Here is a 144,179-nt window from a genome sequence, read left to right as displayed (position 1 = left end):
TTGTGTAGCACTATTTTTTATGTGACACTATTAGGGCATTATCATTTAGGCAACATAGTGCTTTGTAATTTGGGATGGGGTGATGTAGCTGGGGACCGAGACAGACATGGCCTGTCATTTGCAAACATGGCTCTTTACTGGATGCAGACACTGGAACACATGGCCACATAGTAAGTCACAGTTCTTAAAGGGATAGTCGGAGCTCTTTTCAACTGATGAGCTATCCTCTGGATAGACCATCAGTAGTTGATGGATGGAGCCCACTGCTCAGAACCCCTCTGCAACAGCCTGTTGTCCAATGCAGTGGGTCAGACATTGTCATCAGCAAACAGGGGAGAAATTTAGGGATGCCAGCTTCACTCCCATTGAAATCAAGGAGAACGCCACTCTGCTATTCCACTTCCTGCCCAGGGCAGGATGTCAGTAGCAGAGGCTGAAAGTGGAATAGCACTTTCATTGATTTCAATGGGAGTGAAGGCGGCCTCCCACTTCCTCTCTTGTCCGCTGATGACAATGTCTGGCCCACTGGACAGCAGGCTGGACAATCAGCTGATAAACAGGAGTCCCAACTACTGTTGGCCTATCTAGAGGAAAGGTCTTCAGCTGAAAAGAGACCAGACTATTCCTTTAACATACAACGCTGTCTGGTCCAACTTGGCGTAGGTGGTATCTGTACTGTGGATAGCTGCTCAAAGGTCACATGCTAGACTTTAGCAACCTGAATTAATGTTGGATACCCTTGTGTCACTCTTTGCATTGCACTACTGGACCCTCAGGCTCTACCCTTGGAATATCCATATTAGGACTGGCCCCTGAAACCCAGCCCACTGACCCCACTGGCCTACCCTTCACCGGACTGCCTCAGCAAGCTCTAAATGTACCATATCTCTCAACTATGCCCCAACTCAAAAGTGAGAGGAGGACTCCCACCATATGTAACTGCTCCAATGACATGTGGAAAATCCAACACTCATGCATCATTTGCGTCCCCACCGGCTCTGGCATCTTAGTGTCCACATCTTTCTTGATCATGACAACTGGGCTGAGCCTTCCCATGTGTTCAACATCACTCTATCCAATTGTGATACTACTGCTCTGTACATGTCTGAAGACATTTTTACTTGTTTAAACTATGTCATCCATGCATCACAATATACTGTCCAATGCAGTAATGGTGTAATACAACAATAATCCTGTGGGGGTGCTCCTGTAAGTCGCCACCAGTCAACTCTGGAGAACAAAAGGATCTGGTGATGAAATTCAATGTCCCCAATCTTTCATTTGCCTATCAACATCTGTGGGGGAAAGTTGACTGGCCCCCTACCTATTAGAAATTGGCAGGTTCGGACAACTAAACACTAATGTGTATTGGGTCTTACCTCCATAAACACATGTATGTCAGGCTAAGCCGGGGGAAACAGGTCGGTCCAACATACGTGTTAGTGGGAGCCGGCTAAAACAGCCCTTGGCCGAGCAATATCCATTGAAGGTGTATGGGCACCTTTACACGGATGCCTCATCTTCCATCATGATCAAATAACTTTTTTGGATAAATAAGGGGGAGAGGACAACCCAAAAAATAGTGAATTTCTTCAATTTGTCCTCGGTCACTTGTATTCATTAATATGTGAAAGGTAAAGTAATTACACCCTTTAACAAGCTGCTTGAACATAATATGAAGAAAGCAATCAAAGTTGAGTTTCTCACCCCAAATACTTGTGTCAATTGATTTCTTAAACTGTGACCTTTTTTCTTATTTCCTTGACAGCACTAATTAAATATACAAGATATTCTGTGTGTAAAATGAGACCGGAGCATCCGGACCCAGAGATGAGAGGTAAGCACTTGTGTAGACATTAGCTGCATTGTCCTACCACACTCGGCTATGAGGGACATAATCAGAGACACTGGCATAACCATAGAGGATGCAGGGGATGCGGTTGCAACCGGGCCCAGGAGCCTTAGGGGGCCCATAAGGCCTCTCTTCTCCATATAGGGAGTCCAGTACTATGAATAAAGCATTATAGTTGGGGGCCCTGTTACAGGTTTTGCATTGGGGCCCGGGAGCTTCAGGTTATGCCTCTGATCAGAGATGTAAAATATAACAGATACCGCACTACAAGCCAACACATCTTTATTTTCTTGCCAACGACTGGTAAATTGGCTGTTAAATTACAACTGCTGCATTATTCAAGAATTGTCTTTTTAGCAGAAGACTGAGCTATCTATTCGGTATAAGAGCGCGCCGCACAGATTAGAGGTGTCACTAGAGCTTTTGTCTTACATTTCATTTACGTGATGTCACAGCTCTGCAAGAATTGTGTTGTCTTAAAGAGAACTCGTCGCCAGATTTCACCCTTCTACAACATTCGTAGGATGTTACCAGTCATGAAGAAACTAGAGATGAGCGAGTATACTCGCTAAGGCACATTACTCGAGCGAGTAGTGCCTTAGCCGAGTATCTCCCCGCTCGTCTCTAAAGATTCGGGGGCCGGCGGGAAGCGACGGGGGGGAGGAACGGAGGGGAGATCTCTCTCTCCCTCTCTCCCCCTCCCCCCCCCCCCCCCCTGCTCCCTGCCGCAACTCACCTGTCTCCCGCGCCGGTCCCTGAATCTTTAGAGACGAGCGGGGAGATACTCGGCTAAGGCACTACTCGCTCGAGTAATGTGCCTTAGCGAGTATACTCGCTCATCTCTAGAAGAAACCCTTCCAGACATGTAACTATTGTACCCTACTACCCCCACATTTAGGCAAGTGTGAAAAAAAGGCTGCAAAGTAAGAATGTTTTCAAAAATAGAAGTGTTAATAGTTTATATTTGTTAACTAACAAAATGCAACGTGAATGAGCAAAAAAGGAATCTAAACTACATTAATATTTGGTGGGATCGCCCTTTGCCTATAAAGCAGCATCAGTTCTTGTAGCTACATTTGCACAAAGTCAGGAATTATGTAGGATGATAGTCAGGTGTGTGATTAAGCAGTTATACCAAACAGGTGATAATGATCTTTATTTTCATATGCAGGTTGAAATATGATCATTAATTGAAACAGAAACAGCCGTGTAGGAGCCAACGTCTGCTACAAAGGTGAGGCTGTGGAAGACAGTTTCATGTCAAAGGTCATACACAGCAACAAGACAAAAGGTAATTAAACTCCATCAGTAAGGTCTCTCCAAAGCAACGATTTCAAAGCAGACTGGGGTTTCAAGGTGTGCCGTTCAAGTGATTTTGAAGCACAAAATAATGGTCATGACTGAGGACTGTAGGCGCAATGGTTGGCCAAGGAAAGGTTGCAGCAGGCATAAGACACATCTACTGTTTGGAGAAGTCTGGCTAGAAGTGGTCTTCTTGGAAGAATTGAGGCCAAAAAGTCATTCTTTTGATGTAGAAACAAGGCCGAACATTCAGCTGTGTACGAAAACATAGGAACTGGGGTGCAGAAAATGGCAGCAGGTGTTCTGAACTGATGAGTCAAAATGTGAAATATTTGGCGGTAACAAAAGGCAGTTTGTTCAACGAAGGGCTGCAGAGCAGTACAATAATGAGTGTCTGCGGGCAGCAGTGAAGCATGGTGGAGAGCGGTACAATAATGAGTGTCTGCAGGCAGCAGTGAAGCATGGTGGAGAGAGCGGTACAATAATGAGTGTCTGCCGGCAGCACTAAAGCATGGTGGAGAGCGGTACAATAATGAGTGTCTGCAGGCAGCAGTGAAGCATAGGGGAGAACGATACAATAATGAGTGTCTGCAGGCAGCAGTGAAGCATGGTGGAGAATGGTACAATAATGAGTGTCTGCAGGCAGAAGGGAAGCATGGAGGAGAGTGGTACAATAATGAGTGTCTGCAGGCAGCAGTGAAGCATGGTGGAGAGCTGTACAATAATGAGTGTCTGCAGGCAGCAGTGAAGCATGGTGGAGAGTGGTACAATAATGAGTGTTTGCAGGCAGCAGTGAAGCATAGTGGAGAGCGGTACAATAATGAGTGTCTGCATGAAACAGTGAAGCATGGTAAAGAGCGGTACAATAATGAGTGCCTGCAGGCAGCAGTGAGACATGGTGGAGTGCAGTACAATAATAAGTGTCTGCGGGCAGCAGTGAAGCATGGTGGAGAGCGGTACAATAATGAGTATCCGCAAGCAGAAGTGAAGCATGGTGGAGAGTGGTACAATAATGAGTGTCTGCCAGCAGCAGTGAAGCATGGAGGAGAGTGGTACAATAATAAGTGTCTGCAGGCAGCAGTGAAGCATGGTGGAGAGCGGTGCAATAAAGAGTGTTTGCGGGCAGCAGTGAAGCATGGTGGAGAGTGGTATAATAATGAGTGTCTTCAGGCAGCAGTGAGGCATGGTGGAAAGCTGTACAATAATGAGTGTCTGCAGGCAGCAGTGAATCATGCTGGAGAGCGGTACAATAATGAGTGTCTGCGGGCAGCAGTGATGCATGGTGGAGAGCGGTACAATAATGAGTGTCTGCAAGCAGCAGTGAATCATGCTGGAGAGCGGTATAATAATGAGTGTCTGCAGGCAGCAGTGATGCATGATTGATGTTCCTTGCAAGTTTGAGCTGAATTTTAGCAAGCAGAGTTAGGGATTTGGTCAGGATTAATTTACAAATTCCACACCATATGCAGATCAGTTGTTAACACTCCACTGAGCAAGCTCAGGCTGTGCCAGCCACCTGAAGAATTATTTGTAAGCCAGCCCTTTTGCCTGTTTGATGTGGATGATGTCCCCTATGAAATCTTCAAGCTGCTGAAGAATTTGAAGTCGTGGAAGTCAGAATCATCTCAATCCAGAAGTAGCAGCAGCACTTGGCACTATACCCGAATCCGGGGAAGTAACCTCTGCAAAGCTGGTCGAGGATGGACTTCACTCCTCATATAAGACAGCCAAACGTAAAGATGATCAGCAGTAGAGTCCTTCGATTATATGACACTTTATCTTTATTCCATCCTTAAAAACAAGGGGTTACAAGCAAAGTCAGAATCAGACTGGCCCATGTGCAGAGGAGCCTGAAGAGTCTGCCCACAACAGGGCAAAACATACTGCGCATGCGCAGATCTTGCTCTGACTTCTGGGACATCAGCTTCTTCATCAACTTGTGGATGATGTAGGGAACATCATCCACATCAATCAGAGGTAGCTGGCATGGTTCAGAAATGTCCGCTGAACTGTTAACTAATTTGCACATGGTGTAAGATATACAGGGCTCATGGCCTAATGCCACCAGTATCCCTGTGCCGGCCATATCGAAATGTGAGGCTGTCTCTGTAGCTGTACCAGTCCCTTCCATTACCGACAGTCCTCGTCGAGTCGTTGGTGATGAGAGCCAACCCCAATCAGGGCATGTCTTTTGCCAAACCAGTAAAACTGATGCTACTGTTTTAATGCTATATTAGGGCTTTTATACATAAAGCGATTCTTGGCTGTTGTAATAAGTGCCATAGGGAAAAATAGCATATTGATTGGGGCTCATTAAGTTGATTTTAGACGGGGATTGCATGATCTTTTGTCCCCTTACAGATTGAAGTATATACACGTTTATACGGAGGGGATGTGCTGCCAAAAAGTGATGATTTTTACGCCCGCATGACAGATTCAATCAGCCAATGAGCGAGCATGCATCTGCTGATCAACAGCATATATATTGGTCCGTGTAAAAGGGTCTTTACTCTTTACATATGATGTAGCATATATCATGCCAATGAATTCCCAAATTATGCCAGGAGGTGCACTGTGTGGTTTTCATCCTCAATCAGCAATTTTCCATTGACTTGAATATTCGATAAGGAGTCAGTTTTAAAGGCATTCTTAAAGGGCAGTCTGATATAAAAAAAAAAAGTATTTCCTGCTGGATGGGACCCCTAATAATAATAAGCTTGTCCTCCAACTCCTAACAACCCCAGTGATCAGCTCTGATCTATGCTTGGATCCAACAGTAAATGTTCAATTCCCCTGCACTGCCACCACTGGGGAAATAAAGCATTACACATTTCCCATAGTAATAAATGGGCTGTCTGTGTAATGCAAAGACATGTCGGGTCCTCCAGAGAGAGACATTCTTTGTAGTTGCTCTTCATTGTGGCTGTTTTTTTTATCGTCCCCTCTCAATTAACCAGGCAAAATGCCCATCAAATGCCCTCAATGTAAAAAATAGCAGCAAAGCGAAAATGGAACAAGACTCCTTTTTGCTTCTCTGTAAATTACCATCAGGGTTCTTGTGCATTTCAATGACCAGACAGCATTATGATTCAATGTGACAAAGAAAACAAGACTTGAAAAATACTTGCACAAAGGTGTCAGATGATTCAAGGAACGCAACTTCAAAGTTTTATGTGCGCCGGCATGCGAGGCAATTTGCAAGTTCTATAAGGCAATAATTAATTTTCAAGCCGGGTCTGTACTTAACGGGTTCTAAATTACTCACCATGTCTGTACCGAGCTCGTTACAAATCACTTCATAGCTCTAAACGCATGTTACGCTTTATTTTATACGTGAGCGAAAGTATAATTACGAGAGCAGCACTTACATCTGTCACCCCTTTAGCTACCAGTGTGTTATAAATGTACGGAGGGCCGACCGCTTAGACTCCATTGATTACCAGAACGGCATTCTTAGAGTCCTCTAAGCGATCTACATTCATGACTACTGCTTTATTCATTGTCTATAGAGAGAGATGAGTGAGTGGAGCGGTGGTCCCGCAGTAAGGGTGTACTGGGCTTCAAAGTGGAGGACCAAGATGGGCACTCCCAGTAGAACTGAGCATGCTCCCTGGGAACTTTTTAGTGAGATTATCTCTGCACTAAAAAAGGAATTTTTTTACACTGCGTCACTGTATAGAGCTGAGGTGCTGGACAGGTGCAACAGTCCTTAGAGGAGGAAAAGGTAGTGGGAGCCTGAGTCCTTAGATGTGACAGGGACTGTTTGAGTAGCGGCTTCTGTACTGCCTGAATGAACGCCGGGATGCAGGGAGAAGAGTTGATTGGAGGATGGAGAATGCACAGGACTCTGCAGCAGAGCAACAGACCAAGACAAAAGAGGACACAGAGGAGATTGTTGTCAATGAGTCGTAAGTGAGGCCGGCCTCAATAAAACTGATAGATGTGCACACCGCTAGAGACGATATGTTAGTAGGTTTGCATTTGGATGGGCTAGCATTGCGGACACTGATATTGTGTAAAAACCTAGTTATGGACTGCGGTATTTAAAGAGACATTTAAATGTTTTTTGTGGACTCGAGGACCATTTATGTGGACTCGAGGACCATCTTTTTCTAAAGGACTACATTGGTGTGGTTAGCACGGAAGTAAAGTTGTACATTATATCTGGTTATATGACAGTGATAATTATCGAGTCTGATTGTTCACAAAGTATTGGGCTTATTACGTATTGCACATAAAGTATTGTTAATCCTAGGTTATAGTTAGCGGTAGGAAAATCTACGGTACAAGTTAAACTACTTACTTATTGTACAGAAATGAGTATACATTATAGTAGAAACCTATGCCAGCTCATAGCTGATGTCATTTCCATCTGGCATACTAAGTGCGGCCAGATGAAACAAATGTATTAAGAGTCTTGTGCCTCTTGTGCTTGCTCCAAGCATAGTTTACTTAGACCAGAATATAAAGCATCGCTCTAAGTTCATACACTGTCCTACCATAAGTAATTGGACACCTGAGCAAGTAGTATTTATTTCCATATGTTCATACTTAGTGGGGCTTCTTTGGCCCTAATAACATCGGATACTCTCCATCACATACTTTCTACTAAAGTCTGATACACTTTAGCTGGCATTTCCCTCCATTCATCCTGCAAATGTCTGAAAAGTTCTCTCATGGAGATGCATTGGACAGTTCAGTAATGGATGAATCACACTACTCCACCTTCAAATCAGATAGACGTTCCTGGATGTGGAAGATCCCGGGGAACGCCTTTTGCCTGAGTGTTCTCTTAAAGGAGATGCACTGGCCCATCTACAGTTCTGCAAAGAGCGTTGTTACTGGACACTTAGGCAATGGAAGAACATTCTGTGGAGTGATGAATTGCACTCCTCCATCTTCAAATCAGATGGCTATACCTGGGTGTGGAGAAGCCCGGGAAACAGCTTGTGCCTGAGTGTGCTATGCCAACAGTTAAGTACGGCTGAGGTTCCATTATGGTCTTGGAATGTCTTACATGGCATGGTCTCGGTCTGTTAGTTGTAGTGACAAGAACCATGAACACGGAGGTGTACCCTGACATTCTAGACAATAATGTGCTGCTAACAATGTGGTAATACTCTGGGAATGGTCGACCATACTTCCAACAAGACAACGCGCCTTGACACACATCCAACACTGTTTTACGTTGAGGATATGGATGTTCCATGATTGGACTGACTGCACAGAGTCTCGAGTTGAACTCTACTACATTTGCAGGACGAATGGAGGGAAATAGAGCGAGATTTATCAGATATTAGTAGAAAATATGCCACGCAGGAGAGTATCAGATGTCATTAGGGCATAACACACTCAGACAAAAGCTGTTCCCCAGACATCCTCCACATCCAAGTATGTCCATTGGATTTGAAAAAGAAGTAGCATGATTCATTACTCCATAGAATGTTTTTCCATTGCCTAACTGAGAACTCACCAGACATTTGCAGGATGAATGGAAGGAAATACCAAATACAATCAGACGTTTGTAGAAAGTATGCCACAGAGAGTGTCAGATGTCATTAGGGCCAAAGGAGCCCCACTAAGTTGTAGCATATGCAAATAAATACTACTTTTGATTCTTGCTCAGGTGTCCAATTACTTTTGTTAGGAGAGCATATACCTCTTTGTGTTTGAATGTATGAATTCCTTTTTTTTTGCTGTCAAAGAATGGCAGCACACTTCATTGCTCAACTTGCAGACATATCCCTCTATTCACACAGCCACAGTTTGTTACAATGTACCAGGGTAGGTAATCACATAAACATCATCACTCTATCAAGATGAATGAATGACCGACCCTATTAAAGTCAATGGGGGACACTGATGTCCATTTGGAATGGATTCCTCACAGCGTCATGGCTTCTGTCTGACAACTATACGCCATGTCGGAGATAGTCCTGTGTCATCTGTGACACGATGCAGCCGACTGACTATTCTGCAGTATATATGCATCTCTCTCGTTGTTCCATTCATCCTCTGCTGGGAGTTGTAGTCCAGCAGCAGCTGTCACTGGCTATATTAGCACTTGGCAGTCGGACTAAGATAAAGCATTTGCGCCGAGTGACTTTTGGGGCTAATAACATTTTAAACAAGTTGGAAAGCAGTGCATTACTTATTGAGGTAATAAGGGCTGCGAGCAGCGGGGACGGCTGTCGGGGGGGGTGCGGTTCCCGGCCCGGGATTGGTTGGAGCGCTCCTTCTTGTTGATGTATGGTTTAATCAGTGGCAGGCTGCACACGGCTCGGCTTATTTGTAGTTACTGTGACTGCCTCGTCCCTGTGTGCTTCTGTCTCACTTTGAAGCTCATCAGCCTGATTGCCGCAGGACCGCAGTTCTTCCCCGCTGCAGCTCTTTTTGTCTTGTGCATCGTGTTATTTGTATCCGTTATGTCCAATTGTTCAACCAGTTTTATTGCTTCAATGAATCTAAAATATGAAAAAAAATAATACTACAACTTTGCAAATGTTTTACCGTTTTGTGTAGGCAGCCCCCATGCAAACCTATGTGTCTGCATGGCGACAGGTGACGAATAAATCCGGTGTGTAGTCCAGTCCTGCAGACGCCTGCTACTTCATATCTGCCCCCAATTCTACTGTCTGTAGGTTGTCAAGATGGTGGAAGCAGAGAGGGTGGAGTAATGCAGGGTAAGTGCGCATGCACATGGCGATATTAGGGATCTGGGTTAGGCCGGCTTCAGACAAGCGTATTTGCGTGTGCAATACGCAGAGAATAGAACCCATTGATTTCAGTGGCTTCGGTCACATGCGCGTATTTTTCCTGCGTATATCATTCACAAAAAAAAAAAAAAATCGCAGCATGCTCTATTTTCCTGCACATTTATTTGCACACCAAAAGTCAATGGGGATGTGCAAATGTGCACAAAATACGCTAGGAGATGCGTGAAATGTTCGTTACAGCGCAGTAAAAATAGGACATATCTAGAACTCATTTGATTAATTAGCCATTAATCGGTGCGTGTTTTTTTGCCGCACACAAACGATTATGCCTTGCGGGTGCAAAAAAATACAATAAAGTATGTTGATGCACCCACAAAAAAAGCATTGCTCATTATGGAAATAGGCTTTCACTCCTGTGAAGGGGGCCTTCGGATGCATTTACATAGGCAAGTGCAAAGTTGGCCCGAGAAACTCGGTCCGACATCGTACTTACAAATCCGTGCACTTTTTGCGAGTGTGATGCGTTTTACATCCCATTACACTTGTAAGTTGCGAGTGCAATTTCTTGTCCTGCTCCCATAGGGAATAATGGCCAATTCTCAAACAGAATCACCCAAAAATGGGACATACTGCAGTTTTTTTCTCAGATCACATCTTCTCGCAGATCTGCGCGAGAAAAATCGCACATGTAAATGCAGCCATTGAAAATAATGGGTTCTTTTCCCGTGTGATTTCTGTGCATCCCGCACTGCAAGAAAATCACCCGTGTAAATGCACCCTTATACGGATTTGTTATAGTGCCCCCTGCCAATCGCCCCAGTAATAATGCCCCCTTTAATGGCCCCAGTAATAATGCCCCCTTTAATGGCCCCAGTAATAATAGGTCTCCTTTTAGTGGCCGTATTAGTATTAGTGCCCCCTTTAGTTTCCCCAGTAATAATAGGTCCACTTTAGTGGCCCCAACACTTATTATGCCCCTTAATGGCCCCAGCAGTAATACCCTATTCCCAAAAAAAGAAAAAGAAATCCAGAGTTCTTATTTTAATTGTTGTCAGCAGCAAATTTCCCCTTCAGACAGGACAATAAGCTGCTGAAAATGATTATTTTTTGGACTGTGCCTTTAAAGCATTGACCAGCCAGTGAACGAGCATTTGATCATTCGTTGGCTGATTGCTGCCCTGTCTATATGGGGCAATGGTCGGGTCAATGAGCGTTCTAACAAATGCTTTTTCACAATCATTGGCCCATGTGAAAGGGTCTTAAATGAAGTTATCCTCTATCCACAGGAAAGGGGCTAACTTTATAATTGGTGGGTTCTGACTGCTGGGACCGCCATCAATCCCAAGAATGGTGATCCCAAAGGTCCCCGCATGAATGGAGAAGATGTTGCGTGTGCATGAGACCGCTGCTATCATTTCACTGGAGCTCAGGAAATTGAAAAGGGCTCGTTCTTGACAATTTACAATGTTCCCATTAAAATGAATAGAGCCGCAGTATACAGGTGTGATCTCTGCTCCATGTATACAGGGACCTTTAGGATCCCCGTTCTTGGGATCGGTGAGGGTCTCAGCAATTGGACCCTCACTGATCATAAAGTTGTCCCATATGATTCTGGTTAGAGGATTACTTTATAACTTGCCCCAACTCATTTAAGCCCGAATCTAATAGATTTCATGTGATACTCTATGGCTGACCCTATATTTGTGCCTATGCTGCAGATGGGCTGTGGTACTATGGCGCATGCGGTGACAAGACAGAAGTGGAGGCAGCGCACATTTTTGTAAGACAACTGAACTTTACAAGAATGGAAGTTACAGTTTCACTTCATAGAAGGGCACAGATTACTTCAACGTTTCACAATATAACAATTGTTTTGGATTAGGCTCAACAGGCCACCTGGCGAACGTGTTCTGGCCATCGGCCATTACTGATACTGCTAACTTTTGCTAGACCTTATCTCATCCCATTGAGGCCACATCTCAATTATTGAGATGCCATTTAACATTCACATTGTGTATAAAACTGTATCACAGGTCTCTTTCAGGCTTTAACATACTCATTGAATTTGCTCATCTTCCGCGGTGACACATTGCGTGCTTACATATGCATTGTGACAACACAGCAAGTAAAAACTTTTACACTACTTCTCAATATACATAACTCTAGGACTCATTAGTAATTTGGGTTCCAATCCGTAACTCTTAGTCACTTAGTAACATGTAGCCTTTATCCCTCCTAAGCTGCTAGCAAGCCTGCTTACTAATTATCAAGTCTCTCTCAACAATGAGTTTTGTTTAAGGTTGGCCTACTTACGGTCCGATGCTCTTGAACTTCAGTGTCCTGATCCTTTACTATGTCACCCAGTTTCACACTCTCACTGGACTGCAGTGTCCTCTCAGGCAGTCCTTATACTGCACTTCCATCAGTCCTTAGTCTTTTCCATTCAAATAGTTTCTCCATGGTGCCATCTATCTCTGGCACTTGTAGGGCAGTTTCTGCTCTGTCTCTCTCTCACATCTGATTGCAGCATCATCACACAGCCCTTGTGCAGCCATTGCTCCTTGCAGCATCTTACACAATATTGAAATGCAGGTCTTTGTGTCAAAAGCAAAAAAATATATAAATTTGGTATCATAGTAATCATACTGGCCCATAGAATAAAGTTATAATGTTATTTTGGCTGCAATGTGTACACCGTGGAAACACGACCTCCCAAAGGTGGTGGAATTTCGGTTTGTTTCTATTTTACTCCACTTAGAATTTTTTCAGTACGTTATATGGTACATAGAATAGTACCATTGGAAATGACAAAAAACAAGCCCTCAGACAGCGACGTTGATGAAGGACTAAAAGAGTTATGATTTTTAAAAGGTGGCTAGGAAAAAAAACATAATAAAAAAAAAGGGTCATGTATGTTCTTAAGGGGTTAAGGGGGATCATCTGTGGGCCTTATAGAAAACATATACTTTCTTGTAGTCAGCACAATGTAAAATCAATGTTAGTTTCCTTCCTCTCGACAAAGCCCATTCTACAACAAAGAGGAAATCCTCTCTAGTCAGTCCGACACCGGACACACCGCACCATTATACCTATATGTGACAACACACTGAACCCTCGCAGGGTCACTTAAATACGGTAAACAGAATTTTCAGACATAGGTCTAGCAGACACATAGAGTCTTCCATACTTTTCCTGGACCATCGATGGTGACATACAGTACAGTAATTCAATATATACCCTATAGATAAAGTATAAAGCTTCATATACTTCATGATCTATACTAAAATGTACAGAAAGAGGTTTGCTCTCTCCGTGATCGTGTGGGATTTCCTCCGGGTGTCCTAACTCGAGGTCTCCTTTACTGCAGTCATGGGCAAAAGTTTTGAGACCGACACAAATTTTGGTTTTCACAAAGTTTGCTGCCTCAATGTTTTTAGATCTTTTAGTCTGATGTTTCTCTATGGTTAATGACGTGTAATTATAGACATTTTTTAATATTTATACAGTTGACTATTACTTTTCAAGACTTCTGCAATTCGCCCTGGCATGTTGGATATCTGCTTCTAGGCCAAATCCTGACAAATGGCAACTCATTCTTACCTAATTAGTGCTTGGAGTTTATCACTATTTATGTGTTTTTGTTTGTCCATCCACATTTTGAGGCTTGACCTCAGGTTCTCAATGGGATTGAGATATGGAGAGTTTCCTGGCCTTGGACCCAAGATTACAATGCTTTGGTCACTGAGCCACTTAGTTTTCACTTTTGCCTTGCGACATGGGTATCCATCATGCTGGAAAAAGCATTGTTGTTCATCACCAAATTGCTCCTGGATGGTTGGGAGAAGTTCTTGAAGGATGTTTAGATACTATTCTTCATTCATGGCAGTGTTCTTAGCCAAAATTGTGATTGAGCCCACTCCTTTGGATGAAATGCAACCCCACACATGAATGGTCTCAGGTTGCTTTACTGTTGGCATGATACAAGACTCATGATAGACCTCAGTTTTTCTAGAGGAGGAAAAGGAAGAAAAGGAGAAGGAGGAATAGGAGAAAGATTCTCCTTCCTTCTTTTCCATCCACCTTTCAGTGGATTTGGCCGAGATAAACCGTCCAAGGTTCAGGTTCATGCCAAACCGAATTTTTAGCATCGTTTGAGCCAAAACACAGTTCCACTGTTTTGGTTCACTCAATGTCACTTAAAGCCCATGGACAGATGCATATAGTGAAAACGATGGTGGCGGAGCGGACAGACAGAGGAAAGACATAGTTCCTGCAGCAAAATCAAAACTTTACTAGACACGTATTTGCACTTTCCCTCCATCGGAGGGTACTGGCAGTTCAAACGCTGCCATACAGTCATGAACACTTAACACATATTAACAGGTGGGCCTAGTGTCCATAATAGTCACTTAAACAGGGCCTACTGTCTGGAAGCATGATGTCTTTCTTTATTTGAATGGCAACGTCAATACAGGCGGTCTCTGGTTGGCAGTAGTGGAATATGGCAAATGGTGCCTGGCCTGCTTAGTTCAAACATGACTTCAGAACTTGGGATTGCTCACAGGTAGACCACCAACACTCTACAGGGATGAAACCATTATGCTAGCTGCATCATCATACACATAGCCCTCAGTGAACAATATCACTTGCAGGAGCACATCAGCTGCTCTTCAGTGACTCTAGCCAAATGCATCACTTTAATGGCCTGGTCTGCAACCTGGTGTCTCATCTGTTGGGCTCTTTGCTGCACCCCCATGCAGTGCTTCTCTTGTGAGGTCTTTGCCACTTCCTCTAATTTAACTGCGTCACTACTCTGTTCTCTTGAAGTAGGACCTGTCCAGCACTTTATTAGTTTCCCCTCCAACTTGATAATGTCACTGTCATATCACCAGGACCTTCCCTATTAATCCCCTTATTTTAGTGGGTGGGGCTTGACACCAGGAGCTCCGTGCGCATGTCTATGAAAGTGACCAATGTTGGTCGTGTTCTTCAATGGAAGAGCAGAAAGTTTCTTCATCACCTTGCAATTCTTTTAAAGAGAAACTGCACTTTTTACAAACGTTTGACATGTCAGAGCAACAATATTAAAAGTTTTGATCAGTAGGAGTCCCGCTGCTGAGACCCCCGCTGATCACTGAAACCAGGGGGCTGCAGTGCTCACCTGTCACCCGCTACTCTCAGCAGCTCTATGCAGCTATCTTCTGCTGCTGAAAGGTGCTGACAAGCAGCAAAGACAGCCAAAGGGGCACGGCACTAGGGTGAGCCCTCATTCTATCGACCATTGAGGGTCCCAGCAGCAGGACCCCACTAATCAAAAACTTTTGCTATGTCACTCTCACATGCCAAAAGTTTGAAAAAAGCGCAGTTACACTTTGAAGGATTCCACCTCCATTTTCTCAAACTTTTCATACATTTCATCGTATTTTGATTTCCAAAACTTCGCCGTCATTTTCTTATGTACTAAGAGGAAATGAACGCAGTGGAAACTGATGACTACATTGTTACAGTTTTATGTGACTCTTCCATTATGGATGTAAATGACGGGACAGTCAGCTGGAGCAGATATGCATCACTGCACCACATCCTGACGGGCTAAAGAAAGAAGACGAGATGAAGACACTGAACATCTTGTAACCCCGGTGTCACATAGATAGGGATGTGCTTATGATTCAGTGGAGGAAGCAGACTTGAAGAGGAAATGTCTGACGGCAAGGCGCAGGCTGATTATAGACGCCGCTCCATGAGAACATCCACTTGTAATCAGTATATTTAATAATCTGTATTTATATAGCGCCAACATATACCGCAGCGCTTTACAGATTGGGGAAAACATACACAAGGTCATATCTTCCAGTAATAAACCAGTGCGCATCGTAGACAATAGGGGGAATTTACGGATTATAAGGCCGGCTTCACACGGGCATAAGCAGAATCTTGCGTGCCTCAGTGCAACATTTCTGCGCTATGAACAAGCGTATTTCTGTATTTTACTGTACTGAGCTCCTACTCAGATCAGCCTACGTTCTCCATCATGACTGCCAACCTTTGATAAATTACCTTCTCAGCCCAGTTTCTAATCTGCTGATGCCCCACTGCTGGATGACAAGCCTGACCTGGTTCCAGGCTCTTCATGTTCTGACTTCATGGTGAAATTGTGTTGCAGTGCAAAGCATGGGGGACCAAGCAAAATTGTGTCATGGGAGGAGGTACACAACGCGGATATAAGGATATGATGGAGTCACCAAAAATCTACAAGGTTAATTTAGGAATACAGAAAAGCAAATAATACCAGTATGAGAATAGGTAAGCAACCTGACTTTCACTCTGCTGTTACTTAATGCTATTTCCATTAACTCAGTTCTAGCTCACAATGATATTTAGGAACAGTATTAATGGTATTAATTAGTCCTATAGCACTGGAATACAGTTCATGCGGTACAATATGCAGTCCTTTGGAGAAATGCTATTACTTTACTACTATACAATATAACTGAACATAATGTCTTTACTCCAAGGGCTATCAGGAGTATATTGCGTGTAGTCTCCGTCCACAACTAGCAAGCAATATCACTTTAATTGATAACTGTTGCATTGGTTCCCCATACAAAAGTCCTGCTGTGTGGATAATCCAGTCCCTGTCAGTGTGCACACGTATTATTTACATAGAGATCGACCTCACTTACAGTTTGTCGCTTTGTATGGGATGAGTCTCAGTCTGAAAGTGCCCTGTAGCCGGTCTCCAGTTTTCAGTCAAGTAACACAAGGGCCTTTTTGTCAATCTTTGCAGCCTCTGTCTTCTTTGTGCATTGTTGCATCCTCACTGCAGCGTATCTGATGCTTTATCCTCACAGATGCTGAGCCCATCAGATTCCTGGGGCTATGTCTAGATGGTTGTCTAACCAAAGGCCGTTTGTACTCACTAGACTCTGGCGCCCCTTGGACTGTCTCAGCAGCACCTCTTAGGCTGCAGTCACATAGGGTGGAAACCTTGCGGAATGTCCGCAGGACCACACGGAATCCCCGTGAGATTTCCGCAGCTTGAAGACCCACAGGCTTATTTCTAGCGACTATTTGGACAATAGCTGTCCCCTGTAAAGCTAGCCTAAATGCCATAACTAGGAGCCAGCTTTTAGCTTTACTTTGGGTCTCCCTCTCTTCTATGTATGCCAATGCCCAGCAGTCTCCATCTAACTACTTCGGCACCTACCATGTTACTTGGTTCCACTACTTCGCAGCCGGTACTATACATTTTTACAGTAGCAAACAGTAAATGTGTTATATAAATGAACACAAGCCAGAGGGTATTTTTAACTTTAACTACTTTGAAAGTGGTTGTTCCACGCTAGTCACAGCGCCCCTGAAGGCATCCAGCCATGTTTAATGTGACAGCAATCATCCTCCCAAGAGACATCTGAAAAAATGCTCATCCGTTATAGCTCAACCACACTGAATAATTAATGGAAAAAGGCACTTTTTTCTAAACTGTTTTGGACTTTACAAATAATTTTTGGTCTGACATTACTTCCATCACCGCAGTACAGCGCTGGATCAGCTGTTTGTGCTCCAGATTTTCCTGGCTCAGTTTTGAGGACAGGAAGTACTATTATGTATCCTTGTCCACCATATTAGCCCTGATGGAGCCCATTCTCTGTCACAGGGTCAACCTGAGATCTTCCTCTCTCAGTTCTCCTTGGCAGTAAATCAGAGTTAGAGAATGTTCCCTCTTCTACTTCTATGTGTCTTTATGGGGAGTGTAATACATAATCCATTGGTATTAGTGGCCATATGTTCACGGATGTGTTGGCTGACTTTCTGGCCTACATCTAGTGTATATACACTAAACAATCATTGCATTAGGAACCCCTACTCAATAACAGGTTGGTCCACTTTTTGGTTGATCACAGCTTTCAGATGTCGAGGAACAGATTACACATGGTGGCAAATATCCTTAACACATGCACATTAGGCGGATAAGTGGGAGCAGATCTCACAGCCCTTTTCAACCATATCCCAAACATCTCAATAAGATTATAGTCTGGTGTGTTTGGAGGCCAAGGTCATGTGGAGAATTCATTGTTGTGTTCCTCTAACCACTCCCCAGTGATCTGCGGTTGATGACATGGAGTGTTGTTCTGTTCAAAGACGGCACTGTTGTCCTGTAAGACTTCCTCAAGATATAGGTGCAGATGGCCAGCTAACAGGTGTCTAGTGTTCACAATTCAAGATTTGTGGTATGATGACCAACAACCCTAGGCCATGACAGGAAGATGCTCCCCAGACCATAACAAAGCCATCACCAGCCTGTTGAACCCCAATGGTACACCCATGGGACACGGCTTCAGGCCAGATGCGGACCCGGCCATCCATGTTGTTCAGCAAGAAATGGGTCTCATCTCTTCAGACGACCTTCTGCCACGTGGGCAAGATCCAATAACATCTTTCCTGGGCCCATGCGATGAGCTGTTGGTGATGATGTGGGGTCACCCTCGCCAGTCTTCGAGTATTAAGCCTCAGTCAATGCAAGGTACGCTGCATGGTCATTGTGGAAAGTTATCTAACTTCTCTATTGTTGTACTGCTGGCTCAGTTGGTCCTCTTTAGTACGTCATTGCTGAAATACCAGACATGCCACCCAACGCTTGTCTCTAGGATCAACCACACATGGCCTGCCACTGTGTGATCTTCTCTCAAACGTCTGTCCATGCTTCAACCTGCCTTGATTTATTCTTGACAGTGTGGTTCGGGAACAGCCAACTACTATGACTGTGTCAGATACATTAGCAGCACACTTTCAAGCACCAACAATCTGCTCGCAGTCAAAGTCATTCAAGTCACCACGTTTGCCTATGACTGACAAATGTTGCCTTCCGCTATACAGATGAGAGGTCAGCTCATTATCTGAGAGCAGATCGTAATGCTGCTATCAGATGGTTCGGCATTACTGATCACATGTTGTCACATGACAGCTGTTTCTAATGCATTTATCATTCAGTGTACCTCATAAGATAATTTGATGTCCTCTATTGATTAGATTATTGTGAGCTGAGAAGTAATAGTGCAATTGCACCTCCTTTTAATAATACTAGTCACTATCTGTCTGGAAGGTACATGTCATGCCAAGATTCTAGGGCTAAACTCTGTAACCTCTATAGTTACCTCAATGGATGATAATCAAGGCTTAAGCTACCCATTTACTTTAATTAGCTGACTGACCAACAGCTGTTCTGGGTCTTGTCAACTCAAGATGAGAAAATATGGCTACAGTAGTCACTAACACTGAACTTGATGAAGGCTAAAATAGTACGTACTGATTTGATGAGCTTATTTTTTGTGGGGGCATTCCCATGGTAGGAAGCATGGAGCCATGGACCCAACTTGGGTGATGTCTACTCTCTTCATAAGTGGTGGTTTCATGCTATAGGTCAGATTTTGATACCAGACATTTGTTAGACTGGCACCACTCCACCACACCATATTTGAACACCATCGACCAGTATGCAAACCCATAGAGGCCAAATGAGTTCTTCCACTTTAATGGTATCTTGTCTTGGGTTGTCTTCCAGTAATTTTGGGCCCATGCTCCAGACTTTTAAGTGCGTAAGCTAAAGGGAAAATTTGAGCCCAGCAGCATTACTTTAGTAAGACCTCCGTATTGCTTTACAGTCTGAATCGGATGGCATTCTAGAAGAACGTACCATGACCTTCATATCCTTGACCCCATCTTTTATATATTTACTTACCATTCCAAAAGCAATGTCTGAAGATACAGTATAAATTAAATATGGCATACACAGCTCAGTGCTCGTCCGATGTCTTCAGTATGTGCATGTGCTTTTCATCATTTGCAAGGAAGAATACGTTTTTAATGTGGCCTCCGAAGCATGTGGCTGGAATAATGAATGAAGAATTTGGACAGAGAGCCCCATGGGGATACTTTCTAGAGGATTTCTAAGGCTCTAACCCATTATTTTCAAATTCAAAGTGTCAAGTCCCTCCCGCTGAAGTTCAATGTGCATAGCTAGCGAGGAGAGACGCTGCCCGTCTGCTTCATACTGTGACCTACCTGATCTGGGTCACCTCGTATGGAGAAGGTAGCCTGTGGGACAGAGAGAAATAAGTAATTAAGATGTATCTAGGACAACGTGTACTAAACAAGCAACAAAAGAACAAACTTGCGTAGGGCTTGTATTATTCTGCTGTCTTACTTCCCTGGAAATAGTCACAGAATATTTATATTTATTCTCAGCTAGAAATTATATTTTCACGGAGGCGCAGGTTTCCTCCCGGCTTTAAAGGAACAATAGGTATAAAGTGTGGCTTTATAACAGCAAGAAATACAAGGTGGTGAGGCGCCCCATAGCAAGGATAAAAATGGGCCCCTTATCCTGGGTGGATCTTGGCACCCAGGACAGAAAGGTCTGGAGTTTCCCCTCTACTCCCTTTCCATCACCTTTAAGACATTTTCCAACCACCTTGTTTTCGAAGAACTCAGTTCTTCTGGAGAGTCCTGCTATGGTTCCAGCCACCCCATTGAAAGGGGGTGGAATTAAACATCACTTGGCTGCCTCTTTATTGGCTCCATAGAAGCCACGTGGTTTGTATCTATTAGTCTGATTGCCATTAGGGAGTTGGGAAGATTTTTTTCCCCCAAAAGGGCTAATTGGCTCCTGCCTCTTGGGGTTTTTTGCCTTCCTCTGGATCAACAAAGGAGGATAAACAGGCTGAACTAGATGGACATTGTCTTCATTCGGCCTTACATACTATGTTACTATGTATTGTATGTACGCCTTACAAGTGTGTCATCCATAAGTCCTGTCAAGAGAACTGACCAAGAGATTCTGGGGCAGAAGACAGCGACAGGCTGAATCATGTGAAGAATACAATAGGTTATAGGGTTTGCAAGACAATATAAATTACAATGGTAGAAAGAGGGAAAAGGTCAAGATCTTTCTCTAACCTGCCCCAACTGGAACTGCTAATGAAGCAGGGCACCTGCCCTTAAAAGGGCGACCCCACTTCTGGAACCTAACTAGATGACTTATATGTTCCTCGGTAGAAAATGAAGGAAAGGGAATGTATGAGGACAGAAAAGACAAATGAACAAGACACGGTCAGAGTTCAAGAGCAACAATAGTCTGAACAGTCGCAGTCAGAAATCCATAAGCCCCTAACCACTGAGCAAGACCAGTATACAAATGTATCACTGGCGTCCTCTCTCAAGAGGAGACGGAGTTATACCCGTGAACAACTCTTGGCATCCAGAGTCAAATGCCACTGCCCATGTGCTGATACTGTGACGTCAGACCGATCCAGCACATGTGTTCGGACCTTGTCTGCATCAGCATCACTGTGACAATAAGAATGCCAGATATATGGCTGTAGAAAACCAAGAGGAATAAATACATAGAGGATATGAAAGGAACATGATAGAAGAGCTCCAGCATGGTAGATTAATGGAAACAGGAGGGATAAGAAGAAGAGGCATCAGGCTTTGTAGCAACATTTCTGCTGGTGTTAGATGTCTTTTGTTTGCAACAGCTGGAAACCCTACCTCCAGGTTGTCCGAACATGTGTGGATTCCCATTACGCAGACTGGTGGATTGACTACCTATTTTTCAATGGGATCAGAGTCAAAATAAAAAAAACTATCCTTGCGCTGCTTGTAACTAAAACTTCAGGATAATACAAATAGAAGAAACTTACTTTACTGAGGGGGGGAGGGGGGGGTTCTTCAAAGAAGTAATAGGTACAAGCGTTAATTAAAGTAGGACTGAAGGGCTCCTACACACCAGTGTATTTGTGCACGCTTTTGCACAATGGGATTGTACACATTTTTCGTTTTTGCACGCGCATTTCTCGCTGTGTGTATTTTCGCACCAAAGGTCGCCATAGAAGTCTATGGGAGGTGTGCAAATGTGCATGCAATATGCAAGGGGATGCACTTCCATGAAAAAAAGAGCGGACCTGGGACTCATTAGGCTAAATAGCTATTAAAATCAGGGTGTGGGTGTATCCAGCGCGCAAGTTAACATGCCCTGTGTGCACAATAAGCTCAGTAAAATGCACAATTGTGCATTTGGGCACATTAGTGGCAGCACCAGCATTGTAGTCAACTGCAATTTACTTGACTGTGTGCCACCTGTTCATCAGAATGATTCTTGACATCCCCCTCTGACCCCTTTCATCGATGAGTTGTTTTCGTCCACAAGATCCCCTTTCGCTGGATGTTTTTTCTTGATCACACCATTCCTGTTATACTCACCCCACCGCTGCACAAGAAAACCCACAAGGTTGGCAGTGAAAACCTGATCCCGGCTAGTCTAGCACCGATGACCAGGACTTGTTCATACTTTTAAACCCTATATGGTTCTAGTAACTAAAGCCCTTGTTAACATAAAGCATTATATATTATTTCTATAAAATCATACACTCCCGTTTCTATGATGTCCTAGATCTCAATATACATGTACTTATTACTCATATATGCTGGCCACTTTATTAGAGACCCCGGCCCTCTCACTATTGGCGCTTACCTATATGGAAATTAGACCCCGGAGTGCAGCATAAAATTATCTAACAAGGTCCCCTTGGATCAGTTTCAGTGTGAATCTACATTAAATAGCTTCCAACGAGGCCTTAGGTTATGTTGACATCTGCACTATGGCTTCTATTTCTAGCAGTTGTCATGGCGGTCTGACAAATCCAGCTAACCATTGAACTTTTCACTATGTGGTTTTGCCATAGCCCAGAAGCACATTACACGACATGTCAGATGGCAACGAGTGATAAAAGAAAACTTCAGAAAAGATTAACTTTTTATATTCCTCGATTAAAATTCACTGGTCCGAACACAGAAGATCAATAGCTAATTTCTATCTCCATAGCAGTGCTGCACATAATGGACATGTCGTATGTTTCTGCATTCATTTTCTGAAGTAATTACTAGAAACACATCCATCTAATAGATCAGATTGGGGGGGGAAAGAAAAACCCATTCCGACAGGTTGTTTATCAAAGTCAATACCACATGCTTATGGTAAAGCGACGGGATGGAATAATAAGAACCTATTCTTGCTGATATTTACATTGTGCTAGAAAGGAAAGTCCCGAGCAGGAAACGTTCCGTCTGAATAAAATGAACAGGAAAATACTGAAAACCAATTAAAAAAAGAGCCGGTATGAATCAGACCTTTCTTCTCCATTGCTGCCCAGTGGGGGTTGAGTAGAAAAATGTTCCTGAGGGTTACTAGTATATTTATGACAAATATCTCATATTTCATGAAGATTAAAGGGGATTTCCTCTATCACTTAGATACACGATCCTACTAAAAGTAATTGGACACCTGAGAAAGAATCAAAAATAGTATTTATTTCCATATGTTAATACTTAGCGGGGCTCCCTTAGTCCAAATGACATTGGATACTCTCCGTGGCATACTGTCTACTAACATCTGATACACGTCAGCTGGTACTTCTACTCAACCACCGCCTTAAGCATGCATGTAGGAAACAAGGGGCTGCCAAACTCTTCTGGTAGTGGCTGATCTCTTGTGGGTACAAAGGATTGGGCATGTTGAAAGCCAACATGCCCGATCCTTCTTTTCCCCAATATCTACCATGAGAAGAGAGTTGAGTGTCCCTATAAACTTTACTGGAACCACATGTGTGGATTCACAGAGAGATAAAACATAACATGGTGGACTGTACACAGACTAGGAAGAAGGAAGGAGAAAAACCAGAGAGTATCATATCTTCAGTCGGGCAATAAAATAACTCAAGAAGTCCCTGTTCTTGAAGGTCTCTTAGAAAGTGGAATTTCACATCCATATGCTTGGTTCTTGAGCTGACTCTTTCCATTTGCGCAAGAGCAAGGCATCCCTGGTTGTCTTCAAAAATGTTCGTTGTTTCCAATGTTGTTGACCTAAATCTGCTAACAGTTGTCATAACTTCTTGACTTGCCTGTGCTGCCACAACATACTCTGCTTCAGTGGATGATAGTGCAACAGTTAGCTGTTTTCTGCTAATCCAACTGACAGGATCCCCTGACAGAAGAAACAAGTATCCACTGGTAGATTTTCTGTCAATGGTGTCTCCGGCCCAGTCGGCATCCACGTATCCTGTCAGGATGCTTTCATCACTTGCTGGTAACTTTAGCTTGTAGTTTGAAGTCCCTTTAAGGTAGCGAATGACTCTCTTTACAGCATTCCAATCTGTCTGACTTGGTGTTACAGAGTAACATAGTTCGTTAGGCTGAATGAAGACAACGTCCATCTAGTCCAGCCTGTCTATCCTAATGTGTTGATCCAGAGGAAGGCAAAAAACCCCAAGGGCAGAAGCCAGATAGCCCTTTTGGGGAAAAAATTCCTTCCCGACTCCCTAATGGCAATCAGACTGTTCCCTGGATCAACCCCTAATAGTTCCTACCTGCCTGTATACCCGGATTAACAATTAACCTAAGATTTATAACCTATAATGTCCTTCCTCTCCAGAAAGACATCAAGTCCCCTTTTAAACTCCTCTAAGGATTTTGCCATCACCACTTCCTCCGGTAGAGAGTTCCACAGTCTAACTGCTCTTACAGTAAAGAATCCCCTTCTATGTTGGTGATGAAACCTACTTTCCTCTAAACTTAGCGGATGCCCTCTCGTTACTGTTGCAGTCCTGGGTATAAACAGGTCATGGGAGAGATCCTTGTATTGTCCCCACATGTACTTATACATGGTTATTTGGTCACCCCTTAGCCGTCTTTTTTCTAGAGTAAATAATCCCAATTTGGATAGCCTCTCTGGGTATTCCAGTCCCGTCATTCCATGTATCAGTTTAGTTGCTCTTCTTTAAACCGCCTCAAGCACTGTAACATCTTTCCTGAGCACTGGTGACCAGAACTGTACACAGTATTCCATGTGAGGCCTGACAAGTTCCTTATATAGTGGGAGGATAATGTTCTCATCCTTCGCCCCTATACCTCTTTTAATGCACACCAAGACTTTATTAGCTTTTGCAGCAGCTGACTGGCATTGGTTACTCCAGTTTAATCTACAATCCACTAGTACCCCCAGGTCTTTTTCCATCTCACTTTTCCCTAGCAGTACCCCATTTAGTGTATATTGGTGACATCCGTTTCTCCTGCCCATGTGCATAGTCTTACATTTTTCAACATTGAACTTCATTTGCCATTTTTCTGCCCAAGCCCCTAGCTTATCTAGGTCCTTTTGTAGTCGCACATTGTCCTCCGTTGCATTAATTATATTGTATAATTTTGTGTCATCTGCAAATATTGATATTTTGCTGTGCAGCCCCTCTATCAGATCGTTGATAAATATGTTGGCACCTTTCTGCATAGGATCCCGATAGCTGCTGCAATGTCAGGCCTTGTAGCAGTGGTAATGTCCAGCAATTTTCCTATTGCTTTCCTGTACTGTGTTAGTTGGTAGCAGGTTATCTTGGCTGTTCCTCTCCTTCAGGTAATTGGTTTCCATTGGAGACTTTACCGGTTTGGCGTCTTCCATTCCAAAAGTTTCAATTATTTCTAGTATTTTGTGTTTTTGGTTGAGAAGAAAGCTGCCATCTTCTTCTCTCTCAATCTGAATGCTGAGATAATTCGTTATGTTTCCAAGATCTTTGGTCTCAAAATGCTGGTTTAGGGTTTGCAATATTCCTGCTTCGTCCACTTCTTGCTCAAAACAAACTAGGAGATCATCCACATAAACGAGTACATAGATCCATCTGTTTGCTAATTCTTTATGTATAGGCAGGGGTCCGCTTTACTCCTCTGAAAGTCCTCATATTCCATGCTCTGGCGGCTTGCTTTAGACCATATATACTCTTCTGGAGTTTGCATTCTAGGTCTGGTCTTTGAATCCTGGTGGTTGTTCCATGTAGATGTCTTCTGTCAGCTCACCATGTAGAAATGCAGTTTTCACATCATAGTGTTTCACTTGCATTTTTCTTGTGGTGGCGACCATCAGTAAGGTCCTTATTGTAGCATGTTTGACTACTGGAGCAAATGTCTCATCGTAGTCTTCTCCATATTTTTGGGAATATCCCTTGGCAACGAGTCTTGCTTTTTATCATTCAATTGTGCCATCAGCGTTGTATTTCACTTTAAAGGTCCATTTACAACCTATGGCTTTCCTTCCAGGTGGTAGTTCTGCAAGTGTCCATGTTTTAGTGTCATTCATGGATTTTATCTCTTCCTTGGTAGCCTTTATCCATTTACTGGCTTCTTCCTCTGGAAGCTGAGCTATATCTTCCCATGTAGCGGGCGCATTAGCACTGGCCATGCTTGCCTTGTATGAGAGACGTATGGGTGGTCTACTTATGTTTTCTCTCGTTGAGCGTCTTGGGCCTGTGTCTGAGTTGGCATGTCTTTTCTCTTCGGTACTCAGTTTCAGTACTCACGCTCAGTTTGACTATTTGCTCAGAAGTTTCAGAGATGGGTTGATCAGGGTTGGTTTTCTTTTCTGTTCTTACTCCCACTGTTGTCATCACATTATCTTTTAGATCTTCAACAAAAGTTATGCTGTTGCTAATGGTAATCTTGTCCGTCTTGGGATTTAGGATTCTGTAACCCTTGACATGGTCACTGTTAACGCTTTGCAACCAAAAACTCTTAGGTGTTTTACACTTGGCTTCTCGTTGTGCCATAGTTCATATGGGGATTTCTCCACTGTTCTAGAAAAAAGTCTGTTCTGCAAATAAGTGGCTGTCATAGCTGCCTCATCCCAGTATTTTGGTGGCAATCCAGAGTCTGTCAGCATACATCTGATCATTTCGGTCAGAGTTCTGTTCTTCCTCTCAGCTACTCCGTTTTGCTCTGGTGTGAATGGGACAGTCTTTTGATGCTCTATTCCATTCTCTATTCCATTCTCCGTTATTACTTCGAAGTGTTTGAGGTTTCCTTTGGAACATATTGCTTGTCTTCGATACATAGCCCTGTAGTTTGTCCAGAACTTCACTCTTGTGACGCATTAGGTAGGTGACTGTGTATCTTGAATAGTCATCTATGAAAGTCACTATGTACCTGTTGCCCCAGGTGTAGGTGGGTTTAGGGGACCACCTACATCACTGTGAATTAGGTCAAGCGGTCTAGAAGCTCAGTTCTGACTTACTTTAGGAAGTGTTGATCTGGTGACCTTAGCTTCGATACAACATTCACACTTTACAGTAACTGTACAGGGGGATACTGTTAGATCCTTTTTCAGGTTCCTCTTTTGTAGTTCCTGTATGCATTCTGGATGTCTGTGACCTAAACGTCTGTGCCCCATATGTATACAGTCATTGTGCCTATGTGTGCATAGTTTTGCCTGTTCCTTCACTGAGTTGAGATGATACAGATGGTCGTCCAGCTTGGCACTAACTATTGTCTGCTTGCCCTCTAGAATAGAACACTTGTCAGCTTGGAATCTTACGGTGAGTCCTTTAGCGGTCAGACGCTTTACAGACAAGAGTCTTCCTTTTAGATCGGGAACATACAGCACATCTTTAACTGATATGGCTAGATTGTGTCCCGTATCATTGGGGCTCACTAGGGTTCCATGCCCATATTCTTCTGCACTTATTTTACTTCCATCTGCAAGATAAAACTTCTATCGCTTGTCATGGGGCTAGTTGCCCCAGAGTCAATGCACCAGCCTTGCGATTTATGATTGCCTGTCACTTTAAACGTGCCACTCCAGTTTTCTTCACATTGACCAGACATTGTGGCTTTGGCCTTTTGTTTAGTCCAAGAGGGACGTTGTTTCATTTGCCCTGGTTTCCTTCCTGTGTGACCTTGTGTCTGTAGCTTTAAGAAATGTTCTGGTGTCGGTTTCTGTGGAGTCATGTGCAAGTTCCTTTCTTCTCTGATACTCATCTATGAGCCTGGTCTTAACAGATGCCAGTGTCAGATCTGTCTCGGGTCTGGTCTCCAGCGCATTGATCAGTGCAGTGTATGTGTCAGGTAAGCTGCACAGCAATATGGCTACAGCGTGGCTGTCTGTCATTTCCTCACCAACTGATCTGAGTTGCGCAATAACCTCCAGCATGGCATTTATGTGCTGCTGCATATCCTTTTCTCTGCTGGTATTACTGTATCTTGACGCCACCGGAAACTAGGGGTTTGACAGAAGGAACGCCCCCCTCACACCTCTAGCTCCCGATTGGCTCAAGACCTCAAAGTGCTACTACTGTGGATTGTTGCCTGAAACGGCCGGCGCTGAGCTCCAGCGTTGGGAGTGCAGGTAGCCGGCAGTCCCCACACGGACTCGTCGCTCTGCCCTCCCTGCAGTGCTTAGAGAGTGTGAGGTTCCAGCAGGGAATACTGATGGCAGGGCTAGGTCACTGAGGCGGCATTGTGCTTCCCGCTCCCTACGCTGCACTAATTGTGTCGCTTAATGCCCCCCCCCCCGTCTCTGCTCCGTAGTCACCCACTTGCGGTGCTGAGCTCCAGCGGTGGACTGAAACGCTCATGTCCACCCGTCTGTCCTCCCTGCTCGGCTGCTTGCCGTGCTCATCTCTTCCCCCTGCTGTGCTGCAGGCTCCGGTGGTGGAGGCGGCCCTCAGGCAGATGTCCAGAAAAGAGGGATTGGGCATGCTGAATTTTAACTATATTATATTATGTTGTATTAGATTAGTCCTTTCCCATAATGTTTAACCTATATATATACCGGTATATATATATTTATTTATACAATGGAAGGCACATGGGAATGTATGGAATGAGTTCAGAAGCTGATCTGCCTCCATATACAGCAAGATCCAGCTGTGTTACATAGCTGACACCTGTCTGCTGACAAGTTACATACCGCAGTCAATAGAAAACAGGACATCTAAGCAGTTAGACAGAGGGAGGGGGCTCCCATTTCTCATCCCATCAGCCTCCTTGTAAAGTGATTGCGAGGTTCTGATGGGGTGTTTTGTCTGCCTGGGCCCTAATAATAACTCACAAGGCTGTCATCTTGGTAAACACCCTGTCAGAGGCAAGGTATGTAATAAGATGAAGAGAACAGTATAGTACACTGAAATGCAGAAGGATTGCAGTGCAGTATACAAGCTATCAAGCGATCACATATTTAGATTCCTTGTGGGACTATAAAAAAGCTTTTTAAAAAGTTTAACAAAGGGTTAAAAAAAATGTAAAAATGAAAAAAGATAAAACGGAAAAATTCCCTTTTCCCATTTCTTATGCCAAAAAAATTAAATATAAACAATAAAAAGGAACAGAATCGGTACCAGTGTGTCCAAAACAGTCCGATCCATTAATATAACAGCTTATTTAGACCGCAAGGTGAAGACCTTTAAAATATGTGAAAATTGCTGTTTTTTGTCATCTCACCTTCAAAAGAAAAAGGACTTAAGAGTGATCAAAAAGTCATATATACCCCCAAAATGGTACTAATAAAAACAATAGCTCATCACGAAAAAAAACAAGCCCTCATACAGCTCAAGTGATGGAAAAATTTTAAAAAAAGTTATGGGTCTCAGAATATAGTGATATGAAGAAATGGATAAATTTTTAAGAAAAAGGTTTTTCTTTTTTTTTTTTTTTTAAATAGCAAAACACAATAAAAACTAGATACATTTGCTATAACTGTAACTGTGCTGACCGCCAGAAGAAAGTTAGCATGTCATCTTTACCGCACATTTTTTCCACCCCACAAAAAAGTTTTAGGCCTCATGTCCACGGGGAAAATCAGGCCCGCTACGGATTCTCCATGGAGAATCTGTAGCGGGTCCCTCCTGCCCCGCGGACATGAGGGCTGAAAATAAGAATAAACTTACCTGCAGCAGACCGTGCAGGTCTTCTCTTCTTTGCGGCCGGATCTTCTTTCTTCGACCGGCGGATGTGCTCGGCACGTCGGCGGCGTGCCGCACGCATGCGCTGGGCACATTCGCCGGGCTGAAGAAAGAAGATCCTGCCGCGAAGGAAGGAAGATCTGCATCGCCCAGAGCAGGTGAGTTTAATTCAGGCGCGGGTCTCCTGCGGATCCGGACAGCTTCCATAGGCTTCAATAGAAGCCTGCGGGAGCCGTCCGCGAGGGAGACCCGCACCTAAATGGAGCATGTCCATTTTTTTTCATGCTCCAGGATTTTTTAAATTCACTTTTATTGACCATCCGCAGGTATTTATCTACCCGCGGGTGGTCACTGCATCCCTATGGGGTGCGGATCCGCGTGCGGGTGATCTGCTGCGGATTTAAAATCTTCTTTTTCCCGTGGACATGAGGCCTAAAAGATTTTCATTATATAGTAAACAAAATGGGGCCAATAAACTATAGAACTTGTCCTGCAAGAAAACAAACCCTCATATGGCCGTGTCAATGGAAAAATTAAAGAAAATATTGCTTTTGGTAGCAGGAATGGAAAAATAATAAAATTGACCACAAAGCTAACCGTGTCAGGAAGGGGTTAAAATATATATTCAGCCATTTCTTAGTCATAAATGTTTCTTATCTCTATGATGCCAAAACTGACCTCAGGATGTACCAGCCTCTATACAGGTTGGGGTGGAAGGATAATTCCGTTCGTTAGGCGCTGATATTCTGTAAGCAGATTTTCCATTCAAGGTCCTGGAAAAATAAGTGCCGACCCCTTATAGAAGCTGTCATGTCCTCCACTTCCTGCTGGTACTATTGGAAAACAGAGGGAAGCACAGATACAACAAAGAAATGGCTGAAATTACAAAATAAAATTGAAGGGATCAACAAGGGGGATTTTCCAAGAATAGACGTTGATGGCCTAGCACTAAGGTGGGCCAACCATGTATGATCACTGAGGGTTCGATGCCCGGGCTTCTATCAGTCAGCAAAATGAAAGGGCCTTTCGCTTAGGTGGGATATGTAGCCCCTTCAATGTTTATGCATCTGTATGTACATCTTTGCCTGGTACGGCAACTGAGACCTCTTCCATTGATATTGGGGGCCCTAGGGGTCTGACATCAAATCAATCAAATACTGATGGTTCATCCAAAGGACAGGCCATCCATGTGTCTTTGTGGAGAAAGTTGACACACATATCGGCAATCGAGATACAAATACACTGGTGCAAAGACTTAAGGGAACATGTAAATTACACATTGGATCTCGACGATTGAAAGATTCAAGTTGAAAATCTTTACTGATATAAATTGGTTGATAAAAAAAGACGTATCAATGGTCAATGGAAACTAAAGTCATCAACCAATTGATGCCAACCAAGCTGCACAATCCTGGGCTGTGAGCACAGGTCCTAGTACAACACAGTACTGGTGCATCTTGTCTCCACCAGCAGAATGGGTGGAGACCAAGTGCACACCCACAACTTGGGATTAGCTGGGCTGGAGAATGGGTGCAAACAAAGTGCACACCTCCAAGTTTTGATTCACTGCCCCATAGTCCGCGGTGCTGCGCTCACACAACTTCCTCACCGGTGGCGACGGAGGCGACGTGCATCTAGTGGCAGAAGACAGCAGCTGAATGACTGCAGGACAGTGAGCGTGGAGCCGGGAGCACAGAGGGGAGGCCAGCAGGGAGACTGAGCGCCGGCCCGTGCGTGGACACATGGCAGCCCCATATGACAGTGGGGCCGCTAGCGGAGATGCAAGGCCGCCGGGGATGACTGCGACAGCGAAGCTGGGAGGATGCCAGACAGCGGGTTTGGAACACTAACCAGCAGCGGGGTCGGGATGGGAGATGCCAGTAGGGCACTCACACCTGCGGGGTCAGGAGGGAAAATGGAAGCAGGGCACTGACAGCAGCGGTGGGCCTCGGGAGGGGAGATGCCAGTAAAAGACTCACAGCTGCGGAGTCTGGAGGGGAGATGGAAGCAGAGATGGAACACTGACAGCGTGTTCCACACTGCAGATGGCAGGCCAGCAGGGAGACCCAATCAGCACGTGTGGGCATCACCTGCCCCTCCCTTGTATCTCAACCCAGCTAACATGTCTACACCCATGGAAATCAATCAGTTACAAGTGCCAGCAACTACATGGGAAGTCGGCGTGGAGACTTCAGCTCTAAATACACAGAGATCTCCGCGCCGACCTCCGAATAGTGGGCGGCGCTTGTAACTGCAGGCACAACTCTCATTGAAATCAATGGGAGCTGTGCCTGCAGTTACAAGCGTTGGCCACTACATAGAGGCTTTTGCTCTAACCTCTTTGTATTTGTGGCACTGACAGCATGCACCAGCTCAGCTGATCCTGAGCAATGGACCTCGGCCAATCAACTATTAATGACCTATAGTGATGATAGATTATCAATAGTATTTCACTGGAAAACCCCTTTAACTCTTACTAGTGATACTGTCATGATCTGGCGCAGGAGTCAAGTCACTTAGTTGTAACCACTGCTGGCAGAAAGTGAGGTAAGGGAGGCAGCCGGGGTCTGGTACACAAGATGTCAGTGCAGTACAAAGGCTTTAGCAGTAGCGAAGTGAGAAGGAAAAGCTGGGGTCTGGTACACGAGTTGGATGATCAGTTTGTAGAGGAGCAGGTACGCAGGAGGCTAGCTTGGTTAGAGGCACAAGGCACAATAAATACGCGAGGAAGGAGAGAACAGGGCCAGGTTTATATAGGAGACTAATTGGGGAAGGTACAAGACACGGGGTAGACTAGACAGTGAAAACACGGGGCACATAATATGGAACAGGAGACAAGGACAAGGAACATGGGACTAAGACTAAGGGGAGATATCCAGCATGCTGAATAGCTCAGAATGAAGGGCTGCAGCTTGGGGAGCAGGAGGTCACAGGTTCCAATTCTGACAGATACTTCTAAGTCACTACCATATCCCTGAAGTTTAAGTTACTTGGAGTTATACTGGATGCTCAAAGTGTTCCCTTAATTATTTTTATGTGTATATATAAAGCCTCTTTGAGATGACCACCTAAAGAGGCATTGAAAGGTTGTCTTCTCGGGAGTGGTCTTCTCAAAGCAGGTGACCAGTAAGTATCATATCTGTAATGTATGGTGGAACTGGAAATGTGGTCATCTGGTCTGGATGAGGGGTGCTCTTCTGGAGAAGTTTCACTGTATATAATCTGCCCTTATGTTTTGTTTCTGGAGCCCTCAATCGGCAGCTCCCCAAAACCCATGATTTCATGACTGTAGAAATTTTGCTGACGACTGCAAAAACGCCCAAAGAGTTTCATACATTTCTGTTTCCTTATAAGTCACGGTTACTGAGTGCCCGGCTCTAAGTAACAAAAAGGAAGATAAAGAATCTGAAATACATTTATCTGGTTTCCTCCACAAAACCCAGTGGCTTCAAGTGTTAGTGATGTGAAGAACAATCAAAGGAAGGAAGTGTACTGGGTGGGACCAGGCTTATTCCAAACTGGAGTACGTTGGATATTTTGGAATTCACTCCTAAACTGACCGCTATCTTTAGTTCTTCGTGATCCTGTGACTGGTGGATTACTTCATCTATTTTTAACATTTCAGGCAGATTCAGATCCTTTTGGGTTGCCTCCTACCACACAGGTGAGTGGTCTGATTTTATTTGGATTCTATTAATTGATAGTCTCTTTGGTTATTTGTAGAATGGTCTGAAGTGACTCTGGAATGAAGCGGAGTGCCAGTTATGGCCTTTTACCCTACATTGGTGAATTGAGACAACTTCTCTTATTTGTGAACCCCACTTTCAATATGTATTTTAAGGGTGTTGGCCTTCGTTTTGCCGGCACAACCTTTCCTCCACTTTCTGGTCCCATTGCTAATAGCTGAAAACTGGAGTCACTGAGAATTCTTCTAATCAGCTGTGGTTTTTTTCGGGTCATTTATGAGATTTGGAGCCATAATATAAGTTCAATGCTGGAAAAACAACTAAGCATTACATGGGCATCATTCAATTTCTATATTGATTGATTCGATGGGCACCTATAGAGCTTTATAGCAGGGAGCTCTGAGCAATCCCAATCTTAGATTTAGCTATTAAAGGGCAAGGGTCCAAGAAGAAGAACCCTGTCTATTAACTCAACGTGCCCTAACAAAGCATAGGACAATAAGTTGCTTGAGAAAGTCAACGTCTTCATTTTTGGTTATCATACGAGCCTGGACTTTTCTTGGGCATTGTGTGGTTCTTCAGGTATGGTGGCACTACCAATCACAATATATCGAGTCTACCTGAGATGGAAAATTGTAATTAAGATGTCTTACCGACTTCTAGACACCTTGAAGAATAACATATAGAACGACTGATCCTAAAAGATCTAAAGGACAAGAGGTGAAATCTTGTATACTGTCCTCTATCCAGTGGACCTTTTATTGCTATACAAGGGCAGGCTTACCACTTGTGTAATTGGGGGGCGGGTGGGGGGTTCCACAGCCTCTTAGTTGAGTGCAGAATATGTAAAGCAATAAAGAAAAAAAAACATGAAAAATGTAAAGCAATGGGTGATATCAATGGGATGTATGGTTCTGTCCATTGCAAGGTAAATAGACAACCCGAAATGAGCCTGAGTAACCTCACTCATAATAATTAACAATTTTTAATCCTACTGTATTACCACACATGATGTCACATCCATCGCCGTATACAAGTGAGCGCATTGTTATCCTGCTGCATTAACAGTACAGTCACCATAAAAAGTCCAGATTAATATTGAGTGAATCGAACCAGTAGAACCCTTCGCTAAATTTTTAGTTCGGCACAAGCCAAAACCGAGCTTTTAGCAACATTCTACCCGCAACAGGGTTCTACTGGTTGGGTTCACTCAACACTAGTCCTGAACACTGGGGTATAACCCGGTCCAAGAGCCATAAATGCCCTGTATTACCCTCTGGGAGTACTGTACAGGGCTTTTATGGTTCTTAGACATTGTAATACACAACGCAGCCTGCAGCGCTATTTTTCAATACAAGATAATAGAAACCTGACAAAATAGAAGCCTTTCCATTAGCTTTGAAATCAATGTGGAAAAAAACGGATCCATTTTTTTTTTCCAGTTTTTTTTTAGTTTCTCTCCTCTAAAAACGTAGCAGAGAGACGGATACGATGAACTGAGCCCTAAGGCGGGTGTGAGAGCGGCCTCACTTGGGAAACCTTACAATTACCGACATTGTGGAATGTGACATTCTGTAGTCTCCTGGTAGAGCAATTATTTACTAAAGGTTTTACAGGCCCCAGACACATCCTGCTTTTGTTTGAAAAGAATAGGAAACAGGATATGTGATATAATGGAGTTTCAATGCAGTCAGAATTAGAGAAACTTGAACTTCATATGTGACTGAGATCATACACACACACACACACACACATATATATATATATATATATATATATATATATAAATTTTACGTATATAAATTTACATATATACATACATAACTTATATACATGATGCCCAACTAATGGGCACATTGAAAAAGGTCTACCCAATATGTGTGTGTGTATCAGGTCTGCATTGGGCAGACCTTCTTCAATGTACCTATTAGTTGAGCATCATGAATTCCTTAAAGCAATGGTCTCCGACCCGTAGCTCTCCAGCTGTTGCTGAGTTTGAGACAGTTCAGACCCCCAAACACATATGGGAATGTTAGTTCAAAGCTGCCAGATTTGGTTGGACCAGATGACTATCATAAATGTGTGGGGGCCTCTCAACATTTCCCTAAGAGGTGTCAGGAAAAAGAAAGATCTCTCCTCTTGCTCTCTCCGGAGATAAGCTGCCATCAAGGGTGCCTGGCAGTGGCTCACTCTTCTGTGCCCATTGGAAACCTACAGTATAGATGCCCTGTTGAACCAGGCGGTCATTTGTATGTTGGAATTGGGAGAAACCGCTATTGACTGAACTTATGGACAAGAGTGGTGCGGTTTCTGCAAGGAACAGACCTTTAAGGGAACCTGTCACCTCCCCACCGCACCATAAACTAAGTTATGGGGCTGTTAGGGGAGGTGACAGGGAGTCGTGGGATGTCATTTTTATATTCCACGCTCTGAAAAGAGTAACATTTTCACCGCCGGAACGGAGTAGCGGGTGATTATACAGAAGTGCTGCTCCACGGTGACGGGTCCCGTAACATCCAAGGGTAAAATGTGAGCCCAGCCTTGGAAGGATCTGTTGGCACGGTTCTGGCCATGTGAATTTGTACCAGTACCGCTGACAATTGGCCAACTTCTACTGTGCGCAGAACTAAACCGCGAGAGCAGTGAATGCCCCCGTATATACACATCAGGGATTACAGGCAGCTTGACAAAGCTAAACGGTGATATCTGTATCAATTTAGAGCAGATGGCGGCAGACAAGCCGGAAATATTGACTTGTAAAACTTGGTATCATCAGGCGGAGATGGAAATTTTTAACAAAAGCGTTGTTTTCCCTCTCAGAATCGTATCATTTGGGTTTTGTATGCAGGGATTTGTACTCGCTTTTTTTGTATCACTTTTACTGTTATTTTCTCGGGAACATTATTAGCATATTTGCATATTTAGTTTGGATATTAGCATAGCAGCCGTGTGTTGTGCATAGTCCCCAAACTTGGTGCTTGCTAATGTTTTATAATGCATTCTAACATCCATTCTCCTAGGGGCTTAAACTGATGGGCGTGTTTTTATCCCATTATGCGGCCGCGATAATCACGGTCGCATAACAGGCAAAATGAAACAATTGCTTTCAATGGTTTCGTTTTCACTTCCCCCAGTGTGTAAAGCTTCCACTTACTATTTCTGTACACAAATGTGGGTCACCTAGAAAGTAAGTACAGTGGTAGGTAAGTTTATCTATGTGGCTACTAAAGTGGAGTTGGCCTGGTTGTCTCAGTATAGGCATTGTAACACATTGCTAGGTCTGACTGCTAGAACGAAGCGGCAACAACACTGGGACAGCAATGGGCAACTTCATCTACTACGGCTCTGCCCTTTATGGTGTACGATGGACCGAACATGTGGCAACTGAGGAAAACCAAGCAGAGCACTTTCCTACCATCACTGGAACATTACTCTAGAAATCCGGGGGTGTTGTACAGTTTGGACCCCACTGATTGGGGTCCAAACTGTACAACACCCATTGGTGGCATATTGTAGCAATATGCCATTAATGTCTACGTTGAACTAACCCTCTTCACTGCTCCCTTTAAGATGTATAGGAGTTATCTGGGACCTAAATATTGATGGCCTATCAATATGAGCTCGGTGGGAGTTCAACTTCTAGCACCACACCAATCAGCTTATTGATATGCTTTCTGTGAGCACTGCGGTCTCTTCTTCAGCCTGTGACATTATGTCTGTTCACATGGTCACCCCATTCAAATGAATGGACTTGGACTGCAAAACTAGGCACTGCCACTAAGCAATGTATGGTGGTGTGCGTGGTACACAATAAAGAGGGTCAAGGCACTTGCCCAAGCAACATGGCCCATTCAACCAGCTGATTGACCGAAGTTCTGGGAGTCGGACCTCTAGAAATCTGATACCGATGGCCTATCCTAAAGATAAGTCACCTATATTTAAGTCCTGGGTAACTACTTTAAGGAAATCTAGACAGGAGATCAGTTGGGGGTGCTGGCCACGGGGTTAGTGTCCCTCAAATGCATGGAAAGCAGGACCAGGCAACTTTGTTGCGCTGGAACCGCTGACTGTAGAGATAACTTTGTTCCAGAGGTTGGATGCACAACACTATGCGCTTGTAGAGCTGGCACCCCACAAAGTCCATAGAGCATTTCTAAACACTGCTTTGCAGAAAGAACTCAACACATGTCCTCTCTCTTCCTCTTTTATGCCACCTGATCTCCCATGGCTATCCTTTACGTAACCTCACTACGCCGTCACCTGATCCCTCCCATCCCAAGCACTAGGCCTCTAGCTGATGTAAGGGATGCCCCTGCCATAGGGCTAGCTGAACATGCCACTTCAGGCAGGACGTCAGAGGGGCGGCACGTTGCCACCCGTCCAGTACTTATTTTTTTACTGGCCATATTAATGTACGCAGACACCGGTCTGTACATAGCACAGGCGCCAGGCAGCGGGTCGCGGACTGAGTGAGTTAACTGCTTGTCAGGTTGCTGCCTGGCCAGAGGTCCACTATGGGAGGTAGTATTACTAGTGGGGCCACTATGAGGGCACTATTACTACTAGCGCAAACTATTATTAATACTGAGACCACTAAAGGGGATGCTATTACTACTGAGGCCACTATGAGGGTCATTATTACTACTGGAGCTTCAAAAGGGGTTACTACTACTGCTGAGGCCACTATTGGGGTCACTATGACTACTGGAGCCATTAACGGGGTCATTATTACTATTGGGGTTCAAAGGGGGCACTTACTATTGTGGTCACTATTACTCTGTCACTTTAGACAAGTCTCAATGGTTCACAAATATTTTGGGTGTCTTGCGCTTTCGAGAGAGGGGGCACAATTTCACACTTAAGGCCTATTTAGACACAATGATTGTCGCTCAAAATTTGCTCATAAGCCATCTTTTGAGCGATAATCGCTGCATCTAAACGCGCGATCATCGTCCTCTATTCGTTCATCGCTAACTTTTAGCAAGCTGAAAGTCAGCAATGACACTTATCAGCGCATACTATTCTTTCAGCTAGTTCTCAGATACCAGCTATCAGCTGGATACCAGCTGATAGCTCCAAGAATAAAGCAGCTGTATGCAGATGACATTGCACCCGCTGTCTTCTGCATACAGCATCCGCCTTCATTTACATGCTGATAAACTCTTAAGTAGCTAATTAGCTACTTTAGAGCTTATACAAAGTGATCGCTCAAAACTGGCACTCAAACTGCCATTTGAGCGAATTTTGAGCAAACATCTTTTCTTGTAAATGGGCCCTCAGTCAGTATAGAAGCTTGGGGCACCCCTGACAACATTCATACCACTAGGCAAAAGAACTTTATGTACAGTATGGCCAGCTGAAAACAGAATCATGTATCCTGATATGTTTGTTAGCTGCCACATATCACCGTTACCACCCATATTACCACGTCATCCCATAACTACAGCTTCATCAAAGACATTTTTTAAACATCCCAACATGAAAGAGATCTCCTATAATGTAACCCTGACCTTGGGAGGATGGGGGGGTCAGTATAAATAAGAACATCAGAATCTTCAGGAATCTCATTAGGTATAAAGACAATGAAACTTTGTATATGGAATTCTGCTAAACATACAACAAAGAAGCCGGATGTGACGGAAGGTAGCGGCCGCTCCGCCGTATCCTGTTTTTCTTCAATACAGGAAAATGAAAACAGGATATGACCAAGTAACTGTTGGCACCGACCTTCTACTGGCACCCGGTGCGGAGGCAGATGGGCGCAGGAGTGCTTGATATCATATAGCAACCTCTACGGACAAAAACGAAAGGCTAGTCAAGTTCCGGCATGGCAGTGAGATCATCGTTTTGGAAAGTTTCAACTGACCTTACCGAAAATGATTCATGACTAATCTTTGGTGACCCAGCAACACTGGAAAAAGCTTTATATGGGAAAGTTTCCAATGACTGTATTAGACAATGTGAGGCAGCAGCATATAATGAGGAGACCGGGCTCTACAACAGAAAGCCCAAAATGCCCGTCCTCCCTCGTCATCCCTCTGAGCCAATGTTCTTTTCAATGTAAGGCAGCAGCATCGAAGTGGCCATCCATCATTGTACTTGTCGTCAGCCATCCTCAAGTCAACCTTCTTCGCTCTTCAAGGGGTGCAAAATCCGCACCATTTATGTGTGGATTTGGCCACCGCGGACTTCTACCGGAGTTGCAGAATGCCCACAGGGATTTTGCCAAGTATGAAGTTGCCCTAAGGGAGTGAATTGTAACCCAACGTGTGTTACAGAGTTAAGGCGTTACGTGTTCTCTGTTATACGAGCATTTCATTTATAGAGAGATATGCAATACCTTGAATTCATCGTGCATAATATATCACTGCGCAGAGTTTGACCTCAGGCATCAGTTGTAGCTGTAGTCTGACAATCTGCACGTGGAAAATGTACAGAAACCAAGAAATGCTGAATAGTAGAACGAAATGTAGAATTCTGAAGCCTGAAAGTCTCTGCAAAATTTATACTACATTCGTAGGCGCCAAATGTTCCTAAATCAGCTAATCAGCAGCAGACATTAAGGAAGGGAGAACGGAGGATAGAGCGTGCCAGGACTTTTAGTTTTGGGATAGATGATTTTACTTAAGATGGTCCACATCTTATTAGGGCGGCTTCACATGAAAATATGTGTTTCACGCGCTGGCTTACGTATTTGCGCACCTCCCATAGATTTCTATGGGGGCTTTTGCTGCACGAAAAGGTAGAGCAGGTCCTATTTTTTTCCGCCCACGCAAAACACGCTTCTGCGAACGAGCCCATTGAAATCAGTAGGTTCTATTTTCTGAGTTTTGCGTGCGTATGTTTTACACGCACGAATAAGAAGCCCTTAGCGTCATACTACTCCAAGGTAATTGCTTGAGATGAAAATCTGAACTATCTCAGATGTTCATCACTGGTTGCTAGCCGCTGTTATATGTTGTATTGAGGGTCTGGAAGGGTATGGTTTCTCCTTAGGGAGAGCACCTAGAAGGTGGGAGGAGACTTATAAGGCCATGCAGGCTCCTCTGGGAATTATGCAAATGGTAGATAGAACAATACCTCTGCAGCGCCATCTATTAAAAAGCAGTATCCCTGCAAGTCAATGTCTGACCTGTTAATAACCCTTGTAACAATGACTGGGTATATAAGCAGAAGTCAAATTCTTCTCCAGAAGATAAAGATCACCATGTACAGACAGCTGTTTATGGGATTTTGCCTAATCAATGTACATTGATGAGAGGCCTATGATGTGTGTCAGGCGGGGTATGGTTTCTCCTTAGGGAGAGAACCTGGAAGGTCTGCAATTAATAAGGTTGTGCATGCTCCTCTGGGAAATGTATGCAAATTGGAAGATGGAACAATGCCTCTACAGCGCCACCTACAGTATTGGAAGGCAGCATTCCTGCAAGTCAATGTCTGACCTTTTCGAGTTACAGTAAGATGGACCACGAATAGAGATGAGCGAACGTACTCGTTTCGAGTACTTACGCACCCGAGTACCGCCATTTTCGAGTACTTCAGTACTCGGGTGAAAAGATTCGGGGGGCGCCGGGGGGCGGGGAGAGGCGTGGCGGTGCGGGGGGGAGCAGCGGGGAACAGGGGGGAGCCCTCTCTCTCTCCCTCTCCCCCCCCCACTCCCCACTGCTACCCCCCGTGCCGCCACGGCGCCCCCCGAATTTTTTCACCCGAGTACGGAAGTACTCGGAATTCGCGGTATTTGGGCGAAAAAGGGGCGTGGCCGAGCACGTTCGCTCATCTCTAACCACGAACAAATATCATTTTTCTCAAGGGTTAATCACAGTGAAAAACTGAAGATTCTAATGACCTTAAAGAGGGCCTGACTAGTCCGAACTTCACAGTCATTTCCTTTCCAATTCCTCCGATGCTTTTATTTTACTTCTATCCCATTTTTCCATAACCATTATTACTTTCAGAGTCTGATACTAGCTTATCACCAAGTGGGCGGTCTCCATGATTCAGTGTCAATCAAACATCACATCATTCATTGGTACTGAGTGGTGGAGACCGCCCAATTGATAGTAGACCAGTGTCGGAAGGTAACGGAGATTATGGGCAGATAGGATGGATAGATGAAAACTAAAACCACCAGAGGAATCAGCAGGGACATGGCCGTAAAGGTCCGAGGACATGGCAGGTCCTCTTTAAGGGTCCTTTCACATGTAGCGAAAAGGGGGGGATTTTCCACAGTAGAAAATCCACACAAAAATCCACAGCAAAAACTGCATAAAAATCTGCATCATTTGGTGCGAAACCACGGCTGATTTCACCTTTTGAGTAGAAGAGGTAAAGTTTGCTGCAGATCCACATTAAAATCTGTTTTTTGATGCAGATTTTGATATGGATTTTCTGCTGCAGCAAATGCGTACCATTTCCACTACGTGTGAACATACCCTAAAGGGTTAATCCCCAAAATTGGCTTTAATCATCATTCCATAGGATAGGTACTGAAAGATTGAAGGTACTGAAAGGTCCGATTGATTGGAATATCCCCGCTGAGACCCCTTATGATTTCAAACATGGAGATTTTGTGTTCCTCCTCCTCACCTGAGGGCTCGCTGCACCCCCTGCAGTGACACGGAAACAGAATGGAGTGGCAGTCGCACATGTGCTGCTCCATTGATTTCAATGGGATTGAAAGAAATAGTTGAATACAAGCGCAATGTGTACTTATCAGAAGCCCTTGACAATTAGTGCTTAAACTGATGGGTGTGTTTTAGCCCCGTGATGTGCCCATGAAAATCACGTCCGTGATGATACGAGTTTCCGCTCACTGATACAAAGCGACCAGTGATCGACTTCCCACTCAGTGTAAACAGGCAGCCATTCATCTTTCAATGACTGCCTGTTCACAGTGAATGGTGGCTGGCAGCCGGAAGAGATTTCTGACGTGCTTTACCTCCATTCACTGAATGAATATTGCTCCTCTGGAAAAGCGCAAGAGTGATAAGTCTTGGGACTACTTTTGGGTTCCCGTGCACCCAACAGTCATCCCTGCTGAAACCCACAGCAATCAGCTGTCAACTGTTGTAAAACCTGGCAGTAAGTGTTCCATTCCCTAGCAGCGCCATCCCAGGGGATATTAGGCATTACACAATGTTCATTCATATCAATGGGTTGTTGGTGTACTGCAAAACAGGACAGGTCCTCCAGGTCAGTTGCATCTCTGATCAGACCCGTATTCTCCACCACCATCCATGCAAATCATCTCCATGCCAAAATATATTAGTAGAAGACCTTGCGAAGAGCTTCAGTTATGGCTTCACTTGGTGCCTAGACAAGCATTAGACCAATACAATAGAACTGATATGTTGCTGTGATACATTGTATCTATTCTCTGTTTCCATTTTCCTATCACAAGTAACTCGGCACAGCGAGTCTCTCTGCTTCCGGAACGTACTTTGTTTGTCATCCTCCTTATCTCATCGCATTAACTTTCCTTGACTCATACCCTCAAGTTGGAATTTTTATGATGTCATGCTAAAGGAAATTATCCAAGAACTGGACACCCGATAATGTCCAGCAGCCGGCATTTCCTTGCTAACTTACCGAACCTTCATCTACTTAGAAGAATTAAGGTGTCTTGAACCTTAAAAGTGATGCAGCATAGGAATATGACTAAATGGAGCAATAAGTAGAACAGGACAGAGAATGGTCTGGGGTTAAGGGGGAATTATCTCCCATCAAGTTTTATGGGTGAAGGTAGTACAATGTACTATACGGTATGATACCCCTTTGGGCAAATGTTAGCCCTGAAGCTATGGCTAAATACACATCCTTATGCCTCTGTCATACACACAAATGTATTACAGCTATGTGCAGCTTCAAGTTTACAGAGTCGTAATACGGTACCCATAGACTTCCATACAGCTCTACTGTACCCCCATATGTCTCCACTTTAAAGTATGGTGGCTTGCTTCATTGTATTTTGTATCATGACGCAATTCTGCTTTAGAATCATTGCTTCTAGAGAGGAATATTCATTCCATATGGCACCCTAAGCATCACCATACAGTGGCACATGTAGAACCTACAGCCAGTGCAGGTCTTAGGTTAGATGGCACTCCCTCATCATGAGAAAAAAACTATATGACATGTGATTGTGGAGTTCTGATGGGTTTGTATGTCACCTGGAGGCTTAACTATGGCCTCAGGGTCTGCCAGCTATGGTGGCCCATGAGTAATACCTATGATTGAGCTTCCTAGGCTTTATAATTCACTGCAATACAGAAGTATAGACATATCAAAGTGCTCACAACCACTTGTCCATGAGTGTGTGAGTGCTTCTCATGCTCTGCCATAAATCACATGACGGTGACGTCATTGCAGGTCCTAAGCATAAAACATGCAGAGCTTGACAGCAGCCGTGTGCTCACAGGACCTGTGATGATGTCACCATCATGTAATCAGTCACCTGTGTGGGAGGAGTCCGGGGTCACAAGATGGTGATGGCATCACAGATCCTAAACCAGCACAGGCTGACAAAATGGTGTGTGTGACACGTGAACCTAACAGAGCTGTGTGTGTGTGTGACATGTGCATGTAGCAGAGCTGTGTGTGTCTTTGACATGCACATGTAATGTAGTAGAGCTGTGTCTGTATGTGTGACATGCGCATGTAATGTAGTAGAGCTGTGTGTGCGTGTGTGTGTGACACACATGTAGCAGAGCTGTGTGTGTCTGTGACATGCGCATGTAATGTAGTAGAGCTGTGTGTGCGTGTGAGATGAGAGCATGTAGTAGAGCTGTGTGCGTGTCACATGTGCATGTAGCAGAGCTGTGTGTGTCAGTGACATATGCATGTAGCAGAACTGTGTGTTGTGCATGTCACATGCATGTAGCAGAGCTGTGGGGCGCATTGCGCCACCAGAAACACTGGTGCTATAATTTCTATATAATTGCTAGTATTATAAGAATGATAAGAGATAATGAAGTTCAAGTCCCCTAATAGGACAAAAATAAAAAGTTAAAGTATAAAAAAAGGTCTAAACCCCATCTTTTCCCGTTTACTATGTAAAAAAATATTTAATTTTTTTTTAATCACAAATCTGGTATTGCAATGTTTGTAATGACCCAGAGAAAAAAAATTTTACATTATTAAGGCTACACACTGCACATCATGAAAAAAAATACAAAAAACATGGCAAAAATACTGTAGCTACGGTAATTTTTGCTATCTTGCATTGCAAAAAATGGAATAGAAAGTGGTCAAAATTTCATAGGGATCAACCAATGGGATTATTAAAAATTATAACTTAAAGATCAAAATGTTACACGAGGGGGTGCTGATAAGTCTTTGGCTTTACCCAGAAAGAAATAGGAAGATGAAGCTTTACATTTCTTCCACATACTCTCCACTGATGTCAACACACTTCTTACATCAGTATTCCAAGTTTTGTAAGCCTTTCAAAAAGAAGGATTTTGGTTGTGCCTCAAGCCAGTCATCTGTAGCAGCCATGGCATCAGAAATGGGGTGAAATATGGTACCCTTGAGGTGGTTCTTCAGGTTTGGAAACAGATGATAGTCGGAGGGAGCTAGATCTGGTGAATAAGGTGGGTGGTCAACCAGCTGGAAGCCTAGCTCCACCAGTTTTGCCGTGATGGCTTGTGCAGTGTGAGCGGAGGCGTTGTCTTGCAGTAACAAGATTCCTTTGGACAGCTTGCCGCGCCTTTTGGCCTTTAGAGCTGCCTTCAATTGGTCCAAAGTTCAATGTAATACCTTGCATTGATGGTGGAACCATTTTGAAGGTAGTCCACTAGCAGCACACCCTCCTTACCCCAGAACACAGACGCCATCACCTTAGTGGCTGAGAACCACTGTGCCTCCACTCTTTTGACTGCTTCTTGGTTTCAGGGTCATACAAATAAATCCAGGTCTCATCCATAGTGACCAGTCGATCCAGGAAGTTCTTATCAGTCCCTAAACGCTGACAAATGGACCGGGAAGTTTTCACTCCATGCTTTTCTGATCTGTTGTCAAACATTTGGGGACCCACTTTGCAGACAGCTTCTTCATGTTCCAATGTTCATGGATAATGACACAAACACGTTCACCAGAAATCCCCATGATGTCTGCTATTCCTGCAGCTGAAATTGGCCGATTCGCCAATATGAGGTTGTGCAGAGCATCGACGATCTCCGGAACAACAACCTCTCTCGGTCGTCCAGGACGTTCCTCATCATTGGTGCTGAAGTGGCCCGTTTTAAATTTGGCAACCCAGTTCTTAACTGTAGAATATGAAGGGCATTGATCCCCCAATGTCTGCCACATATCACCATGAATATCCTTCGCGGACTTTCCTTGCAGAAACAAGAATTTTATCACCCCTCTGCTCTCATTTGCTGTGAATATCGCCTTAGACCCGCCATTTTGTTTTCCCGCGTGCCTAGATCACTGTTGCCATAAGCTACAAACACAAAATTTGAAAACATATATTAGACACATAAGGCTTTCATGTGATGTAACATTCGTTACCATAGTAACAACAACAACAAAAAAACACAAAGGCAAAGACTTATCAGCAGCGCCTCGTATGTTCCCAAACTTGTATAAATGAAGACTAAGAAGTCATCACAGAGCTCCATCGATGGACACATAATAATGCTGTGGTTCTTGGATTACGGTGTCACAAAAGCAAATCTTTTTACTGAACAAAAATAGCAAAATATAAAAAAACCTCTATAAACTTGGTATCGCCCAAAACGTGCGGACCCCGAGAATGTTATCTCCATATTTATTTTACACAATAAATCCCGTAAAAATGAAATCCCAAAAGCAAATTGCAGAATTTATTTTTTTCCCCTGAAAGAATGTATAAAAGTCATACAATACATTATATGTACCCAAAAAACGAGCCTTTCTTTGGCTATATCTTAGGGAAAATGTAAACGTTATAGCTCCAAGAATGCGACAATGAAAAAAAACTCATGTCCACGGGGAAAAGAAGAATTAAAATCCGCAAGCGGATCACCCACACGTGGATCCGCGCCCCATAGGGATGCATTGGACACCCGCAGGTAGTTAAATACCTGCGGATGTCATTTTTCCCGTCAGGCGGGGATCCGCGTGCGGGAAAAAAAATGGACATGCTCTCCCGCGGGGACGGCTCCCGCAAGCTTCTATTGAGGCCTATGGAAGCCGTCCAGATCAGCGGGAGACCCGTACCAGAATTAAACTCACCTGTCCGGACGATGCGGATCTTCCTTCCTTCGCGGCCGGATCTTCTTTCTTCGGCCCGGCGGATGCGCCCGGCGCATGCACGCGGCAAGCAGAGCACATCCACCGGGCCGAAGAAAGAAGATCCGGCCACGAAGGAAGGAAGATCCGCATCGTCCGAAGCAGGTGAGTTTATTCTGATTTTTAGCCTCATGTCCGCGGGGCAGGAGGGACCCACTGCGGATTCTACATGGAGAATCCGCAGCGGGCCTGATTTTCCCCGTGGACATGAGGCCTTATGGGCTCGGTCAGACGAGCGGATAGCCTCACGCTTTTCCACAAGAAAAATAAAAGGCACCACTTGCAGAAAAAAAACTGCAAAGACAACATCCATTGCCACCTATATGTTCTATCTTCGGGAGGCGCAGACTTTTTGACGCCCACGCGGCACGTTTTTTTTTCTGCACGGAGAAACGCACGGATATCGGCTTGTCTGATCGAGCCCTAAGGCACAAACAGGCTTCGTCACTAAGGGGTTATTCTTCATTGAAACATCATTATGCTGAGCAACTAAATCTGCCTCAGTTGTAAGCACACATGGTAATGCTGCTCAGAACCAATACCGCGGCTCAGGGTTGGACTGGGCGCCTAGTGCCCACCAGTAAAAGTCATTCCAAGGGCCTTCTTTACAACTTCAAACTGATAGCAATTTGCAAATTCCCATCCTCCACATCTTCCTAAGATTTTAATGGAAAGAGAATGCCAAGCTCAGGGAGAGGGGATACTAGCTGGACTTCCAATGTGGCTAGATGTCATGTCAGCCAGTCTATGCACATATACAGGGGTGGGCAAAAATATAGAAACACCATATTAAATGCATAGGATTTTAATCATTAGCATTATGCTGGCCTTTTGACCCCTACTTGGCTGAAAGCTTTCCCGACAAATTTGTGTTTACTTCACCTCTTGCCCTGCTCTGGGTGATTTTGGGACTGGTAATAGCAGCTGTGTGGCTGGCTCAAACCTCCAACCAATGGAACCTCGTTGCTTGGGCAGATGTCCACTTCTGCCCGGCAGCATTTATGTCCTATTACTTCCACCTAAAATCGGTCTTATGTAAATATGATTTCTAACCCCATGTAATTTAAGCCATGCATTTCATAAGGCGTTTCCATATTTTTGCCTACCCCCTGTATATAAACAGATAAACTAGCAGGTCTATTAAATAGATATACAGATTGGCTGAGATGCTGCCTACTGCATCTGTAGATACTGAAGAGCGAGCACTGCGCTGCTCATCTCATGTCTCGGGGCCACTCCTGGCTTAGGACCCTCCGGCGGATTCTCCTGTGCCCCTGTATGCCAGTCTGAGCCTGCAGTGGCACACACAGCCCCTATGGATCCAAATTGGAAACCCATGAACACTTTTTATGCTGTCATATAGTGCCATAAAAAGTATACATCTGTAATATGGCATGCAGTAGAGTACAATATAGGCTCATAGAATGCGATGGGGGTCTTATATTATATTATACATCTCAGGTGTAAGCAATTTCTTTTTTAGCAAACATACATTTTTTATGTCGAATCCCGAAATGCTGAAAACCGTGTAAAGAGATGAGCACCTGCTGCGGTACACGCCGCGCATACAGAAGAACAGAGGATATCATTTGGACTGACCTCATTATGCAGCAGCCCCGTAATAGTATGTGTGAGCATCTGTCTCCTGAGACAGATGGCATTGTGAGATCCTATAAAATTAGTTGTATGGCTTACAAGCCATACTGGTTGCCTCGTATAATATTCAGATAGGTGCGTGCTTTTATCCGAAATTGCGTCCGCTAATTGATTCATGGGTTGGCGGAGATTAGTCTTGTTGTGCTTATTCAAGTGATTTAGAACGGCTGTCTAGTTTATTTCCCATTGCACTTGTGCAAATAATAATATTCATACAATAACGCAGCCCTGCAATCACTTAAAGCAGATGTCCCTTTAGAAAATAGCTTTGCGGTTATATTAAGCATTTGTTTTCCAACTGATAAAATTAGACCTGCTTTTAGTTTTCCTCCTATGTACAAATAACCATTTATCCCGCTTTTCTGTGCTGTTGCCTAGCAACCCCTTCTAGTGAAGACAACTTTTATTGCTCCTCGGGATGGAAGGCAGAAGGGTCAGAATTTGCCCATATCTACAGGCGTTAGCCCAGGCTTAGCGATGTATGCTGATTTTAGGCTATCATGTGGCATAAAATGCATTAAACTGCCACGAAGAAGACTATAAGGCGTGAATTTATCCATGCTGCTTCCAGGCTTTATTCTTCTTCGCTTTCTCGGATTCATCAAGACTCTATTATTTATACAAGGGGGTAGTCGAAAAGACGGATCCAGCGCTGTATCTCAATGCTGGCGTCCTGTATTGAAATCACAAGTGTACTGGAAAAGGAAGGTATAAATGCGCTACCCAACAGCATGGCAGACGGGCCCCGAGGGGCCATGGAACATGGACTTGTGGCTCCTGTAAGAGAGAGAATAAAACCCAAGTGCAAAGTGAAAGAGTAGCATGTGAGAAGCAGAAATTCGCTTTCCACGTCTCTCTAAGTCCCGTAGGACCGCTGCTATGCCTGAAGTAAGGAAAGCGTACTCGGAGTGTCCTCCTTCTGCTGCGATACATGCATGGAGCCATTCAACAGTGCCGTCCAGGGTTGATGCTATCATTGTGGGAGCAGCTTAGTGATCAGCAAAGCATCGATTCAGTGCAGATGCAACGCAAATTACTAGTAAGAGCACGAGCCAATCAGAAGGCAAGGCAAATCTTAGCGTGAATGTGTGGTTGGCATTTAGTGCAACGAGGATTGGTGCTGAATCTCCTGCAGACGATGGCGGATGACTTCCTGGATGATCTGCCCCAATCGCAGCAGAAGGAGGCCACTCTGAGTATGCGTTCCTTACTTCAGTCATAGCAGCGGTCCTACGGGACTTAGGCCTCCCTCACACAGGGCGTTTGCAGAAACGCAGCGTTTTTCAACGCTGCGTTACTGCAGATTATGCCAGCGTTTTGGCTGCGTTTTCAGCTCGGCTGAAAACACAGCCAAGAATGCTGAAAAGAAGAAAAAAAAAGTAATACTCACCTAGCCGCTGCAGTCCGGATCGCGGCCGCTGGTCTCTGCCGCTGATCCGGGCTTCCTCGGCACTCCCAAGTCTATTGCCGGAGGCCAGGTTTGAGAACCCCACCTCCGGCAATAGAGTGCTGTGATTGGTTGTCGGTGCTTGTTCGATGCCCAATCACAGCCCTTCATTGACTGTCTCAGCCAATCAGAGCTTGCCGGCGCTGATTGGCTGAGACAGTCAATGAAGGGCTGTGATTGGGCATCGAGCGTGCCGACAACCAATCACAGCACTCTATTGCCGGAGGCGGGGTTCTCAAACCTGGCCTACGGCAATAGACTTGTGAATGCAGGGGAAGCCCGGATCAGCGGCAGAGACCAGCGGCCGCGACCCGGACTGCATCGGCTAGGTGAGTATTACTTTCTTTTTTTGCTCTATCTAACTGGGACTGATTTTCGGGGTAGGGCTTCTATTGCAAGCCCTCACCCCAAAAATCGGCGAGCGGTTAACACTGCTAAAAACGCGGCACCAAGTGTTGCCGCGTTTTTAGCAGTGCCAAAACCGCTGCCCATTCATTTCAATGAGCGACGCAGGGCTGAAAACGCCCAAAAATAGAACATGCATCGCTGTCAAAGCGCAGCGTTGGAAGGCGCTGCGTTTTCAGCCCTGTGTGAGCAGCCCCATTGAAATGAATGGGAGTGTTGTACAGCGTTTAGCGCTGGGCTGAAAAGGCAACGCTAAACGCTGTATAAAACGCCCTGTGTGAGGGAGGCCTTAGGGAGATGCGGAAAGTGGATTTCTGCTTCTCACATGTTACTCTTCAACTTTGTAATTGGGTTTTCCTCTCTATTTCTTACAGGGGGCACAACACGAAATTGAAATGTTATGGAGCCCATAGGGACTTGTGCGCCATACCATCGTGTAGCGCATCCATGCCTTCCTATTCATGTACACTATGGATATTCAATATAGGACACCAGTATTGCAATACGGCGCTCTTTTTGACCACCTCTTCATAAGGCCAACAGGGAACTGAATGGCTCAGTAATACATACTAGGGCCACACAAGCTCTACGTGGGGCGTTGGCCCCACTCAGATTTGAATACAAGGTCTAAGTACTATATAAGTCAACTATGCTAATGACTGTAGTCAGGGCAGCGTCAGTGCCAGGCAACCTGGGCAGATGCCAAGTCACACTGAGTTTAGGGAGCCTATGCGGATGTGAATAAACGTGTTCTACACTTGTGAAAGCAATGGTAGAGTGGAGAGGAACCCATTAGGATCCTCCTGATGCCCAAGAACTCACATATACCTGCTGTCACATCTGGTACGAATGGTTTGCACAACCAGATGTGACAAATTCAGGACCCTAAAGCGGAATTAAACTGATAGCAGGTTGTATGGATCTTTTACTGAGTGTCTAATAAAAAGAAGAACCTAGCGTAAGAAGATAAGAATGATATCACTGAAAAACTAATTAGAGTCGCCCAAAAAAGACCAGTTCCTCAAGAAGAGCACCTGCTCCGAAAAGGGCGACCCCCATTGTGGAAGAGAGACCAGAAACTGGTGAGACAAATTTGGTGACAACTACACTAAACCCTAGAACCTTGACACTAAATATACAAATGTACAGAACTAACTGTCTAACTTCCACTGATGAGAAACTGGGAAACAACCTCTGGCACAGTGTGGCCAGTTAACAAGCTAGTTATAACTAGTGCCCTTAGGACTAAGGGACTGGTTTATATATCTCAGAACTATAAATGTCAGGCTGACTAGGTGAAATGACAACCCCAGCGCTGGCATCAGAGGGAGATATTACTGTCTCAGTGTCCAGAACTAAATAACCCAGCACATGTGCCTCCTGCTACATCACATGGTCTGGAGTGATGCTCTGGTATCCCCCCAGACCCAAAAAGAATCAGAAAGTCACGGCGCAGCCGGCACCTTCTTTCAGACTGCCTATACTACCTTGCCACATATGTTTCATACACCAATCTTAATAAACAGAGAGTGGGAATAACGTTGCACACCTCTTAACAAATTAGGCGCCTATCTGGGTCCCCTGGTGCCTTTATGGTAATCTAGAGTAGCCATCACCTGGTGTAGTTATTTACTATAAGTCCCAACAGTTTCTGGCAAAAGTTAATCTGATGCCCAGGGGAGGCCCACCCCTTGCTGCTAAGCTCTGCCCCCTTTTATCACTAGTTCTGAAAAGTGTCAGGAAAAGGTAAAAGTTGCAAACTTTAGCGTAAACGATGGCGTGTGCCAGAATTTGAAACATTTTTACATCAGCTTTTGGCGTAAAGCTTTGATAAACCTGCCCCATTGACTTTTATGGAGGTAGAGTCCTGCTGTACCTATCAAGGACCCATATCTATCAGACATCTATGGGATACTCTTTGATATGCCATAAAAGTTTAGGATAGGAGTAACCCTTCAAAGAAAAAGTTTACTCACAGACAACCCCTTTAGTATGAGAACAGGTCTAGCACCTAAGGTCTAGCCGCTTCGGCCGTGAGCCGAGTGAGCCGACTCGGTACATTTGTTTAGTGAAGGAGCAACAAGTAACTCCGCCACTTCACAGATCGAGGCAAAGTAAATGATATTTAAAACTCTTTGATATGAAAAAGAGTCTTGCATTAACCAATTACAGGTGCATTATGGTTTCACTTTTCTTGTATGGAAATTAACACATTTCTCGCTATTTCAAACATATCATTAGTGATTCTAATGCGGCACTTAAACCACTTTAATAAGATGCAAATGAAAGAAAATAGGAAATGATAATGTGAATTTTAAAGCATGCACTCCCAGTCCAATATCTAAACTACATGCATCTTAATCAAAGCACCAGAACCCCTCAGATTGCCATTTTAATTAGCAGGGCTTTATTTTAATTAATCTACATATTGCACACCTTTTATTTGCATCTCATTAAGAAGCAGGCAAAGCATTGTTAGATTGCACATATAACAGGATGTAAAATGGGAAATGAAAAGTTATAGCAAGCAATTAGGAGAATGTAATTAGAAGATTAGATATTTTAGGATATTTATACACTAAGGATTCACTAAGCGATGGTCAGGCATGTATCACTTCATTACCAGCAATGCAAAAAGCTGATTTGTTGACATCCTTCATTTAAGTCCTAACCATTCCCTGCTTGACTGTTGCAACTCCTTTCCGGCAATATACTGGTTGTCTCTTTCCTCTTAGTCACAAAGCAATATTAAACTGATTTCACTTCTCTCATCTTGTTTCACTTCTTTTCAATCTGCTAAAGACATACAGCCATAGTCTTTCCTTATCACAGCCCTTAAAATCCATTTCCAAGACTTCTCTCGTGCTGCACCTATACTCTAGAATGAGCCATCTCAGGCAATACATTGTAGTTATAGTCACAGTCTCAAGCATGGGCTAAAGCCACAAGGTTTTTATGTGTTTACTGATTCTATAGATCTATAGACCTATAAAAAAAGTTTGTCCATTTGCCTGGTGGAACCTTTGCTGGTCTCAAGTGGTCTGGATTTCCAGTTTATGATGCCCAGTGGTTTGCAGCCCGAATTCTTACTGGTTGCCTGATGGTCCTTTACTGGTAATCAGTGGCCCGTTCCCATGGAGTATTCATAGCTTAAACAGATGTGTTCCATGTTCAGAACCTTTATTTTTTGGCCAAGATCAAGAGCCGCCCCTCTCTCGTTCTGTACAGTCATGCATGGCAAAGACAACCTCTTGATATGAATGAGCACTGTCTATTGCTTAACCTCTTAGTGACCACCCCATAGTGTTTTTACATCCTGGCTTGCTGGGCCTTAATCCCCAGGGACATAAAAACATGCTCCCTATGGGAATTAAAACCCTGCAAGCTGTGGACGTGACAGCTCCATGCTGCCAGTTCCCAGAGGTAGTCGACAACTGGAGCTGTCATCCTGGTCCGCGGGACACTTTCCCCAGGTCAAATGAAAAGGCAATAAAAGTTAAAGACTCAGCTGCCCTGATAAGTCAAATAGAAAATGCTACTCACATAAAAGTAAAAAAAAGTTATTAAAGTTTCATGCGCCCATCTGGAAAATGGCGGACGCAAGCACAGAAGCTGGGGAGGGCCCGGGAAATTTAATGTCTCCTTGCTCCTGGCTACTAAAGAAAGCCGAGAGCCTGGAGCAGTGACGGAGGGCAGCAGTGAGCGGTCCCCAGTCACATGATCGCCGTTACCCAATGAATAATGGCGATTACATAAAAGTTAAAACACAGTTGATGTTTAATGCTCCTTTCGGTTTGGGCCCGTTGTGCATACGGACATAAGATTAGGGCTGCAGTGGGTATGTTTCTGAACACAGGACAAACAGGGGGATCCATTTTGGGGTGAAAGTCTTCATTCCTATGTATGCTGTATAAAAAACCTGTTTTTAAAATGACACAATTGCCCAAAAAATGAAAATCATATTTTTTCCCTTTTACTTTGCTCAGATTCATTAAAAACTGTGGGGTAAAAATACACAGTACACCCCTAGATGAATTTGTTAAGGGGTCTTGTTTTCAAAATGCAGTCATTTGTGGAGTTCTCCATCGTTTTGGCCGTTCGAGGGCTCCACAAGTAGGCAATGGAGCCTAAAACATCTTCAATCAAAATGTCTGTTCTGGAAGCCACCGGCTGCTCCTTTCGGTTTGGGCCCCTTGTACCTAGACATAATATTAGGGCCACAATGGGTATGTATGTTTTTGAACACAGGGCAAACAGGGGTATCCCTTTTGGGCGCAAATCCTCATTTTCATGTGCACTACAGAAAAAAATCCTGTCTTTTGAATGAGCGATGCCTTTATGGGCTAAGATAGGTCATAGCCGGAGGAGGGAGGGTCTGCGAGCTGACTCGAAATAGGAATTTATTTGGCTTCCCTTTTTGCAGGAACTGAGACTTATTACTATGCGAGTGCGACCGTATTAAGTATGCTTCTGCTGTCAGACTATTAAAAGCTGCCTGTCTACGAGGAAGCCATAGCCACTTGGCAGTTTGCTGAATTGATTGATAACTCCACATCATATTTAACATTTCAGGTTCAGAACAGTAATTAAAAGGTGAATCCTATTAAGCACAGACTGCATAATAGCTGAGAGAGAATAATTTCTTCAGAGAATTATCTTCGGCGTTGAAATTAGCAGTCGCACTGAAGGAAACGTCCTGGATTACCTAATGCTCATAGGAAAATTTCACTTAGCGTAATTATAGAGAGCTGAAGTCTTGCCAGCTCTCCTCCCACTCCCTTCATATCTAACAGAACAACAGCAGGAAACAGCAACCCGAAAGATGTGGGTTCACCTCACCCTTTACTCCCAACGGTGGGAGCGGCACCGGCGCTCATCGGGAAGAAGCGGCGCGCACTCTCTTTGTATTTCAGGCACATTTCCCTTTTACCGTTCTATATAAAACAGCCCATTACTGGAGGAAGAACTCATAAAATCGCAATGCTTTTAATATGCTTTGTTGACCTTTTAGCGCATTTTTATTGAAGAACCGAACGTTGTGTTTTTTTCGCATCGTATAATTAAACCAACCTTTACCTACAAAGGTCTAGCCACTTGTATCATGTCAAAGCAGAGACGTAGAAAGGATGTTAGGAAACTGATCGATTTTAGAAAAATGAATGCTCTGGGGGTGCTAAAGTCTTTTAAAGGGATGGTGTGGTTCAATGGAGTTGTCCACTTTAATAAGGAGGATCCCCTGAAAATGACTGAGGGTCACACTACTGGCAATCAGCAAGTGTTCAATTGATACTGCTTTATAGGGTTCCATGGCAGGTGGCCCTGAAGTTTCAGTCTCGCTGGACAAGGTCGGTCCAACTTACGCTAGCTCAATTTTACTTCTGCAAATAGAATAGAGTCTTTTACAACTTTCTGCCCCGTCGCTGAGTAGAATCCCGGTCATAGTGGGACAGCCAACGGGCGAGTGAGGAAAAGGGCTTTGCAACAGGGAAGGAGTCATAGATAGGCCAAAAGTCATGCTGGTGAGCAAATGACCATTTAATTTCAAGATAACCAGAACAGTTCTTAACACAGTAAGCTCGAACTTGCTTTGCCCGGCTGTACCTGGTGTTTGGCAAAGATGGGAACAGAGGAGTCGGTAAGTTTGTCTATCCGGGTGAACCATTTGCATGGCAATATCTCTTGCTTATTCATTCGAGGGCAACTGATCTCAAGGAGTGTTTTTGCAAATGCTGCTCATGGGAGCAGGGGAACTGAAGCGTTATATAGTGCCCATGGGAATCAATAGGTGGTCCGTGTAATACATGAACAGGTAGAGTCCTCCAAAGAGAGACAGACCACTATCTATTCTGGCTGATCGATGGACGTCTTAAAAAAAGGACTATTGACTCAAATATTGCAGAATATTTGAAAATGTTTTTTTTTTCCTAAACTAGGACAACTCTATAAATGCCCCCTTTTTATTGTAAGCGTATTCTGGGGGCTCGAAAAGATATTGTGTCAATATCAGAGCTGGTTGACTGCAGATACATGTTGAAATCAGTAGAGGCTCCAATATTACAATGCTGTGCCCACTGCAGTCAACGGGCAGCAGTTTAACCAGAGCTGTTCCAGTTCCTTCAGTGCAAGAGCAAAGAACAAGCTGAAAACTATTTTCTGCACTGCTATGTAATGTCTAATATGCATTATATCAGACATGATTGATTATCATAGGAAAATTATATAAGGGTAGCAGTTGGGCAATTAAGTAATGCCAAGGGTCTGCTAAGAGTACCCACGGGCTACCTTCTTCCCTGCACAAGCAATGGAGCCTTGTGATATTTAATCTCAAGTTGCTTTTGATGCTTAGCAGTTGATTGCATCAGGCAAACTAATGTAGATCCAACTTGCCACACACCGGTTTGACTCTGGGCTATCTGAGGAGGCAGCACCTAGGGTACCATGGTTTTCATCCTTGACCCATCCAAGCAATATGTGGTCTTTGCAGTGGGTTCTCCAAGCTATTACTTGTACCGATAGTCCTGGTTATGTGACAGCTGATGACTCTGCACAGAGCCGAGGTGCAGTACCTGATGGTGTGAACTGGTCTACTAACACATTAGGGCTGCAGGAACATTAACAGTAAAGAGGTCCAGGGAGATGGTCAGGGCGGGCAACAAGGAATAAAGAAGTCCAATAAACAGGGCCAAGATCAGAAAGCACAGAAGTCAGAATGGTTAGAGTCAAGAAGAAGTCAGAACCAGAACAAACACAAACGGGGGCTTTGTCACAATGGTTGATAAGACCAATTGCTTAGATATCTTCCAATGTGGGGGAGAATGCTTTTTATACAGTAGCCAGAGCTGGAACATTATAGGTGGGGACTGGATTAGGGAGTGCTCTGGACCACTAAGAACAGGGGTGGGAGCATGTGCAAGCCTAAGCGGAGGTGGAAGTAGGTGAGCATGGTGAGAAATGGCGGTGCATCAATACATATTGTCTGACTACATCAAATTAGGTGACATCATTACACTATAGTTCCGATGACATCACTACTCCAAGACTGGAGGCCAAGTGAAGCCTTAGCCAGACCCCAAATTATGGGTCCATAGAAACGGTTTTAGGAATTAAATAATAATTAAATATAGTCAATAATTACCATCAGCCTCCTCGTCTTCCTTACACAATTCTTCGTATGAACCACTCCAGATAAAACAGTTTTTCTTAAGTAATGTACTTGGACCTTCTGCAAGACCCTTGAATCAGCAGCGGCCACCTACTGCTGAGTGTGCAGAGTCTTAGCTCAGGTATTATCTCTGATTACTTGAACGCTGAGTCACATTATTCCTAATGTCTACCGGCTGAACTTAAAACATTGTTTTTGGTAGATTAAAAGCTCACATTAAAGCAGCAGTAATATCATCGCTCCCCGATCAAAACAATTTGGAGCTTTCAATCTGTAAATGTCACCAGGCTGCTGACTCATGAATCACACAATTAATGGAAGTCGCCAACGTTTGACAAACCATTTGTTTTTAAGACACAAAATCAGATTTGGGTCTGCAGACGGAAAATTTAAGAAGTTAATGTACGTAGCACAAGTCACGTTATGAATAGGGCCAACTCAAGGTTTATGAACCCCCCCCCCCCCCCCTCCTCCCAGCCCACCCCGGTAGGTCCTGTCATCTTTTGCATGGTGCTGACACCAGCCCGGTGTACTGCTATATTTGAATAGTTATATACAGGGCAGTTTATAAGGAATTTGGCCAATATGGGGAACATCACAATAGTGCCCCCTCCGGAGTTTACCAAAGCATTGAAAAAGCAATCAGGTTCAAAAAAATAAATACATTTTTTCTGCATTTAGGAAAAGTGAAATTAAAGCACATACAGTATCACTGCAATCATCATGACCTGTATGATTACCTCCATACTGTCTACTTAGAACAACATCGCCAATAACAACACTATATAATAGCCAAATTGCACCGCCACACCATAATCATATATTACCACCACATTGTGACTGAAAGATCCATATTACTCCAACATAAAGACCATATAGTGGTACATACTAGTTCTACACAAGTGCTCTGCGAACTGTATAAGTGACTACAGTACAGTCACCTCCAGTGATCACTAGTGATATCCACTCTGACTGGGGTCATTTGCTTTCCCTTTTCTCCTCCATCCAGCCCAGACTGCCACGATAACTTCTCCCGGTCACAATTTGTCTCTGCAAAATCTAAAAGACATACATTTTTGACTTTTTAATTTTGCAGCCACCTGCCTTTATTTTTCAAACCTCTACATAATCTCCCCATCCATGGTGCCCCAGACAGTAATAATGCCATGTGCCGCATGTAATAATAGTATCCCCTTTTTCTGCTCCCTAACGGCCCTACACAGAAACTGATGCAAAACAGTAATAAAGCACCCTATAGCTCCCCTTCAGTAATAATTCCCATTAAAGCCCCCATTAGTAATAATGCCTTTTTTTTTTTTTTTTTTTAAACTTGTTTTTATTGAATCAAGACAAACTTTGACATTTCAGATGCATTTGCTGTTTTGAGTTCACAAATAAGAATGTCGTCCTAATTCACTTTTACATAACATTTTTATATAACTGGGAAAGTTGGGGAGGGGTATGAGGGGTCAGGGAGTCGAAACGAAAGGAAGGGGAGGAAAGACACTCACAAAAACAAAACAAAAAACAAAGAAAAAAAAGTGGGGGGGTGGGAGGGGAGGGGGGGGTCGGTCTGGCAAGAGGGGACGAGGGGGGGGGGGGGAGGGGAGAGAACATTTGCATTAAACCAAACTTTTGACCCAATTGGTATTTATACACTTAGTCTTTTGAACTTCGTGCTGGAGATCTTCGAAAGGTATGGAGACCCCGCGCGGCCACGGCACGACCAGTGATTCACCCTATATTGGTGTGTCCCCCACTGCCGCCTGCTCCTGGAACCAGTAGGTGTGGTGAAAGCAATTTTTTAGTTTTTCTTTTACTCTCTGTGGCATTAATTGGATGAAACTTCCCCATGTTTCGAAGAAAGTTTGTACCATTTTCTCCTTAAATAATGAAGTTTCCGCCCAGTCCATTTGAAATAAAAATGCGAGTTTTTCCAGGAACAGTCTGAATGGGGGGCCTGTTGGTTGCACCCAGGTCTGCAGGATGGCTTTTAGGCCTGCTGCTGCTATAAAATGTAGTAACTTTCTTACTCCCCTTGCACAATGATATGTCTTGGGGTCTAGATATCCAAATATTGCCCACGCTGGTTCTTGTGGGCAGAAGTTTGTCAGGTGTGTTGTAGTGTATTCGCGTATTCGGGACCAGAAGTTTTTTATCAGTGGGCATGTCCACAGGCTGTGGTATAGATTAGTGTTTGGTTCCTGGCATTTGAAACAGTTTGGGGTGTCGTAAATTCCCATGTAAAATCCCTTAATTGGGGTGAGGTATGATCTATGGACTATCTGTAGTCTCATCTCCAGAAACCTAGCTGATGGCAGGCATTTGTGGGCTGATACTAAGGATTCCTTAATTAATGTAGGTGTGAGGTCTGGGTTGTCCAGAGACCATTTCCCAACCCCTGGATCAATGTCCTCTTCTTCCCTCATGTTCCTTATTGCTCTATATATTTTTGATATCATTCCCCGTGCTCCCGTTTTCTTGGAGATCCAAGTGTTTCCTGCCTGTGTCCAGTCATGTTCCTGGAACTGCGGTGTAAGGCCTGTGATATAGTGTCTGACCTGTAGGTATGAGAACAGTGGAATAGGGATTTCGGGGTATTTTTGTTTTGTTTCTGCATGAGTTAGGATTCTTCTTTCCTTTTTGTGCAGTAGTTTATCTATTGAGTCCAACCCATGCGCCTTCCATTCAAAAAAGATGTTGTGGGGTTTTCCGTCCTGAAAATTGGGGTTGTTTATGAATGTCAAGTGTGGGGATATGTGTGGTGACGTTTGACTGTCTCTACGTAGTTTGTTCCATGCTTTCCACGCTGCTAATATCAGGGGGTTATGTTTGATTTGCTTTGGCAGTTCTGAGTATGGTTGGTGGAGTATATTTTGTAATTGTATTGGCTTGGCCATTATTTGTTCTAGTGGCGTGTTTGTAAAGTGCGACTTGGAATAAATCCAGTCATGGATAAATCTCGCTTGTGCTGCTAGGTTATAGTCCCTTATATTTGGTAGGTTGGTGCCGCCGTTGTCCTTATGTTTATGTAGGGTTTTAAGGGCAATGCGTGGTCTTCCCCCTCCCCAGATAAATTTTCTATATAGGTAGTTGATCTTCTTTATGTCTTTCAATTTTAGAAATATGGGGAGTGAATGCAGGATATATAGTAATCGTGGGAATTCTACCATTTTTAAGAGGTTGATTCTCCCCAGAAAGGAGACCGTAAAGTTCTTCCATACATTTAGGGTCGTTTCTAGTTTTTTGACATATGGTTCAATATTTGTGTTGTAGAGTGCAGAAGGGTTTTTTGTGAGTTGAATCCCCAAATATTGTATGGAATGTTTTTCCCATTTGAATGGGTGTTGGTTTGCCCATGTGGGTTTCGCTGGTCCTCTAAGTAGCAGTGCTTCTGTTTTGTCCAGGTTCAGGGTGTAGCCTGAGAGTTTGCCTATTCTTTCTATTTCCCGTAATAGGGGTGATAGTGTTTCCCTAGGGTTGTTGACTATGAGTAAGAGGTCGTCAGCAAATGCTTCTACCTTTATCCTCGTTTCTCCGTAGCACGCCCCTGTATAAAGCGTGGTGTGTGTTAGGAATCTGAGTAGCGGGTCAATTGATATGTTAAACAGTAATGGTGAAAGGGGGCAGCCCTGTCGAGCTCCTCTAAAAAGGTCGATGTGGGGGGTATTGTGGCCATTGACTGTGAGGATTGTGGTGGCGTTTGTTTGTGTTGTGTTAATATAGTTTGCAAAGGTCTGTCCAAACCCTCTTTTTTTCAGCAGTACGTTTAGGAATGGCCAGGCCATTTTGTCAAAAGCTTTCTCAGCGTCTAGGCTGAGGAGCATTGTTATGGGGTTTTCAGGGTTTTGTGCTGCCACAGTTGCCGCTATGGCGGCCCTGATGTTTTTTAGGGCACTACGTCCTTGCGTGAAGCCTTTTTGCGATGTGTCTAATATGGACGGTAGGATGGTTTGAAGTCTGTCTGCTAGTATTTTGGATAAGAATTTATAGTCGCAGTTTAGTAGTGCGATCGGTCTGTATGATCGCGGGTCAGTCGGGTCTTTATTTTGTTTGGGGAGTAGAATTGTTCTGGAAGTGCCGAAGTCCTCTATTTGGGTATCTTCCATGTATATTGCATTGTATAATTGGGTCAGCACTGGTACTATGTCTGTTGTTAGTATTTTATAATATTCTGTTGTGAGACCATCCGGTCCCGGCGTCTTTCCCCCTGCTGCCGCTGCGATTACGTCCCGAACCTCCTCCTCTCGTATGTCTGCATTCAGTACTGTTTTTTGTTCCTCTGTGAGTCTCGGCAAGCTCATAGTTTCTAAAAAGTTGTGGATGTCCTGTATGTTTGCCGGTTCTGCCCGGTATAGGTTTTCAAAATATTCGTATAGTGTTTGGGTTATCTCTTCCTGTTTTGTCGTCAGGGTATTACCGTTGGTGCCCCTTAGGGTTAATATTGGTTTATGTGGCTGTCTTTGTTTGGTTAGGTTTGCTAACAGTCGCCCCGTCTTGTTGCCCCACCTATAAAATTTATTTTTTGTTAGTTGTGTTTGCCAATGTGCATGTGTGTGTACGAATTCATTTAGCAGGTGTTTTGCTGTGAGGAATATTTGATATGAGTTATCATCTTGAGCGTCTATGTGTTCTTTTTGTGTTGTCAAGAGAGAGCTGTGTAAGGCCTCGAATTCTGTTTGGAATTTTTTCCTTTTGTGGGACACGTAGCTTATGATGTGGCCTCTCATCACTGCCTTCGAGGCCTGCCAGAAGAGTGCTATGTTGTCTATGTGTTCGCTGTTGTCGTCTGCGTAGTTATTCCAGTGTAATTTTATGTATTCTCTAAACTCTTCCGATTCCCGTAGGTAGGAGGGGAAGCGCCACAGCCGTGACAGCCTCCGAGAGGGGACCAGTTGTAATGTTGTTGCGATCGGTGCGTGATCGCTTAGAGATATCGGATGAATTATAGATTGCCGATGGCAATCAAATATTTTGTTCGATATTAGGAAAAAGTCTATCCGAGAAAACGAGTGATGGGCGTTGGAGCAACATGTATATTCTCTGCTGGTTGGGTTTGAAAGTCGCCACGGGTCGCACACGTGAAGTTGGTCTATTAGTGTGATTAGCGCTTGTGTGGTTGGGGTTGGTTGGGTGGAAGGTCCTGTTCTGTCTAGTGAGTCATCTTGTATGCCATTAAAGTCTCCCCCCAGGATTATGTGGTCGTTTAGGTAAGGTTGTAGCTGTTCAGTTAATGTTGCATAGAATTTTGGTTGGTCTGTGTTGGGGGAGTATATGTTCACCAGGCAGTATGTTTGTGAGTCTATGCTAACCCTCAGCACCAGGAATCTCCCTTGTGGATCTGCTATGGTTTGTCTCATCGTGTGTGGCATGTTTTTCCTTATCAGGATGGCTACTCCTCGTGATGCTGATGTATGTGAGGCTGTGTAGCATGTTTCTATCCACGGTGCTCTCAGCTCGCCCTTTCCCTCTTTTTTCCAATGTGTTTCCTGCAGGAATACAATGTCTGGTTTGTGTCTCTTCAAGTGTGTTAGTACTTTTTTTCGCTTAATAGGTGTGTTAAGACCGTCTACATTCCAAGATAGAATTTGTAGTGTTTTGGGTGTGTGGTAATCTGTAGTCTCTGCGTCTATAGGCATGTTAATGTATGTGTTTTGGTCATATTTACCGTTGTGTGTGCCTTTCTGTCGTCGCATCCCCCGGTCCCAGCGAGCCGTGGGTGCAACTGAATAGTGGTCGTGCCGCGTCGGCGGGGCCTTTCGATCTCCCTGTTGGGTTCCCTCCTAGAATTCAAATGGGTCATAGTGAAAAACATAGAAAAACTTATATAAACATAAAACATGTATGCAGTCTTTTCTTTTGCATTAGTGCTGCCACATCCACATTATTTGGATCAGGGTCGTGTTGGGGGATCAGGGACCCAGTTCCCTTTTTCTTTCTGTCTCATCCTCTTCCGTCTTCTTCTTCCAGTTGTAGGTGTCTCCTTGCGTCTTCCGGATTGTTAAATATCAAAGTTCTATTGCCTTCTTGAACCCGAAGTTTTGCGGGATACAGCAGTTGGAAACGTGTGTTTTGTTCGTGTAGGGCTTGACAAATTGGAGTGAATAATTTGCGTTTTTGAGAGACTGCAGCTGAGAAGTCCTGAAATATGAGGATTTTCATTCCTTGAATTATCAGTTCTTTTCGTCGTCTGTAGGCCTGTATAACCTCCTCTTTCGTTGCCCAGTGCATGTATTTGGCTATTACTGGTCGTGGTCGGGTTCGGTTGTTGCGTCCGTCTCCTGGTGGGCCAATTCTGTGGGCCCTTTCAATTATTAAGGGGTCATTTGGCATGTTGAGTTGAAGGGCTTGTGGTAGGTCAGTGGTAAGATATGTTGAGAGTTGGGCGTTGGTTACCGATTCCGGGATTCCCACAAAGCGTAGATTATTACGTCGATGTCTGTTCTCTAGGTCGTCTATTTTTTCCCGGAGTGCTTCGGTTTCTAATCGGCTTCTTTGTAATGAGGCTTCTAAGGTGGCTATGGATTGGTCTGTGTTTTGGGACTTTGCTTCTAGCTCTGTCAGTCTTTGGGTGTTGTCTGTAATTTGCGATAGAGCTGAGTTTATAGATTTGTGCAATGTCTCTAATCTGTTGTCAAATAATGGTAGTAATATTTTTGAGACATCTTGCGCCACCATTGTGGCCTGTGTCATTTCTGCACTGTTATCCATCGGTGATGCGGCGGTTTGTGGAGGCGGAGTTTCAGGGTTTTGGTCCGATGTTGTTGTGGCTCGGGGTGAGGCGTTTCTTGGGGAGGGTATGGGTTGTTGAGTATTCTTGCTCTCTTTTTCTTTTGTACTTTTGGTCGGTCTGTTTTTCTGCTTTCCCCCTGAGTTTGTTTTGTCTATATCTATCTGGCGTGTTGCTCGCGTTGAAGTATTTGAACTACGTTCGTTTAGATATTTGTCCATATTTCAGTTTTCGGTTCTGGTGGGTGTGCAGACTTAGTGTACAGAGAGCTGCTTTTTCCCTGTATCCAAGTTCGTTATTGTTTTGTTGCTGTTTTTTTCGGTGCGGATGCGGCTTCTCGTTTAGTTATTATTCTTGCATTTTTGTTTGAGTGGTTCTATTGGGTTTTTCTGGTGGGTTTTGTTCTTGTTATGTTTACTTCTGTCTCCTTTCTCGCCTCCACTCTATTCTGCAGGGTTGGGGGGTCTCTGTTTTGCTGATGTCTTTCTCCTCCTGTTCGTTTTCTTCCCCTTTTCTACCTCCCCCCCCTCTTGGGGTGTTCCCCTTTTTCTTTAGGCGCGTTACCCTTCTGTGTTTCTCCTTTCTTTTTCTCCCCCTCCTCTCAGGCCTTGTTTATGCCCTTGCTGTGTTGTTGGAGCACTGCCCAGGGCCACGGTCTGGTGGGGTTTGTCTACTGTTCGTATGGGGGCTTATGTGTGGTATGACTTTTGTTTTCCCCTTGTTGTTTTCCCTGTGGCCGGTTTCTAGGGTGATGTGTGGGTGGGGGTTATCCAGTCTTCTGTGGGGGGGCTCTGTGTCCTTCCCCTTACTTACTGGGCCACTGGTGTCACCCCCGAGGCCCCGTGCCGCAGCCCCTGTGTCTCGTCGGGTCACGGCCTGCCGGCAGCCCCCCCTCGGTCGGGGCCGGTGATTCGAGCGCCGCCGGGCCGCGGCGCGCCTCAGTCAGGAAGGCCGGTCTCACAATCGCCGCTCCCGCGGCCACCGTAGTGGGCGGGGTTTGTCGCTGACGTCACCGCCAGAAATTTAGGCCGCGGCTTATAGTACTGCTAGGCCGCGGCGCTCCGGTCGCTCCGCGGGTGGCGGTTGTGCCCCGGAGGGGATCTCCGGGTCGTCCGGATACCCTGGGGAGGTTACCTCTCTCGCGCCGCTCCGTGTGCCGGCTATCGCGGCCGGGTGGCTGGATCGCGGCTCTCGCCGCCGCTCTGCCTCCGCCTCTCCGCCTTCTCCCCGTATGCCGATGGCTCTCAGCGGGTCCTCCGGGCTCCCCCCGGGGCCTCACGGGGGTCCTCTCCGATCAGGGGATTTCGCGGCCTTCGCGACCGGAAGTCCGGGCCCCGGTCTCAGATGTCTCCCAGGCCGCGGCACCTCGGGGGATCCTCGGCGCGTCTCCTGTCGCGGTCAGCGATCCGGTGAGTCCCTCCGCTGGTTGGTTACGTTTCGGTGTGCCCCGGGCCCCGTGTCCTCTCTCTCCTCCCGCCCGTGTCCCGATTTGGGGGTTCCGCGTGTCGCGTTGCGGGGTCTCCCGGGGACTTCCCGGGTGTCTTTGGGGTGTGGGGGGCTTCTGCCTCGCAAGCCGGGGAGATGTTCGTCCCCGGCAGCTGCTTTTGTAGGGCACCAGAGGGTCCCGGTGGCTCTGGGAGGCTGTGTTCGCAGGAGCTCTGTAAAACACGTCCTGCTCCCTCTGTGTCTTAGGCGGAAGTCAATAATGCCTTTAATGACACCTATTAATAATAATGGCCCTCACGGCTCCCTTTCAGCAATAATGCCCTCATGGCCTCCATATAGTATTAATAATGCCCCTCATTGCCCCTTTTTCAATAGTGGTGTAGCGCACAGGACCGGGCACAGACCTACGAATGGGGCAAAGCAGCAGGGATTTAAGATGGTAGTCATGGTGGCTCTACTGCTCCCCTAGACATGGTAAATTGTTATCTAGAGCGGCACACGGCGTACAGTGGCAAATCTTGCAGTACTCACTGTGTGCTACCTGCAGAGTCACGTAGGGGAAGATGCTGGGTTGTCGTGACACCAGCTCGTGTATGGGTAGGGACCTGTTCCAAGCGAAATAATAAATCTAAAAAATTGGAGAACTAAAGAAAAATGGGGGTAGTAGTCTTTGCTCTCTTGTAGTGTCGTGTGGTACCTCAGTGCAGATGGTGTGGGTGGTGGGAAGGACTCCAGGAAGCAGACTTTGATGGTGAAAACAATTTAGGACTTTTATTGGCAGAGAAAGAAAGCTCTTGAGTTGCTAACAGTTACATTACTTGAATAGCGTTTCCTTGCAGTAGTTACTGACAGTTACAATACGATTACATTCTTCATTGAATTTGAGAGTGTTTTGAGTCTGAAATTCCCTTGTCCCTGTCCAAGCGAATCATTCACTATAGCTTTAGTTAGCTGACTTGAACTAGAGAGGAATAACTTGCTGCTTGCTGGCCTTTGTTGTACTAACTCCTGGCTGCTGCTTCATTTCCCTAAACTTTCTTTTTCTCTCTTCAACCAACACTCCAGAATAACGTAGCTTTGAGTACTCACACTTAGAAGTCCTCCTTCCCACCGCACTAGCTTCCACCTTGTTCCTCCCCGGTCTCTATCTCAGGCCTCCCCGAACTACACTCCTCCCAGGTCTGGACTAGACTCCTTTAACTCCGCCCACTCTCTCCTTTGTACAATTATAGCAAGGGTGACCACCAAGGACAGACTGGCTAAACACTACCCTAACTGTTGCTAGGTGACTAGTTCTCACTAGGGGCTGAAAGAACAAGACCATGCCACAAAAGAACGGAGGAACATGAACAATAACATTATAACATTTTACATGCTTTATGCACATTTACCTCAGTAGTCACCAGTTTGGAGTACCCAACAGAGACTGTGATACCCCTCATAGTCTCTGTTTTATAGTAATGCCCCTCCTGGCCCCCTTTTAGTAATAATGGTGCCCCTCATTGCCTCGTTTCAGCAACAGCAATACCCCTCACGGCCTCCATTTAGTAATAATTGTCCCCTCCTTGCCCACTTTTAATAATAATGCCCTTCCTGGCCTCCATTTAGTAATAATGATGCCCCTTGTGACCATTTTTCGTTCAAAAAGTATTTTATTCTGAATTTTCAATTTAGAAAACATATATTCAACCAAGATGAGCACAGTTAATGTAATGTGGATTATTGTCAAATACTGTAAATAAACGTGCTTTCGTAACAAGTAATTGCGTATGTTCTCATTTGTCTCATCTCTCCTATGGCAGATCTTCGCTGCCCAAACATATTAACTCTTAAACCAAGACAAGGACAGGACTAACAAACAAATATAACCGGGGGGAGGGGGGGTGGTATAAGGTGGGGGGGGAGGGAACGGGTGGATTTCTGGAGAGCGGTCAGAGGTGATGGAGTAGATCACATGGGGGGGGGGGCACACCACTCCACTCGCAGTTGCACCCTCCCTGTTGCTGCACTGGGGGCAGCTGCACCATCTGCCTGATGCTAGAAATGGGGGTGGTTATATACATTGATTTAATGTTTTAATAGAGACACTGGCCCATTCACCATTGGATGCAAATTGGACCCGTGACCATAGAGTGCAGCGAAAAATCAATTCAGCAAGTTTTCCGTAGATCAGTTTCAGTGTGACTCACATTAGATGGGCACATCAAGCAATCTGAGTAACCAGACCTACTGCCATTACTGCCTGAGTGAAGCAGGAAGGTGAAACTCCAGTGGGCAAACATTGTATAACTGAGCAGTGGAAAAACATAGCTTGGTCAGATGAATCCAGTTCTCTGTCGCACAATGCTGATGGGGAGGTCAGAAAATCATGCAAGCAGCATTAATAGAAAACCCCTTCAGGTCTACTGTTTGGAGCATGTCAGCACCTCCATCTAATTTGCAGTGATTACAAGACGTTACCCTGTCTGCATGAGCCAATGTTCTTGCAGAAAACTTTCAACACCTAGAGGAGACTATGCCAGATGAATTGCTGGGGTTCCAAAGGCCAAGGGAGATCCAACGCGCTACTAGAAGTCTCTAGAAGTGGTCTTTCAGTCAATTAACATAGGGTCACATGTCATAACTGAAATACTGAAATAAGCACTAATTATCCTTATCTTTCTAATGACATTCCTGAACTGCAAAGACCCCTTTATAATGCCAGTAATAGTCACACTACTGGACTGTAAAAACTCCTTTCCAATGCCAGTATTAGTCACACTACTGGACTGCAAAATCTCCTTTCTAATGGCAGTAATAGTCATACTACTAGACTGTAAAGATTATTTTCTAAAGCCAGTAATAGTCACATTACTGGACTGTAAAGACTCATTTCTAATGCCAGTAATAGTCACACTACTGGACCATAAAGACTCCTTTCTAATGCCAGTAATAGTCACACTACTGGACTGTAAAGACTCCTTTCCAATGTCAGTGATAGTCACACTCCTGGAATGTAAAGACTCCTTTCCAGTGCCAGTAATAATAACATTACTGGACTGTAAAGACTCCTTTCCAATGCCAAGAATAATCATACTACTGGAATGTAAAGCCTCCTTTCTAATGCCAGTAATAGTAACACTACCGGACCATAAAGACTCCTTTCTAATGCCAGTAATAGTCACACTACTGGACTGTAAAGACTCCTTTCCAATGTCAGTGATAGTCACACTCCTGGAATGTAAAGACTCCTTTCCAGTGCCAGTAATAATAACATTACTGGACTGTAAAGACTCCTTTCCAATGCCAAGAATAATCATACTACTGGAATGTAAAGCCTCCTTTCTAATGCCAGTAATAGTAACACTACTGGACTGTAAAGACTCCTTTCCAATGCCAATAATAATCACACTACTGGAATGTAAAGACTCCTTTCTAATGCCAGTAATAGTCACACTACTGGACTGTAAAGACTCCTTTCCAATGTCAGTGATAGTCACACTCCTGGAATGTAAAGACTCCTTTCCAGTGCCAGTAATAATAACATTACTGGACTGTAAAGACTCCTTTCCAATGCCAAGAATAATCATACTACTGGAATGTAAAGCCTCCTTTCTAATGCCAGTAATAGTAACACTACTGGACTGTAAAGACTCCTTTCCAATGCCAATAATAATCACACTACTGGAATGTAAAGCCTTCTTTCTAATGCCAGTAATAGCCACACTACTGGACTGTAAAGACTCCTTTCCAAAGCCAGTAATAGCCACACTACTGGACTGTAAAGACTCCTTTCTAAAAACGATTAAGTGATCCTCCAGTTCATATAATTATTTCAATGTTACAAATACCCCCTAGAAAACATATTTTAATGCCACTGTAGAATGTTCTCCCTCTTCAGGATTTTATTAATATTCCTCCTCACTAAATTTCTCCGGAATGAAATAATAAAATCCCAGAACGACAATGAGAAATCGCTTATTAGAAATATTCTCCGAGAGGGAAAAAAATTTGGATGACTAACAGATTGAATAAATATCAGAAAAATTATCTTTATTTCCTGTAAGACACTCCTGGGAAATCGAAGAAATCCTGAGAACCAAGAAAAAAAATCTGTCAGTAAAGAGAAAAAAAATCTTCCTTTTCTAAAGTTTTATGAATGCCGATCCCGGATCACCCCAGAGCCGGCGGATTTATTAATTGACTGGTTACCGTGGGCGCTCAGTAATACGACTAATAAAACTGTACTGTCTGCCGCCACCAATTTTTCCCATTGACTGCAATAAGCGGTCAATATTAGAGCATGTTTAACCTTCCATTAACCTTGAGTGGAAAAATCTAGAAGCCAATACTTTGCGTTTTATGAAGATGGGTTTATTACGAACGAGTCGGGTTTATTCAGCTTAATGGCCTCCGCTGGGAATTGTAAATGAAATGTCTTTCAACAAAAATTTCATGGCCGCCTCCGCCATTATTTTTGTAAATACTCTTCAGGGATTTATGACAAAGGTAAATCAATTCTGCTCTATGCACTTGCAATAGATATCCCAGAAGTCTTTGTTCTCGTACCGCTTTCCATAAAATTGGGTGCCCCCCCCCCCCTTCCCCCTTATGTCAGTTTGCTAAAAAGCGTATCTAGCAGTGATATCTGATTTTAGGAAAGCTGGGTGATAAACTGTATGACTGACATTCCAGCGAATGTAGGGTTATTTTCTGCTATCTCTTCCTTCCTATGAAAGTTCTATGGCAATCATTATAGTTTCCTCCGATAGTCGTCACCCGGCTTTCCCAGACTCCCGAATTACAGACTTACCTCGTTATTTTATTACTCATCTCTATCTAGGTGGATTTAAGGTTTAACATTCTAGGAAAGCTGAGTGATTGTCTCTGTAGATGCAGATTGGTTGTTACATGGTTGTCCCATAAGAGGAAATGCCCTTCGCGCCTTGCCGCCATTGGGTATAAACCGTGTTTCCCGTGTTTGCCCCAAAAGAGGCACAGTATCTTATTCTTGGGGGATGTCTTATTATACTTACTTAGCAGGCTCACTTCAGGTCCCTCCCGCTACTCTCCAGAGCTCTGACGCGCTGAGCCACAGCATTGATTGGCTAATTCATAATTCGCGATGGCTGTGATTGGTTCGTCCAGTGCTGCATCGATTGGCTGAGCAGCGCTTGATTAACCAATCACAGCCATCGCATTGGTTCATCCAGCGCTGCACTGATTGGCTGAGCAGCATTCGAGAACGAATCAGAGCCATCGCTTCCTGGAGGTGGGATTTATGAATCCCATAACCAGGAAGTGATCTTCTCTATGCAAAACGAGGACATGCAGGACGCATGGCGGATCTCTAGACAGCAGCAGGAGGACCCGGACCGAGCCTGCTAGATGAGCATTTTTTTCCTATGTAATGCAGCTAGGGCTTATTTTCAGGGTATGGCTTATATTTCAAGCCTCTCTGAAAATCCGCCAAAATCAGGGTAGGGCTTATTTTCGGGGTGAAAGGCTACGTACGTCCTGAATGGGAAGAGGTTAGCACAAAAAGTTGTATAATTATTTCATATGGATGTTGCTGGCTAAGGAGGGCCTTTCGCAATGGGAGCCGACTGTGATTGATGGCTGGCCTCCTGCAGTAATGGTGGAGATCGATGATTCCTACCGTTAACCCCTTACATGACACGATCAATGTTCATCATGGTATGTATGGAGTTAATAAAAGGAGGGCGATTCATCTACCACTTCATTGGCCCTACACCATGAAATCACAAAGGGACAAAGGATGGCCTAATAGTGGCCTCTAGATCTACCATAGGAAGTGCTGAAAAGGAAATCATATAATACACTGCAGTACAGAATTGTTTTATCTGAGTGATCAGAAGATCACAGGTTCACGTTCCCTAAAGGGATGAAAAAAAAAAATTAATTTAATGTAAAAAATAATATACACCCTTTTTTGTGCACTTTTCCCTTTTTTCATTCAGAATAATTAATTTAAACAGCCATATGGTTGGTATCATCACATCCCTAATAACTCATAAGATAAATATACCATACATCGAAAACACATCACATGGCAGACGCTATAAAAAGAAGCAGCAAAACTGAGCCAAAACTCTTTTTTGTTCATTTTGATCGACAAAAAAGATTTTAAAAAGTGATCAAAAAAGTCATATGTACCCAAAATTCTACCGATAAGAACTAAACTCTTCATGTGAAAAACAAGACCTAACACACCTCCGTCAATGGAAGAATCAATAAGCTCCGAGTCCTTGAATGCCGCAATGAAAAAAAAATATATATTTGGTCCAAAAAGGGGTTTTGTTGTAAAAAAGGTGCAAAAATGGAAAAATCTAAAAAATATATCATTTTGGTATGTTTGTAATTGTACTGACCTGTGGAAGTTATCTTGTCATTTGTACCGCATAATGAGCACTGTGAAAAAATAGTAGAATTCATGTTTTTTTGAACCCCACATCAAAACATTTTTTTTCTGCAGCTAGGGCTTATTTTCAGGGTAGGGCTTATATTTCAAGCTCCCCCACCGAAAATCCTTGCATGTGGGGCTACAAAGTCGCGTGACTTAGTAGCACCACCTGCGAATTTGTTACCCCACAAAATCGCAGTACCGCCGCGGGAAAACACAGCGATACTGCACGGACAACCAATGCGATATCACTGCGATTTTCTCGCATCACTGTCGTGTCACCCGTGTGGAAGAGGCCTCCCATACATGCGTTTTGTAGCTAGATTTTGCAGCCCATGTGGAAAAAATCTGAAACCTCATGTCCATGGGTATAATTGAATTGCGGAATCCACGCGTGTCACCCGCACATGTGATGCGCAGTTCAATTAACCCATAGAATGAATAGCTAAGGGCAATGTCTTATTGGCTGAGCGCTCAGCCAATAGCTAAGCAGTAGCTGCTATTGGCTGAGCCCTCAGCTAATCTGCACAGGATTTTTAAATCCCCGACTGCTGAAAGAGCTTAATAGCAGTGCAGGGGAGCCACCAGGAGGACGCGGCAGAGCGCCGGAGAAGTGTGTAACTTTTTTTAAAAAATTTTTACACACTTTTTGCAGATTATCGGGGAAGGGCTAATATTTAGGGATGAGCGAGTATACTCACTAAAGCACTACTCGCTCGAGTAATGTACTTTAGACGAGTATCTCCCTGCTCGTCCCTGAAGATTCGGGGCCGCCGCGGAGCAGGGAGCGGCGGGGGACAGCGGGGAAGAACGGAGGGGAGATCTCTCTCTCCCTCTCTCCCGCCCGCTCTCCCCTGCTCCCCGCCGCAACTCACCTGTCAGCTGTGGCGGCTCCCAAATCTTCAGGGACGAGCAGGGAGATACTTGTCTAAAGCACATTACTCGAGCGAGTAGTGCTTTCGCGAGTATACTCGCTCATCCCTACTTATATTCCAAGCCCTTCCCCGATAATCATTCCGCGGGGCTTGCCAAAGCAGTGCTTTCAATGGGATCGGCAGCAGTGCCGATCCCATTGAAAGCAATGGGATAGAATGCCGGGGACTTCTGCCACAGCTGTGACAGCTGTGGCAGAGGAAACTCTTGCCACAGCTGTCACAGCTATCACAGCTGTGGCAAAAGTCCCCGGCATTCTGCTTCTCTTTTCAATGGGGCTAGCACCTCTGCCGCTGGACCCATTGAAAAGACTAGTGATATGCCGGCGTCATGCCGAAATCCCAGCATGATGCTGGCTTTTTTCTCGCACTGCGATGCAAGACTTTAACTTTAGTCTCACAGGAGAAAAATACGCCTGTGGGTGTCCACCCTTAGGGAGAGCACCTAGATGGTGAGTGAGGAGACTCAAGAGGCCATTCATGCTCCTCTGGGTAATATGCAAATAAGGGAGATGGAATAATATTTCCGCAGTGCCACCGAATGCTGCCTTCCAATAGCCTTTCACTAGCTAAGCGAAACTCCTACTGCACACTGATGAAGAACAAACACCCTGAAACAGCTGTCTGTACATGGAGTCTGGCTTTGCTTTTAATTCCCAGTCATTGTTACAAGGCTTGTATAAAGAGTTTGACTTTGGCTTGAAGGAATGCTGCCTTCCTATAGGTGGCACTGTGGAGGTATTATTCCATCTCCCTTATTTGTATCACTGTCGCATCGCTACAAGATCATGCAAGAAAATCGCCTGTGTGGATGCGCCATTAAAAAAAACCAACGGGAAGATAGTTCCTGCCCTATCATTCCCACACGCAGTATTAACGGGCAAGAACACCACTAATGAAAAGTGTGTATAATCAAAGCTGGGTGATGACTACAGGAAAGCAATTTGAGGGCTGCTTCACAAAGGCATGTTTGCGCGTGGAAATACGCTCACGCTAAATGCAAACTACAGAACCCATTGACTTCAATGGGTTTGCTCGCATTACTCATTTTTGCGCACGCATTACCGTTGGGCGAAAAAAGACGCAACATGCTTTATTTGTGTGTGGATTGGCGCACCAAAGGTCCCCATAGAAGTCTATGGGGGTGCACAAATGATGATGCATGACGCAGTACTGGCGTGTTTTTATGCACGTGCAATTGCGAATGGCAAAAGAGAAAAAAACGCTGTTACACACGCAAAAAAGACTTGTCCACTGCGCAAATGCACTTACACTCGTCTACAGGAGCCCTGACAGAAAAGAACGGTCATATATTACTAGAGATTTATATCTGTGTTTCTTTAGGTGGCTCTTCTGGGGTCTGTATTAGTTTAGGGGGGTCTGTATTTTTATACACGTAGCAAAATTGGTGAAAAATTCTACATCAAAAACGTCAAAATCTGGAATCTGATGCTTATTATGGTGCGGATCTGCATGAAGGTGCACTACAACACATCCTAAGGGTCTAGTCTAGGGTCTCTACTTATAATTTTTTTTCCATTAGTTTTTCTATTGCCTACAAGACCATAAATGAGGTATGAACTTCCCCTAATAGTGTGTGCTAATCAAAGCTTACCCATTATGTGCTTCAGTTAAGGTGTGCCCTCTTGAGGGCCTAGCATGGGTGCCCCTTTAGTGTCAAACTAGATGCCACCAGTAATACCTGCCACAGATGCCACCAGTAATACTTGCCATAGATGCCACCAGTAATACCTGCCATAGTTAGGTATCCACAGGGTTGCTGTATGCAAGCTAAGAACTTTGGCATAGCCATCATTCTTCCCGGATTGTAGGGGGCAGCATTTTCACAGACATGCTTAATTCAGGCAGTGCCCTAAGGTACTGTAGATATGCCCACCTAATAATTCCAGCCAAGTGCCAACTTTGGTTATTTCTAGTTGAGATTCTTGTACCAACAGTGATATCACAAATGTCTGAATTTTCCCAAATTGAAATAGCTGAATACACTGCATGCCTAGTACTGCAGTTATTGATGTTACTCATCCAATACATAATACTTGTCTCTCCCTTACAGGCCGCTGGAAATCCAGCTAGGATGAAGTTGCTTTTGCTTCATCTGCTGGTAATCATCAACATCTATCATGTCGTCCAGTGTACCAAATACAATGCACAGCAAGATAGTCAACCCATCCAGACCAACCGACGTGTGAAGAGGTCCTGGTTGTGGAATCAGATCACTACGCTTGAAGAACAAACAAATATTCCATATTTGATAGGAACGGTAAGAGAATCTTGGATGTGATGACACAGATAGTAGACCGTCCCTGGACTAAGACTCCAATTCAATAGTCCAATCAGAAATCACCAACATTCAATCATTTCAGACCACCCAGCCATGTGGGTCATAACACATTAGGTAGGGCAGGATGATGGGTTGGCAGAGTAGTTGGCCACCTAGTATACTATGGAGGTCATGGAGGAAGGAAGGGGGCAGTTGTACAATTGGCAGCAGAGGACAACTAAATGAACCCCTTAATAATGTCCCATTTTTGGCGCTATTGACCAACCGATTTTTCAGTTTTTTTTCATTGCCACATTCCTAGTGTCATGACTTTTTAATATTTTAGTCGACAAAGCCGTATGACTTGTTTTTGCCAGACAAGTTGAGGCATATAATGGATTGTATAAGTGTAATTCATGAATTCATGAATGGGTAAATGCTGCCTCTGATTGGCTGAGTGCTGGGACCAATCAGAGGCAGCTCTCAGCTGTCATTCAATAACTAAGAGCTGCCTCTGATTGGTCACAGTGCTCAGCCAATCAGAGGCAGCCCATTCAGCAGGCGGGGATTTTAAATCCCCGCCTGCTGAATACTCCTCACAGCAGTGCAGGAGAAGAGCCGGCTGAATGCGGCTGAGCCCCGACAGCTGAAGAAAGGCGAGTATAGATTTTTTTTTATTTTTATCACCATTTTTTCTTGTTTTTCAGGGAAGGCCTTATATTTAAAGCCCTTCCCTGAAAAACAATTACTGGGTGTCGGCAGCTTTGACAGCTGCGGTAGGGAATTCTTTATTCCTTGCAGGGATGAAGAATTCCTTTGCTGCATCTGTCACAGATGTGACAGGTGCAGCAGGGAATTCTTTATTTCCCGCGGGGATGAAGGGAACATCTGCCTCATGTGGCAGATTTATCTTCATTCCCGCGGGGACACGGCAGCGGCGGTCAGGTAAGTATTTTTTTTTTACACTAAAATTCTTGTTTTAAGGGAAGAGCTTATATGTAAAGCTCTTCCCTGAAAAACAATTTGGGGGTGCCGTCAGACCATTGTCTTCAACGGAGCCGCCGGTAGTAGCCGCGGCTCCATTGAAGGCAATGCACGGACCTGCATTCAGGCGTGTTTTTGCACATACATGTGTGCGCACTTATGTGCACACCTATGTACGCCACCCTAAGGGCTTATTCAGAAGACCGTCTATCGTCCGGGTATTCATGCTGGCCGATATACGGCGTCCCTCTCTGCAGGGGGAGGAGGCTGGAAGAGGCGGGAGCAGTGCACTGAACTCCCGCCCCCTCTCTGCCTCCACTCCACCCCCTCTCCGCCCCTCAGCACTATTTGCAATGAGAGGAGGCGGGGTGGGGGCGGGAGCTCAGTGCACTGCTCCCGACTCTTCCAGCCTCCTCCCTCTGCGGAGCTCTAGTCTTCTTTTTTTTTTTTTTAACGGTGTTCCCCGTACCGTGTAAATAATATGTTACAGTAATTTTGCGGGTCAGTACAATTATGTCAAAACCAAAGTTATATTTTTTTATGCTATGCTAATTTTTTGACACTATTTTTTTTTAAGATGTAATATTTTTTTGTATTGCCGTATTCAAAGAAAGCTAACTTATCTAACTTTTTTTTGTCATTGGTGCTCTGTTTTCTTTGTCCTTTTGTTTTTTTGTGGAGCAAGTTGTACCTTGTAATGGCACCATTTGATAATTGATATGACTTTCTGATCGCTTTCAATTTTTTTTGTGAGGTGAGAAACACAAAAATAGGTATTTTGGCCATGTTTTTATACATTTTTTAATGGGGTTAAATAATGTGCTAGCTTTCTTACATAGTTCATAACAAACTCGGCAATAGTAAATTTGTGATTTATTTTTTCTATTTTTTTTGCTTTTACATATTAATGGCTAAAAGGTGGGGTTTGACTTTCTTGCCTATATTTCTTTTATATTTTTTACCATGTATATAAAAAAAAAATTTGCCCACTAGGGGACTTGAATTTCATGGAGAATGATTGCTCCTATAATACACTACAATACTTCAGTACTGTAGTGTATTACATTGGCCTATGAAAACCTGCCTCTAGCTGGGCATCATAGGCCACCATAGATGGCAAGCCATTTTCAAGCCTCCAGGTGCCATAACAACCCATTGGGTTGTCCGATAGTTTATAGAGGGAGCTCCTCCCTCTTTTAGCCTCTTGCATGCCGTGGTCGCATTGATCGCTTCATGTAAGAGGTTAAATAGCTGGGATCACAGGTTTCTCCAGTCCCATAAGAGCCGTTAGAGCTTTCATCAGACAGCCAGGCCCCTGCTCCTTCTGGTACAGGAGACGTATGCCAGCCTTATTCCAATATGCCAAAAAAAAGTCTTATGCATTGGAATAAGGCCCTTTAGGGACAGCCATAAAAAAACACATACTGGCAGTAACTTAGGGGTTAATAATGATAAAACGAAAAAACCCGCGGGAAGAAGGAAGTAGAATCAAGCATTCTGAGACCCCTGAAAACTCCCCCTCCAATTGCTACTATATGAATTTTGCAACTTTTTGATGTTAATAAGCAACATTGAGTCATCCGTTTTGATTTGTAGCTCCAATCTACTAAGCTAACGGGAACAGCAAAGTACATGCTGGAAGGAGAGTACGCCAACACCCTCTTCCGAGTAAAAGAAAGCACGGGAGACATCTATGGCTATGAGAGACTGGATCGGGAGTTAAAGGCTCAGTATAACCTGACGGCTCTGCTTGTAGATAAGATAACTATGAAAACTTTAGAGCCTCCTGAAATGTTTTCAATTAGACTCATCGACATCAATGACAACGCTCCCGCTTTTACACAAGAGTCGTATAATGCATCCGTCCCGGAGATGTCTGCAACAGGTATGTACTATATTTACTAATACAATAAAGGTATAAACCTAGAGGGGATGATGTTGCAGGTGGTGGTGAGAAGCAGGATTCAGGATACGATGCAACAGATGGAGTAACCAAAGTTTACAATATTGATTGATAAACACAGAAATAGAAATGATCAATAATAGTAGAGCAATAATATAAGAATATCCTATAATATAATATCATATGATTCCAGAAGAGCAAAATCAATAACACTTGATTATTATCAGCACCATTTCATACAACGTACGCAGGGGGAAGCTATAGGGGGTGCAGACGCAGCAGTCAAGCCTTAGAGGGCCCAAAGGCCCCTGTATTATATAGGAAAGCGCCAGTATTATAAATGGCACATGGATGGTTGAGGGGCTATGCTACAGATTATACATTGGGGCTTCCTACATCTTTTAAGATTCTAGCAATGTCCCTGGATGCTAGTGTTGTATTGATGGGCTTCTTAAGAGACCCAGCGATGTAGAGGAAAGTAGTGGGGGGGCTCATGCTGAACTTTTGAAACCGGGCCTCTGAGCGTTTAGCTACGCCTCTGATCGTCCGGTTATAGAATATATGGTACAGCGATACAGTTTCCCCTTAGGGGTTAACACTCCAATTCAGTCTCTTAGAAAATCTGGTTCTCGTATTCATGTATACTGTCGCTTTAAATAACAGTGCACAACCCAAGTTCGAGCACCAAAAACTTGCACAATGTTAGTGTCCACGATATGAGTCCTCTATCCTATAACAGGCCTGCTACACAAATCTGTATAACCAATGCAACATTGTGGCATATACTAAAGTATTTCTATGTACTTCATACCGTAGATGTCTTGGTTACTACAATTACTGCAGTAGATCCAGACGATCCCACGGTTGCCGGGCATGCCAAAGTAACATACAAAATCCTTAAAGGATATGAGCACTTCAAGATCAACGAAAACACTGGTGAGTCAATACTTTATGGGTTTTTCCATCTTATCACTTGATAACCTCTGGGACCCACACCAATCCTGAGAATGAATGGGCCACAGTGCTGGATGGAGCTGTGCAAGGCAAAGAACTCAGAGAGGAACTCAATGCTAAACTAACTGCATTCTCAGAATCGGTGGTGCTTCTAGAGGTTGGGCTCCTACTAGAGATGAGCGAGTATACTCGCTAAGGCACATTACTCAAGCGAGTAGTGCCTTAGCCGAGTATCTCCCCGCTCGTCTCTAAAGATTCGGGGGCCTGCGCGGGGGACAGGTGAGTTGCGGCGGGGAGCGGGAGGAGCGGGGGGGAGAGAGGGAGAGAGAGATCTCCCCTCCGTTCCTCCCCGCTCTCCCCCGTCGCTCCCCGCCGGCCCCCAAATCTTTAGAGACGAGCGGGGAGATACTCGGCTAAGACACTACTTGCTCGAGTAATGTGCCTTAGCGACTATACTCGCTCATCTCTAGCTCCTACCAATCATGTAGTGATTTACCATTGTTTTGTATTATAAATATACATCTTTCTTCTATATTTTCCATAGGTGAAATCTATACACTGAGTTCTTCCTTAGACAGAGAGGAAAAAGCCAGTTTGGAAGTCATTGTGCAAGCCAAGGATTCTCCAGGACTCAGCGGAGGATTTTCCAGCTCAGCTACAGTTATCATCCAGCTGAGAGATATCAATGACAACTTTCCAACTTTTACAAAGAGTAAGTATCACCCCACACTTAACCAAAAAACCTGGGGTGTTATGGAATAATTCGGCTTGGTTGGGGAATCCCACATTGCAGGTTTATCAAGAGAGGGAGCGCACATTGCGGAAAACAAGTAACAGTCTTTATTTCGCAGCTGAATCGCAGTACGGTCACTTTAACTCGGCACACCGTTTTAGAATATTGCAACACAGTTTCATGTACAGTGCTTCGGCAATGCCAGCTTTCTTACTCTGCAACATTGTCTCGGCTTGTCAGCTCTTGCTGAATCAAGTCTCAGTCTCTATATATTCACAGTCTCTAGTTATTCAGCAGGCATTGTGTAGACACCCTCAACAGTTGACAATGGTTAGCACTCACAGTCCCTTAATGGTCGTCTTTCCACTCCATTTCCATAACATTGGTCAACATGCAAGCTTGATTCAGACTAACCAAGTGAAACTCAGCACTGATCTAGAAGCTCCAGAGCTTTCTCACCGTACAATGCTGCACCCAACCTCTTTCATAGCAGGCATTTCAGGGGTCACAATTTCCACCCGCACCCAACTTCCGCTCAGATTGAACGCATCTTTGCATACCGCACCATCACGACAAACATAACAACCACTTGCATGCCACACTCCGCCTTCTGTACCAAAAGACAGGTACCACCCTGTGCGGCAAGAAATGCCCTACCATTCATACATGTGATCCACATATACCACCCAGCAATGTGTCAATTATACAAACCTTCAGTATTAACTCATAAAAACCCAACAGGATCATCGCTAAAATCACAGAAATTCTTAAAATCTTGCCCCTGCTCTATTTCTTGAAATCACATTAGAAAAACATGGGTTTTTTTCAAAAACAGTACCACTATAAGGCCACTGTCACACAGACGGGTTTCCCACTATTATTATCACGGTATAACGCTCCCATTGATTTCAGTGGAGCCTCACAGACATATGATCGAACGCAGCGCTTTCCAGCAACACATTCCCACCATTATTGGCCCCTCAAAGTAACTGCACCTTCTCTGTGCCCATTCAAAGTAATTATGCACTAAAAGTGTATTGAGAAACATCTTTTCGTCTTGGGGTGGATGACAGATCATAGAATGGTAAAGTTGGAAGAGACCTGCAGGGTCATTTGGTCCAACCCACCACTAAATTCAGGGTCACTAAATCATCCCACACAGATGTCTGTCTGTTTGAAACTTCTATTAAAGGAGAACTCACTACCTCCTGTGGCAATCTGTTCCACTCATTGATCACCCTCACTGTCTAATATCTAATCTATGTCTCCTCCCTTTCAGTTTCATCCTGTTGCTCCTAGTTTTTCCTTGTACAAATGAGAATAGGGCTGATCCCTCTGCACTGTGACAGCCCTTCAGATATTTGCAGACAGCTATTAAGTCTCCTCTCAGCACTCTTTTTTTGCAAGCTGAACATTCCCAGATCCTTTAACTGTTCCTCATAGGACATGATTTGCAGACCGCTCACCATCCTGGTAACTCTTCTCTGAACTTGCTCCAGTTGGTTTATGTCTTTTTTAAATCGGGGTGCCCAGAACTGGACACAATGGACAGATGAGGTCTGAGTAAGGCCTCCTTCCCACGAACGGATTTCCGCCGCGTAATTCGCGGCGAAAATCCGCTGCGTTGCCCGCAGCTATTAGGTTCTATTGAACCTAATAGCACAATGCTCACGATGCGTAATTCCACCGCGGAATTACGCACCGCGATTTCTCCCGTCCTCACCCGCAGCATGCTCTATTTTCTGCGGGTGAGGACGGGCTGTACGCACTGACGGCTTCCATTGCAGTCAATGGAAGCCGTCCGTTCACGCTATCTCCCGCTGTAATCAGCGGGAGATAGCGTGAAAAAACGCTTTCCCGCCCACCGCCGCGCGTCATATGACGCCATATGACGCGGCCGGCCGCGTCACGTGACACGGCCGGCCGCGTCACGTGACACGGCCGGCCGTGCACGTGACATGGCCGGTGACGGGCGGTGACGCGGCGGCGGTGGGCGGGGAAGCGATTTCACGCTATCTCCCGCAGGTAAGTATAGGGGCTCTGGGGGGCGCCGTGACGGGCTTCGCAGCGGAATATTACGCGGCGGAGCCCGTCACGCTCGTGGGAAGGAGGCCTAAGGAAGAGTAAAGGGGGATAATTACCTAATGTGATCTAGATTCTATGCTTCTCCTAATACATCCCAGAATTGTGTTTGCCTTTTTTTTGCTGCTGCATCACACTGTTGACTCATGTTCAGTCTGTGATCTATTAGTATATTCAAGTCTTTTTTACATGCGCTGTTGCTTAGCTCAATTCCTCCCATTCTGTATGTGTTTTTTTCCTTTTTCTTGCATGGATGTAGAACCTTGCTTTTCTCTTTGTTAAATACCATTATGTTAGTTGCCGCCCAGCAATATCAGCCATCTCTCATATTGGCACTGAGGGCTCAGTCACAATGGAGCCGGTCATGTGTTCTTTCTTCCGGCAGTGTGTCCGTCTTATCCTGCAGGAACACGGGCGCCGATGAGCCTGTGTGACTGAGCCCTGATTCATTTTTTTGGATATCATTGGAGACGGACTATGTCTTTTTCCATACATTTTTTATATCCCGTGAATAGGGAATAACTTAAAATTCTGATACTACACCTTGTAGAATTTGCAGAACCATGTGCTTTCAATCTAACTCTGCCCCCAAATTCACAGAACAGTACACATTCAACGTTTATGAGAATCTGAGAGTTGGAGAAGTGGTTGGAAAAATGTTGGTAGAAGATATCGATGAACCACAGAACAGAAATGCCAAGTATACTTTTATGAAAGGACGATATGAACAATGGTTTCAGATAAAAAGCAATGCACTGACCAATGAAGGGATAATCATTCTGAAGAAGGTACAGTATGAAAGGCCTGCTCTGCCCATGTCTTTGCCCATCTCTGCCTCCTTCTATGGTTAAACGTGCATCTTTCATTTCAGCCTTTGAACTTTGAGAGTAGCGATAATGTCTTCAAGATGAGCATTGAAGTCACCGACCCCTCCATTGACCTACGAGTAGCTAAGAAGCAAAGGCCAAGTAGCACCACAGAGGTTGTTATAAACGTCTTAGATGTTGATGAGCCCCCTGAATTCAGCAGCCCCTTCTACCTGTTTGAGGCCAAAGAGGATGAGAAACAGAAAAATATTGGTTTTGTATCAGCTACAGACCCCGATTCTCCAAAAAAACCTATACGGTAAGACCAGTTATGTAATGTCAGTTATGTTGGATAGTATGGAATGATGCTGGAATACTTTATTTTAGTCCCCTAAAACAGTTGAATTGAGTTGAACTTCTTGAATATCAGTATTATGTGGACAGGTAGCGGACGCTATTCCATGATCAGATTGGTATCTAAGGGAACTTATCTTCACTCTTAGAAAAACATGGCTTCTTTCTTCCAGAAACAGCACCACACCAACCAACAGTTTAGCCCTATTTACTTTAATGGAGCTGAGCTGCAATACCAAATACAACCCAGGGACAGCTGTGGCGCTGTTTCTGGAAGAAAGCAGCCATGTTTGTTTGGTTGTTTTTTTTTTAAATCATGAGTCTTACTAGAGAAGGCTGGGCCCCATAGTAAAGTTCTTAATGGGAGTACATGAACATTTACTAGCCCTGTGTAAAAGTTCATGCAAGGGCACACTTTCCTGTCAAGTCACACTAAGAAAAAAAAACCTAGGCCACTAAGTGTGCCTTTACTCTTATAGGCTTAGGAATAGCGTAACAAACAGCGTAAGCACTGATATGTCACTCTAGACCCCAAGATAATATCACATACTGTATATACAAAGTATAGATATTATCTTTATTACCTTCATACTGTCACTGAACAAAACCACTATACCAAGACCAATATTACCAATAATACTATATAAGGACCAAATAATACCGTCATACCATGATGACATATCACCACCACATAGTGACTAACACCGCCATACTGTTCCTGAATAAAGATCACTGCAAAGATCATTATTAGAGATGAGCGAGCATAGTCGTACAACACCAGGACGCTAAGAAATCTCCAGCCAATCACGTTGTGGGCGTTGGTTGTTGGTGTGCATCTTGTCTCCACCCATTCTTCTGGTGGAGACAAGTTACAACAATACAGATACACTGTGCAAACCTGTCTTGTTATTTCCAGTATGTGTGTTGTACAGCTGCAGTGCTGGAAGGGTTAAGTGTTTAATAAAATCCAAAGCCTGTATGTAAATGTATCAAGTTATGTCATGTCATGTGGTATGAGAGAGGATATAAATATGAGTGATTGAGAGCGGGAAAGGAGTCCATGGGGGCACCTTTGGCCCTCATGTACTGAAACATGGTGAGAAGGAGAGATTTCCCATTCTGCTGTGAATGGATGCTGAATGGAGTGAGCCCCAAAGAAAGAGAGGAAAAAGGAAGAGTCAGTAAGTCTGTTATGTTGTGTTAGGCCCAGTGCAGAGGTACTGTTTGCTTATCTGCTTTTCCTACGCAGCCGTCTGATGTCTGGATCACTGTGTAGAGGTACACCCTTTATGTCTGTCACACCCATGCGTCTCCAGGGCTGGGTGGAAGTACTATGAGTCAATAATCTACAAATCAATAATCTCTGAAGTTTTACTTAATTGCTTGCAGTGGGAAGTCTTTTATTGAACTGCCTTGTATTGTTACACTCATTATCTCAAGTAAAGTTTATTCCGGCCTCTGACCATTCCCAGAGACCCGTGGTATTGAAGAACTGATTGTGGCTGCATTTTTTAATAGCTGAGGGTCATGCCAGCATATGCAGGGATGGTGGCGTCACGTGTGACAAGTGTTCCCCAGTCATACGGGTTGGTGGACATCCCTATCCTAGGGGTGTCTGGGGTAGACCACGGCACTACCCTGGCCTTTTCAAATATAGGGAGGGTGCACTTTATGACCCTGTATACTAATAACAGCACTTTAGAGAATTACTTACAATGGGCTTGATTACCATCTAGATTACAGGCTGGATTACCACAGTACTACAAGGTAGGGACCACGATAATTCTGTGTCTTGCTCTCTCTTTATAGGTATTCTGCGACAACTAGCAAAGATGACCGTATTATAGTGAAAGAGAACGGAGATATTTACATTAGGTCACTCGACAGAGAGACCAACGCTTGGCACAATTTAACTGTAACAGCTGAAGAGATTGGTAAATATGCATGGATTATATAATATTATGAGTTAAAAATTATCCGCACTCTGGGTGCAGATTTTATTTTTAGCAACTTCCAAAAGAGATAAATACATCATTTTTGAACATAATTTTCCTGCTTTTCAAAACACTTTGTCCATCTGCCAACAAGATTTTGTATTTCTGCATTCAAAATGTTTTAGGTTGGTCTGACACGGACGGGTCTGATTCCGCACGCATCAGCCCATAGCGGCCCCGTCGCGTGAGCCCATAATCCGGCTCCGTCGCAGGCCGACGACCGCACGTACCTTTTAAATATCTGTATTGTGGAAGGCTGCAGCGAGTCAATCCCAGACATGCACAGTACAGATTTTTTTGCCAACACGGTTTTTCCTGCGCCGTCGCTAGGCGATGACGCAGTAACCACGACCTATTCGCAATATCAATTGCGGATGGGCCACCGGTTGGATGGCTCCCATTGACTTCAATGGAAGCCATCCATGCGTAATTCACATGAAAATAGAACATGCTGCCATTTAATTTCCAGACATGTGAATGTTCTATTTTTTTAATTAATGCAAAATACCACCGATCGTCCACACGGTGATGATCGCAGATTCGGCAATTCAAATCCGGTCATGTTAGACTGACCTTAGGTTCAGCTGCGAGCCACGAATGCACCGCTGTCTTACCGTCTTCATCAAACATGAATCTTCATCCTCTTAGGGCTTCTTTCAGGGGACCAAACAGGTGACAGTCCGATGGGACAAGATCAGGACTATAGGGGGATGCTTTAACACCTGAAAACTAGTATAAAACATCAGTTCACGTGTGAGCTGATTGTTGCCATCAGTCGTAGACGGGAGTCCGGCTCCTTCTTTATGGCTGTCACTTGCGCCACCTTCCTTGAACTTCCCTATCCATTCATTCATATACACTTCTTCGCAACAAAACACTTTCACAATACTTTCCACAAAGTCTTCAATAAAGATCCTCACTAGACATACCCTCAGACCACTAAAAATGAATCACTGCACGCTGTTCTTCTTTTATGCCAATCACAAGTGGGGCAGCCATTTTTTCTTGCACTGCAGTCACAAATTAATCGACGTAACACGATCAACAGTGACTGGAGAGACAGCAACCTACAACGGAAAGCGTTGATAAGACAGAGTGGCCAACAAAAGTTTTCATTTAACCAGAGTGCGAATAATATTTACTCACCCTCATATGTAATACCATACATGTATGGGGCAGGTCCATAGTGGCTTTACGTTCATAGAAGGGGGTCCTAAGCATGGGATCTCTCCTCTATGACACCTAAATGCCCTAATAGGACTTATGTAAAGGGTTTGTCCTGGTGACGAAAGAAAATGTAAGTCCTTTTTAGTGGATAGATATTAGATACTTTCTAATAATTATTCTTCGTTGCAGACCCCACTAATCCAACTAAGAAAGCGTCATCAGTAGACGTCTACATAAAGGTACTGGATGTCAACGACAATGCACCAGAGTTTGCCGAACGCTATGCTCCAAGAGTGTGTGAAAACACAGCCAACGACCTTGTAAGTGATTGTGATCTGTCGGTGGAGACGTATCCCAGAGCCGTATTTCCAACCTTCAGAGCTGTTTATTGATACATGCGAGGTCCATTCTAGTTCCAAGGCCTCCTAATATTTTTCTAAAAAACTACTTACCCAGAAAGCTGAAAGTATTGTCACTTCTCAACGTAATCTCCCTCTTGACTTACACATTTTTCACATTGATGCCATGATTGCATGGCTGCTGTGAACGCTTCTGTAAATGCAAGAGCAGCACAACTAGAAAATGTGCAACCTCAGAGAGCGTCCTTCTGAAAAATGGCATTCGTGTCTCATCAATTTGACAATGAAGACACCATTCATACAGTCATCACGTGTCAAGATTGCCTGACACACTGTCATGCACGCAGCCTTGTCAACATTCACATCACCCAACCGGAGAAAACTTCCTGCATCTTCACATAAGAAGGTGTGCACAGAAATGTTGACTTTGCAGGCAATCTCTACCAGAGTCACTCGGCAGTCCTCCATAACCACTTGCTCCACTCATGCAATCATGTTGTCGGACTGGCTGATGAATGGCAGAGGTTCATTTGGTTTGTTCTCACACAACATTCAGCCATCTTTGAACTGTTGCACCCATGAATGCAGATTTTCCACATCCATGACACCTTCACCACGTCTCGCTCAACTGATGATGAATGTCAATGGGTTTAATTCCACAGAAGTGAAGAAAACTGATCGTTACACGCTGTTCTTGGAACTTGAATGTCATTATTTCAAGTACTGAATACGCTTCTAACTCCAGTCGCCATAACGTGGGTTGTGTCCAGTGGACGATGCTGCCATCTGCCTCACTCATCCCTAAAGAATGCCCGCGTCTTCTAAAATGTGTTCCATGTTTCTATCTGCTCCTATTCCCTAGAAAACAATTAGGAGACCTTAGAACTTGAACGCGCCTTGTAGGTGTTCATGATAATTCAATGTCGGATTCCTTGTTCCAACCACCAAAGTGGTTCTGTAGCCGAACCCCACATTATACACGACTGGTCCTCAGAGGTGTAACTTGTAGCTCTTGGGATCCAATACAAATTTGTAACAGGGTGTCCCAACTATTTCATGTAATTTATAGTACTGGTCTACTTAAATGGGGCAGAGGTACCTTTTACGTTCCCCCTTAGGCTCTAGGGCAGTGATGGCGAACATTTTAGAGACCGAGTGCCCAAACTGCAACTCAAAACCCACTTATTTATTGTAAAGTGCCAACATGCCAGGGGGCGGGGCTTATCATGACGTATGATTTTTTCCTCCGTCGTTCTTAAAAGGACAGGGCTGTTTCAAACTAGACAGGGTGCAGATTTTGACTTCTTTTGGATGCGGAAATGCTGTGGAATTTGCCACGGAAATTTCCGCTGAGGACATTCTGCAGCATTTCCACCTTGTGTAAACATATACCAGCAGTGATATTGACCCCCCTCCAGAGCGGCCCCAGCAGTAAGGGTGACCCCCCCCCCCCCCCCCCAGAGCAGCCCCAGCGCTAATAGTGACCCCCCCCCAGAGCGGCTTTAGTGGTTATAGTGACCCCCGCACAGCGGCCCCAGTGGTAATGGTGAGACCTCACCGCGGCCCCAGTTGTAATAGTGACATCCCACAGTGGCCCCCCAGTAGTAATAGTGACACCACACAGTGGTCTCAGTGGTAATAGTGACATCCCACAGTGGTCTTAGTGGTAATAGTGACATCCCTCAGTGGCCCCCAGTAGTAATAGTGACATCCCACAGCGGCCCCAGTGGTAATAGTGACACCCCACAGTGGTCCCCAGTAGTAATAGTGACACTTCACAGCATCCCCAGTAGTAATAGTGACATCCCACAGTAGCCAATAGTAATAGTGAAATCCCACAGTGGCCCCCAGTAGTAATAGCGACATCCCACAGTGGCCCCTGTAGTAATAGTGGCCCCTGCCCTCTGAGAAGCAAATTCCCCCCCACCCACCTCCTCTGCTTGGCGCTGTTGCTGCCACTGATCCCAGTAGCACACTGTGACATGCTGCTGGACACCTCCTCCCCTCCCCTGCGCTCGCGGAACCAAGTATGAGATGTCAGAGGAGGGGGAAGGAGGATCCCGGCTGCACACTGACATCACAGTGTGCGCCGGGATCAGCGCCTCTAGCAGCACTGCTGAGTGAATACCAGCAGGGGAGCTGCGTCACCCCTGCCGGTATTTACTAATGTTTTGAGTGGCCGACGGCGGCGAGTGCCAGCTGGGAAGGCTCTGAGTGCCGCCTCTGGCACGCATGCCATAGGTTCGCCACCACTGCTCTAGGGTATGGGTGCAGCCATAACCTCTGAACCCCCTTTAGCTACACACCTACTGCTCCATGCCCAGGGGCATAACTATAGGGGATGCAGGGGGTGCAGTTTGTCCCGGACCCAAGACTCTTAGGAGGTCCGGCCCATAAGGCCTATCTTCTCCATATAGCAAGCCTAGTAGTATGAATAAAGCATTATAATTGGGGGCCCTGTTACAGATTTTGCATTGGGGCCCAGGAGCTTCAAGTTACTCCTCTGTCCATGCCCCTTTTAAATTGCTTGGGGTTGGGTTTGTTTTTGAGGCTTGTGCTTTTCTAGGATGTAAATACCATACCTGCAAACCTTGCTCGCATGTGGACTACCAGAGAACAACTTACTGCCAATATTGGGCTAAGACCCAAGGCTTTTTTTTGCATGCGTATTTTGCTCTACTTTTTCCGCCCATGGGGCATGTTCATTTGTGAGTCGCAAACAAAGACGCAAAGACGCTTGAAATAGTTAATTCGTGTAATAAATTCCAGATTTTTCTTTTTCTAGTGGAATTGCGCGGCGTATCACGCATCTCCTTGGTTATGGAGCAACCCCCATTGTCTTCTATGGGGACCTTTGGTGCGCAAATGTGCAGAAACGTAGACCATGTTGCCGAAATTATTTTTGTGCCTTATTGTTGCCTTAAGTCTTTTTGTAAAACTGACATAATTGGGCAATAACACTTAATTCCATTTCTTGCTCTCCTTGTAGGCCATCATAACCATCTCTGCAACCGATAAAGATGAAATGGTCCCGGGGACGAAGTTTACATATTATTCAGCGGAAAAAGAAAACAATTTCACAGTGGTGGATAATCACGGTATTGCGCTGTTCTTCCCAGCTAGGCTTCAGCGCACACACGGAAAAAACTCAGGATGTGTTTTGTAAATGTAGAACTTTGATTCCTATATTCCGGTCAATGGATTCTCAGTGGGGGTCTGAGGAACCGCTGGTAACTTCCATCCACCGCGGCGCAGCACGCATTTCCCTTTGTAATATATTTGCCCCGTGTTCCACTAGAACAGAACTCAGCAGATGTCAATTTGTAAACTTTTCTTTCGTTCTTTAAGCATGAGGAGGCAGGAAAACAACAGTGAGAAGTATTAGAGAAGCATATTACTGAGCACGCGATGAGTCAAATATGATGGTATCATCAGCTTCACATATATGCAGCACCAACAGCTTCCACAGCGGCCCTGCAATGAAAGCATTTTGTCAATGCACCATACCAATCCCCGCTAAACCAGAATGTACGGTATTCTTAAAGGGCAAGTACCATAATTATAAGTATTCACAGGATAGGGGATAATTTGCTACTCTGTGTGGATCTCATAAGATCTCCTCCAATCCTGAGAACGGGGGTCCCATATCCCCCTATTCAAAGTTATGTCACATTAAATGGAGTACTGGCCGGGTGTGCACTGTTGCCGCTCTATTAATTTCAATGGGGATGGCTTGCCATTGCCTATGATCGCTATTACAAGCGATAAGGCATTGCAGGACATAGGTCCTGCAATGCCTTACCATGGCTACTATGGTTCAGGCCATTAACGATCATTTATCTGAGCCATCTAAAGTCCGGGTAGACAAGCACTAAATTCGTTGATCGGAGCTTATCTGTAGGAACAAATTGCTCCATGTCAAAGGACCCTAAATGGTTTAGCTGTCGCAGCCATACGCATTTTAGGATCTTTCTACATGGAGCAATTTGATCCTGTAGATGAGCGCCAATCAACAAGATCTGCAAATAAGGAAGATGGAACAATTCTTCTGCAGCGCCACCTATTGGATGGCAGCATTCTGGCAAATCAATGTCCGACTCTTTATACAGGTCTTTATAACAATGATTGGGAATTGAAAGTCAAGCCTGATGAATAATTATATTTCCTCTCTGATTTAATGTGTATGGCCACCTCAAGTAAACATCCCCAACAATCGTGACCGAGGCTATTTAGGTAGCCTTCTCCACGCATAATACCGTAAGCACTGTTATCACATGAGCGCAGGACAGCTGATCATGGCACCCAGCTTCAACAACCCCACATGGAGCAGCATGTCCATGTATTAGTAAATGGACTTCAAGGAACTGAAAAACTAGTATAATTCAAGGGACATCATTCATTAAAAATACATGAAGACATAAGTCATTTAACATATTTTTGAGAGCCTCCATATTACAAAACTTTGAGGAGGTAGCCTTGCCTGGTAGTAGTGTATCTTGACGCCACCACAAGCTAGGGGTTTGACAGAAGGAACGTGACGAAGGTGCTAGCACACAGTGTGCATTGCTTCTTGGTGGCAGTGGTGGCTTAGGTTGAAGGTTACTTTTCCATGTAGGCTTACTGTAGCATCTGCAAAATAAAAAGTAACCCTCACCGTAAGCCAACAGGGCCGGCAAAAACCAATGTAGAGGGTGAACGTCTGACTAACCGCTGCTTCTGTGATGGCTCCCGGCCACAGGGAGGATTAAGACTGCTTGGCCAACGCCGGCTGTGTCTTCCCTTCCGGTGGGCGGCTAGCTCTTGCCAAGATCCTGGTCCCTGTGTGCTCCCTTAAGGGTAAGTCGACCACAGGGAGAATCTGCCTGTGCCGCCGCCCACGATCCTGCTTTGCTGCCGCGGCGCACTCCCATCCGGCCGGGTCTGACAGTGCCTCCTACCGCCAGCGCGTAGCCCTCCCTGGGGGTACAGGGGGGGCCGCCAATAGTGCCCCGCAGGATAAGGCGCCTCAGTGCTTAGTAGCGCCAGCAGCGTCCACCACTCTATGGCTTTTGCACAAATTTTATCGCCTTCCAGGACCTACTGACTTGGCAGCTGTCCAGCCAATCAGGTACAGGGGGCGTCAACCCCGTGTCAATCTTCACTCCACCAGGTCTTCCTGGTGGCGTCAAGATACACTAATTCCGCCTTGCCCATTCAGCAATGCAAGCCATGTCTGGAAAGATTGGACTATCCAGTCCAATGCTCATATATTGCTGACCAAGTATAGCATAACTATAGTATATGCTCCGTCTAAGGCTCACATGTTACGTAGGACAAAAACTTCAGATGGCCAGAAGAGGCATAACCTGAAGCACTTTGACCTCTGTGTAAAATCTGTAACATGGCCCCCATCTACTGTGTGCCCTTTATAGTAATGGTGTGTTCTCATATGACAGAAGGGCCATAGGTCGTCCCAGGCACCAGGGCTGGGTACAACCGCTACCTCTACACCCCATATAGCTATGCCCCTAGTGTTCACCATTCATTAGGGTCAACATCTAGGCAAAGGACTCATAAACAGATGATAGTAACATTGCAGGTTAAGCTGAAAAAAGACATATGTCCATCGAATTCAGCCTGTTACCCTCTCAATCTTGATCCAGAGAAAGGCAAAAAACACAATGAGGTAGAAGCCAATTTTCCTCATTTAAGGGGAAAATCCTTGCTGGCTGCAATCCGGCAATCGGAATAATCTCATGGATCACCGGCGCTTCTGAAGTAATCAGTGATATATCATGTAATACTGTAACACTCAAGGAAGGCATCCAGGCTCCTCTTTTATCAAATTCGCCATCACCACGTCCTCAGGCAGAGTGTTCCACAGTCTCACTGCTCTTACCGTAAAGAACCCACTTCTACATCAGTGTAGAAACCTTCATAGGTGATATCAGAACTAGTCTATGACCATCCTTGAAGTAGTTACCATCTCGTATAATTTTATCTTTTGCAGATAATACAGCAAGCATCGTAGTGAAGAATGGAGCATTTAATCATGAAGTAACTAAGTTCTACTACCTGCCAATCGTGATCTCTGACAATGGAGCGCCACCCCTGAGCAGCACCAATACCCTGACCATCACTGTCTGCAAGTGCAATGCAGAAGGAGAATTCACATTCTGCGAGACGGCCGGAAAGCTTGTGGCAGTGTCGGCCTCAACCATCGTCATCATCCTTTGCTGCCTAGCCTTAATCCTTCTGTGCGGTAAGTCCTCAAGTCAGATTTGGCGTCACCTTCAGATGTTTCTATGTGGCTAGTCTGACACGTAGTAATGCATTCTGACCAAGACAGTGGAGCATGACTTTACTGACTGGTCGAAAGGCTGTCCAAGATTTAAAAAAACATGGCTGCTTTCTAAGGCCGTACTCACATGACTGACTTTCTTGCACGAGTCTTGTGCATTGCGAGACTCACAGAACTTACGCGGGAGGAAAAAAAAGTTTGCAATGGGTGTATTTACATGGGCAATTTTTCTCCCGCAGCGATGTTGAAAGATAGAAAAATCGCAGCACGTCCTATTTTTGGGGTGTTACAAGTTGCACTCTCTTGTGTGAACGCACCCTCACAGAAACAACCCCACCACACTTGTCCTAGCTGCATTGAAGTGAATGCGTTAAGGGGCCACAGACAGTAGGTTCTGCTCTCTTCCATGTCTGGAGTAGCCCAGTTGGCACTGGGCTGGGCTGTCTTCATGGCAGGGAGGGCTAGGCCAAGCTCCGCTAGGGTGATCATATTCCCTTTCTTCTCATAAACCAGCAACTGCAACATTATTGACTCACGGCTGGGTTCCGGCCATACTGGCTCCAGTGAGGGAAGTGAGAGAAGGGGGTCCGATTATTTGGCGCACACGTCGGAGGATCTGGGTGAAGTTATTAAACCAATAGGAATCATCATTGCAGAAATAACCAAATTGTTTTATTTAGAATATCTACAAGTGAATATTGTCCATTTTGGTGGAATATATTTTTATAACTTTTGGCCCAGTAGGGTTATCTCTGACAGGGTCACTACAAAAGTCCTGCACCCAGTTAACCAGGGATGATACAGTTCCTAGGCCCGTTAGGACAGGTTCATGGTAGTCAGTGGAGAGGGAATAGAGGACCCAGATTCCGCCTCCTTCTCTTTCTAATCTGGTCTTACCTGACACCACACGATCTTCGGAGAATGCCATCCTAAGGACATTTGTCGTGGCACACTGCTGTGCTGAGGAGAAACTCCTATATCCTACATCTGCAGCTTAGCTGCTCTCTCGCACGGACTTTCCATTCCTCCGTTCCCTTCGCCTCTTACCAGTACAGTGCAACCAAATCAAATAACATCATTATAAAATAAAAAATACATCTACTCTCTTTCCCCCCTTATAAATAGAACTGAAATACCACGCACAACCTATGGACAGGTGTGACGCTGTTTTTAGAAGGAAGCAGCCATGTTTTTCTAATTCTGTACAACCCCTTTAAGATATTCATGTCTGAAAGTAGCCATTTTGAATCTCTATTTGATGTAACTGCTATTCTTATCATTGACTGTAAGCTATATATGTATTTCATTCAGTAATCACTGTTTCTACTATGACTAACTAATAGTGGATTAATACCGTGAGAAATCGGCAGCCTTTCTTACACCTAGGGGTAGGCCCGCATTAACAAATATGTACACCCAGCAAAGATATGCAGAGAGTATAGGGCTGAAGGACATAAATCCATTCTTGGAAGTAGTCCATGCTGCAATATCCATCACATTCCAAGAAAGAAGGTCCTCCTTCTACTTTACTTGCCTTATACCCTCTATAAGAGAGTAGCAGGACCTTCTGGCCCGGTCCCCCACTAACAGTGCTGCAGCAGAGAAGAATGAGAGACAGTTAATCCCATTCCTTTCCAATTAACGATGAGGCACACAAAGATGGGCATTTACCTCTGTATGGCCTCCAAAGGAGTAATTGAATCTCCACAGAGGATCCTCTTTTGGGTCCAGGCTCTGACTCAAGAATGGACCTCAAGGGTCCATAAGAAGGCAACCTCATTTGGAGTTGGTGGGTCCAAGTAACTCCAGTTCCACACTGTCCTTTAAAGGGGTTGTGCGAAGTTTATGAGAATGAGCGTCTTTGGTGTCTCCAAATTAATGGAGCAACAGTTGAGGCAGCATGCTGCCATTCCATTCATCTCTATGTGACTCTATGGGAGATAGACCATGCAGCACTTAGTGGTCCTATACAGATGAATAGGCACTGCACATACTTGACCACTGCTCCATTAATTCTGAGAACCCTCATTTTGAAGCAATGGAACCTCCACAGAGGATCCTCCTTTGGGTCCTGGCTCCAACACAAGAATTGACCCCATTGGTCCAGAAGAAGACAACCTCATTTGGAGCTAGTGGGTCCAAAGAACTCCAGTTCAACACTGCCCTTTAAAAGGGTTGTGCCAAGTTTTTGAGAATGAGGTTCTGAGATATCCCAGAATGAATGGAGCAGTGGTCGAGCATGCATGCTGTCACTCCATTCAAGTCTGTGGGATGGGCTGATGCAGCGCTTAGCAATCCCATTGAGATAAATGAAGTGACACTGCGCATGTTTGACCACTGCTCCATTCAGTCTCGGATACCCAGGCCGCTGATTCTGAAGAAATGGGACAGAGAATCCTCATTTGGGCCCAAGCTCTGACACCTGGATCCTGAGGGTCCAAAAGAAGACAACACCACTTTGAGCTAGTGGACTCCAGTTCAACACTGCCCTTTTAAGGGATTGTGCAAAGTTAACAAGAATGAGGATCTCAGATATTGGAGAATGAACAAAGCAGTGGTCAAATATGCATGCTGCCGCTCCATTCATCTTCATAGGACTGACTGAGATAACCAATACAGCACTTGGCAGTCCTAAAGAGATGAATGAAGCGGCAGCATGCATGCTTCTCCACCACTGCATTCATTCAGGAGTACATGGACCCCCATTCTCGTGATCATTGGGGCTCCCAGCAGTCAGACCCTACCAATCAGACATTTATCCCCAATCTTGCAGATAAGTTTTAAACTTGGTACAATACCTTTAAGCAACTCTACATTTGCCATCAACCAAATTAGCTCCTCCATCATGTGGTTTATTTAACAGTGCAGCTGCTAAAAATGTCAACTAAAATTTGGGATTATGATAAAACCTCTTGATTCTTTAGTAAGTACGTCTTCGTCTTAACTCAGATATCATGCTTCATTATTACAGTGCTGGTGACATTTTTGATACTGAGGAGGATGCGCAGTAGTAGCCCCCTGATGTTAGTCAAGAACCCTGCTGAAATCCACGAGCAGCTGGTTACCTACGATGAGGAAGGAGGAGGAGAAATGGACACCAACGGATATGATGTATCTGTACTCAACTCTGTGCGGAGAAACGTGGTGAGAGCAAAGCCTGACATGGAAGCTGCTTATCCCAGCCTGTACGCCCAGGTCCAGAAACCAGCTAGAAATGGAGATATGTTCTCCATGATTGAAGGGAAGAAATACGACGCAGACAATGATGGAGAATGCCTTCCCTATGACACTCTTCACATATTTGGTTATGAAGGATCAGAATCGATTGTGGAATCACTCAGTTCCCTAGACTCTGGATCATCAGATTCTGAAATTAACTATGATGTGTTAAATGACTGGGGTCCCAGATTTAAGATGCTGGCCGATCTGTATGGCCTTGAACAGCTGGAAGAATTTCCTTATTAACATGGCTGACAAGTAAACGTTCAGCAAACACATACTGCACATCCATACACTTCCGTTAGTAGAACATCTACCAGCCCGACACTCAGACTCTGGATGGGGGCCACCATTGAGGTGGAGAACCATTGGATTACTAGTTGGAGCCTCCATTAAATAAAGCATATCTATCATTACAAAAACATCACCATCACTCCTTAGGTGGCTAAAGATGTGTATTAGATTGGGCTGAGTCTGCACTGCTGGGGTAGTTTCCTTCCCACTGTATCGTTTCCGTAAAGTTTATCTCCATAAGTGTACTGAGTCTGGTGGGGAGCTGGAGAGCTGTGCTGTGTACTCTGACCAATCAGATGTCTCCCTCCCTGCTGCTCTTCCTCCCCTCTCACAGCATGCAATCTTATTGAGCAGCGCCCTCACTCACCCTCTTCTGCCACTGGCAGTTGTCGTTGGCAGTCCCGTCTATAATTCTCCTTCCTGTTACCTCCTGGACTGATAGGGTGCACATGCATGCTTGGCCTACCCTGGAAGTATCATTGTGTGCATGCAGCTTTCCTTTCCCCAGCCATCTCAGCCCTTCATGGATTATTTTAGACACCACCGGAAGGTGCCTTGGCTCTGTGAAGGTGCTCCTGTTTCCGGTTTCACAACTTCCTCTGTCCTGACCTCAGCCTGTTCTTTGACTGGAATTTGCCTAATTACAGCCTGCCCTAGTCTTCTGCCTTTCTCTATGTTTTGCATGAAATCCACCTATCCTGACCTCGATTTTTATATCAATTATGTCTCTGCCTGACTTACTGTGGAGACCCTGACCTGTCTGAGTCAGCTGCCACTGCACCAAGACTACTCCTGGGGTAAAGGCCTAGGGGCCCCTGCAGTGAAAATCAGATACTTCAAAAAGTCATTAAAATGTAAAAACCAGGGTACTTCTTGGTGTAACCCTCAGGAGTAGCCCAAAGTCAAATCCATCAGAGACACAGCTGATTTACATCCACTGTATGACACAGTAAGGCGTCCTTCACAGGAACGTCATTTTATCGCTCCGATAGCCACTAAAAATCACAGCTATTGGAGTGGCTACTTTTCACGATTTTACATGGCTGGCTGTGGCATGTTGCGGTGCACTGACGGAGCAGTCCCAAAATCCCTCCACAGTTAAATGCCTCCCTAGAGGAACCTGTCATTGTTTAAAAAATGCTCAGCGCTGCTAAACTCCCTCCCCCTCCCTTTGCTGGCCGGCTGGCTTGCATAGACTCCCATAGACGTTTCGCCGTCCAAAGATAGGACAAGTCTTATCTTTTGATGGAGATGAGAAATATCGGCGTTAAGAAAAATGCGCCTTTTGACACAGGATTTCTTAGGAGCGTCAAAAAATTGTTCACCTAAAAGAACCCATAGGAAACCATTGGTTCTTTAATATACGATTTTTTGACGCGCCTACTCTGCATTAAAATAACGCTCCTGTGAAAGAGGCCTGAGGAGGAAATACTGCAGCTGCATTCCCCTCCTCCATGTCTAGTATTTATAGTAAATAAGGAAGATGGAACAATACCTCTGCAGCGCCACCTATTGGATGGATCCAATAGGTGGCGCTGCAGAGGTATTGTTCCATCTTCCTTATTTGCATATTACCCAGAGGCGCATGGATGGCCTTATAAGTCTCCTCACTCACCTTATTGGTGCTCTCCCTAAGGAGAGATGCTACCCCTCCCACCCCTAGTATTTATAGTGTCACGCTGCATTTAGGGGAAAGTCTCTGAACATTTACAGATACCGTATCCTGCAGGCAGGTAAAAGGGAGACACGGGCTGCTCCTTTAATAAGATGTATTACTACATTTCACTATATATATATATATATATATATATATATATACAGACACAATATATATATAATGCTGGGTACACTTTATTAGGATTAAGAACTTGCTGGGTTCAGTCTGGTAAGATATGGAGGTATATAGAGTCATTTTCAGCAAATAAGTGACATTATATCCCTGTGATGGGTGACACATCCACAAATATGTTGCAAGCACCCAGTTGTGCAGGTTAAGGCCTACAGGGTAAAGCAAACACGAGCATTGTATTCAGTGTATTGACATGACTGAGTCTGATGCGTCTTCTCGTCTACATGACTGCTTAATTAAAGTCTTGCAGTATTTTAAGCATATGAGCTTGTAAGGATATTGAATGCTAACTGGACACAGAGAACAACCTTCAAATTTGTAACTTTTTGTGTATATATGGTATTTTTTTAATATTTTCTTATAGTTAGAAACAATATACTGCGTAAGTCTTCTATTCTAATTCACTGTACTATTATAGATATCATCTCCATGGAAAATGCAGCTAGAGCTAGATCGTGACTAGTATGTAGCACCATCTATTAGCTATGGCGCGTCACTGCACAACATATTGGGATAAACAAAGCTAGGATACATTGTTATTGGCCTCTTTGACCAGAAATTTATTAAAGAATTGCCGAAAAGAAATTTTTTTCCCCTAAATTTACAGAATAGACTATTCTAGGCATTTTGGCAATATCTTTTATCAGCCTATTCTGTACATTTTGCATAGTAAACCCCTCTTCAGCTGTGGAGCTAACTGCATAGCTGAACATGATGCTCCCATCTGTGCTGCGCCTGCACCGCTCTCTCTAGTGCAGGCGCAGCAGCTTTCATAGTAGTAAAATATCTGCCTTCAGCTTTATTACATTCACATATAGATGCCCCCATAGTGTCCTCTCGTCTCCTGACATCTCAGGCACTGCACCATTCATTCTGACGTCACTAATGGGGGGTGAAGTGACCCCACAGTGACAGGAAGGTGCGGGTCTCGGCAGTGACCAAAGTTATCCCCTATTCTGTGGATAGAAGTTAACTTTAAATTTTGGGAAAAGGGCTTTTTACACGGCTCATCGATCGATCAAGAATGTTTGTTTGCCTGATCATCATGGGCGTGTATGGGGGCAGACAATTGTATGTACAGTCATTTGTCCCTAATACATTATGGTCGGCCAAGGAAATGAGTTCAGATTTCATTGATCAGCGCTGGTCATTGGCATGTAAGGAGTCAATGGGATCCGCCGGCGTTGTACCGTCAACAGATGGGGCAAGTCCTACTTTTTGATGGGTAGAAATCTCGGCATCAAAAAAAATCGCGCCTATTGCTCTACCTTTAGACGCACAATTATCTAGGCACGTCAAAAAACCATAGGAAATCCTAGGTTCTTTTAGATGTGATTTTTTGACATGCCTACTCTACGTCAAAATGACACCCATGAGATAGAGGCCTAAGGCATTATGTAGCATGGCTACTAATTGACACCATGCGGTATATCGTAAGGCAACCATTCGGAAGTGTAATTGGCTAATGTATGGTACTATTTGGGCCCCATATTGTATGATGCTGTTCATTAGACATCGTCTAGTATGGTTACTTGTACAGTGTATGATAGTACACCATTGGTGGACACCAACACGAGGTACCACAAAGGGACTAGAAGTATATAAGACTGGTGCTGTTCATAGATGGTGGGTAAGACCTGTCCTTATACCCCTCCAGTGACACAGGGGATGAATCCTTCCCATTCTCTACAAGAAAATTGGGTTGTTGAATTGAAATGGGCTAGAATTTCCTTGGTGCTGCTGCTCCCTATACACAATGAGATGCAAACTTTTTACAGGTGTTGTTAGACACAACTTTTTTTGCTCCGACTTAGGGCTCAGTCACATGGGCGCCAATCCGCCAGTGTTCCTGCATGATATGACCACTGCACTGCAGGTGTGGACGACTCTCTGCACCGGCCGCCAGAAAGAACACATGGCCGGCAAAGGAGCTGGTCATGCAGAGAGTCGTCCGCACGAGGTGCGGCCGATTTACCGTGCAGGAACACCGGCAGATTGGCGCCGTGTGACTGAGCCCTGATTCAAAATTGCTGCAAAATATGCAGTGTAAAAGTTGGACTTGACAGAGTGCTGAACGATAAATCGCTCATAACTCGCTAGTCGCTTCGGCTCAGCTCACTGAAACAAATAATGAGCGAGTTCTAAACAGGCAGAAGTTCATTTTTGAGCGACTGCCTGTTCACTGTTAATTCACTGAATGCCCCCATTGACTTAACAACTCTATGAAAAACAGGAGCAGTCATCGTCGGGACGGCATAAGCACCCGACAGTCGTCCCGTGTCAAAAAACCCTACCAAACCTTGATTCATTGATGAGTAAAAAACCTGTGGTATGTGCCTAAATAATGCCCACTCGCTGTGGCCAATAGCAGTTTTGCGAAAAAGTCATGCTGCCATTGACTACCCTTGGTGAACGGGGATTTGGCCACATGCAGCACCCAATCATGCGCCCTTACCCTAGGTCACAGCTCATTACAATGACACAACACTTTTTTTCGGAGCTCGTGCCTATGTGATCATCACATGACCAGAACAGATATTCCTCCAAAAAATGGAGGTTCCTATTATATAACAGCAAGCAGAGATTTTGAAGTCAATGACGAATTCAAAAACAACGTACATTGACCATTTGTATAACTTCTCACTATATAATGAATAGCTTTTATTTGCTGATACAGTAATACCCCCTGTAATACCCTTTTTAACATTCACAAGGACGTTAACCCTTTTAGCTCCACTTTATCTCTAGGTATTCATATATATATATATTACTGGAACCAGAACTGTGAAATGTATGGTTAATGCCAAGAACACACAATCAGGTTATCAGGAGCGTCATTTATAGGCTATTCTAAGGCAGACTGTATATACCCCACTCTAGAGGTGCAGTATGGAGTGCTCTAATGTATACACATTGCACATTTGGGTTGAGTAGTTGTAAATCCCTCAGTAAAAAGCCTGCATTTGGCTGGAAGGTGAGACCTGGATATTGGGGTCTCGATTTACAATACGCCACAGACCTCATTAAGTGCAAATCACGGCCAATTTACTGGCTCTTTTATTAAATCCTTCCAAAATTAATGATCTGCGCAGCCATATTTTTTCATTTTATATTCATCCTTTCGCTGAGAATTGTCAATCTGCTGGAGACGATTAACACTATATATTCATCTCTTCTTCCTCAGGGATACTTATGTGATTAATTACTTGAATATAGCTTCCACTAACCATGTTCCCCTGACATTTAACTGCTGCTCGAAGACCGAGGCACCGATATAATGAGATGAGGTATCTCGTCCAACACACTGACATAACGTATCGTGCCGCAATCGCCCCGCGCTTTATACCAGACGCTCTGGAAACCCCTCTAATGATTTATATTATGCAATACTAGAGATATAGGCGTGTTTGGATACTAACTGTCATATAGGATCGTATTAATGCCTTTCATGTTGTCGTTTATTGTATTACATTTTCTTAATGTACTATATTTGTATCTGTACAGGGGGAACGTATGCAACATTTTGGGGTTTTTTTGTCTTTTTTGTATTATTTGTATAAAATTAATAAAAAAAATATATACAAAATTCACCGTCAAGTTAATAAGTGCATGAAATGATAAAATACAGCACACGGGCTTAGTAGATGTATTTGGTGTGTGTATAGCTATGCGATAGTATATATGAGAAAAAAGATTAGTACCGTGTTAGCCAGTAGAGCAAAATGTGATTGTATCCAGTAAGAGAAACCAAATAATCTTGTAGATATGATACCTTTAATGGCTAACAAAAATACATGATGTTGTTGCGAGCTTTCGGACCTCTCAGGACCCTTCCTCAGGCATAATGAAACAGATCTGGACTAATTTGCAGTATTAAAACAATACCAGGCAAGATGAGCAGAGGAGTAAATACTTAATTAGTCCACTGGTAAAAAAAAAATGACAGTTTTATGATCTCTAAATTGGTGTTAGGGGGTCACAGGTCTGTGTGTTATCTCTCCTTCACACCTGCGAGTAAGGAAGATGAAACAATACCTCTGCAGCGCCACCTATTGGATGGCAGCATTCCTTCAAATTCCCCATCCAGATCTATTTCATTATGCCTGAGGAAGGAGGTCTGAAATAGAGATGAGCGAGCGTACTCGCTAAGGAAAACTACTCGAGCAAGTAGTGCCTTATGCGAGTACCTGCCCGCTCGTCTCAAAAGATTCGGGTGGCGGCGGAAGAGAGCTGTGAGTTGCTGGAGGGAGCGGGGGTAGAGAGTGAGAGAGAGATCTCCCCCCGTTCTTCCCCGCTCTCCCCCGCCGCTCCCCGCCGGCACCAGAATCTTTTGAGATGAGCGGGCAGGTACTCGCATAAGGCACTACTCGCTCAAGTAGTTTGCCTTAGGGAGAACGCTCGCTCATCTCTAGTCTGAAAGCTTGCAACAACATCATGTATTTTTGTTAGCCATCAAAAGGTATCATACCTACAAGATTACTTGGTTTCTCTTACTGAGAACAATCACATAATATATCTATACAGTGAATGCCCACTTTAGTAGAGACCCCCATCTAGTACCACGATGGATGGACCTCCTTTGGAATTTAGAAAGGCAGCAATCTGTCGTGGTGTAGATTCCACTAACTGTTGAAATCGTTCTGCAGGAATATCGGCCCCTGCGGACAGGAAGCTTCTTGTAGTGGTCACAAAGCAGATGGAGGTACTGACATGTTCTGACCAACTGGCAGGAAGGGTTCATCGGTTCATGCTGCTTGCACAAAATTCTGACCTCCCATCAGCAGTCTGGATTCATCTGCATAGACGATGTTTTTCCGCTGCTCAGTGATACAATTTTTGCACTCTTTCGCCCACTTGAGTCTTGCCTTTCAGTTTGCGCTGGAACTGGTCATCTGCTATTATAGCCCATCCGTATTGAGGAACGGCCAGTTGTACATTTGGGCACATTAGTTGGAGAATCAGCGTTGTATTCAGCTGCAATTTTCTGGACTATGCAAAATATAGCCATACTGATAGGCTAATTGATCTTCCTAAGAAATTAGTCCTAATGTGTTTGCTTGAAATAAATGTAGGAAGTTTAGCTTGTGCAGACCAGGACTGATGTGAGTTTGACAGTCTCTATACAGCACTGCATGGCTGTGGGTATGCCGGTGGTAGGAAGGAACCCCATAGCAAAGTTCATTATGGGTTCCCTACTATGGTGCCAAACTTTGCCACCCAAGACGTAAGTGTCCATTGTTTGTTTCTGCCTTCATGCACTTGTGATAATCCTTGGGCCAAATCCTTACCCCTGTAGTTACAAGATTAAAGGGGTTTTCTGGGCAAGAATGATTAATGATCGATCCTGATTATAGGTCATCAAAAGAAACCCACCGCTAGGGACCCACCGCTGAGGATCCCCGGTGATTAGCTGATAGCCTGGCCTGCTGTCATTGAAGTGGGCTGGACGTGCGTCATAGGGGTCAGGAAAGAAAGTGCCCTAGCTGGATTCACTCCTGTTGAAATCAACAGGAGCTGATGCCAGCCATTAAACTTCTGGTACTTCTGCCTCCAACACCAGGAACAATCATAAAAGTCTAATTGCAGCTACAATTCCCACTGATTTCAACGGGAAAAAGCCAGCTAGGGCACTTCCTCTCCCATCTGCTATGATGCATGTCCGGCATTGAGTGCGGGCCAGGCGATCAGCTCATCACCGGGGATCACAAGCAGCCGGTCCCTGGCAATTAACTGTTGCTTACCTATACTCACCTCCATGCCCACCTGTATCATATCTTGTACCCAAGCTAAAGGTGACCCAACAGTGTACTAGAGCATCTATGCCCGTCCGTATCACATCTCATATCCAAACTAGAGGTGGTACAACAGAGTTCTAGAGCCTCTATGCCCTCCCGTATCACATCTTGTATCCAAGCTAGAGGTAGTACAACAGGGTACTAGAGCCTTAATGGCCGCCCGTATCACATCTTGTATCCAAGATAGAAGCAGTACAACAGGGTACTAGAGCCTCCATGTCTGCCCGTATCACATCACAATATGTAATATACATTATCAAGTGCATAACATGCAGTTTAAAGTCCATAGATTGTAATACCTGCAAGCTTCGGCGCAGATATAGATAATCCTGCTGATAAGAATATATCTAGAGCTGACAAACACTTTGTAAGTGTACATGGGGGTAAGACAAGTTCATTTCGACATTATGGCATTGGAAGAGTTAATAGGTCCACAAGGGGAGGTGATAGAAGCAAATGACTCCCCCTTCCATGAGGCATATTGGATGCTTAACTGGAATACAAGAAATCCATAAGGATTGAATTAAAAAAAATGTCATCATGCACATTTATGAAGTTCTATTATATATGATACTATGTATATTTATTACTCCATATCACGCATATATTTGTGCATTGAATATTTAAATGGAGTCAAAACGTGTGACCTTGCTGGCAGCTCTTGACTATTTTTTGTATATAATGTTGGGTTGTTCCCATTGCATGTATGTCATGATGAAGAGCGGTCACACTGGAAACGCGTTGGTCTTGGAGCAACTGATGCCCATCAAGACTGTTTATAAGAAGGTTGCAATAAAGCGAAGTTTTTATGTATCAAGCTGGTGCTGGATTCGACAAGCTTATTTTGAAAGTATTCCTCTGCTAGGTGTCCACTAGAGCTTCCAGGCACCCTGCAAGATTGCATTCAGCTGGAACACGTCGTAAATTTATCTAGGACTGAGTGATCTGACTTGTTGCTATTTAGATTTACTGTAATGTCTCTCATATACGGCACACAGATAAAAGAAGATTCTGCTGCCATATATCTGTAGCACACCATCAGAAGCAGCATGGAGGACATTATACAGTAGTACTAAGCAGTGCAGCTGTGAATCCAGCATGCTAGGGATAAGCATATATCTATCTGAAGAAAGAAAGAAAAATAAAATAACATAGAAGCAGACTAAATGGACCAGGTGGTCTGTTTCTCTTGTCAATCTTCTGCTTCTATAAAACACTTACTACAAGCTGCAGCAGCCTCTCCATATATCTCCCTATGCTTCTCTCTACACTCTACAGCCACATACTTTCTAGACTTTTCTATGGGCAGCATGTAACCTGATCCCTGAGTGAGATGATACTTAGCCAATCCGTGAAAGCATTTCATAAATACAGGTATTTTACCACTGAAATACCCATACTGATCTCCATGCCAATCAATGCCTGCAGATTTGGACTGTCAGTTACATTGTATGTTGAATCTAGTTTTAAGTTGAAATGGTCTGGAAAGAAACAATTGTATGAAAAAATATTGTACACGGTGGGTATTGGGTGACCACTGTATTAGCTAACAATGCAGTTGAGGGTCCGGCACATAGTCTCACCATCCGGAAGCAATGCCGCAGTCCAGGAGTGGTGCTGTTTCTGGGTCCTATGCATATAAAGTCAGTACCTTCTTATAGCTGCAGTCCCTGATATCTCCGGATCGGGAATTAAACGAAGAGCAGATTACAAACTTCTTGTACTAATTTCTCGTCTTTTATAAATGACACAAAGAATGGCTTTAAATGACAGAAGCTCCTTTGTTCTGCCGATAACCGCAGGATTTCATCTTTGCAATGTATAATCCTGACAGTACAGTCATACAAGGTAAAGCAATTAACATATGCTGCAATTCCGCTGATTGACATGTAAATCAAGCCTGACTGGCAGTTGTCATCGCTTGATAATGTCATATCCATAAATCAGCAGTTGGGGGCAGTGTTCTCAATGTCTCCTAAGTCTGTTGTTGTTTAGAAGTGATTGAAATATGACAGGAACCCATCCAATCAATCTCTGCGACAGAGCAGCCATTAACCACCGCACAACAATTAACTGATGTCGTTCTACATTTCTGTTCCCTGCATACTGATATAATGACATTCTCCCAGCACTCATTTAAATCAAACTGGTGCCAAAGGGACATTTACATATGGAAGCAACAAATGTAACATGGGTGCTATTAAAACCTGCATCTTTGTAATATGCATATATTGCCTTTTTATTGTTTCCAGTTATTCGCTCAGTTTGTCTGTAGTGTAACAAAAACATTTTTTGCTACCTGGAAACCATCAACAAGCAGGCTCGCTTGTTTGAATCAGGATGGCACAGATCATCAACATGAGAATGTCCAATGCTCATAGTATGCCTTAGGTTAAATGGCACCCTATGCAGAAATTATCCTGGCACCCCTTACATCATAATACAAACCACATATATATATATATATATATATATATATATTGCACTGATAAGCTGTCTGTCTTTATTCTCTTTGTGCAGCAAGATAGCAGCATATCCACACCAGAACGGGTCAGTGAATAAGTACTGTACCAGAACCAAGCTTATAACATAAATACAGTACCAGAAACAAACTCAATACAGAAATACAGTGACTGAACCAAGCTTAACACATAAATGCATCCCCAGAACCAAGCTTATAGTATAAATATAGCCTCAGAACCAAGTTTATAACATAAATACAGAACCAGAACCAAGCTCATAGTGTAAAAATACCCGCAGAACCAAGCTCAGTACATTGATGTAGCCCCAGAATCAAGCTCAGTACATAAATGCAGCACCAGATGTATGATCGTGTTGTGGGGACTCTGATGGACTAACAGCAGTGCCTCGGAACATCAGAAGGGAGCAGACAGAGCCAGGAAGAGGGGGATTCATGTAGTGCCACAAGGTGCTGCTGCACTGAGGAAGAAGATCATGGACCTAAGGAGGCAATCAGCCTACATCTGCCTGGTACCCCTAACCTCTCACACTCCAATAAACTGGTGGCTGGTGCCTTGTGTGGTCGCATGGGTCGTTATCAAGTACAGCCCTTGCAGCCCTCAGTAGCCAGGATACTGATGTGCGACACAGAGGCGTCAGCAGAAGAAAAGGGGACCCTAAAGATTGCAAAAACCCGATTACTCAGACAGTACAGATCTGATGATACAAAATAATTATTAGGAAAATATCACTTCATTATTATTGATTTCTCTGTCTTGTATCCAACCAAGAATCAATAATCCTGCATTACACCACAGTGACCAATAGGTGGTGCTGCAACCTATAGATGTAAAATAAAGAGAATCCACGTTTTATCACTTTTTCTAAACGGGCGCTTGGACTTTTTTCTGTGACATTATGTTATCTGATGTATCCAGAATCTGTGAGCAGAGTTTAGAACTCTTATGTAGGTCTAATGCCCGTGTTGTACCAGATGAAAGAATGTGTAACCAGGGGTGCCCCTGTATGTAGTGTTGCCTGTCGTGATTGGACGGGCGATAAAATCGGGCTGTTTTCTTGTTAAATTGGATGATCCCGATCTGCTTTTTAGCAAACATCAGTAAAATATTGTCTCTCTGCTCTGAGCAGAAGGAATAGAAGGAATATTCCTCCATCTACCCTGTGAGGCAGGGGCGTAACTATAGGGGATGCGGTTGCACCCGGGCCCAGGAGCCTTAGGGGGCCCGTAAGGCCTCTCTTCTCCATATAGGGAGCCCAGTACTATGAATAAAGCATTATAGTTGGGGCCCTGTTACAGGTTTTGCATCGGGGCCCGAGAGCTTCAAATTACACCTCTGCTGTGAGGGAATCCTTCTTTCCCCACTATGGGGAAATCCCCCTGCTGAGTCCCCGGGGAGTTCCGTGGTGACTCCCTTCATCTTGCTCTCTCTTTCCCCGCTGCAGGGAAATCCCTCTAGCCCTGCGGAGATGAAGGGAACCCCCGGAGAGTCCTCTCATCTCCACTGGGACTAACAGGAGTTTACAGCGGGACATTTAAAACATGCTTCTGGCGTGGCAGCACTCCCGCGCACCAAATATAGGTCAGGTCCTAACTTTTTATGCAGCAGGGAATTTGAGTTGCATGAATTTCAGTCACTGATGTCTTTTCTTTTTAGGGTGCCTACCCACTACAGTTTTATCTCACTGCGAAATTCGCAGCGTTTTCTTTTCTGCAGGGGGTCTATGGGACTTGTAATGTTAAAATCGCGATCGCGCAAAATCGCAATTTACCGTGAGATCGCGATTTTGCGCGATCACGATTTTAACATTACAAGTTCCATAGAGCCCTGCAGAGAAAAACGCTGCGAATTTCGCAGTGAAAAAAAACTGTAGTGGGTAGTCACCCTTAGGGCGCCCACCCACTGGCGATTTTTTTCCCTGCGAAATTCGCAGCATTTTTTTCTCTGCAGGGGTCTATGGGACTTGTAATGTTAAAATCGCGATCGCGCAAAATCGCGATTTTGCGGTAAATTGCGATTTTGCGCGATCGCGATTTTAACATTACAAGTCCCATAGACCCCTGCAGAAAAAAAACCACTGCGAATTTCGCAGTGAAAAAAAACTGTAGTGGGTAGTCACCCTTAGGTGCGAGTTTTTGGCGCGACTAAAATTCCTTCATCTGAATGTTTCCACAGGAAACCGTTGGTTCTAATAGTCACAATTTTTTTGCGCATGTAAGTTAGCTGCGTGAATTCGCCCGTGTGAAAGAGGCCTTACACAGGCTAGTGAAGAGACACAAAAGTTCATGAAAATATACCCCCAATCAGCCAATGCGAATGTTTGCTTATCGGCTGATTGGATAATTTATGTGGGCATACAAATACTCACTTGTCTGCAGCACATCTCTGTATGTGGAGGAGATAAGCTGCCACTGCAGTGACCCAGTACTTCATCCTGGTCCCCTCCATAAATGTCATACATGTTTGTCCTATGTTGATGCACTGTACAAAGCTGTCCTGTCATTTCCAGTGTGTGTTGCACAGCTGAAGCGCTTGAGACGAGGTTATCCTTTAATAAAAATCCAAAGCCTGCTTGTAAATGTATCAGTCTGTCATGTCACGTGGTATGAGAGAGTTTAAAAAGTGAGTAATTGAGAGTGGGAAAGGGTCCATGTCTTCAGGAGTTTGGAGGTACAGGAGGTCTGGGTACATGGGGGCACCTTCAGCCCTCATGTACTGAAGCATGAAAGAAAAGGAGAGACTTCCCGTTCTACATGTGAGCAAATGCTGACGGAGTGAGCCCCAAGGAGAGAGAGAGAGCATTTGTGAGTTCTAATTTGTGTTTATTCAAGGCCAGTGCAAAGGTACTATCTCTTCTGTTTTTCCTATGTGGCCGTCTGAAGTCTGGATCACCGCATAGAGGTACACCCTTTAATTGTCACACCCATGCATCTCCAAGGCTGGGTGGAGGTACTACAAAATAATAATCTCTATTCACACATGTGCGTCTTTAAATCTGGAAGAGCCGTGTGGAGGTACTGCAAATTAATAATCTCTGAAGTCTGTTCATCTGCCTGCACAGTGAAGCCTTTTACTGAATTGCCTTGTATTGTTTCCACTTATTATTCAAGTAAAGTTTATGCCGGGCGCTGACTGTTCCCAGAGACCCATTGTACTCAAAACTATCTGTGGCTGCATTTCTTATCCGCCGAGGGTCATACCGGCATATGCAGGAACGGTGGCGTCACGCGTGACAATTACCCCCTGTTCTTCAGTATACTGGGCATTCCCTATGCTAGGGGTGTCCGAGGTGGACTGCAGTGCTGCTCTGGCCTTGGCTGTGTGTGTCCCCCTGGGAAGGAGCATGGTAAGTGCCACACGTCAGCACTCTACCCTCCCAGCTCCCCACGTCTGTCAGGTACCCGGGGTCTCCCTATTGGACGCTGTACCACCAAAAGATCTGTATGGGTATGAACAATCACATAAAAAAATAATCCGCCACATGTGAATGGCAGAAACAGCACTGATTAACATACTATATTGGCAATCAGTACCACATGTGGCTGAGACCCCCCTGAGCCGCAGCTTCCAATGGAAGGCCTTATTCACATGACCGCATATACGCGACTAATTTAGCTGCGTTAAAAAATCGTGACCATCTAAAGCGTTGGAATTCAATGTATTCATTCAGATGAGCAGTTTTTAGTTGCGTAAAAACATTGCCGCGAGAATAATAGGACATCAGTGACCGAAAACGGTGATTAATTTTATATGGCACCTGAAAAGGTAGGTCTAGCCCTGTGTTTTGCCAAAATACGCTGGAATCTCCCATAGACTTCTATGGAAGTGGGGGGAAAAGTGAGGGGGAGGGAGTTTAGCTGCGTCCAATGCTGGGAAAAGAAGACAGCTGGCTCTATTCAAGCGTTAGTAGTCATTCCAAGGAAGCACAATGCAGCCTGTCCTATCTTTCCGCAAGACGACCCATTGTTTTCAATGGGGCCACCAGTGGCAGCGCGCAACTCCGCGATCCTCTGCGGCAGCGGGGGATTCCCTTCATCCCCGCAGTGATGTAAGGCTGTTTTCACATGAAAATGCCTCGCATCCACAGGGATTTCACATGGTGGCAAGTGTGATATTGGGTCGTTAATCAGATCCGGTCACAGCCTAAACTAGATTTATCGTGACCCAGGCCGGAAGACGAACGATTTATAACCCTACTACTTACCAAAGCGGATCAGAGTACCATGACTCCATATTGGGCCAAAACTGGTATGCAAACCAACACTGTACTCGCTCAACCTTCTCCTATGGCCAAGGGGAAACTCCAGCCTACTCCTCGGCACCATGTAAAATGTTGCGTCACGAACAGGATTGCCACATGTGAATGGCAGAAACAGCACTGATTAACATACTATATTGGCAATCAGTACCACATGTGGCTGAGACCCCCCTGAGCCGCAGCTTCCAATGGAAGGCCTTATTCACATGACCGTATATACGCGGCTAATTTAGCTGCGTTAAAGAATCGCGACCATCTGAAGCGTTGGAATTCAATGTATTCATTCAGATGAGCTTTTATTAGTTGCGTAAAAACATTGCAGCGAGAGTAATAGGACATTAGTGACCGAAAACGGCGATTAATTTTATATGGCGCGTGAAAAGGTTAGGTCTAGCCCTGTGTTTTGCCGATATATACGCTGGAAGCTCCCATAGCAAACCTACAGTGAGCCCTATGGACGAGTATAGGATGATTATAAAGCCCCGTGGCCTGAAGCTGATTAACGGTGCATCCGCATGATTAGGAGATTGCTGCAGCGCTGTGTCCTCCAGCTTCCTCTCTATGGGTTGATTAACACCGAGTTGGAAAACCCTTATAAAAAAGGTCAGGCTGAGAAGTACTGGTGCAATAATGGACTGTTGCTGGCCCAAACCGATAAATTAGCCTTATGCCGTATTAACTACTTTAGCTGATCAGAGTACATGACTCTGTGTTGGGCCAAAACCCGTATGTAGATAGATAACAAATAGATATGCGAAATAAAGATAGATAGATAAAAAATAGATAGATGATAGATAGATAGATAGATAGATAGATAGATAGATAGATAGACGATACATAGACAGATATGAGATAGATAGATATGAGATAGATAGATAGATAGATAGAGAGAGATATAAGATACATAGACAGATATGAGATAGATATTACATAGATATGAGATAAATAGATAGATAGATAGACATTAGACAGATAGATAAATAGATATAAAATAGAATACATTACATAGATATATGTATAATCAATAGATAAACAGGTAAGTAGACAGAGAGATATAAATAGAATAGATAGAAATTGGAAAGATAGATAGATATGAGATAGATAGATAGATAGATAGATAGATAGACAGATATGAGATAGATAGATAGATAAATAGATATGAGATAGATAAGAGATAGATAGATAGATATGAGATAGATAGATAGATAGATAGATAGATAGATAGATAGATAGATAGATAGATAGGAGATAAATAGATATCAGATAGATAGATAGATAGATAGATAGATAGATAGATAGATGTGAAATAGATAGATAAATATTAGATAGATGCAAGATAGATAGAATACATTACATAGATATATGGATAATCAATGGATAGATAGGTAAGTAGACAAAGATATAAATGGATATGGATAGATAGATATGACATAGATAGATAGATAGATAGATAGATAGATAGGAGATAGATAGATATAAGATAGATAGATAGATACATGTGAGATAGATAGATAGATAGATAGATAGATAGATAGATAGATAGATAGATAGATGAAACATAGACAGATATGAGATAGATAGATATGAGATAGATAGATAGATATAAGATACATAGACAGATATGAGATAGATATGACATAGATATGAGATAAATAGATAGATAGATATTAGATAGATAGATAGCAGATAGATAGAGAGATATGAGATAGATAGATATGAGATAGATAGATACACAGATATGATATAGATAGATAAATAGATAGCTATGGGATAAATAGATATGAGATAGATAGATAGATAGATAGATAGATAGATAGATAGATAGATAGATAGGAGATAAATAGATATGAGATAGATAGATAGATAGATAGATAGATGTGAGATAGACAGATAAATATTAGATAGATGCAAGATAGATAGAATACATTACATAGATATATGGATAATCAATGGATAGATAGGTAAGTAGACAAATATATAAATGGATATGGATAGATAGATATGACATAGATAGATAGATAGATAGATAGATAGATAGATAGATAGATAGATAGATAGGAGATAGATAGATATAAGATAGATAGATAGATAGATAGATACATGTGAGATAGATAGATAGATAGATAGATAGATATAAGAAACATAGACAGATATGAGATAGATAGATGTGAGATAGATAGATAGATATAAGATACATAGACAGATATGAGATAGATATTACATAGATATGAGATAAATAGATAGATAGATATTAGATAGATAGCAGATAGATAGAGAGATATGAGATAGATAGATAGATAGATAGATACACAGATATGATATAGAAAGATAAATAGATAGCTATGGGATAAATAGATATGAGATAGATAGATAGATAGATAGATAGATAGATAGATAGATAGATAGATAGATAGATAGGAGATAAATAGATATGAGATAGATAGATAGATGTGAGATAGATAGATAAATATTAGATAGATGCAAGATAGATAGAATACATTACATAGATATATGGATAATCAATGGATAGATAGGTAAGTAGACAAAGATATAAATGGATATGGATAGATATGACATAGATAGATAGAAGATAGATAGATATAAGATAGATAGCTAGATACATGTGAGATAGATAGATAGATAGATAGATAGATAGATATGAGATAAAAGATAGATAGAATACATTACATAGATATATGGATAAACAATGGATAGATAGGTAAGTAGACAGATATAAATAGATATGCATAGATAGATATGAGATAGATAGATATGAAATAGGTAGATAGATAGATAGATAGATAGATATAAGAAACATAGACAGATATGAGATAGATAGTTGTGAGATAGATAGATAGATATAAGATACATAGACAGATTGAGATAGATAGATATAAGATACATAGACAGATATGAGATAGATATTACATAGATATGAGATAAATAGATAGATAGATATTAGATAGATAGATAGATAGATAGATAGCAGATAGATAGATAGAGAGATATGAGATAGATAGATAGAGAGATAGAGAGATATGAGATAGATAGATAGACAGATATGATATAGATAGATAGACAGATATGATATAGATAGATAAATAGATAGCTATGGGATAAATAGATATGAGATAGATAGATAGATAGATAGATAGGAGATAAATAGATATGAGATAGATAGATAGATGTGAGATAGATAGATAAATATTAGATAGATGCAAGATAGATAGAATACATTACATAGATATATGGATAATCAATGGATAGATAGGTAAGTAGACAAAGATATAAATGGATATGGATAGATAGATATGACATAGATAGATAGAAGATAGATAGATATAAAATAGATAGCTAGATACATGTGAGATAGATAGATAGATAGATAGATAGATATGAGATAAAAGATAGATAGAATACATTACATAGATATATGGATAATCAATGGATAGATAGATAGGTAGACAGATATAAATAGATATGCATAGATAGATATGAGATAGATAGATATGAAATAGGTAGATAGATAGATAGATAGATCGATAGATAGATAGATATGAGATAGATAGATAGATGTGAGATACCTGACAGATATAAGATAGATATGAAATTGGTAGATAGACAGATAGATAGATAGATATGAGATAGATAGATACATAGATATTATATACAAGATAGATAGAATACATTATATAGATATATGGATAATCAATGGATAGATAAGTAGACAAATAGATATAAATAGATATGCATAGATAGATATGAGATAGATATGAGATAGGTAGATAGATAAATAGATAGATATGAGATAGATATTAGATAGATAGGTAGATAGACAGATATGAGATAGATAGATACACAGATATGATATAGATAGATAAATAGATAGCTATGGGATAAATAGATATGAGATACATAGATAGATAGATAAATATGAGATAGATATTAGATAGATAGATAGATAGATAGATAGATAGATAGATAGATAGATAGATAGATAGATAGATAGATAGATAAGAGATAGATAGATAGATAGATATGAGATAGATAGATAGATAGATAGATAGATAGATAGATAGATAGATAGATAGATACGTTGCCATTTCTTGAATAAACTCAACATTAATGACTATTATATAATCCTATAAGACCCCTGTCTCCCTCCCAGGTAAGTCTTCTAGGATTTCTCTGGCTCTTCTGATGTGCAAGATCAGGTGACGGCTCTCATTGATAATATATTCTGCATCTTCTTTCATCTGCAGACTTCCCATAGATGTAACACAGTGTTTTCCAGGGAGCGGCGGAGAATCCTTTGTTACATCCCCCCTCTCCCTCCATCCTGGTGCTTTCATCCTTCCCAGTCTCTGTAGTCTTCCCATCCCAGACATGATAGGTTTGCAGTGATCCAGTCTCCAGGAGGGCAGTGTCCACGCTGGATGTAAGGGGGGTTCTAGTCTCAGACATCTCCACATAGGACGCTCCTTCTTCCCATCCGCTGTTGTCATTCCTTTCTATGGCCGATGCTACTGCTTCCTTCTCCAGCCTTGGACTGAGCTTCATGGGGACAGGGAATCTGCTGTTCTCCATCACTGGTAAGGGGGATGCTGATTAGATAAATGTGCATGGAGATTTTACACTGTAGGCCTTGAGATGGTAGGGATTGGTCGATTAACTCTTACAGGGCCTGTGCAGACAGCGACGTCCTATTCTATAGAGGGAGGGATGATTGTAGGTATATACTGTATATAACGCTATATATAATGAAATGCACTTATAGGACTTGTATAGGGGAAGGTTAATATTGAAACATTGGATGATGAAGACCCCTACTGCGTGACGATGGCGGTGTTTGTATACACGTCCGCTGTTTATTGTTTTTTCAGAGGATTTTTTAAAGTTTTGCTACTTTGTAATAGACTTGAAGTTTCAGATTTTCTCCATTTTCAAGATCTCTGCTTGCTGTAGATGAATGGGAACATTTTTTTAGGCTTAAAGGGATTTTCTAGCCCTATAAGAAATGTTTTAAAGTATACCTCCAGTAATAACCCCCACCAGTGACAGCAGGGATTGCAGGTGGTTAGGTTGCCTAGGCAAAGTATAGCATGCAGGGAGCCTGTCCCAGCAAGAGATGCATCTGCAGTTGTCACTAGGGGTCTCCTGCTATTGCAGAGATGACATGCCATGTCAACATGTGACTACAGCAGCCAATGGCATGATCGCATTTCTGGACGCTATGTTATGACTGCAGTAGAGTAAACACAGCTGAGGGTTTGTTACAATTGTGTCCAGTCTTTGCAGTCCTATGCAAGTTTTTAATGGCTGTCACAATGATGGATGGATTGAACGGCAGACGCCGGCAGCAAGCGACGAACGCCATTGTTGCGCGTAGTGCTGTTTTTCCCTCCACAACAATGGAATGTGTCACAGACATAGATGTGAGCGGAGCCTTAAAGGGGTTGTACCAAAACCACAAGTTATCGCCGATCCACTGCGAGCCGATCCCGCTCCATGCAATGCGGTTGCCGGCTGTTTCCTACAGCCGACCCACCTGCAGCAGCCGCGATCACTGTGATTGCTGATCACGGCTGTTAACCCTTTAAATATCTCAGTTTAAATTTAAATCCCACGATCAAGGTTCTGGTGACCCAAACACCCCGTCCACCGGCGATGCGATCGTGAGGTGCCGCTTGCATGCCATGGCAGCACTGTTACGGCTTATTGCCTACCATTCCCTGTCAGATCGCAATTTAATGTAATACTATGGCATTACATTCTATTTCATGATCGTAAGTTCAGTTGCCCTGTGGGGACTAAAAAAAAAGTAAAGATGAGTTAAAAAAAAAACTTTTATTAAAGAAAATCTAAGGAAGTAAAAAAAAAATGTTATAATAAAAAAATCCAAATAATAAAAAACAAAACATATTTGGCATCGCTGCATCCGTAAAAGGACTTATACACAATGTATATTAGAAAGTTGCAAAACTTTTCATTGCACAGGAATTAAGCTTTAGGCCCGCCGCGGATTCTCCATGCAGAATCCCGCAGCGGGTCCCTCCTTTCCCACACATGAGGCTGAAAATAAGATTGAACTTACCTGTCCGGACGCTGCGGATCTTCCCTCTGTCGCGGCCGGATCTTCTTTCTTCGGCCCGGTGGATGTGCTCGGCACGCCGGCAGTGTGCCACGTGCATGCGCCAGGCACATGTGCCGGGCCGAAGAAAGAAGATTCGGCCGCGACGGAGGGAAGATCCGCAGAGTCCGGACAGGTAAGTTTTAATTCAGGTACGGGTCCCCCGCGGATCTGGATGGCTTCCATAGACTTCAATAGAAGCCTGCGAGAGCCGTCCCCGTGGGAGACCCGCACGAAAGTGGAGCATGTCGCTTTTTTTTTCCCGCACGCGGATCCGCGCCTGAAGGGAAAAATAACATCCGCAGGTATTTAACTACTTGCGGGTGTCCAATGCATCCCTATGGGGCGCGGATCCGCGTGCGGGAAAAACGCTGCGGATTTTAAACATTAATTATCCCGTGGACATGAGGCCTTAGCGCTTATTCAGACGGGCAAATATCGGTCGTGTTTTCACACCAGTCCGATATATGCTGTCCCTCTCTGCAAGGGGAGGAGGCGGGCCTGGCCCAGAGCTAGTGCACTCAACTCCCGCCCCCTCTCCGCCCCTCGCCACTGTTTGTAATGTGAGGGGGCGACACTTTGCTCCGCCCCGTGTCACCACCTTCTATTGCAAACAGTGGTAAGGGGCGGAGAGGGGGCGAAAGCTCAGTGCACTAGCGCTTGCAGAGAGGGGCAGCGTATATCAGCCGGGCGTGAAAACCCAACCAATATACGCCCCTCTGAATAAGCCCATATCTACATTAAACTGGGAAAACAACTTTAAATCTTTACAAATGAATGCAGCTGGGTGCCCTTGTTGGCATAAGCTGACCATAGGCCTTAAATACTTGTTGGTAGACCCAGATGTGATCTGACAACACTGCAAGTTAAGTTTATTTGTCAAATCTACAAACTTTCAGCTGTTTGCAAAAAGAACAATCAAACGAGAACAATTTAAATAGCCCATACAACTAATATAACAAGTGTTTTCTCCAAATTCACCTCAAAATGCCACTTTGAGGCCTCGGTCAGACGACTGTTTTTTGCCGCGATTTGCGGATGTGCATGCGATCTGCGCATATATAGATCCTTTGCTTCGCAATGGGATCGGTCACATGTCCGATTTTTATGCGGATGTCCGATAAATTATAAGACACGGTGAATCGCAGATCGCGCCTATCTGCGTTCTGCGATTCCTTGTGTTCTATATATGCGCTCAATGGGGCCATATACTATAAAGATCGTTCTCCTCTGCCATAGCTGTAACAGCTGTGGAAGAGAAGAACGATGTTCGCCCATTGAATTCAATGGAGCCGGCAATACAGCCGGCTCCATTGAAAGCAATGGGCTGCCGGCGGGCGCGGCATGAATTTTCGGGAAGGGCTTAAAAATATAAGCTATTGAATGACAGCTGAGAGCTGCCCCTGATTGGTCCCTGCGCTAAGCCAATCAGAGGCAGCACTCACTCACCCATTCATGAATTCATGAATGGGTGAGTGAGAGCTGCCTCTGATTGGTGAGGGCTGTGACCAATCAGAGGCAGCCCATTCAGCAGGCGGGGATTTTAAATCCCCGCCTGCTGAATACTACACAGAGAAGTTCAGGAGAACTGCCGGCCGGCCGCGGCTGAACTCCGGCTGCAGGGACAAAGTGAGTATATATATATATATTTTTTTTTTTACACATTTTTGGATGGTTTTCAGGGAAAGGCTTATATGTTTAAGCCCTTCCCGAAAATTCATCCTGCGCTCGCCGGCAGCCCATTGCTTTCAATAGAGCCGGCTGCATTGCCGGCTCCATTGAATTTTAATGGGCGGACAGCGCTCCTTTGATCGGGCCTGTTTCGCCGAAAACGCTGCTAGTTGCAGATTTTTCGGTGAATCATCGGCCCCGGTCACGTGATTTGCGGATGCGCATCCGTCATGCGATCCGCAAATCGCGGCAAAAAACGGTCGTCTGACCGAGGCCTTACTGACTCCTGCAGTCTCAGGATCACTCACCCCTTCATGTCAAGCATCTTTAGTACTTAGAGCGCCTTTTGCTGTACAAGACTGACAACAGACAGGCATGCTGAGAGTCCTGCCAGGGCCAGAATGCTAGAAGTATAACCAGCGCCCTCAGCAAGGAGGAGCCGATTTATACAGTATATCAGAAGACTGCAGCAGACTGGCTAACTGGGTTCTCAATCACCCAAGCCAGCCAATCAGGTAAACTACTCTGATAAGGTTAGTGATTAGCTGGATGAACTGTCAAATAAACAGCAGCAGGAAGAAGACAAAGGCCTCATGTCCACTGGACAATTAGAATTGGAAAAATCCGCGCAGGTGTCCCCATAGGGGACATAGGGATGCATTGGACACCCGCAGGTAAGTAAATACCCGCGGGTGTCCTTTTTCCCTGCCGCACAGATCGCACGTGCGGGAAATTACCCACAGCATGCTCCATTTTCCGCGGGTCTCCGGTGCGGAAGCCTAGGAAAGCCGTCTGTATCCGCGGCACACCCGCAGCTGAATCTCTGCTCTCCGGCGCGGGAGAGCAGGAGTTAAAAAAAAAAGAGTGCATGGCGCATGCGTGCGGCACGCTGACGGCGTGCTGAGCACATCCGCCGGGCCGAAGAAAGAAGATCCGGCACGACGAAGGGAAGATCCGCAGCGTCCGGACAGGTAGTAAAATCGATTTTCAGGCCCCATGTCCGCGGTAAAGGAGGGACCCGCTGCAGGATTCTGCATGGAGAATCCGCGCCGGCCCAAATTTCCTAGTGGACATGAGGCCTAACCCTTGATGACCAGGGCTGACTAAAAGCTGTTGGCGGGAGCACCACATGATCCGGAGCTGAGGTAGTGATGTCACCCTGCAACCAATTCTGAGAAGAAACCGGTGCCAGCGGCGCCTTCACATCTACCAGCATGTTTTAGTTCAACTACATGTCAGATACTGGAAATCTCGTTAACCCCTTAGTGACCAGCCTATGGTCTTTTTATGTCCTAGTTTTCTGGACTTTAATCCTCAGCCGACAACCTGGAGCTGTCATGTGGGAGCCGTGAAATGCGACCCTGGTCACGTGGTCGCCGTTCTCCAATGAAGAATGGCGATCGCATGAAAGTAAATAAAAAGTTTTTAAAAAGTTAAAGTTTCAGCTCCCCTCACAGATCGGATCCGTGAGGGGAGCTGAAACTACTCACCTCCATCCTCCGTGATGTCCTGTGGTGTTCTGGTCCTATCAGGACCTAATGTCGTCTTCTGCTCATGTGCGCCAGATGTAAAATGTCCAGCTCATGCGCAGAACGCCAGGGAACCCAGGAGATTTAAAATCTCCTTGCTCCCGGCTAGCATGAGTAGCCGAGAGCAGGGAGATGTCACCGGGAGCCGCTGTATGCGGTTCTTGGTCACATGATCGCTGTTATCCAATCGATAACAGTGATCATGTTAAGTAAAAAAAAATGTAAAAAACAGTTTTATCTTCCCATAACAGATTTATCCACGGACCTTACCCCGGCTTCTGCACACGTGCCTGTCGCCAAGATGGTGGACACATACACAAAAGCCGCAGATGGCCGGGGTAATTTAAAATCTCCCTGCTCCTGGCTACGAAATGTAGCTGAGAGACTGGAGATTTTATGGGGGTCGCGGTCCCTGGTCACGTGATCACCGTTATCCAATGGATAATGGCGATCATGTAAAAACAGTTGATGAAACTTCTTACTGGAGGCCTCCAGTTTAAACCCCAACGCGATCCTCCTCCACAGACCTTCCCCGGCTTTTATGCATATGCCCTTTGGCAAAATGCTAGACACATGCGCAGGAGCCGGGGAGGGCCCGGGAATTTTAAAATCTCCTTGCTTCCGGCTACAAAAAGTCACCAAGAGCCAGGAGCAGTGACGGGAGGCCTCGGTGGGCGGTCATCAGTTAGCGATCTACCTTAAGCCGGTCTCACATGACCGGATAGAAATTGCTGATTTCCCCTGCGTTTGATCCGTGGTAATACACAGACCAATCAAATGCATTGGATTCCACAATTCCGCTCACATTAGCGGGTCGGAATTATGTAAACCGCTCACAGAAACAGAACGCAGCAGGTTCTATTTTAGTGCGGATATCCACAACATAGAGCCCATTGTTTTCTGTGATCGCAGATATACCCGCGGCCCATACGCAACTACATTGTGTACGGGCTGCAGGTACCCGCGTTAACGCTAAGCGTCGGCGCAGGAAATATAAACAAAAAAGGTGTACTGCGCATGACCACCTGTGTGAGTACGCAGTTATGCGCAGTACATAAAATGCAGGGTCACAGCCGGGCTCACAGCTGGAATCTGCTGTGGGTCTTCACAAGCAGATTCCACATACGGCCGCGAGAGCCCAGCGTTATTCAGACCGCTACCTGTAGTATGCAATTTACAAGAAGCCCCGGGAACGTTCGCCTCCCTGCAGTTCCAGGAGCAGCTTGTTGAGCGTCTTCTGTGTGAGACCACCGCACTTCAGCAAGATTATGAAGCCCCACAGAGCACCATTTCCTACACCCCATCCCTGCCTCTCAGGTCAAGAAATACCCCCATAAAAACATGGGAGGAGGAGGAGGGATACCCGGTTTTATTGCCCCATGTGCCCAGTCTAACCAGGCCCCCAAAATTACCCCTGTTATCAGACATACCACAAAGTTTTATATTATTACTTTTATCTAAGATTTAGGGAATGCCAAAAATGGGTGCAGAGGGCGGGGATTATTTTTAGGGAGTCAATTTTTTTTCTGCACAAGTGAGCAATGGGGCCTGGAATTTATTCAGCCGTGCCCTGAAATCCAAAGGGTGCTCCCTCCATTATGGGCCTAGCCATGTGTCCTGTAAGCAAATTGGGGCTGCATTGGGTAGCACAAGAAAAACTGATGGATTCATTTCGGGGTGAAAGTCCGTCATGCGATCCGCAAATCGCGGCAAAAAACGGTCGTCTGACCGAGGCCTTACTGACTCCCTAAAAATCTTTTTGTCCGAGTAGTTAGTACCTCGAAAAAAGCGGTGCTCGAGTGCAAAAACACCCAAACCGAGTACGCTCGCTCATCTCCAGTAAACAGTAATTTTTTTTCCTTCTGCTTTGCTTAGATTCGTTCAAGAACTGTGGGGTCAAAATACGCAGTACGCCCCTAGATGAATTCGTTAAGGGGTCTAGTTTTCAAAATGGGGTTACTTGTGGGGGTTCTCCATCGTTTTGTCCACCCAAGGGCTCTACAAGTGGGCAATGGGGCCTAAATCACCTTCAAGCAAAATTTCTGTTCTGAAAGCCACCGGCTGCTCCTTTCAGTTTGGGCCCCGTTGTGCTCCCAGACATAAGATTAGGACCACAATGGGTATGTTCTGAACATGGGACAAACAGAGGTATCCATTTTAGGGTGCAAATCCTCATTTTTATGTGCTCTATAGAAAATAAAACTGTCTTTAAAATTACGTTTGCAAAAATATGACATTTTATTATTCTCCTCCCAATTGCATTAACTCCTGAAAAGAAACCGTGGGATCAAAATACTCCTGACCCCCCTTAATAAATTCATCAAGATGTGTATTTTTAAGAATGGGGTCATTTGTGGTTGTATCGATCATTCTGAGTCCTATGAGCCATGGCAATCTTGACTTGGTGCAGGAAAACAAAATGTTCCTCAAAATATTTATGTTCAATTTGTACTTCAATTTGTACCTAAATGGTTATAAAAAAACTGAAGTTTTTCCAATGTGCTTCCAGAATAAAGTTAACAGAAATATATATCTTAACAAAAATATGTACAGTATGTTTGCACATATTTGAGATATTGTAGTTGAAAATGTGAAATAGTAATAATCTTTTTCAAAATTTTCCCAATTTTGGCATTTTTAATAAATATACACAAATTCTATCCGTCTATTTTTACCACCTAAATGAAGTGCAAGTTGTGGCGAAAAAACAAGGTCAGAATCACTTAGATATGCAAAACCTTTACGGAGTTATTCTATGTTAAAGTGACACATGTCCGATTTCCAAAATTTGGCCTGGTCATTAAGGCGCAAACAGGCTTGGTCATTAATGGGGTTAAAGGGGTTGCCTGCTTTAGATACATTATTGTTAGAATAAACCCCCAACAATAAACTATAAATTGTGGGAGCAGTTAGCGCCACCACAGGGCAAGTGAAGCTTTACACAGTTTCCAATTAAATCCTTGTGTTCCATGTAAGGATGTTCTTGGTTCTCCAAGATGAAAGATGTTCCTTGTAGCTTCTTTCTACTGCAGCTAATAGATGAGCGTCTTGTACGACTGACCCATCTCTATTGACCCATCATTTCCTAAAAGGATGTTTGGAAATGATGTTTCGTAACCCTTTTATCATCCCATGATGACAAGATATGCTCTGATCTATGTCTTATCTTGTATTTGCTCCTTCTTGCAGCTCTCCCCAGGAGCAGAGGAAATCAACGGGACCGAAAGGAGGAGGCTTATATCCCTGAGCCGCGGACCTCGAGTGATCTCACCGCTCTTCCACATAGGTTACATGTCAGTCAAGGTGACATGCACAAGTAAGTGCTCGGATTGTAGAAGTCTCTGCACTTATATAGATGTCCTCTGAACGGCCACTTTATTAACCCCTTCCCGTTGCAGCCCTTTTGTGTTTTCTCATTTTCACTTTTTCCTCCCTACTTTCAAAAAATGATTGCTTTTTTTTCTGATGACGTGGCTACATGAGAGCTTGTTTTTTGCGGGACGAGTTGTATATTTCAGTGGTACCATTTGACGTACCATATAACGTATTGAAAAACTTTGGGGAATTTCTAAGTGGGGAGAAGAGAAAAAAATCCAATTCCACACTTTTGGGCAGGGGTTACTCTTACAATGTTCACAATGCAGTAAAAATGACATTTTATCTTTATTCTGTTGGTCACTACCATTATGGTGATACCACATTTATATAGTTTTTTTTACTGTAGAAGTAAAAACAATTGCTTATGTCACCATCTTTTGACCCCCATAACTTTTTTTGTTTTGGTGGTTATGTGGGGGCGTGTTTTTGCGACGTGACCTGTACTTTCTATCGATACCATTTTGGTGTACTTTTAACTTTTTGTTCACTTTTTGTTTTTGGAGTCGGGGGGGGGGGGCGAACACAAATAATTCTGGTATTGCGTACGATTTTTCTCAGGGTGTTCACAGTACAGGATGAATCATGTGATCATTTAATAAATTGGACTTTTATGGATGTGGCAACAACAATTTTCTATTTAGCTATGTTTTTTTTTATTTTTTGATGCAATGATTGGGGAAAGAGAGGTTTAAAAAAACTTTTAGTATTTTTTACAGTCATTTGAAAAAAAGATATTTTTAGCTGTTTTCACACCTGTATTAGGGCTCAGTTCAGGTTTTCTGTCTCCCTGCTTCATTTTTGGAGGAGAGAAACTGAAACAAAATTGAAAAATAGCATCTGTTTTTTTCCCCTATTGATTTCAATGGGGTTTTAAAAAAAACGAAAAACAAACGGGAAGGCTTCCATCTACTTCCATCCCGTCAGGTTTCAATTTTTTTTACTTTTTTATCTTCCCATCCCCCCAAAAAATGGAAACCTAATGAAATAGATGCAAACTAAAGCCTTTCTGATTTTTTGAAACCCTATTGAAATTAATGGGGAAAAAAATGAATCAGTTTTTTTTTTCTGTCTGATCTCAGGTTGTCTCCTCCAAAAACAGGGCAGAGAGATGGAACCCATGAACTGAGCCCTAACGTGGCTTGGAACCCAGTCTTAGGGCTCCTACCCACTAGCGATATGTTTTCTTGCGATGCAAGAGCGAGTAAAAACGCATGATTATGAAACCAATGATTTTCAATGGTTTCCTACTCACTTGCGATGTTTTCACTGAAGCCTTGCAGCGCTATGAAAAATCTGCACTATCGCCCATTGTTTTCAATGGGGCCGGAGGCAGCAGCGCCGGCCCCATTGAAAACATAGGGAGTACATCGCGCTCCCCTGACAAAACAGTGACAGCTATGGCAGAAGATTCCTTCATTCCTGTAGGGATGAAGGAATCCTCAGCCACAGCTATGGCAGAGGTCCCAAATGCTATCCCATTGCTTTTAATGGGGCCGGCGCTGCTGCCACCCCATTGAAAGCAATGGGTTACAGGCAAACCCCACAGCAATGATTTTCGGGGAAGGACTCAGCCATTCATTGATATCAGTGGGGTAAAAAAACATATCCTTTTTTTTCTATTTTGTTTTAGTTTCTCTCCTGCAAAAACCTGTGATTGGTCACAGCGCTCAGCCAATCACAGGCAGTGCTCAGCCATTCATTGAATTTAATGAATGGCTGAGCGCTGACTGTGATTGGCTGAGTGCTGTGACCGATCACAGGCAGCGCCCAGCTGTCATTTAAGGATGGCTGGGCGTCGCCTCTGATTGGTCACAGCTCTCAGCTAATTAGAGGAAGCGCTTTCTGGAGGTGGGTTTTTTTTAATCCCTGTCTTCCAGAAGACAGAAGATGACTGCCTGGGTCGTAGAGAAGAGCTGGACAGCTCTTGTAGGTGAGTAAAAAAAAATTATTTTTACCTTTTTTACAGCTAGGGCTGATTTTCAGGGAAGGGCTTATATTTCAAGCCCTTCCCCAAAAATAATCGCTGTGGGGGTTGCCTCCAACCCATTGCTTTCAATGGGGTGGCAACAGCGCTGGCCCCATTGGATGCAATGGGAGAGCATCGCGGACCTCTGCCACAGCTGTCACAGCTGTGGAAGAGGATTCCTTTATGGAGGATGGAGGAATCCCCTGCCATACCTGTCACAGCTGTATCAGGGGCGCGCAATGTACTCCCTATGTTTTCTATGGGGCTGTTGCTGCCATCGACCCCATTGAAAACAATGGGCGTTAGCGCAGATTTTTCTTAGCGCTGCAAGGCTTCAGTGAAAACATCGCAAGTGAGTATGAAACCATTGAAAATCATTGATTTCATAATCATGCATTTTCACTCGCTCTCGCATTGCAAGAAAACATATCGCTAGTGAGTAGGAGCCCTTACTCATTTAACCCTTTCCAATCCAGTTTTGGATTCAGGGTTTCCTAAAAGGCTTTCTCTTTTTGCTGTTATACAATGGTGCCATCTGCTGGCTAAAGCCGGTGTGTGTGCGCCAGAGAGGCTCCGGCAATAGACGGTAAAAATATCCTGTCGGATGTCTTCTGACATTGGAGCTGTACAAGCTTCAATTGGAATGTGGGAAGACGTCAGACAGTGGATTGGAAAGGGTTAAACTTATTTTTTTAGTCCCCAAGGAGGACTAAACTTGCGATTATCCAAAGCAGTACTATAGTAAACTTTCCTGGGGGTCATTCAAGATCCCTGAATCCTGATCAGGACATTTAAAGGATTAACAGGCGCAATTGGTGTTATTAAGGATGGCCAACACCCGCTCCATACACCTGATGTGCTTTGTAAATGTATGGGGCATGCTGGGAAGAGGTTAAAGACCCCCATCTCGTACCATGCCGGACCTCCCTTGGCCTTCAGAACTGCAGCAATTCATTCTAGTGTAGATTCCACCAAGTGAGAGCATTGTGCAAAAATATCGGCTCCTGCGGACAGGAAGCCACATATTAGACGAAGATACTGATATGTTCTGACCAGCTGACAGGAAGGGATTATCTATTCGTGCTGCTTGCGCCAAATTCTGACCTCCCACCAGAACCTAGCAGAGGAGAAATCTGGATTCATCTGACCAGAGGATGTTTTCCACTATTCACTGATAGAATTTTTGGCTCTTTGCTTCGGCTCATAGAGGGTCCAAAGCAGGAGACCTGCCATGGCCATATGTCTCCTTCATAACCCTATTAATGCGGTCCTAGATTGGGTAATTTGCATTATTAACATGTGTCTTCCTTCCTTCCTAATAATGTCAGGGGAAGAAGGAGAACTGAGCAAGAAAGATCTGTAACGAGAAAAATAGCCATTACTAAGAAAAAATGAGCGCACAATAAACAAGAAACATTCCCCCGCATCTTAAGAAGCACAGGCGCCCTCCTTCATCTCCGCTCAGCATTGGTTTCATGCTAAAACTTGTTTTGGAGCTTAATGTGATAATTCCCAGGGTGCAGAAGACAGCAAAAACCAGCAGATGCCAACTTATCCCTCCGAGTATTTCTACTAAGAAAAGCGATTTTTTTTCACGTAATTAGCAGGGTAATTTTATAATGGAATTAATTAATGGCAGCACTCAGCAGCTGGCAGGACGAAGTTACAAGTGTAAGGATTTGCGTTATCTATGACTTGTAATGTCCAAATGGGCTTAAAAAGGAGAACGAATTGCTGAACAAAAACAATAATTGTAGAGTCGTTGCAGTCAAAGGAAGAGTCACTGCGAAGAAAGGGCAGAATCACAAGAACACAAAGACTCTTCGACTTGGATTCTGATGACATCATATATGTCCATGACATCATTAAAGGGGTTGTACCAAGATTACAAGGGAATAACATTCTGATCGGTGTGATCTCACCGCTAAGACCCCGCTGATCTCAAGATCAGGACGCCCTGTAATTAGGGGTCACAAAAGAAAAAAAACGTAGCATATCCTATTTTTTGCAATTTTCTGAACCAAAAGGTCCAATTACGATTCATTTTAATACAGGGTGTTATATTAGTTTTTTACCCAAAAGATGCTCTAGGGCTTATTTTCAGGGAATGTCTTATTTTGACTCAGGTCAGTCGAGTAACTTACCCAACAGGATCGGTCCAGGTCCTTCCCGTTGCTTTCCAGAGCTCCGGCGCGGTTCCCGCAGTCCTCGGCCGCTCACACAGGATCACTTCTTGGTTAATGGATTCATAAATCCCGGCTCCATTAAGTGATAGCTGTGATTGGTTCTTCGAGCACTGTTCAGCCAATCAATGCAGCGCTCGAAGAACCAATAAAGCAATAAAGCCTGCTGTGCAAAAAAAATGCAATGCAACATCCACATGTAGAAAAAAAGGAGAGACAAGTTACTTTGTGACGTGGAATCCAGAAGGAGTCCACATCAGGGTTTCCGTAACCCATTGAATGGGGTAATTTGCATATGCATCCACAATAGATTTCAATGCAAATCTGAGGCAGAAATCCGTGCTTTAGTGCGTAGATTTCTACCGTGGTTTTTCTTTGAAATCTACATCGATTTTTTTTCCGATGCAGCTTAAAAAAGTGAGTTTTTGCCAATAACCTTGTCTTTTACATGGAAGGATACGTTCACGTGGAGCTTTATTTGAAAGATCCACATCAGATTTTTCCAAGGTGGATCTGCCACAATAATTTGCATAAGAGCTCCATTCTTATGATAATTTGCTTGACTTGCTTGTAAGCCATTCAATGGGTCAAATCCTAGTGCAGCCACCAGATATGGTTTTTGCACAGAAACCGTGTCAAGAATTCTGTTAAAATCCATGTAGGAAAAAATCTGATTTCCCATTGAAATCAGTGGAATGTAGCGTGGTTGTGGATTCCAGGGCGAATTTCGGTGGAGGATCTGTATTGGAATCCATGTCAATAAAACTCAGGGTGAGTGGGGCTAAAGAATATCTTTTTTGTTTTTAGACTGTGTCCCCTATAGCAAGGTTTCCTCAATGCACATGAGCAGCTTTTTAGAATTGGGCATACAATGTGTAGTGTCCATGCAGATCAGAAAGCTCAGGGACAAGATTCTCAGGCACAGCTCTCAATACGGCCATGTGAATCGAGCCTTATTGAATAAAAATGCATGCCCAGTTGGGACCAGCGCTAAGGACAAATGTACCATAGAGATAGTCCACTTAAAAGAAGGGGTTGGCTGCAAAGTCATCCCCAAAAGGGGTTGTCCTCTACTGGATTATTGGAGCCCTATTATTATGCCAGGGCCCACCGGAGGAACCTATGGAGCCTTGGTGGGACAGTCTGACCTTGGTTTCAGCTCACGTTTACTGCATCTTTTTTTAACTGGGTTCCTTCTCCATGAGCCCTACAACTTTAGCAAACAAGAGCATAGGGAGTTAACAGTAGGATCTGGAAAGGAGATAGGTGGGCATAGAAGTACAAAGGTTAGAAAAATGGTGATATCAATGACTACTAGATGTATTATATTAATCTCTTGCAGCCCCCTCAATTCTATGTACACCCCTTCCAATCATGCATGTTCGTGAAGAGGTCTTGGGACGTTGCTGTTGGAAAAAACACACATATCCATCAAGTTCACCAATATTATAAATGGCACATCTTAGGAGGCCTTACTACAGATTTTGGAGCTTCAAGTTACGTTTCTGTATTAGGGACCCAATGGCTAATAGGAGGCTAATTACAAAATGTGAGTTCTCTGATTATTTTTATTTACTTTATAACAAAGTACCTTAAAAAAAGAAAAGGGTATTGATTAAGTTGATAGCTGGACCCTGTTATTGCAAAAGCAGCTTTATCACATTTGGCTTCAAGGGCTGATCAGCCATTTATGTGATGAAGCCCTAAGAACTAAAGTTTAGCTGCATCTTCCGTCCTCATCACTGGCTTAACGCTGCTCCAAAGCTTAACCAATGTTATCTTTGGAAATGAATCATTTCAAAGACGAGGAAAGAAGAGGTTATCTCAATGCTGGAAGGAGCAATTAAAAATATCCACCTCTGGTCAAAAATGAACTCTCAAGGTTCCTGCTAATCTCGCTGCTCCCATCACTCAAACATTTGATGGACACATTTCTAAATCAGAAATCACAATCTTTCCATAATGCCTCGAGACTCTACTCTGTATGGAAATAGGGCCAACAAAAAAAACACATATAACAGAGCCCAACTAGGCTGAGAAAGGGTCATTGAAAATGTATTGAGGACGATGAAGGATAAAATATTGACATAGGCTTCAACATTACCGATTGGGTTTTGGGTTTGTGTACGAGTAGAAATCAGTAGGTACCTATGTTAAAAGGGGTTTCCTGGGACTGTAATAGCTTATCCCTTCACTTGTCGATATGCTAAATGAATGAGCTGCAGCGCTCCAGCAAAATTATTGTCCACTTCTTTGTTTAGCAAGCACAAAAGAATGAACAGTTCGGATACTTTAGCGGATTGACGGCAGTGCCGGGAGCTCTCCAGCAACTGCAGAACTTCAACTCTCAACTTACCCTCAAAAAATTGTGAAAGTTGTAACTTTGAAACACTTTGAAAGCCATACGTTGAAGATCACCGACATAGGTTGTCTACAAGGACTGGGTGAAGCTCTAGTTGTATGTGAAGAGGACATATTGTTGTTTGGCATAAGCTTAATACACCTGGGAATATCTAACAGCATTACAGGGGGATTAGCTCAAATGGTAGAGTGCTTGCTTAGTATTTGAGAGGTAGAAGGATTAATGCCTGCATCCTTCCCAACTTTCAAATGAAGTAGCAGTGTTCTTTGGGGGTTGGACCAGTTGACCCCGGAGGTTCCTTCCACCTCTATGATTCCATGATCCTAAACTTTCAAAACCTTGGGGTTTATTTTGATACCTTCTTGGGTGTCAAGAAGAGGGCAATGAGAATCAGGAATAGGAGCAGGGGCTTGACCTCATACTCGCCACTCAGCTCAGGATCTTTGCCTCTGGAGTGGGCCACCGAGCTCTGGCCTCTGCTGGAGAAGTAGGCACAGTCACACAATCCTCTGTAGACAGCCTGCCGGAACATCACGGCTCACTGATAGAACTTGAAATGTATTCAACTTGAAACTTTATTCAAGCAGAATATACAGGCTGGAACTTCAGTGGTTGTTCGTAGAAGCTGGGGGTGCAGGGTCAGTCTTAGGATGCTGTGTCACTGGTTGCAAGGACACTTCTGGGCTCTCTCAACATCAAGAACTCAGTCGTTAGGGCAGCAAGGAACTCAGCAGTCCAGACTCTTGCCGAAATCTGGCATGGCTTCTTCAGTTTGTGGGCTTGATCACAGCCCACTTGTTCCACACAGGCCGAGTAGGCATGACTTCTCTCACCCACTGGCGTAACTATAGAGGATGCATGGGATGCCGTTGCACCCGGGCCCAGGAGCCTTAGGGGGCCCAAAAGGCCTCTCTTCTCCATATAGGGAGCCCAGTACTATGAATAAACCATTATAGTTGGGGGCCCCGTTACGGGTTTTGCATTGGGGCCCAGAAGCTTCAAGTTACGGCTCTGCTCTCACCCAAACTCTCGTTACACTGCCACAGACGGCAGCAGGCTCGGCTACATTTGTGATTTCTGCTTCTTACGAGAACAGACCCTGCATCTTACGTCTTCGCTCTCCTACCACATGGTGGCGCAAACTTGGTTAAACAGTAGAAAAATAGTGAGATGTGTTATGCCTTGTATCTGTAGAACAAAAAGGACTTACTAGACCCCTCTTAGGGTTCTTTTACACGGGAACACCTCTGGCACTGATGCCTGACAGATCATCCCAGTGATGTTCAGAGATGAACAACTGCCTGTTTACACGGGCCGATCATCGATTATTTTTTAGACATGCATAAATTGTATGATGAATGAATTATCGTTAGCTCTTCAGTCGTTGCATGTTTTTTAACTAAATGACAAATGTTCCATGTCTTGCTGATCGTGGCAATCTGAACAATTTCTTAGCCCGTGTAAAAGAGCCTTTACACTTTGATGAAATTTGTTGGAGTACACAATACTTGGATTAGAAATGTTCAGAATGCCGATCTAGATCATATCATGCAAACAACTGAGCGTTATAGATGTGTTAAGGCTAGAATCATCGCATTGATCATGAATGTTGCCTTACTACTACATTTCGGACACTTGTATGTATACATAAAACATGCAAATAGGGAAGATGGAACAATAGCTCTGCAGCGTCACCTATTGGATGGCAGCATTCCTGCAAATCAACATTGATTTGAAGGAATGCTGCCATTCAGTAGGTGGCGCTGCAGAGCTATTGTTCCATCATCCTTATTTGCATATTACCCAGAGGAGCATGCATGGCCTTATAAGTCTCTTCACTCACCTTCTAGGGGCTCTCCTCAAGGTGAGACAATACTCTTCCGACTTACATAAAACATCCAACATTTCCGCTTGCATGCACTTTGTATCCATGTTCAAGCTGTATAGCATCCTAGAGAAAATAATCCAAGACTCTTATAAGGCCATGATGAGCTGATTGATATCTCTGAGGCTTCAATACACCCCGCTGGTTAGGACAAGAGGGATCTAAATAAGGTAAATCAAAGAAACTTTAACCACCTTCATTTATCCCTTCAGAAATTCACTTCAACCAGAGTAACCCTCTTCCGGAGTATTTTGGGTACATCCGGAGCGGCCATGACACTGCCCTTCTGGTGTCCCCGTTGGTTGTGGCTGGGATTGTGATTGGACTGGTTCTCTTTCTTTCCTGTGTTACTATCATCATCGGAAGCCTGAGGAAAGATGGAGGAGAAAGAAACTGGCGCCTTGAGAACCCAAGCTATGGTAAGCTATATCATAAAATAGTATATTGTAGGTTAAAATGAGCTTTTTGTCTACTCAACATGGAGGCTTATCCGATATCTCACATAATTGTATGATAACAGAAAGGTAAGTTTACTAGAGTTACCTAGAAACCAATGATTTCACATGATCACCAATGTCAATGAGCGTTGAGAGTCCTTGAGATCGAGTAATGTCATTGGTTATTGGTTGGCGTTGTACCTCCACAAGGTGATCCATCTACTTAACAGCTTTGGGGTCTCATACTGGACCAAGTATACATGTATATTCACTCTTTTGCCATGTTTTACAGATGGGATCTCCTATGCAACATCTTCCTTCGGAGACTTGAGGTCTGTCTGTACAGGGGACATTTCTCCAGCCTTAGAATTCGGCTCATACCTAGAGCTTAGTGCTTCCTATCCAGATTATCCGCCGTGGTAAGAAAAACTAGTCAAGTTCAATAGAGACCATACTATAGAGAATTATATATGCAGCCAATCTAATTATCTAGGGTAATATCTAGTACCAAGTCCAGTGTGCACAACTATTTGGTGTATACCTCATTACGTAAGTAGTATCTATCACTATGTGTGATATGCAGACCTTTATCTCAGTCAATATGCGATATGTACATGTACTGCTCATGCAAGCTCTTGGGAGTCATATCAAATTAGGTGGCCCATGTGCCCATCCAGGAGATTAATGTTCTCCAGCCATGTTTTATAGGTCCTATAGGGAATTTATGACCATAGTGCCTTACAGAAGGAGGTTGCAGCCATATGGTTTGAGGATTTCATGTTTGTACTATTCTACCTGTTAAGTTGCCCGTGATCAGGAGCTATAGGTGATACAGGGGCAGCTGATAAATTTGGGCCTTGGTGAATGACGAAGCTCATTTGCCACACCAGTATTATAAATTGCATGTGTCAGACAGGGAATCCTGTTACCAAATTTTCATTGTGTCCCAGAAGCTTCAAGCATGACCAACCTTAGCTGTATATACGACCTGTGTGGTTGCACGAAGCGCTGGCCACCATTTTATAGGGGGCAGAAGGTGGATGTAGGCTAGGTGTGATCATCCCCCTTAGGTCTACCCCCTTCCTCCTCAGCTGACCTCCTTTCTCCATGCGGCAGCTTTTGGGGGGCTACATGAATCCTCCTCCTGACTCGGTCTCCTTCCCTCTGATATTCTGAGTCACTGCTGTCAGCCTATTGGTGCACCTCAACACAATTGTTTAGATCTGCCACTGTATTTATGTTATGAGCTCGGTTCTGGTATTGTATTTATGTTATGAGTTGGTTCTGGTGCTGGACTTATATTATTAGTGTGGTCCTTGGGCTGTGTTTATGTACTGAACTTGGTTCCAGTGCTGTATTTATGTACTGAGCTTCATTCTGATGCTGTATTTATGTTATGAGCTTGGTTCTGGGGCTGTATTTATGTACTGAGCTTCATTCTGATGCTGTATTTATGTTATGAGCTTGGTTCTGGTGTTGGATCTATATTATTAGTGTGGTCATTGGGCTGTGTTTTTGTACTGAACTTGGTTCCAGTGCTGTATTTATGTACTGAGCTTCATTCTGATGCTGTATTTATGTTATGAGCTTGGTTCTGGTGCTGGACTTATATTATTAGTGTGGTCATTGGGCTGTGTTTTTGTACTGAATTTGGTTCCAGTGATGTATTTATGTGCTGGGGTTCATTCTGGTGCTGTATTTATGTTATGAGCTTGGTTCTGGGGCTGTATTTATGTACTAAAGTTCATTCTGGCGCTGTATTTATGTTATGAGCTTGGTTCTGGGGCTTTATTTATGCATTGAGCTTAGTTCTAGTGTTGCATTTATTTTATGAGTTTAGTTCTGGTACATCTGGTGCTGTATTTATCTACTGAACTTTGTTCTGGAGTTGTATTCATGGTATGAGCTTGGTTCTGGCACTGCATTTATTCACTAAGCTGTTCTGGTGTGCGTATGCTGCTATCTTGCTGCTTTCTGTACAAGCAGAATACAGACAGACTGCCTATAAGTTCAATACACAGTATAAACTTTATTTTTTTATTATCAGGGGGTACCAAAAAAATTCCACACCGGGTGCCATTTAACCAAAAGCTAGCACTGCATTTAACCCTTTCCAATCCACTGTCTGAGGTCTAAAGACATTATGATTTAAGGCTGTACAGCTCCGATGTTGGAAGACGTCCGTCGGGGTTCTCTTACTGTATATTGCCAGCCTCTCTGCTGTGGGAGCATATCCAACATGTCACTTCATGCAGTACTGGCTTTAGCCAGCAGATAGCGCCATTGTATAACGGCAGAAAGAGTAAGCCCCTAGGAAAACCAGGATACAAATTGGATTGGAAAGGGTTAAGTTGTGCTTTTGCCTGCACTGTCAGACACTCAGTATAACATTTGTGGCAGTTCTTCTCTCTACTCTCTGCTATGAAATTATCCCGAATGACTAGTATGAATTGGCGTCTCCCAGGGATTATCCTCCGTCTATTGAAGCCTTGGTGTTCTGCATAACATACAGCCGCAGACATTGATTAGTGCAGGTGTATTCCAGGATACTAATTGTTTAATTGACTTAACCTCTACTCGATATTTCAGCCATTGCCTTTAACCACTTTTAGGCGTTACATTTGGGATAATAGCCCATAAGACTTTTTTCTTTATCATTCAGTGAATCGGGGAAGGGATCATTTAAAGGGGTTGTCCCGAGGCAGCAAGTGGGTCTATACACTTCTGTATGGCCATAATAATGCACTTTGTAATGTACATTGTGCATTAATTATGAGCCATACAGAAGTTATAAAAAGTTTTATACTTACCTGCTCCGTTGCTGGCGTCCTCGTCTCCATGGTGCCGACTAATTTTCGCCCTCCGATGGCCAAATTAGCCGCGCTTGCGCAGTCCGGGTCTTCTCCTCTTCTCTATGGGGCTCCGTGTAGCTCCGCCCCATCACGTGCCGATTCCAGCCAATCAGGAGGCTGGAATCGGCAATGGACCGCACAGAAGCCCTGCGGTCCATGAAGACAGAGGATCCCGGCGGCCATCTTCAGCAGGTGAGTATGAAGACGCCGGACCGCCGGGATTCAGGTAAGCGCTGTGGGGATTGTTTTTTTAACCCCTGCATCGGGGTTGTCTCGCGCCGAACGGGGGGGGGGGTTTTAAAAAAAAAAAAAGCCATTTCGGCGCGGGACAACCCCTTTAACCAAATTGCAGTTGACAGGCAGGATAAATGGAAAGCACACTAATATGTCCTATTAAGAGAATGAATGAAATCCCGGTGTGGTTGGTATTCTAGCGTTCATCTGCTTTATTTAATGTGAAACAGACAGGGAAAGATGAGAGGCTCGGTCAGGAGAGTTCTTGTTGCCCTTCACGGCGAATTTAATTTCAATTAGGAGGTCACAGGATTTATTAGTGGAGGGATTTTGATGGTTGGATACAGCGGCCACATTAACCTAATGACAGGGGGAATGAACAAATTGTAAGTTATGATGACCTTAATAGAAAAATTCATCTTTGCAATGTCGCCAGGTCAGAGGAATATACCATAAGGCAGCACAGTAAAGGGGCTGTCTGCGACCTTTAGTATTGATGACCTATTCTCAATACTTGACCAGTGTGGGTCCACCAATCAGGATCCCTGCTAATCGGCTGTTCACCCAACCTGCTGTCAAAATGGGCAGTGCTAGAAGCAGATAGCACTGTCAAGGATCCCAAGCGGAGGACCCGTGCCGAACAACTATTGATGACCTATCTTGAGAATAGGTCTTCAGTATTAAAAATTCTGTAAACCCCCTTTTAAAGAGAGTTCCCATGAGTTTTCTAGATGTTTCTAGGGGTTCACTGGGCCTTGAACATCAGAAACCTGTCAACAGTTCAGTTCCCCTTTTTCTACAGCAGGCCTGCTGACTATCAACCCCTAGTCTTATTGGTGTGCACGCCTTCCATTCTTAACAAGGCTAGCCTCACTTACGATCCAATGCATGGAAATTGGCATTTCGACCAACCCCATGTAATCTGGCAGCATAGTATAGGGCTTAAAGTGCTGCTCTCTGCCCCTTGCTCAGTCTTTTTGTTGGCGCTGGTCAGTTCTCTGTCCAGGGCTCTTGGGATACTTCTGTCTTTCTGTCCCTCTCCCCTGGCAACGAGAACAACAGTTTCCAGACCATTCTTTCAGTTTCTAGGTAACTCCACCATCAGCTTTTCTCTGTGCAAGCTAGCGCTCCCTAGCTCTGCTCTCTATGGCTTCCTCTACCACGCCTTCTCTGCTCACCAAGTATTTGTCCCTGTTAAATCAGGGTATCATTCACCCAGAAAGTTCCCAGTGAGCATGCTCAGTTCTGCTGCACCAAAACGTGCTACAAATTTTGATGCACATGGCAATTCTGGTGCAATTTTTTTGCGTATCTACCAGCCGATCTCTAAAGCAACCTTAACCCTTTAGGTTGAGTCCCTTATACGCATCATTCATGTGACTGCCGCAGTGGTCAGCAATTACTCACAACATGTGAGTAGTCACTGAGTCACTGGACTCAGTGGTCACGTGAATCACGGCTGAGATCAGTGATTGCCATAAGCGATCACATGAATGATGAACAGCATATGACCACTACAGTAGCCAGCAGGACCCAGGGCGGCTGCGTAGGCCAGGGGGGCAATTTAATGGGCGAGTACTGTTTAGTTTTTTTTTATCTACAACCCTCGGCTAATGGGTAATGTGCGTTAATTAGACTTTCCAGTAAAGGGTGGAGTTGCATTCCCATTGACAATATCATCCCACGTCATGGAGAGAGACAGACAGACATCCTCCTGCCCTCGGCGGTAATGGTCCTCGGCTCATCAGTCTGATGTGAGCTGGTATTTGTACACCAGACATTTGCTCGCGGTGAACGGGCATCTTTATTGGTTGTCCAGAGCCCATGGAGCATCTGCCGGCATGAAGCAATCATCTCCCGTATTATCCCGCAGCATATTTTAGACACACAACAACCTAATTGCTTTTAGATGCCTGTCCTGGATAGCTTCAGTTCTGAATTTACTGTCCATCTGCTTAGGGCTGCAGACAGAGCTGCTTTTAACAAGATCATGAGCAGAAAGGCGATGAGGCGAGGGCTGCGTCCCCGGCGAAGCTCAACAATGCTCTCTGCTCGGCTTCTACTGTGTTTCCCCTGAAAATAAGACAGTGTCTTATATTAATTTTTGTTCCAAAAGGTTTAACTTTTTTACATGTATAGCTGCCTGGACGCTATTTAAATTGACTTTTTTAATTAACTGTTAGCAGGGCTTAATTTTGGAGTAGGGCTTATATTTCAAGCATCCTCAAAAAAGCCTGAAAAATAATTTTGCATCCTCAAAAATTCTGGAAAATCATGTTATGTCTTATTTTTAGGGTATGTCTTATTTTCAGGGAAACAGGGTATTCATAAAGTGGCGCTCTATTCTTCGCTAATTTATTGCATAATGAAGAGAAACACGGTTTTGTAATATACTTTGAGCATCAATTCTTCGCAGTTTTATAAATCTCTGCTTGTTGTCATTGAATAGGACCCTTCATTGGAGCCTGGTTGTTTGATGATCACACAGGTGCCGGTTTGTTACACTTCTAGCAGACGTTTGTTCCAAATCTTCTGCTTCCTAGACATAACACAGTGTGAAATGGGGCTCATCTCAGATATTCATTTGCACGGCTGTATGTACTGAGCTTGGTTTGTGCTGTATTTATGTTATGAGCCTGGTTCTGGTGCTGTATTTATATACTGAGATTGGTTCCAGCGCTGTAGTGATGTACTAACCTTGGTTCTGGTGCTGTATTTATATACAGTACTGAGATTGGTACTGGTGCTGTACCTATGTAGCCAGATTGGTTCCAGTGCTGTATTTATGTTATGATTCTGGTGCTGTATTGACGTTCTGAGCTTGGTTCTGGTATTGTATCTGTGTAATGAGGTTAGTTTGTGCTGTATTGATGTTATGAATTTGGTTCTGGTACTGTACGTATTTTATGAACTTGGTTCTATTGTAGTATCTATATGCTGAGATTGCATTGTGCTGTACTTATGTTATGATTCTGGTGCTATATTAACGTTCTGAGCTTGGTTCTGGTATTGTATCTGTGTAAGGAGGTTAGTTTGTGCTGTATTAATGTTATGAATTTGGTTCTGGTACTGTACGTATTTTATGAACATGGTTCTATTGTAGTATCGATACACTGAGATTGCATTGTACTGTATTTATGCACTGAGCTCGGTTCTGTTGCTGTATGTATGTACTGAGCTTGGTTCTGGTATTCTATTCATGTACTGAGCTTGGTTCTCGAACTGTAATATGTTATGTGCTTAGCTCTAGTGCTGTATGTATGCTATGAACTTGGTTCTGGTACCATATTAATCCCCTGAGCTGTTCTGGTATGGGTATGCTGCTATCCTCCTGATTTACGCACAAGCAGAAGGCAGACAGTTTGCCTAGCAGTGCAATACACATAAAGTCTTTTTTTTTTTTTGTGACGGAGGAACAAAAAAAATTCCACACCGAGTACCATCTAACCTAAGGCCAGCACTGTTTATTTAAAGAGGTTATTCATCCCCCATCCAATTCTTTTTAAACCTGCCCATAGTATCAGGAAAACTTTTTTAAAAAGCCATACTCCCTTTACCAGCTACCTGCCACTCCTGTTCCGCCAGTGCCTGGTTCCCCATTGTAAGTGACGAGTAGCCAGGGACCAGGCACTGGCAGTGTGGAAGTGGTGAGGGAGTGGGTGAGAGAAGAATGAATTTTTATGTTTTCCCTCAATTCAGGACTGGATAACCCCTTTGATTTTGGTGATGTATGCCTTAGCAGCCCCCTTAGGGCAATTCTACCTATATTTCCATGAGGGTGGCTCTGACTATAGTCTGGTGTAGATCATGTTCCATCTCCGGACAGCCAATATTCTCATTTGATCCATTACTGTCTTCTTAAACCTTTCTGAGTCACTATATAAGGGGGTCAAGGAATTTGAAAAACTATTTGAAAAAGTGTCTTGTTGAAAAGAAAAGTTATGTTTCAACATGTCCATCTTTTCCTCCAGCTATGAAGACTGTGTTGGGCCAGGAACCTTGGAACTATACCTCCCGGCAGATGATCCTCCACCTTATTCCTTAGAAGACCCACATTTTAGACAAGTGTTATCGCTCGGTACCGGCGCTGAAGAGATGCCACTGAGTTCACAAACCAACACAGAACATTTCCCGGTCTCCTTGCCTTTGTCTACTGTTGGGTGTCATATTGTTCCACCAATCCAAACTACGGCCAAGAGAAGTCTTCCGCTCCCCATAATACCAATGGACATACTGAAGGACGTCCCGGCATCAGGCATCGTCGTGTCAGAGGAAAACTTGACTTAGCAATATCCCTGGTAGCATTTTGTCTTGTCCGTTCCTCGGGAACAAGTAATCCTCATGTAGCAACTATACATATGTGTGATGTTGTGACTCCGGGTGTTCAGTTGGAGAAGTGCAATTAGTTTCTATCTAGCAATAAGGAAGAGCAATAGTTTTATAAGGAAGTGTTATTACAGCTTAATGAGGGCTAATATGAAATAGAACGGTCTCATACTGCACCTTCTACCTAGTCTTATATCTTATACACATATATAGTCATCTTATATGTCCATCCTTACCTTTTCATCTTTTTTGCTATATCCCAAAATTTGGGGTGTAATGTCCTAAAAAACTCGCAATGCCCAACAAAGTAATGCATTTTCTTTTCTTAAAAAAGCTGGTCATCTTGCGCCAACTGCTTCAGGATATTTGAACTAGGTGGAAAAGTGAAGATGGTTATATATGTATGTACACAGCCATCTTATACACGTATAGCGTCATCTCATACACACACAGTCAACTTATACACCTACAGTCATCTCATACACATTTATCTGATACACTTATACTGTCATCTCGTACATGTACACAGTCATGTTATCCACCTATAGTCATCTCATACACACTTATCTCATACATGTATAGAGTCATATTATACCCCCTTAGTCATCTCATACACCTATACAATCATCACATAAAGGTACACAGTCATATTATCCACCTATAGTCATCTCATACACACTTATCTCATACATGCATAGAGTCATATTATACCCCCTTAGTCATCTCATACACCTATACAATCATCACATAAAGGTACACAGTCATATTATCCACCTATAGTCATCTCATACACATTCATCTCATACACGTACACAGTCATCTCATACACCTATACAATCATCACATACAGGTAGACAGTCATATTATCCACCTATAGTCATCTCATACACATACACAGTCATCTTATACAACTATACTATCAGCACATACACATATACAGTCATCTTATACATGTACACAGTCATTTCATACATCTATACAGTCATCTCATGCATGTATACTGTTATCACATATACAGTCATCTTATACACGAATAGTTTAATTTCATACATAAACGTAGTCATCTTATACACTTATAGTTATCCCACACACATAAACATTCATCTCATACACCTACTCAGTCATCTCATACATGTAAGGAGTCATGTCATCCACCTACACAGTCATCTTATACACCTATACTGTCATTACATACACAGTCATCTCATACATGTACACAGTCATCTCATATATGTACGCAGTCATCTTATACACGTATAGAGTCATTTCATAACCTATACAGTAATCTACATGACATGAGGCTATAGCCATCTCATACATGTGCACTGTTATCACATATACAGCATCTCATACACCTATACTGTCATCTTATACTCATACAGAGTCATATTATACACATTTATCTTATAAACCTATAGTCATCTCATACATGAACAGAGTCATCTTATATACCTACACTGTCACCACATGCACAGTCATCTCATATACCGATACAGTCATTACATATAACATACACAGCCATGTTATACACCTATACAGTCACCACATACAGTCATCTCATACATTTACGCAGTCATTTCATACATGTGCGCAGTCATCTTATACACCTATACTGCCACCATATACACAGTCATCTCATATACCTATACAGTCATTTCATAAATGTACACAGGCATCTTATACACCTATACTGTCACCACATACACAGTCATCACATACATTTACAGTCATCTAATACATGTACGCAGTCATCTTATAGCCCTATACTATCACCACATATACAGTCATCTCATATACCTATATAGTCATTTCATACATGTACATAGTCATCTAATACACCTATACTGTCACCACATACACAATCATCTCATATACCTCTACAGTCATTACATATATGTACACAATCATCTTATAAACCTATACTGTCACCACATACACAGTCATCTCATACATTTACAGTCATGTAATACATGTACACAGTCATATTATACACCTATACTGTCACCACATATATAGTCACCTCATACATGTACACTGTTATGACATATATAACGTACACAATCATCTTGTACACCTATACTGTCACCACATACACAGTCATCTCATATACCTATACAGTCATTACATACATGTACGCAGTCATATTATACACCTATACAGTCACCACATATACAGTCATCTCATACATGTACGCAGTCGTCTTCTACAACTATACTGTCACCACATATATAGTCACCTCATACATGTACACTGTTATGACATATATAACGTACACAATCATCTTGTACACCTATACTGTCACCACATACACAGTCACCTCATATACCTATACAGTCATTACATACATGTACGCAGTCATCTTATACACCTATACTGTCACCACATACACAGTCATCTCATATACCTATACAGTCATTACATACATGTACGCAGTCATATTATACACCTATACTGTCACCACATACACAGTCACCTCATACATGTACGCAGTCATCTTCTACAACTATACTGTCACCACATATACATTCATCTCATACACATTTTCCTTTTTCTGGCTACCAAAACGATGAGGAGGAAAAAATAAAGGATTTATTAACAAAGCAGGCTCCCTTGGTAAGTTGTGTATGCCGACGGTGATGGCAGCTCGTTGGGTTATTCTGGTCAGGATGCAACCAGTACAAATATGAAATAACAAACTGGTATTACTGGTGCTGCAAATCAAATTATAATGGTTTTGCGTTTTGTTTGCATCGAAGACAACGCATTTCAGGGCCACACAGATCATCTCATTGAACCATAACTCTGAAGTACCAGGTGTATGACGCAATAAAGGGTGATACCCCTCTCCAGGAGCCCCTGACCACATCCCAGAGGGAATTCGGATTTCCAGTATAGCAGTACCCTTACCATTTTGTACAGTGGGGTCAGAAAAGATATGTGAGAGGTCACGGCACAAAATGTGATCCACCCAATCTAAAGTCCCTCTTCTACAGGTGACCCTTATACTTCGCCAGCTATCTCAGATACTTATATGTCTGTACAACAATATGCCTCCATTATGTTGTGATTCCAGGTTCAAGCCTCTTAATACGAGTACATTTGGCGCTTCTTGGGTCATCCCTATGTTACAATCTGAAATCTACACCAGTTACTAGACTACATTACACTAAACGTGCTGAGCAGCAGATAGCCCCAACCCTACCACTAAGCCCCTTCCACTATTTTACCCATAAGCGCCACTGGACGTATATGTACACCCTGTGTGTGCAGGGTTTGTATGGAGCAGGATCAGAAGCCAAGCCTACTCCATACTCAGCCAGCATAAGCCGTCTTTAACAGCGGACACCCGGCCGCAACAGCCATGATCAGCGTTCACGCCAATCGTGACTGTTGACCCTTTAAATGCTACTTAGACAATGAGCTGTTAGAAAAAAATTTTCTTCTGCGCTTCGAGATATCCCTACAACCTATCAATGCAGAAAATATAAACAGAAACGACACTTACTGGAGAGGAGGGGGTATGGTGAGCAGTAGACCCCTCCAAGAAGTGTGGACTCCAAGACAAGGAAGAAATCACTGGCATCAGCGTGGGTGAAATTCCAGCTCTTAATTTCAACAGGCAATTATATCTCGTATCCAAGCTAGGGGCGGTACAACAGGGTACTAGAGCCTCCATGCCTGCCCGTATCACATCTTGTATCCAAGCTAGAGGCGGTACAACAGGGTACTAGAGCCTCCATGCCCACCGTATCACATCTTGTATCCAAGCTAGAGGCGGTACAACAGGGTACTAGAGGCTCCATGCCCACCGTATCACATCTTGTATCCAAGCTAGAGGTGGTACAACAGGGTACTAGAGCCTCCATGCCCGCCCACATCACATTGTATACAGTGAGCACCTCCCTCAGTGATGGAAGCGTTCATTATTACAGGGGTTCCGGGGAGCAGTAAGCATGGTTTGTGTTCTTTATCACTTCTCGCTCCTAGCTGTTCCTCCTCTGCCCCAGGCGCCGGTGCTGCAATGAGTTCCAAAACTGCCCACATCAAGACAGTGTGTGTGGGAGCAGTGTCAGCGGTGGCACATAAAGCATGCACAAAGCAGTAGGGATAGTGCCCAGAGAGAAGGAGTGAGAATAGGTGAGTAATTTTTTATAGCCTGGTTTGAGGTCTGATTTAATTATGGGGTCATATTTGGGGGTCTGTTTTAATTTTGGAGCTGGATAAGGCAGTCTATATTCATTTTGGAATCACATATATGGGGTTGTGTATTAATTATGGGGTCTGATCGGTGAGCAGTACAGAATCTGCAACAGGGTTCCCAGCCACAAGGTGACATTTATGATACGAGTGTCTTCCTTTGTGACAGAGGGGCCTTTGGATCTCATTGGGCTCCAGGGCCCAAGTGCGACTGCTACCAATACTTCTGCACCCACTAACTGCTCATCGGGCCAAAGATGTTTTGGCAGTAAACTTTGCAGTCAGTCTTCTCGAGAAAGATTGGTGGTACAACAGGGTACAAGAGCCTCCATGCCCACCCGTATCACATCTTGTATCCAGGCTAGAGGTGGTACAACAGGGTACTAGAACCTCCATGCCTACCGTATCACATCTTATATCCAAGCTAGAGGCGGTACAACAGGGTACAAG

General features: G+C 43.9%; 2 protein-coding genes across 2 annotated transcripts; both read left to right on the top strand.

The window, feature by feature from the left end:
• Positions 1 to 33,177: 33,177 nt before the first annotated feature.
• Positions 33,178 to 101,632, top strand: CDH5 (cadherin 5). The gene is made up of 12 exons (XM_066583215.1): positions 33,178 to 33,309; positions 74,862 to 75,068; positions 77,649 to 77,937; positions 78,772 to 78,891; positions 79,454 to 79,621; positions 82,325 to 82,512; positions 82,596 to 82,849; positions 84,694 to 84,818; positions 86,235 to 86,365; positions 89,394 to 89,502; positions 92,394 to 92,645; positions 95,656 to 101,632. The coding sequence occupies exons 2-12, from the start codon at positions 74,883 to 74,885 to the stop codon at positions 96,147 to 96,149; spliced, it is 2,316 nt and encodes a 771-aa protein (XP_066439312.1). The 5' UTR covers positions 33,178 to 33,309; positions 74,862 to 74,882; the 3' UTR covers positions 96,150 to 101,632.
• A 13,266-nt stretch (positions 101,633 to 114,898) lies between these two features.
• On the top strand, positions 114,899 to 142,110 carry BEAN1 (brain expressed associated with NEDD4 1). Its single transcript, XM_066583201.1, has 5 exons — positions 114,899 to 115,171; positions 123,099 to 123,225; positions 131,896 to 132,102; positions 132,413 to 132,539; positions 139,178 to 142,110. Exons 2-5 carry the CDS (start codon positions 123,201 to 123,203, stop codon positions 139,491 to 139,493), a joined length of 675 nt encoding a protein of 224 aa, XP_066439298.1. The 5' UTR covers positions 114,899 to 115,171; positions 123,099 to 123,200; the 3' UTR covers positions 139,494 to 142,110.
• Positions 142,111 to 144,179: the final 2,069 nt, after the last annotated feature.

This window comes from Eleutherodactylus coqui, chromosome 11 (assembly GCF_035609145.1).
Source record: "Eleutherodactylus coqui strain aEleCoq1 chromosome 11, aEleCoq1.hap1, whole genome shotgun sequence".
NCBI classification, from domain to species: domain Eukaryota; kingdom Metazoa; phylum Chordata; class Amphibia; order Anura; family Eleutherodactylidae; genus Eleutherodactylus; species Eleutherodactylus coqui.
This window is presented reverse-complemented; position numbering and strand designations above follow the sequence as displayed.

Coding starts and splice junctions, on each gene's coding strand:
- CDH5 (XM_066583215.1), top strand. CDS start 74,883: ATGAAGTTGCTTTTGCTTCATCTGCTGGTAATCATCAACATCTATCAT. Junction 78,892..79,453: donor CAAGATCAACGAAAACACTG/GTGAGTCAATAC, acceptor TATTTTCCATAG/GTGAAATCTATACACTGAGT. Junction 92,646..95,655: donor AGCCTTAATCCTTCTGTGCG/GTAAGTCCTCAA, acceptor TCATTATTACAG/TGCTGGTGACATTTTTGATA.
- BEAN1 (XM_066583201.1), top strand. CDS start 123,201: ATGTCAGTCAAGGTGACATGCACAA. Junction 123,226..131,895: donor AGTCAAGGTGACATGCACAA/GTAAGTGCTCGG, acceptor TTATCCCTTCAG/AAATTCACTTCAACCAGAGT. Junction 132,540..139,177: donor TATCCAGATTATCCGCCGTG/GTAAGAAAAACT, acceptor CTTTTCCTCCAG/CTATGAAGACTGTGTTGGGC.